Source organism: Ixodes scapularis, unplaced genomic scaffold, assembly GCF_016920785.2.
Source record: "Ixodes scapularis isolate PalLabHiFi unplaced genomic scaffold, ASM1692078v2 PGA_scaffold10__122_contigs__length_95168666, whole genome shotgun sequence".
NCBI classification, from domain to species: Eukaryota; Metazoa; Arthropoda; class Arachnida; order Ixodida; family Ixodidae; genus Ixodes; species Ixodes scapularis.
In genome coordinates this window covers 66,435,191-66,579,369 of record NW_024609836.1, presented here as the reverse complement: position 1 = coordinate 66,579,369, position 144,179 = coordinate 66,435,191, and the positions used below count along the sequence as shown (strand labels likewise).

Here is a 144,179-nt window from a genome sequence, read left to right as displayed (position 1 = left end):
CTCATTCTGCTGGTCTGCCTGCCTTAAATGTCGTGCCAAACCTTGTAATGTACGGAGGGAACTTACCGAATGACGTGACTGACAGTTTGAAACAGTCGGCACTGTAACAGTAATATTGATATGCCACTTGCTTATGTAATGCTCATTGTCACAGATCAAACTGCTTTTTTCGTCTACACTCATTTTCGGTAGAACCATTCACCGAACTTCCTCTCAAGAGTGCAGCGCTTGGTCCTCCGAAGTAATTTGCATGAATTTAAATGCAACAGGTTTCTTTCAGTGTGCGTCGAACACATATTCTTCATATTGAATGTTCTAACTGTATTCATGACCATATCCATATTTGTATCCGCATTCTGCCTAATACTTTTTATTTTAACATTTGAGTTTTCGGCAGTACTTTTTTTTTATATCTGTGCTTGTCGAGCTGTCCTCAAGCCTATATATCTTGTCTTTCGCTATTACATCAATATATAGAAGCGTTGATGCCGAGTGAGAATTCAAGCTACCGAATCTGTCATGTGAGTTAAGAACCAAGAAAGAGCTCTATAGACGATATCTTGTTAAAGAGGGCTGTATGGGTATCAGAATAGCACCCCCCCCCTCCCATGCCATGCTAAAAAAATGCAAACCCTTTTAGGTATGCAAGGATGACAGTGCTGCGTCATTTCTGATATATCACAAAAAAATCAGTGAAATACAGTGTTCCTTATGGATATTTAAACTGTCGAATTCAAAGCCTAAAAGTTTTATTCAAGAACGTTCCTCACTACATATGTATTTAGAGATCTGAGCCACCTACTCATGCAAGACTATGTGGCAAAAACAGGAAAAATCCAGGAAAAAACAACACCTGCTTACTTATGACGACTCTGTGGATGAGATTTTAACCGCTTTTAATGTTCATGGGTTGGGCCTGTCCTTTACACATGAGCTTCCAACCCATGACTCACTCCAGTTCCTGGATATAAAATTGATGTTAAAAAATAATCATTTATGCTGGCGTTATAACCCTCGAGTACAGAGGGGGTTGCTGCCGTATGACTCGGCTCACTCAAAAACTGTTAAGCGAGCCATCGCCTCCCTCTGCTTAGGGTCCGCCCTCAGGAAGTCGTGTCCACACTCTATGCACAGAAGCTTTAATGATCAGGTAGCCAGGCTGAAGTCTGCCGGTTTCCCCTGCTCGGTCATTACGGCGGTTGCTGAGACGTTGCTCCAGAAGACCAAGGAAAAGCAGAGGACGCGGCCAGAGCCGCCACTAAGGAAGTGTAGACCAGAAGTGGTGCCATATATACACAAAGTGTCCCACAACCTCAAGAAGGTAGCGAATAGGTACAATGTACCTTTCGTATTCTCTGCGCCACGCAAGCTTGCGGGCCTTTGCCCGAGGATTTCCTCGGGAAGAGAAAAGACAGGTGGCTGCATCAAAAAGCACGCCCGACCGTTTGTGGATTGTGCCACAGCGGTGGTATACGAGATTCCGCTCTCGTGTGGGAAAGTATATATTGGTCAAACTGGTCGCTGCGTTAATGACCGCGCACGGGAACATGAATTGTCGATCAGGAATAAAGGCAATGCACACTTGCCTACTCACTGTGCCGACTGTGGGTGTGATGCGCGATTTCGGGAGATTAGGATCTTGGGTAGAAGCAAAGACAGCACAGCTAGAGAATTGATGGAAGCTTTTTATATAAAGAAGAACCATGACTGTGTCAGCGATACCTCGGTTTCTTTGTTTGAAAGTGAAGTGCAGTTTTTATCCGGGTTGCTGGTTCGATAATGACTATCGTGGAATGTGTCTTGGTGGATGACTCTATTATCTATTTTCGGGTTTTTTTTCGTCTGTGTAGCGTGCTGCGCATGCTCTTTCTGGATGTTCGTGGTCGAATGCGCACGAATAAAGTAGTTGAAAGTTTGCGCTTGTCCGTGTCTACTCGCTTGTAATTGTCCCCTGTGTCGCGCAAAAAAAACCTCTATTCTTTTCCATCATCTTTCCGCGAACAAGATTTTCCAACAGGGATTAGGGATTGTCCGGTCCTTTCCTTCGTGTTCTTGTTTTTTTTCGTGTCCAGCTGACCTGATTGCCAACAGTATGTACCAGCTAGCTCAACTAAAACCCGTAACTTAATTATACTTTTTTTTCAGAATTCCCCTCTTCTAAATAAAATAAAAATGACCCCACCGGAGGAAGAAAAAAAAACGCCGTTCCTTTTTCCGTTCCAATAAAAAGGTAACGACCTCCCGTTGCAGTTCCACCGATGCAAAATGGAACGGGGCGTTCCTTCGTTCCTCCTAAAAGGAACGCGTTCCAGGAACGCCGTTCCTTGGAACGTCGTTCCGTACATCACTGCCTTGAACGCAGCAGTCGCTATGGTAGGGTGGAATTTGTTTCGTGGTTTCGTTCTGCTTAGTTTTTGATTGTGTTGTCGGCGTTGTGTTGACGTTTTGACGTATTCATGTGTTGCGTACCTAAAAGGTTTCGGTCCTAGTTGGCGGTGGAAATGCCTTGTGCAGCGCGTGTGTGGAACGGACTCGACAGTTGATCCTTTGTGGCCTGACACACCCGTCGGCGATGTTCTGAGCTCGCACGTTATTTCGGCACGCGTTTCACTTAAAATTTGGAATCTACAACAAAGGCTAGCTGGGTATCCCTCTGTATTGCCTGCACGTAACAAATGTAATTGCGCGCACTACGTAACACTGGGAAAATCGTGCGACCTCGTCTCCCTATGGTTGCAGTCTCGCTTTGCATCTGGCTCCCTGCGTGTTTCTAAACTGGGTTTCGTGAGTTCGTTGTTTAGTTTGGATTTTATGTTTGGTTTGTGCAGAACAAGCCGATAAAGTTGGTCATCTACGAAACGATCGTGATGTTACATAAAATGTTGTGAATTTTCCAAAACATTGCCTTCTTGATGTCTCTTGACCGTTGCAAACGAAAAAAGGTTCCCGCTCGGTTGTACGAGATAGACGCAGTTCACAATCAACTGCAAATTTTATGTTTTTTTGTTAGGCATTCACAGCAATTAAAAAGTTTACAAAAAAGACAGCAGCCGAGTGTATGATATTTGTCTTCGAAAAACAATTGTCGAACCGGGACGACTCCTGGAAGCAAGTGTTATGGCGGGGAACGTCAAAATGTTTTTTAAAAAAAATTTCACGTCTCCAGGAAGTGGCGTCATGGGCGTCATAAGATTATTCAAAATTATTTTGAAAGGGGACGTTGCAATAGTCACTATCAAGAAGAATCTCGCTCCTACCTTCTTCCCGTGTCCGCTTGGGGGCGCGTCAGTTGAAGGAGATAAAACGCGCCGTTGTTACCTTTTTTCCTTCGTTTTTTTTCTTTGCATGACTAGTCTAGATAAGTAAGCCTACAGTAAATCCGATTCACCCGATGTGACTGCGCTACACTGCGATTAATCCCGCAGCCAACTTGATACCATGAATTCAATGAAGCTGCGTGAAAAGTGCATCGTGAGCGCGTTCATCATTTTTGTACCTTTGCCACGAACGGCTCAACAAATCACCCAAAGAAAAAAAAAACACACACACACAAAAACACAAGAACGCATAAAAGATGACGAGCTCCATATGACAATGCTCGAATGTTTCCATCAGGTCTTAGGGTTGGCTGCGGTTAATGTGAAACGGATTGTAATAATGAAAGAAACCTGCTGAAGGTATATGATTTATTGTCTTAACGCGTAAAAGAAATTATGCGGCAATAAAATTTTATCATTGAGATATTTTAGTGGTTATATACGAGTCTTCCTTTTCAGCAGGGCACGAGGATAACAACTTTGACTGCGCGGCTGAGAATCTTTATTATATTTATTATAGTTATAAATGGGAGGAAATAAAAACTACAAATTTCGAAGTACTGCGTGGTAATATAAATATCTCGTGGATACCGACTCTATACCGCGTGGATTCTAGAAATCTATCAGTCCGTGTACAGCAATTAATGTACTTGCTCACAGACCTTAAATGTTTATTATTCATATATCAGCGTTTCTCGCAATCCGTAGTTCCTGCCGTGAGAAGCAAGCCATGAAGACGTTCTTTTTCTTCGCTCTCCTTCTAGTGGCGGTCGTTATGGTTTCTGGCAGAACTATCACGGACAACCCATCCGGTGAGTGCATTTTGTATGGTACCATTCACTTTAGAGTTGTAAATACCAATAACTCTTTACTTTCGAAATGAGACGGCTGAGAAAAGCTTTTGTTTATGAAACCCGTCTAAAATCTAAATACTATTTGGCTATATTTTACGCCTGGAGGCACAGCTTCGAGTTCAATAGTGTTGTAAGTTGGGCTAGTCGCTGCATATTGGTAACAGGAGAAAACAGCGCAAAACAATTACACAGAGAAAGAACACAAAATACATAAGCATAAGGTTGACTCATGACTTTGTGTCTTTGTTCATCATTAATGCCGTTAAGTCTCAGTAGAAAAGTAAATAAATAAATAAAACAATGAAGTCGTAAATTAGCGTTGCGTTCGTGCCATTTGTGTCCTTGCCCTACGTCTTGCACTATTTTTTCCCGGTTCGAGTGTCTACGACTTAGCAGCAAAGCTGATAATTTGAGAGTTAGAAAAACAAAACGAACAACAAAAACATCAGCATCAAGAACAACAACAAGAGTTTAGGTCCTCCGAGCAGCCTGAAGCGTCGCCAATATGCATGCGTAGAACTTCGGCGCATGTGCAATCCTACGTCCCAAGTTGCTCGGGGGTTCTAAAGCTATGGGGTCCCTTATTATAGAACTCTCCATGTCCAATAGCAGCCGACTGTATAGACATTTGCAAACGTCGCCTTCTGGGCACTGCCATCTTTGACTGCTGGGCTGTGGAAAGCCTTCTGAGCATTGGCTGCTGCTCTGCATTGCGGTTTACCAGGCCCCCCCCCCCCCCCCCCCCCCGCATGCGTCCACGGCTCAGTGACTCATCACTTTTCACAGGGCGCTCGTCGTCTCTCTGCGTTTGCCATCGCCTGCTAAAGATATCACGCAAAGAACGAAGCGTCGGGTCCCGACGCAGTCGCTGTGGGTGAGGGGTTTAGTCGGTGATATACAAAACGCACAAAGATGAGGAGCACCCTGACGGTTCATTTTTTGTTTTAGTTTATTGGCTTTATGGAATGGTATACGGTCGGCGGCGGTCGCACTGTAGAGTGTAGCAGAGTTTATGCAAAACACAAGTTCGTCTGCTTTTTTTTTTTTTTTTTGCAGGGGGTTGGCGGTTACCTTAGAACGCTGAGCTCCGATTGGCTCCGATTGGAGGGATAGCAAATAAACCTCGATGCTATAGCTGCCTCAAGGTAATACCCGCCGTCCATCCAATCGGAGCGCAAATCGGAATCCCGCGTTCTGACGCCACCGCCTCGACTGCGCAAGTATAGCGGGTGAACTTACAGGATACGTTTCTGTTCCAGGGGAAGGAGACCCCCGCTGCTATCTTTGGGGCACTCTGAAGGGCTGCTACGAACCTCAAATCCACTACTGGCACTTTGACGGAAAACGATGCATACTATTGTCGGGCCAAATCTGCGATAATACCAAGAATGTTCACGCAACCAAGGCTGAATGCGAGAGAATCTGTGTTAACCGAAGTCGATGAACACTGATTCACGCGTACTTCTATGTCACATGCAAACGAGAGAACGAAGAAGTACAGGGAACAAAAAAAAAAAAGAAATTAAAGAAGCGACTTTGCGTCGTGCTTATTTTTTTCCAGGACATAAACCACGGTCCCTCGCCTCTGATGTCACGCCTCAGAGGTGGCGCTGCTTTTGTTGACCCAAAGGGATCAGCCGGATTCATCCATCCATCCATCCATCCACCCATGCACCAACGAGGTGGGGGCCTTAGAGTGACCAACTAGCAACTGAAAGTGACCCCCCCCCCCCCCCTTGGCCCCCGCCATGTTGCACAATTTTGACCACTAAACACGTGACCAGACCAACTCTTTGACGACAACGGAAAGATGGCAGCGTCCTGTGCGAGTCGGAATAGTTGTTGCCGTTGATCGCAGTGCGTGGATTTTGTGTGGGGAATTCGGTTTTTCAGAGTTTTGTGTGCTTTTCGCGTAGAGATAACGTGAAGTACGAGGGAATGAGGATTTTTCGATTGTACTGCATTCAGGATAAGCCAGATTTGGTCCTTTGCTTCACGTATGGGCTCAGATCAATACCGACCGGTGCTGCTTCGGACATCGCTCGGTCATACGAGTTTAAAATATCCGCACTCGTTAGCCACGGGAGCTCTTGGATTATTGTTGTATCTGAAGGTACGTCGGGCGTAACCAGAACGCGGAGTACTAAAGGTACGGCGGACATGAACGGACAATCTTCTTTGCTCGACGATCCAGATTCGCATTTGAGGCATTAAGAGAACTGTTAAAATCTCCGAACTCCTCGGTGCTGAAGTAACTGGTCCAATTATGAATCTTCCTGCGCCTTTTCCTCGGCGCTCGAAGTGTGGAGCGTACTACGGGGTCCGTAGTGATGTAAAAAGGTCCGACGGTGGCTACTCCGTGCGGACGAAAACTCTCGCTTGCCGAGTTGAGTCTGTGAGAAGTTGAGAGTCGTGTACACAAAAGTGTACCAGCTTTTCTTATAGTTATCTTGTTTTCGAAAATCTTTCCGATCACTAAGCGTCTCAAACATGTGCCGAACTTTCACAGGGTGTCTGCCGACCTGGTGTCACGGTTCAGGGTCCAACAGTTGGTTAGGAAAATAGGAGTACACGGGGATGGAAGAAATAATGCTATATTACAGAAAAAGAGAAGCAAAAAGAGCACTAATAAACTAATCCACAAATGTACAAAAATTACCAATAGGCTCACATGTTCGTTTGCACGTGGCGATCTGATTCTCGGTCTCTTCATTTGATGGTGAAGCCCAGGTCGGTCAGGCCACTGTTAGAGGTTTTGGTCACCATCGGATCTGTCACTCGTAAGTTCATCGGCACCCTTGTGGTTGCTCGGGTCGCTGCCGAGAGTCCCACGCTAGCGTTGAGTCAATGCCGAGGTCCCCTTTCCTCTTTTTCGATGGTCGCCGAGCCTTCCCCGGGTCGTCGCCGGGTTCCTTTGAGTAGCTTCGGGGCACCATCCTGAAGCTGCGCCTCACTTCGCCGAAATATCTGGGGTGCTATGTTGCGCTTTTTGCACTCCCAGGAGACTTGGAAGAGGGAAGTGACGTCAACGACACAGCAAATGCAGATTGGATGTTGGCAGAAGAAAACGAAATCAACATCCAATCTGCATTTGCTGCGTTCTTGACGTCACTTCCCTCTCCCTAGTCTCCTGGGAGTGCAAAAAGCGCAACATAGCCCCCCTGGGCTCCGCTGCTTCGGATGATCTTTTTTACTCCCCCCTCTTGTCCGCTTCTTTCTCCTTTAGCTTTAGGACTAGGGGTCCATACGGCAATGGCGCCGGCGACAATCTGGGCGGCAGGATGGAGAGTCCCAGCGGTGCTACAGCGAGGCCAGCCGCTGGTGTACTTACCCCGGAGCGACGTCGACGTCCAATCCTTATGCAGAATGACCACCTGCCGCTCTTCGATGCTCACGCTTCTCTTCCTCTTTTTCTTGGCCTTGAAACGGGAAACCTGAAAAATCTTAAATTCTCAGGGAATATCAGATCATCTGGAAAAGCTAGGGAATCATTCACAAAGTTGGCTAAATAAGAGAAAATGACCAGTGAAAGTGCCACGGCGGCTGCTCATCGTCACGGCAATGCTAAATAACATTGCCGAAATCGCATTCTTCGACCCACAAACTGAAGGAATTTGTTCCAAATAGTCAGGGAAAAATCAGGATAAGTTAAGGAATTGAAAATCAGTAATTTGGTAGACAGAAGGTTTGATTTTCTTCACACTCCATGCATTTCTACACACGACAGTCACACGCCGTGCGCAGCATACTGTAGTGTAGAGTCTCCCCTGTCACCCGGCGGCCAGGACAAGCGGCTGCCGGCCACTAATGCAAGTTAAAGAAGGCACGAACGTGGAACGGTTTTTGGACTGCTGGAAATACACCAGTCTGAGCGACCGGCCGCGGCCCGACTGTCCACGCTAGGACGTCCGACGCAGACGCCGCGTTCTGGGTAGGTCTCATGTATTATCAGACTTCGCGTCCCGGGTACGTCCGACGTATCTTAGACACAGCGCCTGATTAAAATAGTCAAGATTGTAACGTTCAGTGCACAAGTCACTTTATTACAGTCAGAGAGCAGAATTCCCTCTCTGTTGCGCAGGTAGTTCCCGAGCTAGGCACGCACTTGAAGACGACAGTGTACTCTTTCTGGGGTCAACCTTCGCGGGATCCCTCCGCCGTTGTGCACTCATTTGCACGTCGTGTCATGTTTCCTCAGGTAGCTTCCGCCGGTCTAGCGTGTTGCCGAGCGGCTGCAGACTTGGCGTCGCTCCTTCCAAGCGAGAAAAGGCTCACGTTGGTCGTCGGGCAGCGCACTGGAGGGGCTCGAAGCTCGCAGCCTCGCCGGGCCGCTCATGTGTACTTTTCTGAGGCTGGTGTCGCACCCTATTCCAAGAGATGTGGCCGCACTGGCAGTCTTGTTCTTCCTCGGCGGCCGTCGACGACTGTCGGAGGGCAAAATTACATTTCTATTGAGTACATAGTTCGCCAGCTATCTACTCCCTTGAAGACGACGTCGCACTCTCTATCAGGATAAGCTTCGGAATGCCATTGTGCACCAATTGGCACGTCGTGTCGCCTTTGCTCACGTAGCCCGCCGGTGGCAGGGCGGCCAGTACACGCATGAGCCCCATTCGCCCCCATTAAATGTCATAGAGCTCTATAAACCAACCTCGCCATGTTGCTTGTCCATCTCTAGCTACATTCTGAGAACTCTTCGCTCTTTAAGTCATCATCCAAAGTGATTATGTTACATCGAGCCTGCAGTGCTCTTTTGGGTGCAGTTTTGAAGAAAGAGTTGACACATGAGCGGAAATTCCTTGGTCCTGCAGTGGAGCCGTGGCCTCATCAATATCCGCGAAAGATTATCATCTTTTATTTATTTATTTATTTATTTATTTGTACCTTGAAGGCCCTAAAACAGGGCATTATACAAGGGATGGGCATTCATATTTGTAGGACAATAAGAAAAGCATATACATTCATGAACAAAACAAAAAGAATCAACAAAAATGTTCAAACAAAAGATGACAAAAAGTTCACATTCACTAATGTTCCAAAAGTGCTAGTTCAATGTGGATTCTAAAAATTCGCCTAACACTTTTTTAAATACATCTATATTGTGAGCTGTGACTATGTTGTTAGGCAAAGCGTTCCATTCATTAATTGTAAAAGGTATGAAAGAGTTGGCGTAAGAAGTCGTAGATGCATATATGGGTTGAATTTTACAGCTGTTATCTAATCTCGGAAAGGAAGAAGTGGGAGGAGGAAATAGTTTATTTCTAATTGTTGGGTTATGGTAGTAAATCTTGTAAAACAGTGTCAAACGAAATATTTTCCGCCTTAAAGTCAGTTCAGGGAGGTTCGCTCGTTTACGTAGTTCAGACACACTTGTCTGAAAAGAATAATCAGAATAAATAAATCGTAATGCTCTTCTTTGGACACGTTCTAGTTCGTCTTTCAGATAATTTTGCCTCGGAGACCATATGGATGCAACATATTCTAGTTTTGGGCGTACTAATGTTAGATATGCAATTTGTTTTACTTTAGGGGGTGCGAGTCTCATGTTCCGTCGGAGAAAACCGAGTGTGCTGTTTGCCTTAGCAACAATGTGATTGACGTGGGTGGTCCACGTTAGATCGGTGGTTATATGAAGACCAAGATATTTGTAAGATGAGGATGAACCGAGTAAGATATCGTTAATGCTGTAGTTATAAGAAGACGGTGACAAAAGGCGAGAAAATGTGAGTACCTTGCATTTATCTAGGTTTAGTGACATCTGCCAATTATCACACCATTTTGCAATGGATGACAAGTCAGTTTGCAGGGATGAGTGGTCGCTGGTGCTCGAGATAGTGCGGTAGATTACGCAGTCGTCTGCGAAAAGGCGGATGGTCGAAGAAACACAAAGAGGGAGGTCGTTGATGTAGATTAAAAAATGAAAGCCGCTTACAACTCCCTGTAACGCCGAATTAGAGCGCAGCTCTTGAGGAGGAGGAGGGAAGGGCACTGGGGGGGGGGGTTAAACTAACCAGGGGGTCACGTTACCTTGGGGGTCACGTGACCCCCAATGCCGATGATGTCATCACTGACGTCACTGATGACGTCATCAGTGACGATGACGATGCGGGTACCGATGACGTCATTAGTGACGTCACCAGTGATGATGACGATGACGATGCGAATGTCGGTGACGTCATCAGTGACGTCGCTGATGACGTCATCAGTGATGGTGACGATGACTATGCGGATGCCGGTGACGACATCAGTGACGTCACTGATGACGTCATCAGTGATGATGACGATGACAATGCGGATGTCGGTGACGTCATCAGTGATGATGACGATGACGATGTGGATGCCGGTGACGTCATCAGTGATGATGACGATGACGATGTGGATGCCGGTGACGTCATCAGTGATGATGACGATGTGGATGCCGGTGACGTCATCAGTGATGATGACGATGACGATGCGGATGCCGGTGACGTCATCAGTGATGATGACGATGACGATGTGGATGCCGGTGACGTCATCAGTGATGATGACGATGACGATGTGGATGCCGGTGACGTCATCAGTGATGATGACGATGCGGATGCCGGTGACGTCATCAGTGATGACGATGACGATGTGGATGCCGGTGACGTCATCAGTGATGATGACGATGACGATATGGATGCCGGTGACGTCATCAGTGATGATGACGATGACGATGTGGATGCCGGTGACGTCATCAGTGACGATGACGTCATCGGGGGTCACGCGACATCGGCGGGGGTCACGTGACCTCGAGGAGGGGGCCACGTGACCTCAGGGGAGTCACGTGACTTCGGGGGGTCACGTGACCCCCCACGAGGTCACGTGACCTTGGTGGGGGGCTCGCGCGGTGCATTATGGGACATTTCCCATGATGCACCGCGCGGTTACGCCGACGCCGACGGCGACGCCGACGGCGACGGCGACGGCGACGCCGACGGCGACGCCGCTCAAGCCGGAAACGGGCCCCTAAGAGCTGCGCTCTAAAAAAGGAGTGGTCCGAGCACGCTTCCTTGAGGAACACCAGATGCTACGCTCATTTTGGATGATACTGAGTTATTAACAACAGTGTATTGACAGCGATCGGAAAGAAATTCAGAAATCCAAGTAATAATGAAGTGGTCAATTTTTAGTTGCTGAAGTTTCATTATAAGACGGTTATGGGGTACTCTGTCGAAGGCCTTCGAAAAATCAAGGAAGATAGCGTCAGTTTGTTGTTTATGTTCCAAATTCGAATGAATGCTATGTACAAATTCGAGGAGTTGGGTCTCGCATGAGAATTCTTTCCTGAATCCGTGTTGGTTTATGGTAAGAAGGCCGTTAGATTCGATATATCTCATAACATTAGAATATATTATATGTTCCAAGATTTTTGATGGAATGCTGGTGAGTGATATTGGGCGATAATTTAAGGGCGAATTTCGGTTTCCGGACTTATGTATGGGGATGACGCGGCTAATTTTCCAGTCATGAGGGACGATACCTGACGAAAGGGATTCGCGAAAAATGTCGGTTAAAAACAGAGACGATGCATGTTTCGTATTTTTTAATATTTTTGAGTTGATGAGGTCATCGCCAGAACTCGAGGAAAGTTTCAGATTTTCAATAGCGTTGAGAACCCCAAAATAATCGATGGTAATGGTTTCCATAGACTGATGAGTAAGGGCAGGAAGTAGCGGAATGTTGTTAAGACTTTCTTTGGTGAACACGGAACAAAAATAGTTGTTTAGGCAATCAGCACACTGGTCGTCGGAGAGAACTAGACCTTCGCAATTGGTGAGAGCAAGAGGGGTGAACGGCTTAGGATTGATTACGTTCCAGAACTGTTTGGGTTTGTCGGTTAATACTTGTAATAAGTCGGTACCGTAAAATTTTGATTTGGCTTTTGTAATTTCATATCTATATAATTTTTCGCATTCTTCATATTTATTTTGTATCTCTTTGTTTAAGGGCTTCTGTTTAGCACGCTTGAATAATCTTTTTTTCTTATTGCCTAGTCGCTTGATTGCTTTAGTATACCAGGGGTTGTGTCTATCTGTCTTTATGTTTACCAGAGGCACGTATTTATTCGCGAGGAATGATAATCTATTTTTAAAACGGAGCCAGTTTTCCTCAATTGAGCAATTATGGAACGCCTCCCTGAAGAACACATAAAATTCCTCTAGTTCAGCGTTAATAGACTTGTAGTCGGCTTTGTTGTAATCTCTTATTTGTTTATAAAGAATACATTTGCGCGGAATAGGTAACAAAAAGTTAAAATGTGCAACGAGGTGGTCACTGAGCCCAGGTAGTAGTGAAAGGTTGTTGATCACGTTTGGATCCGTAGATAAGCAAATATCAAGTATGTTGCTACTATGATCAGTGATTCTAGTTGGATGATTAATCAGTTGTGTAAAGTTGTAATCCCAACACATATTGATGAAATATCTTGATTCATTGTCATTTGCTGTTAATTTATTCCAGTCGATAGAGGGGTAGTTAAAATCGCCTAAAAGTATAAGCGTTGCTTTAGGAAATTTTAAGGATATATCACCGAGACATTCTTGTAATAAAGGTACGAAGGCATTATTACTGTCAGGCGGTCTATAGCAGAGGCCAATGACTGTTTGAAAGGAATGTGATGAAAGGTATAACCAAACGATTTCTAAGCCCGGTGCAGTAGTCACTCGTGATACCGCCAGGCGGTTGTTCACAGCTATCAGTACTCCCCCACCCCGTTTGCACATTCTATCACATCTATACAAATTGAAATTCATACACGAGGGGAAAACTTCAGAGTCATGAATCTCGGGGGTGAGCCATGTTTCGGTTAAAAGAACTATGTCAGCTTGCGTTGAGTCGATGAGTGAATACAAAGCATCGCGTTTAGATAACACACTTCTTATGTTCGTAAATAGAACAGAGTAAGGGCAGAACGAATCTTCGGTTCGTTTTGATGACGACGCAGAAGGGGCGGAAGAAACATATTTTTTATTCTTGGGTTGCTATTCCGCCTTGGCAGTTACACATTGGTTAGCGTGATCATAAACGAAACAGGTGTTATCTACGTAGAGCTTATCATATCGAAGCTTAAATCGACAGTTTTTGGGTTTCACGTACGCGAGCAGTTCCCTTCTAGCAGTTCTTACGTTTACCGGAAAATCTTCACCAACAGATAGATTTGTACCCTTCAATTTAACACCAGCGGAAAGAATGGCCTGTTTATGTTTGAAAAAGCAGAACTTTGCAATAATGGGCCTACGTTTGTTGGGGTCGAATTGGCCTAGACGATGTGCTCTGTCTACAGCGAAGTCGTCTAGCACAATGCCAAGGTTTTCGGCACATATAGTTCGGACAGTCTGCTCTGACTCAGACAAGTTTCCGATTCCTTATCGTCCAGACCATAAAATAGTAAGTTAGACCGGCGTGCTCGGCTCTCTGCGTCGTCACAACGTGCTTCCAATTGTTTCAGATGAGACTCCGTGATAGCAGCGTTGGCACCCTCGGTGTGAACCGTCACAGGATTCAATTTTACCGCAGCCAGATCAGCCTCCAAGTTGGTGACTCGGGAGGCTAGACTTGTTACAAGCTTGTCCGTATGCGCCTGCTTTTCGTTGAGTTCTTTTACTTGATTTATCAAAGCAGACTGTCCAGTTTCAAGTTTTGTTACAATTGCATGAATACTCAGCAGAAGTTCTTCGCTTTGGGCCTTGGTCAGCGGACCTGGATTAGACTCTATATCACCACATAATATCAGAAGTAGCAATTTCCAAAGAGGTGGCAGGCATGCCTGTGGGCTCGGCAGGACTACAAGGCAAATACAGTCGCTCCTAAAACAATAAAACGGTTTTGGTTCACCAACCTGTATGACGAAGAGCAACAGTTTAGCCGTCATCGTTTTACGGGTGTTGCCGAGCCCATAGGCAAACTGTCGAAGCGCGCGGTCCTTTGTAGCCGATGCTGCCGTTGTCGATGGCGTTACCGTGGCGAGATGCAGATAATCCGGCGCAGCAGTTTCGAAGGTTGCGGTGGTGGCTTTTCTCGCTCCAGGCGGTTGGGCGGGCTTGGCTGGGAATGGACCGTGTTCTGGCTGAATCAGGATCTGTATGACGAAGAGCAACAGTTTAGCCGTCATCGTTCCACGGGTGTTGCCGAGCCCATCTTTGTCAAGGACTGCCGGACAGTGCGACCCCTTTCTGCGGCACTCTGCTGACCGCACATGTGGTGGATTCGCAGCGTGAAGAAGTACTCCAGAATTGTCTTGACCATAATTACACAGTGGGACTGGTCATCTATTGTCTGTGCCAAGAAGAGGTGGTCAAACCTCTTAAACAGGGGGTTTTAAAGATGATGGCCATTGCCTCTGTCTGCAGTCATTGTAGCCAGTTTTGCCCTGATTTGGCTGCCTTGTCAAAGTGCCTACGAAGTACCTTCTGCGCCATATTGCACAGGCCCAGGATGTCCTGTAAGGGGTCATTGGAGCCTACCAGCATCCTTGATCGCTATCAGGTCGCACCTGGCTATTTTAAGAAGTGCGATCTTTGAGCACTCTGGGCACTTGGTAAGTTTTGCAAAACTGACTCTCGCGTTTCGAGCAATGCATTCTACAACACAATTGCAAAATCGGAAAACGACTTGCAGGAGACAGTAGTGCTGTCCCCTTCGTCTCTTGCATCCTCAACCCTTCTCTGGTCTTGCTGGTGCTGCGCCGACGAGCTTACGAGAAGTGTCTCAGCGCCGTCAACCTGGCAGTTGCTGCAAGTAAAGGACAGGACATCGGCGAGCAAGGTCTTCCTGAATGCGATCCGAAACGTTAGTGCTGTGGGGTTGTATTTGTTACCCGTCCCGCTTCGTACAGTGGCAAAAAAAACAGCTCAAAATTGTCCTAACTGAGCTTTCGTGTCAGCAGGGGCCTGAGTGGCGGAGTCGGGCTCCAGACTATGTCTTCCGTTAGACCGATGATGGAATCAAGAACAATTAGAAAACCGTGGACGCGGGTTTTTATTACCCCTTGGCCCAACGGCTTGCCCGTTACGTCCTTCAGGGCTCGAAGGTAGCCGTGAAGCTTGCTCAATTCTTTACAAAATGGTAACTTGGTATGCTTGATATGCTTTCACAGAAAACTGTACGCCTTTGCCGAGCAAAAATAGAGCGTGAAGGCAAACTTGCGCACGTCTTCTCTACAAGCGTTCTTGTTGTGTCTGACTTTCTTTAGGACGAAGTTGCGCATTGTGTTGGTGAATGCATTGCCAAGTATGTCAGCTGCTGGCTTAGGACGCCGTGTCCTCAGTTCACGGAGCAGCGTGTTCACTTTCCTAATCCCGGCCGTCTTCCGATTTACCTTCTTCTTTGCCTTTTTCTACAGTTCACTCACCTTCTGCAGCTTGTGTCTACTCATGGTCAGGAACCTGTGCAGTCGTGGCGACACAGCTGCATACGAGTGGTCACCGGAGGAAGTGTTGTGTCGCTTGAACACAGCTTCAGGGGGAGTCTCCGACGTCGTAGTTGGAGAGGGGGAAGCCACCAGCTCTACAATGCTTCCGGAACCAGTGGCGGCTTGGGCCTCTCCTGGGATTGGCTGATCAGTCGACGATCCAGGCTGCCTCTCCGGAGGATGAGACCTGTCAGCAGAATAGCGAGCAGTGACATTCAAGACTGCCCTTATTCCGCAAGACTCTGTGCCAGTGCATGCATTGTTGGCAGGTTATACAGTGCAGTGTGATATGCGATCACACCTTTTATGCGTAGACCACAAGTAACACTGACCCACGAAGAGTGGGTGCTGGGGGTTCTGGCTTATGAATAGGGTTTGGTATTTATTTGTTACCTTGTTTTGGTGTTGGTATACGAAAACATGGCATACCATGTTTTGGTATTTATTTTTATTGCGTGAGCATTGCCTGGCTCAGACAGCGAAAAAAGGCACGTGGTCAAAGGCTGCAGTCAAAATCCGTGACCAAACGCTGTGGCGAAAAAACGTGAACAATGCAACAGAATCCATGAAAACAAAGAAGAGAAAGAACTAAAGAAAATACAAGAAAAAACATCTCTGCTCGCGTAATTTTTTTTTTGTCATGTGACCTATTAATGACGTGATCGAGCAAAAAACAAATAGAAATAAATTAGCCCCTGTCCCGTTTCGAGCCTAGGGTCTTTCGATCGAAAACCTAGTGCGCTATCAGCGGCGTCGACCTACCTCGTTGGCATCAACATAACCCGGTCAAAGGTAATGCTCACGTATCCTCACGTCATTGAAGAAAGCTTAGGTTGTGGTTGGGTTGCCTTGCGGCTTACCCGGCCCGGAGGAATAACACGGAGCCAGCGGTTTCAACAACAAGAAACTACATCTAATTGGACATGGACGAGGCGATGAAGAATAATAGCAGAAAACCAGGGAGCACCGGCGGCGCAAGAGTCCAGCCAGCGACTGCCCGCGTCTCATCCACCTTGTCTAGGCGGCGCGTGAGATGTGCGCGTGGTTGGCGTGACGTCGCCGCCACGCGGAAAAAGTTCCCCCCCCCCCTCCCCCCCCTTCTATGCCCTGTAGTCCGGCAACCGGGCTGGGGAGCCGTCAGGGTGCCCACAAAATGCACTCGTAGTTTTATTTCTTGAAAGTGGGCGTGATTTTTCGTGTTTTGTTTTTCTCTCGAATTGTGAGTTTTTCGGTGTCAATTTTCCCTGGATGCTAGCCAGTGCTAACCTCCGGAACATTGTTACGTCACTGCCTAAGCATCCCAATGTTCAGGTACTGGAACTTGTAGCAGTGATCTAGCAGAGACAGATTAATCACTGTGGGTTGATGGAAGCTGTGCGACAAATGTGTTAGTCCTCTAGGCATAAAATATATTTAGGGTTCCGCGTTTTCGGTTTTTAATTTCTAAAAATTCGGCGTACTTTTTTCGGTGTTTATTTTAAAAACAAGTTTCGGTGTTTTCGGCGTCTATTTATTATGCCCACAGAAGTTTATCGGCATTTTTCGGTGAAAATAAAATAAACACCAACGGACACCAGATCCGATGATCCTTCTAGCTCTGATATTTGTAATCACTCAAAGAATAACGGCACAGATACATTGGAAAATAAATGGACACTTTATTTGGCAAATGTGTGCAACTGTAAAAGAAACAAGAAAAGAAACACAGAAATACAAACATGTCGGATACAAAGCCTATGCCGAAAAAACGTGGAACTTCACCTTCTGTACATCAGGATTACGTGATCTTATTATAGTACACGTACATCTACTTTCCAGGTTCTCCTCGTTGACCTGCACTCTTTCTTTCCTGTTGATATGACCCTGAGCTTCGAGAATGCACTCTCAACGCTAACACTGGACGCTGGCAGGCTGAGGAGATGAAGCGCTGCCTGAGCCAAAATTGGCCAATCAACCAATTGTGACCACCAAAACAGACAAGGTGCGTGACGTTTTGAAGCACAACACAACATGTAGAGCTTGCATCAAGTCAGCCTTCCTTACAACGAGTTTGAAAACACGCTCGTACATGGCGAAGTCATAACGCATTTAGGACTTCACGTCCCCATCGATGATGCCAGCATTAAACCAAAACATCATGATGGCATCCAGGTATCCCAAACATTCGGACACGTTTCGATAGACACTGTCGTTCCACTTATTCGCCCCTGCTCTGCGGTACGACTGGAAGGTCAAAGTGACCTTTTCCGGTGAAAACTGAATTTTAGAAAACGGATTCGATGTACTTCTATAGGTTTAAATTAAAAAATGCCGAAACTAAAGCTAACATTTTTCGGTTAAAACCAAAATTACTAAAATGGATTCGGCGTATTTTTATCGGTTTTTATCGGGTTAAACCTAAAATTCCAAACCCTAAATATATTACACTTTAGGCATATAATTATCAAATTTGGAGATTCCATGGGGAAGAAGAGCAGTCAAAAGTTTACCACGGAACGTTTTGCACGGAGCTAGTATGACATTTCTCACACCTAATCTATCATGGCATACTCATATTAAAACAATTATATCCTCAGCAAACCGCTCTCTAGGCTACATTCGCCGAAACTTTAGATCCTCACCTGAAAACCTAAAACGTATTTTGTGTACCACTATTGTTAGGCCTAAATTAGAATATGCATCCTCCATCTGGCATCCTCATCAGAAAAATTTAACAGACTCCATTGAATCCGTTCAGAACCGTGCTGCTCGCTTTATTTTTAATGACTATTCTCGTACCTCAAGTGTGTCATCAATGAAGTCTCGTCTTAACCTTCCTCTACTTTCCTCCCGCCGTCGAATTTCCCGCCTTTCTCTTCTTCATAAAGTCTTCTACACACCTTTCCTGAAAATGTCTCTTCTGAATCCGCCCACCTACATATCATCAAGATTAGACCATTCATGCAAGATCGCCCGTCCCAAGTCATCAAGTGAAGCACACCAGCATTCCCTCATCCCTGAAGCAGTTGTGGACTGGAATGACCTCCCGGACGCCATAGTCACCATACCCGACTCCAAGCAATTCCGACTAGCCCTTCAAAACCACTTGTACGGACCCACCCCCTCTATAACGCCCCCGAGGCATTGAGGGTATGTATAAATAAATAAATAAATAAATAAACTCCACATAATAGAGAACTTCTATAGCTTCTGAGCGTAATATTTAAAGTGTTAGAAGATGGCACTTTCATCTCATATTTAGAAACTGTTATTTCGTCATTTCCTCATCGTAAAACATGCACACCAATTTCCGTTTTATTACAATTAGGAAGTCGACCAGTCTAGATTTGTTTTATTCACAACACAGCCCGGTAACGAATAAATTTACAATGTTGGCAGGAGCTATATCAGTCAGTTGCGCGTGCCAATCAGTAATAGAAGCCGAGTAATGGATTTGTTTTATTTGTTTGATTCTAAGAGCTAGAAAAGAACATGTAATGATATCTACTCTACAAGCGTAAACATTTATACTTCTTAATAAATAGTATTATGTTACAATCAACTTCTTTCTATATTTCTTTTCTCGCATGAAGGGTACTCGCCACCCGATGTAATTTTGGTGCCGTTGATGCTGGAACTTGACGTCCCAGGTGGCAGTCGGCCAGCGACCATCTACGACCTGCGGGAATCCTGGGGCAGTTTGGTTATCCAATGTGTATTTAACCGCTCAGCGGTCTCAACGGCGCTAACGATCTTTGGCCAGCGGCGTCCGAGGACGGATGCAATTACTTAGCAGCGGAGTGCCCCACGACGAACATGTTGGCTATGGTTAGGTCCTCCGCAGTGGAGTATGGCTTTGCAGCGCCGATTCGCTTTCTCACTGGGATGGTTAGGTGCACACAAGTCAACTGGCCATCGAAGCACTCCATGTAGGGCCAAACCACATTCACAGGGTACCTGATCACGTCAAAGTCAAAGTCAAAGTCAAAATGTGTTTTTATTTGTACACAAGATGTTAGATAATTACACTTATTCAGACGGGGGTCCCAAAGTTTTCAAAAGAAAACTGTTGAAGGGACCCCTTGGTAATAAAGGGTTAGTCAGCGATCAAGTTAACACCATTATAAAAAAAAAATATAAAAAATAAAGAAAACGAAACACAATTGTGGTATCTACATAATCAAAATAATAAACCAAGTGAAAATAGAGAGAAGAAAAGCTAGAAAGTCGAGAAAAAAGGACAATATCAGTGTGTGTTTGTGTGTTTGTGATTGCGTGAAAGGTGTGCCTAGGAGAGAAGAATGAATCGGAGGGGGGGGGGGGGGAGGGGGAGGGGCATAGAAATGGTTGATGAATCATGCAGATAGTATGTGGGCACGTATGGCTTGTTTAAAGATATAGAATGATGACATGGCAGTTAGGCAGGGTGGTAGAGAGTTCCACGTTTTAGTAGCGATATAAATGAAGGTGAACGCACCATAATTAGTTCGTATCCATGGTACAGACAGTGACGCTTGTGAATGTGAACGCAGAGGATACATGACATCTTGATGAGTAAAACTAATTGAAGAGCATGTTATTTGATTGGTGATGAACTTAAATGTTAATAATGCTACACGATAATCGAGGCATTGATTAACTGTTAAAATGTTGAGGAAGCGGTACGCAAATTGAGCACTTTCGCGCCTATTAACAAACAGCATTGCTCGTAGTGCCGTGTTCTGGGCGATTTCTATGGGTTTTAGTGTTGTTTTATATGTCAATCCATAAATGGATAACCCGTACGAAATGTGAGTATGAATGAAGCTATGATAAAGCATTTGGAGGGTTCGTAAGGAAAATATGTGCCGTAGTTTATATAGAATTGGAATATTTCGATATATCTTATTAGTTGTGTCTTTTACGTGTTGGTGCCATGTTAACTGATGGTCAAGTGTTAGTCCTAAAAATTTAGTATGGTACACTCGAGTTAGATTAATACTTGCAAACGAAAGCTGAGGTGTGTTTAAAATTAGTTTGTTTTTCGGGGCAAAAATTATGTAGTTTGTTTTCGCTATATTGGGAACTAATCTGTTATGGGTTAGCCATTTAGCAAGCTTTTCTAAAGTGTTATTAGCTTCCATGTATAGTTCTGTCACGCTTGCATTAGATATAAAAATATTTGTATCGTCGGCATAAAGAACACAATCTTTTTGTAAATAGGCTGCCATGTCATTAATATATATTAAAAAAAGAAAGGGACCTAATATTGAGCCTTGCGGAACACCGATGGTAATAGGTTTAGTTGTTGAAATAATGCCATCTAAAGTGACAAATTGGCATCTGTTTGATAGATAACTTTCGATTAGATTGAGAGCAACACCGCGAACCCCGTAAGCACTTAATTTCTGTAGTAAAAGTTCATGGTTAATTAGGTCAAACGCTTTTGTTAGGTCTACAAAGATTCCCATTGTTAATAACTTCATTTCAATATTTTGCTTTGTTGTCTCTACCATATTTAATAACGCGAGTTCTGTTGATTTCCCCTTAAGAAATCTATATTGTCGCCGGCATAATCCCAACGGCTGCATGAAGACGTAGTACGTACGGTAGCCTGCCTTCAAACGGGCGTTAATTTGCTGAGTAGGCTTCGACGCCGTCTGTGCCGCTAGGTGCTGTAGCAACAGTAGTCAACTATTCGATAGAAGTCTCTCCGAGGCGAAGCTCGCGAAATGGGTCTGCGACGAAAATGACGTCCTCTTCAACAGCCTGAGGCGTTCAAACCAAGATCAGTGTTGGGTAAAGTACATATAAGACGTACTTGAACTAAAGTACACAGTAAATGAGAGATTATGTACTTCATGTAATGTAGTAAATACATCAGGTGCAATGTACTTGAAGTAAAATAATATAAATACAATGTGCTTTTAAAGTAAAGTACTATAAATACAATGTAATTTTAAATTAAAGTACCGGGTGTTTGTGAGAAATCCGAACTCCACTTTTCGCACCGCAAAAAAAAACTACTCATTCCGTGGAGCTCCAACTCCGTCAAAACGTAGCCCCAGCCGTTCGAGCAAGATGCCAAAATGTCAACACTTACCATTGCCGGAAGAAAAAAAGTTCAAGGTAAAGAACTGTTTCTCCTATAAGAGGACGCCGTCCGTGAGAGCAGCAGACAAAATGCCTCTCTTTGCGACCGCATCTTACAGATGGCGCCTCAATCGGCCAAGGGTTTTTGGTTACTTTCGGTTTCGGATCGGCGGTTTGCGGCACAGCACCGCCACACCATTTCTCACGTGCACATCTCGGTTTGGGTACAAATCCAGGTTGTTAGTGGGCTGTTCTTTAAACTCATGTTAGGCTGGCTAAGTTGTTTATTTGTATAACGCTTTTGTTTTTCGTGGATAAAGATGTTTTGTTGCTGCACCAGTTGGCTCAGCATTTTTGTTGTTGTGACGTGAACCTTTCACTGATTTACAGGTGTAGCCTTGTGTGCGACACCGCACTGTATAAGATGAAGGTAAAAAAGCGAGCGATAACTGAGGAGAGAAGAGGGCACATGCGAAGAATGTGATTTCGATGGGCATTCAGAGACACGGGAGAGAAGGCGCGTCAAGAGTGGCCAGGCTCCGTGACAACAGTATTTGACAGCCCACAAAAAGGGCCTTTGACAGGGTAAGAAAATAAGTAAACCGTACACTTGTCGGGAAGGTGTGAGTTTATTCCGTAGACTGTTGTCAGGTCAGCACTAGGCAGGGCACTACGGCTCTAATTCGGTTGGAACAAGGGCTTCGACGTGGCCTCCTAGGCGCCAATTGCACAGGCCAAGCGTGGTCACGCACTCTCCGAATGTAGCAGCTCGCATCTCGTCCATGATGAGAGCGGACTCTGCCTCGATGCGCTGCTTTAAGGCGTCGAGTGTGGGGATGCGGCCCCCGTACACCTGGGACTTCACAAACCCCCAAACGAAAAAGTCGCATATCGTGAAGTCTGGCGATCGGGGCGGCCACGGCATGTTCGGCCATCCCCGGCCCATACAGCGTCCTGGGAAGGTGTTGTCTAGCCATTGCCTTACACTCGTCAACCTGTGGGGTGGCGCACCATCCTGCATAGAAATGCATACGTTCCGCCGCATGTGCAGTGCTTCCATCTCGGGAAGGAACTCAGGCCTGCATCACCTTAAGGTGGGTGCTTCCAGTTACGTTGTCGTTGAAGAAAAAGGGGCCCACGACGCCCTCTATCAAGGTTCCGCACCAGACTGTTACCTTCGGTGGCTGCAAAGCTTTCTCGAGCTTCCAGTGCGGATTTGTCGAATTCCAATAGCGGCAGTCTCCGGACAAGAACTGCATGAACCAGGCCAGGCTTGTACAGGCGCATCTCGCCGATAGCTTTGCGCACCGTGTGCGTGGATACTTCGAACAGGCGCCTGGCTCTTCGCAGAGACAAGTGGAGATCTGCCTCGAAGGCCCCGACGATGGCGAAGCGGAGCTTTTCCTTTTGAGGAGGAATGTGGAAGACGTGCGTTTTGTTCTTGACGCTACCGTCTTCTGCAAAGCGCCGGGCCCACATCGAGATTCACAACTTCGAAGGTCGCTGTAAGCCGTACTCAGTAAAAACAAAAACTTGCGCTTGACCTTTTTGAAGTTCCTCAGTTCGAAGTACCAAAGTACGACTTGATTTCGTTGCTTGCGCGTTAACTGCCGCATAAGGAATACCAGTTTGTATTAAAATAAAACTGAATATGAAAAATCAATGCGGGAGTGCGTAGTTGATTGCCGGCGTTCGTGAAGACAGAAGCAGTCGACGTCTGCTTCGGTATTTATCGGGTCACCTTTTCATTAAAGAAAACCGAGTGGCTACAATTTCAGATATTTTATTTAGTTTTGTTTCCTTTTATTGATAACCAACAAAGATGGGGGCGAATATACGATACCTTTGACAAACATTTTAAATTTGCCGCAAGTCGTTCGGATTACAAAAGCGGGGGGAGCGGAAAGCATCGAGGACAAGTGGCGCCATCTGTGAGATGCGGTCGCAGCCAGAGGCATTTCGTCTGCTGCTTCTCACGACGGCACCCTCTCAAAGGCGAAAACAGTTTTTTTTAAATCTATAAACGTTTTATTCCGGCGAAGGTAAGTGTTGACATTTTGGGATCTTGCTCGAACGGCTGGGGCTACGTTTTGACGGAGTTGGAGCTCTCCGCAATATCTAGTTTATTTTTGCGATGCGAAAAGCAGGTTTCGGAATTCTCACAAACACCCAGTACAAGTAGCTTATAGCATGGTGGTGCATCAGTTATTATCATGAATTTCGGCGAGTATAGGATAAGGTTAAGTGGTCGTAGACTTGTTGTTTTACCCTCGTTGTAGAACTATACACAATCAACTTATAAGGAATTTATTTGTATACACAAACTCACGTTTACAAAAAAGAACAGGCAATACCCTAGGGCCGCGCATCCGCTATGGGGTGTGGGCCAAACGCGGGCAGTCGTCCATCAACAAACCATCGGGATGCGGTGCTGTCCGCGTAGGTGTGAGTTCCCTTTTTCACGTTGGGATTGTTGACCCAGGGTCTTCCTACTAATATCTTCCAAATTCAGTGACCCCAACGAAATGATCAGGGCTGATGACAGCGTGAAACTTGTGAGTTTGGCGCACGGCGATCAATTCCGCATAAACACCGTAGAATAGATCCTCATTCACATGATGAGATCTGCTTGCTATTTTCAGCTGTGACGTCACTCGGGCAGCAAAATAGCCCAGATTGAAAGCTTCGATACTCGAAATCAAAATTAAAAATGGCACGCAAAATCAAACCTAGTGAATCAGGCATAACAAGTCGGCGAGTGCCTTGTATCCACTGCTTACATCGAACTGACATAGCCGAGACACTTTCCAAACTCATAAGCGTTTAGAGCTCCACAATTCCTTCGTATCAAAGCTACTATGTCGACAGCGCCTCATCTTGGTGTGGTCTACTGGCCGCTGTCGTCTGCACGAGCATAAGAGCGCTTTAGCGTGCGGACGATCGTCGGAATGCGATATGATGGTTGAGCGGAATTCGGGTGGCTCGAATATTGTTTGGCGATTTCCCCGAGTTCATGTTGGAACAGCACAAATAAACATCAAGACAAAAGTTATTCATGAATCCTTAGTGTTTCTAGCGTATTCGATGATGGTACGACGGACTATTTTTTGACTGCACATGTTTAAGTTCTCGAACGGATCGAGCAGGTAAGAAACAGATTCGGACTAACCTTCACACCTTTTCCAGCTCTTTCGGTGCAGCCCCAACTTGCAGAACTGCCCAGTGTTTTTTCCAGAAGGCAGGTTTCTACTGGATGCTGCCAAAACGACATAGTATTACTATGGTGCCTGGATCGCGTCTTCGACTGGTGTGTTTAGCGTCCTATCCCGCCCATACATCAAAAGTGGTCCCAATGTGGCAACAAATGACGCGAGTGTAATGCTGTTGCCTGTCGCGATCCTGGCGGTTGGCCGTAGAAATGCTGGCGAAAAGCACGAGCGAACGCGAGTGTCTCTTTCGTCACGGCGTCCCTTTAGGCGTCCCAACTTCCGGCTGCTCCAGCTTCCGTGAACTGTCACAGTGGAAAGCGACCTGCAGCAGAACAGGCGTCTGCCACTTCTACCACAACTGTTGGGGCGCCGCCAGGGTCGCAACAGGCGAGAGCATGACACTTCTATGACGTCATCAGGCGGAAATCGAGGGACCACTTTTTTGAACCCGGTAAACACACCAGTCGGAGACGCGTTCCAGGCACCATAGTAATACCCGGCCCGCAAGGCCACTTCCGGTCACACCCCTTACCGGAAGTGTGACCGAAGCGCCACGACCACGGTGTGACGTAACGACCTTGAGTTGGTCTGTTAGCGACGTGTGCGACCATAAGCGTCACTGTTGTCGAAGCTCGCTATTTGTCAAACCATAGCTTTCTGTATTATCATAATGACTGCTCAATCGCCGGTTCACGGACAGGCAAATTCTGCCAATCACAGCGACGCAAATCCCGTTTGTGGCGTCACGAGAGGGCGCCACCGAAACATCTCGGTGTTAAAAGATCCTGAAGCCGCCATTACTTCACAAAAATAAGACGACGAGATGACGTCTCGAAAAAAGATGGCGCATTTTCATATGACGATACGCCAATTTTATGTCTTCAAATTTGGGGAATGTACTTTGAAGTCAAGAGTTGTACTTTCCACGGGAAGGAGCATACTATACTTTAAGTAAAGTACACGTATATACTCAGAGAATGTACTACAAGGAAAGTATAACTTTTTATAAATCTACTGCACGTAGTATTTTAGGAAAATGCACTTAAAGGGATGCTGAACCGAAATTTGAATTCCCCAAAACACGCGGCAAAAGCGTTGCAACGGTATGCTTCAAACACCAAAACATCACTCATACAGCGATATCTCGAACGGATGACCATATATTTAAAAAAAGAGGCGCATTTGGCAGGAATGTTGACATCATGTTTCTCCGAGAAGGAGAGGGAACGGCCTCGCGTCTTCGCCGCCTCGCGGCCTTGAGGGAGCGAAGCGAAGATAGGAGGAACTTAGGTATCTTGACGGACACGCGACTCGTCGGCCTGGTTCATTCTCGACTTCTTTTTCCACAAATACGGCCGTCCATTTGAGGTATCGCCTTACTAGTAGTGTTGTAGGGATTGTAGCGTCCCACCAACATCTCCAGCATTGTTTTTTTTTTGAAATCCAAATTTTGGTTCACCATTCCTTTAAAGTACTTCTCAACCCTGACCAAGAACAACCCATTCCGCTCTGAGAGCAGCGGCGGGAGCACAGTATACGGCAGCCACGATCTTTCGCGGGCGTAGAAGTGAACAGGGCAGACAGAGGTCGAGCGTGAGGGACAGCCAGAGTAAGAAAGCACTACCGAATGAAACCAAAAGTGAGCAAGCTGTCAGCTGTTGTGGCGGAAGCGCTGGAGGCTTGGATTATGCATTGGCTTATGACGACGCTAGGTTGGCCTATGAACTTCGCCCGACGCTTCACCTCATGGTTGCCACAAAACATCTGGTTTTTGTCAGAAATTGCAAATATTAAAAATTAGTTTGCGCAACGGCATATCTCGGTTTTCTGTTAACGTGTGTTGTACGTCCCAGCATAAAACAACAACAACGAAATTTTCACCGTTATAATTTTTATTTTTATTTACACAAACTTGTTCTTTGCGCCCGAGGAAACTTTGCGACCGCAGTCGCAATAAATATCACCAAAATGTCATTTAGAGTTGTCGTCTGGCATGTCCCATCTTGAATGTGCTTTGAAAATCCCGCATTGGCATAATAGACCTTTTAGGCGCCGCCTTGCAGGGGTATTAAGCTCATACTTACGGGGTCAATAAGCGGTGCTTACACCTACGGGGGGGGGGGGGGGGGGGGGAAGGGGTGCAGCACGTGCAGTTAAATGTACCCATGAGCAGGGTTAGGCTTTGGGAGGAAAAAGGGTGGAAGTAGGGCGTTGCACACGAACATATGTAATAAAGAGCCTGTATTACAGAGAGCGCCCGACTGCTTAATCGGGGTCACGTGGTTTATGGGCCGCGTTTGCAAGACGAGCTGCGAAGAGCTGCCGAAATCGTAGATCGTCTGCAAGCGTCTTTGCTTGCAGACGCTTGCAGCCGCGTTTGCAAGACGAGCTGAGAGGAGGTGCCGAAATCGTAGATCGCCTGCAAGCGTATTTGCTTTTCCGCCTGCTTTCCCCCTTGGCACGTAAAAAAACAGCGCATGCGCACTTGCGACCAATCTCCCCAGAAGGCGTCCGACATTTACTTGCAAAGGCGCGCCATGTGGTCTGAGATGGACCCCCTCTTTGATGTAGGCTCTCTAACATTTCCCATCACAAACGAATGTGACGTGACAAACAGTCATAGTTTTCATTTTACCACGAACCAAGCATATATTTAAAAAAAAAAACATTACTGGCGTATGTTGTTTTTATTAAAACAAACGTCGCCCTTGTGGGTACGGGTGGTCGCTCGCTCTGCCTCTTCGTACCTCCTGCATAGATTGAATCTGGCCCTAACATTTATCCCGCAAAAAACGTTGTAAGGTCATGTATGAGGAAGATCTTTTTTGCGTTCTGTTATTTGTGTGGGCTCTCTGACTCAAGACTTTAAAGTACCCTCGAAGCTTTTTACAGTTCAGGAAGACGAATCTCACGATTAAACAAATGCAGTCAGAACTCTTACTATCCCTTTCTTTTTTGTTTCGGTAAGTTGTTTTGGAAGCTTACGTTAAAAAGTCGCTTAGGATGCATCACTCTTACGATGTTTTTTTTTCGTGTGCGAATATTTTACGCTTTTACAAAAAACAAAATGACTTCACATAAGTCGTTTCATAAAACGGATTGTTTGTCGGGTTGAAAATCACGCTTCCTTTGTAACGACCGTAGACTTTAAACATAATGCACTAACCTTTTTATAAATTGTACATATCGCGGAAAAATAATTTTTATTATGATCCAAGCAAAGGCCTTTAATCGTACCGCATTTCAAAGAATACCTCGTGAGTGTGACTTCAAGTGGTAAAATAGAGACGCCGAACTCCAGCCCGCTGTGTATGAAGTCGTAAAGCTCAGACTTATTTTCGTTTCTGAAACGACCAGAAAGGATAATGAAATTGTTTGAAGTTGCACTTTTCTTTGGAGCAATTTGTATTGCGCTTGGAGGACCTCCGTACTGTGAGCACCACCTAGTTTGGGAACCGTTATTTTTTTTCAAGCTGCTGTGCTCTAATTCTAAGAATGACATTTTAACCACCGATTTTTATGCTTTGAAGTTGCCAAAAGTTGATTTGAAATTTCAACTGCTCTTCCCATAAATTTGTCGCGCTGAAGCTTCGTCCTATGGAGGTAATAGCACCCGAAAATACACTGTGAGTTTGCCGCATTGACCTTCAGTCAACTCGTGTGACTTACGAGAACGGAAAGAATTATAAAATGATAACAAACAGGGGATGTCGCGGTAAGGCTACTAACCTTGTCGTTCTGCATACCAGGCATTTTTTTTATCCATGTAAAGCATAACTCTCCTAAAACACAGTTTTCAGAGAAATTTTACTTTAATGTGCATGCTTTGCTCCATCGTACCAATCTGAAAATGCATGTCCTTTTAACAAGCTGACATTATACGAAGATGGCTTAAAATAACCAGGGGAAAACTTTCCTTTCAGACGCTGAGTGCCTGATGCCCGTCTCTCCGATTGGCTGCGTCAAAAATCCCAGCGTAATCTGGTACTTCAACGCCACGAGCAAGAGATGCAACAGGTTCACAAAAACTGTCCTATACCCTCCACAAAACGAGTTTCCCAGCGAGCACATCTGCAGGACCAAGTGCATGGGCGAGTTAATAAGCTCTGGATAAGACATCTCCTTCCCTTTGAAATTCATGAAGGAAGAGTCCCGTATGAGCCCGTTGAATATGCAAAATTAATATTACCTTAAACGAAAAGTCTGCTCAAAGATCCACAAATAAAAAAATATGGCTTAAGTATAACAACGACGATGTTGTTTCTTTCGATTAAAATGACTTCACTGATGGGGTTCCAACTCATATAAGATGTCAGTTTCCAGAAAGGGGTAGCATTTTACTCAACGCATGCACTTTATATTTAATAGGTTGTGAAATGTCGTAAATAAAAACTAATGTCATGTTTAGTCTGGGATGCTCCATTAAGGCTACACCCAGTAAATATAAAATGGTGATTTGCTAAGCCGAATTATTTCAAGAAATCTTGAACACGACGAGGACATAAACTTTGCTAAGCCGAATTATTTCAAGAAATCTTGAACACGACGAGGACATAAACTGTCTTGACTTTGCATGCCTGCTGTAGGTTTTTTCAACTTTAAATAGTAATCAAATCAGTTCTGAGCGCGTTTATTTTATTTCAACATGAACGATGACCACAAATAAAAACAACAATTTTCATTGGGGACCGATAATCCAACGGGCTGCACTGCGGTTGCGGAGACCCAGACATACCGAAATCAATAAAAAACTTCAAGCAAAGAGTTTAAAGCAGTCGACGCATTTGAGAAATGTCACACGAACGCTTTATTACCTCATTTCAAATAAAATTAATAAGAGCCATCGAGTGGTAACTTTAGCGCACCACCACACTCCCCGCGCGGCTTAGGTATTGCTAAAATTATTTAGTAGTTTTAGAGAAGGCTCATAAAGTTTCTAATTGAAAGCATATGTTTATTTTCATTGGGTGATTGATAATTAACAGATTGTAGGTAATGAACCTACTTATCTTGACGAATAACGTCCTATATTATGTCCCAATAGACGCATAGCTCACGAGGACAGACCTTATTATGGCAGTCTCCGCAACCTTTATAAAAAAAAAGAATCTAAAAAAAACTCTAAAAACCACACTGTATACTTGTTGTCTTGTACTTTTATTGTCTCATACTGTCTCGGAGACTGCAAACAGATTGACAATAACAACTTGCAACGTAGTTTATAGTTTATATTTTCGCGCGAAAACATCGGAAGGTATACCCATTCCTTTTGATTGCTACATAAATTTTAATTGAATATTTGTTATTTTTTTTTAAGGATGGGTGAAGGGGCAAGGCAGTTTTTACAGAAACCTTCTCTACTGCTTTACGACTAGGGCAAGAATCGTACAGTGGGTTCTAACATTCGGAGTTGAAAGAAAATTCAGAATGTAATAATGTTCTGATCGGGGCACGTTTCCTCGCACTGGCTTTGGGAGTCGAAGACGTTGTCCTTATCGTCGCAAACTACGTCCGTCGCTCTGGCGCATTTTTGGATGCTCAAGTCGAAGTACCAGAACGTCATAGGAGGATGGTCGCAAGTACGGGGCGGCAGCTCAGTTTTGCACACCGGATCTGTAACAATAATGTCGACAAAATGTTAGACAATAGGACCAGTGTCAAGGGAAGTGTTCTTATCAGTAAGTTACCAAAGAAACTGTCAAGAAAAGTTCGGTAAATATGTTTGCAGCTAGGAATACGCTTGCTTCGAGCGAAACATATACACCGTTTTAATGGCAAACGCCACCATGCGGTGTTCCAGTCTTTCACGTCTCGGAGACCTTCCGGTTCATAAAAATAATGAACATAGCTTACCTCAACATCGCTGCTTAATATGTCGATGAAAAGGTTTAACCACCAATTTTCCAGGCGAACGCCAAAAAAGAAAACGAAGAAGCGCGAGATCTGTTAACATTTCTCGAATAATCTTGTAAATCAACTTGCCTCGGCCAAAACCTTTGAGTGTACAACCGAAGGCCCTCATTAAATCTTCAACTTTTGCTGTTCGTGTAGCATTTATGCTTTATAGCACTGGTGATATAAGCACGCCCGACAGGCTTGCAGAGACGGAGCGACCGGACGTCGCTTGGGACACGAGCGACCGTTCATGTTTGCAAACAGCAAAAAGTTTCCATATGGCGCGACGCTTTTCCAAAACACGTCTTTGATTCATCGGAACGCGAAGACTGCCATAGAAAACGCACAGGGAAGGCGCAGTGACCAGAGATGCAGCTAAGCGCGCCCGTCATTGGTTGAGGCCATGACGAAACAAAAGCACGAGGACGCATCTGGCGGGTAAAGGAACGTACGAGTTGTGCCAGGAGCAGGCCGTGCTGAGGGCAAAGCAGGTTGCAATCTCGTTAGAGAATAATGACATTTCCCTCAGTTTTGATGCGCATGGAAATGTTGCGCACTGTACAATTGAAACAGAAAAAAAGACCCATTCGCACTCTACAGTTCATGTGTACATTTAAGCTGTTAAATATAAAACACACCAAAAAAGGTTGACAGATGTGCCAACAAGCCAAAACATATCTCATTTCGTTGAAGTAAAAAAGAACGAAACAAAAGGTGCTACGTCCACCAAGCGATTTAAAATTATCTCTAGGGTGCACCGGAAGTAGGTTACGCCACTTTGGCTGCGCTCAAAGTAAACATTTCAGTATTATGCTGGAAAAAGTTCTCCCAGGTTCCATGAGGTTGAATTTGTGCCATGTAGTTCCCAACTACACTCTAAAAAATATTATAAAAACACACACACACACACACACGCGCGCACACACGCACGCACACGCGCGCACGCACGCACACGCGCACGCGCACACGCACACGCACGCACACGCACGCACGAACAGACACGCACACACACACGCACACACTGGAGCATTCAGGACGGCACTCATCTCACACCCTTGAATGTAAATCCAACCCCCTCCCTTTGAATTGACCCGAAAACTTGCCGACATGGTAACCCTACAGCCAGGGTTACCATATCAGTATTAAACTAGCTCGCCTGCACTCTTGCTTTAGCTACAGAAAGCTTCATCTTGAGGTATTTAAAATACTCGTTTTAATGTCTACGCTTTGAATTGTAGGACAAATCAAACGTTTTATGGCTTAGCCGAACGCTTGACAACTTCTGGAATGTCGGGAAGCTTCCACTGAAAACGTACCGAAAATAGCAGCAGAAATTAATGTTACGACGTGGTACGTTAAGCGGCAGGCCGATTAACGTAGCTCGTGATACGAAATACATGGTGTCTGTTGCAAATATAATAAAAAAGAAAAAAAAGAAAAAAAAAAAGAAACCTTAGGAAGTTCTGGGGAACCGTTGTTGCAGATATCCCATACGGTTCGATGGACCCTCCGGTACGAACTGCGCATGTTCGAGTGTTCTGGGGTAGGGCATCCGCAGTGCGCACCGGAGGTCCCATTGTAGCGTACGGATGTGCAAAACCGGTTCCCCAATACTTCCTAATGTATGAAGACTGTCTTTTGTGCAATGTGATAGCGTAGTGTGAACGCAGCCTTAGTGTTCATGACCACGAGGGTCACGAAAGGTCCTGGTTATTTTTAATTTCAACCTATCATTTTTTGAAGACGGACTTTATTACTAAGGGAATTATTGAGTCAACAGGATGTATTAGTAAGTAAAGAAAAAAAAAACGGTAGCAAAAATTTGATATCGAGTAGAGAAAATGTACGTAAAGCTTGGGATGGGAAGCATTTGAGATAATAATAATATTTAAAAAAAGCTTCGCGTGGTATAGCACTTTACAACACTGAAAATACGAAAGAGGCATTATTTTCTATTCGTCTCGTTGTTATAATTAAAAAAAGGAAAGTTTTTTTTTTTTTTTTTCGTAGCTATAGAACACTCTTTTGCGAATTCGGTTATTTGTCAAGATGTCCAAGGAATGGAATAACCTCCCGGAGTAGATTGTGTTGGTTGCTGACATTGACGTTTCCTTTTCCAATTTTTCAGGATATATATATATATATATATATATATATATAAAGTAATAAAGTCGCACTTCGAAACGTTGTTGGAGTTTTAAAGCATTTAGTGAGTCGACGTTTCGGCCTGAGACAGGCCTTCTTCAAGACTGGTGGCCAAAGTCGGTTACAGGGTTGTTTTCGCTTTCCCCACCCGGGCCACGTCACCTGTCAGATCACGTGTAAAAATGCCCAAGTAAAAGAGCCCAAGTGAAAAAACGCTGCTGTACTCCCCCCACTCCACGCACGTCCGCAGCAGACGCCGCCAGCCATCGGAGCAAACCAAAGGCCACGTCAGACTTTGTGACCCCAGGAACGTCACGTGCGGAAGGCGCAGTAACGTTCACATAGTTGGATCGGCCCAGATGGCCAGCAACGCACGCCGCGAAAGAACGCAAAGTCAAACAAAAAAAAAAAAAAAAGGAGGGGGGGGGGGGGAGGAATGTAATAAGCGCACACAGTAAATAACGCCAAAACACATAGAAAAAACCATACATAGAGAAAGAATAGGTGAATAAGCACACAGAGTAAATCAATGCCAAAGCCCATAGACAAATCCTCTGCGATCAAAAAAAAAAAAAAGCGCACGCATTAAATTAGGCAAACGCTCGGCCGAAAAGCATAAACAAATCTCCTGCATAAAAAAAAAAAAAAAAAAAAAAACCTAAATATAACAGTGTTAACCACAGTCCCAGAAAGGTACACGAAAAAGTTACAGAAAGGTACACGAAAAAATTAAAGGGTTGAACGAATGCGATTGAATTAGCTACAGTCACTCCGCTACAGGGGGATCAAGGTAGATTGCATGCATAGATGACATTATACCTGGATCTTCATTAATACCGGCCCGGATTGAATTAAATTTGTAAATAAGATACGATTCTCTCTGCTCGCGATCACGGTTGCTTTTGAAATTGGATTGTAAAAATGTAACGTCCAGTTTGTCAAACGTGTGTTTGGGTAAAGCCATATGTTTTGAAAGGGGGAGTTTGGGAAATGAATTTACATGCGCCCTGTGGTTGTTAAACCTCAATCGGAAAGGTGTGCTGGTTTGGCCCACGTACTGCTTACCGCAGGTGCCACATGTGAGGAGGTATATCACATTACTTGTGCTGCAGTTTAAGTTTCCGCGGATTATGTAGGTGAAATTGGAATTCGTACTCTCTACCGTGGTTTTAGGTGTCACGTGTTGACAGACATCGCAATTTGTTCTTCCACAAGGACGACTGCCAGTGCTTTCAGTGTAGGTTGTCTTAGACCTAACTATGGCGTCCCTAAGATTGCGTGAGCGTCTGTAGACCACTCTGGGAACGGAGGGGATAATTCTTGCGAGGCGCTCACTTTGTTGTAAAATGTTAAAATGTTTTCTTAATATGGGTGCGACATTCGGAGTCTTATTGCTGAAAGTTAGTACGAGGTTCGCCCGACGCTCCTCTGTCTGAGGGCTCCGCTCACTCAACAAGAGGCCACGATCAAGGACCTGTGCCTTATTGATCGCATCGTCTATGATTTTTTCCGGGTACTTCTGTTCTTTCAGGACTTGGCGTAATTGATCGGTGTTTATTTTAAAATCGTCGTTGGTGGAACATATACGTTTAAACCTATGAGCCTGACTATAAGGTATGCTATTTTTACAGTGCCGTGGGTGGCAGCTGTCGTAGTGCAAGTATTTCTGACGGTCCGTAGGTTTTCGGTACAGTTGAGTGGCCAATTTAGAGTCCTCTCGAGTTGGTGAGGATAACTATTGAACATTGCGAAACAGCTTCAGCCGCGGTTAAACAAGCCGAACGTAATTTACTCCGCGATCGTGATTTAGCACAGCATGAAACCGTGGCTTTAAAAGTGTTTGAAGAGAGAAAACGGGGGATGCTCAGTGAGGTAAAGGATCACAAGTTGACTAGGGACAATGTTGGACCTCTTCCGGCAGGTGTGTTTGAGCGCAACATGCAGAGCTGCAGGGCCGAATCCCATAACGAAGTTAGCTCATCAGACGTAGAACTACCCACTCGGGATCCACCGAGGAGAGTGTGCGAACGAGAAACGCAGAATTGTATTCCCGAATCCACTAACATAGTTAACTTATCAAACATAAAACTGTCCACCCACGAGTCGTCGCTCCTCTCGCGGGGTCTCAACTTCTGCCCCACAACAGGCCGATATGATGAATTTTCTTTGCTTCAAGACCTAGACAATTTCGCTCGCAACCTTCGACTTCAGGAGTTCTTTTTCGACAGGCCCCGCGAAGGCGCGTCTGCTCTTCCATCCACATCGACTGGTTGGACTCCCAAAACTGGCAGAGACAAGCATTTAGACATTTTTATTAATGCTGTTCAGAAAGACATCGTAGCGGCATTTAGAAAACAGCAGCCTAACCACTACAACCTCTCCGCTCCAGAGCGGAGGGCACTCCGGTCCCTTAGCGAGAGAGACGACATCGTGATAAAACCTGCCGACAAGGGGGGCGCCATAGTCATTCTTAACACCAGCGATTACTTACAGGAAGGCAATAGACAACTTAACGATGCAAAATTCTATTGTCATCTCAGAAACGATCCGACCAGGCAACATGCCGACATCATACGGGAGCAGCTGGGCCAGCTGGTAGAACAGGGGGAAATTACCGAAAATGCGGCAAAGGCATTAACTGCTAAAAACGCCGTGCCAGGTAGATTTTACATGCTACCAAAAATTCATAAAGAAGGGAACCCAGGCCGTCCCATTATATCTGGATCAGGAACCCTCACCGAACCAATATCTAGCTATATTGATAGCTTGATTAGGAACATCCCACCCAGCTTCCCATCTTACATTCAGGACACGAACCACTTCCTTAGAGAAATTTCTAAAATTAATATCCCTAGAGATGCTTTTCTCGTTACGATGGACGTGTCGTCTTTATATACGAACATCCCCCACAGTGATGGCATAGAGGCCCTTGTTAATGCGTACGACACTCACAGGAGTGACGATTTACCAGATAAGCATGTCGTGGCTACTCTCTCGAAACTGGTGCTTGAGTTAAATAGCTTTGAATTCAATGGAAGTTTCTTCCTTCAAACCAGCGGCACTGCAATGGGAACGAAGATGGCACCTAACTACGCTAATATATTTATGGGAAATTTAGAATCCAACTTTTTGGCATCGCGTTCACTTAAACCACTTTTCTATAAAAGATACATTGACGATATATTTCTTATCTGGTCGCATTCGGAAGAAGAGCTTCTCGAGTTCATTAGAGCTTTTAATTATGCGCACCCCTCCATTTCTTTTACACATAGTTACTCAAAATCGGAAATTACCTTTCTAGACACAAGAGTGCTAATTAATGACTCTAAATTGGCCACTCAACTGTACCGAAAACCTACGGACCGTCAGAAATACTTGCACTATGACAGCTGCCACCCACGGCACTGTAAAAATAGCATACCTTATAGTCAGGCTCATAGGTTTAAACGTATATGTTCCACCAACGACGATTTTAAAATAAACACCGATCAATTACGCCAAGTCCTGAAAGAACAGAAGTACCCGGAAAAAATCATAGACGATGCGATCAATAAGGCACAGGTCCTTGATCGTGGCCTCTTGTTGAGTGAGCGGAGCCCTCAGACAGAGGAGCGTCGGGCGAACCTCGTACTAACTTTCAGCAATAAGACTCCGAATGTCGCACCCATATTAAGAAAACATTTTAACATTTTACAACAAAGTGAGCGCCTCGCAAGAATTATCCCCTCCGTTCCCAGAGTGGTCTACAGACGCTCACGCAATCTTAGGGACGCCATAGTTAGGTCTAAGACAACCTACACTGAAAGCACTGGCAGTCGTCCTTGTGGAAGAACAAATTGCGATGTCTGTCAACACGTGACACCTAAAACCACGGTAGAGAGTACGAATTCCAATTTCACCTACATAATCCGCGGAAACTTAAACTGCAGCACAAGTAATGTGATATACCTCCTCACATGTGGCACCTGCGGTAAGCAGTACGTGGGCCAAACCAGCACACCTTTCCGATTGAGGTTTAACAACCACAGGGCGCATGTAAATTCATTTCCCAAACTCCCCCTTTCAAAACATATGGCTTTACCCAAACACACGTTTGACAAACTGGACGTTACATTTTTACAATCCAATTTCAAAAGCAACCGTGATCGCGAGCAGAGAGAATCGTATCTTATTTACAAATTTAATTCAATCCGGGCCGGTATTAATGAAGATCCAGGTATAATGTCATCTATGCATGCAATCTACCTTGATCCCCCTGTAGCGGAGTGACTGTAGCTAATTCAATCGCATTCGTTCAACCCTTTAATTTTTTCGTGTACCTTTCTGTAACTTTTTCGTGTACCTTTCTGGGACTGTGGTTAACACTGTTATATTTAGGTTTTTTTTTTTTTTTTTTTTTTTATGCAGGAGATTTGTTTATGCTTTTCGGCCGAGCGTTTGCCTAATTTAATGCGTGCGCTTTTTTTTTTTTTTTGATCGCAGAGGATTTGTCTATGGGCTTTGGCATTGATTTACTCTGTGTGCTTATTCACCTATTCTTTCTCTATGTATGGTTTTTTCTATGTGTTTTGGCGTTATTTACTGTGTGCGCTTATTACATTCCTCCCCCCCCCCCCTCCTTTTTTTTTTTTTTTGTTTGACTTTGCGTTCTTTCGCGGCGTGCGTTGCTGGCCATCTGGGCCGATCCAACTATGTGAACGTTACTGCGCCTTCCGCACGTGACGTTCCTGGGGTCACAAAGTCTGACGTGGCCTTTGGTTTGCTCCGATGGCTGGCGGCGTCTGCTGCGGACGTGCGTGGAGTGGGGGGAGTACAGCAGCGTTTTTTCACTTGGGCTCTTTTACTTGGGCATTTTTACACGTGATCTGACAGGTGACGTGGCCCGGGTGGGGAAAGCGAAAACAACCCTGTAACCGACTTTGGCCACCAGTCTTGAAGAAGGCCTGTCTCAGGCCGAAACGTCGACTCACTAAATGCTTTAAAACTCCAACAACGTTTCGAAGTGCGACTTTATTACTTTATAGTCTTCGGCATCCTACGCTATATTTTCTTTGTCTATATATATATATATATATATATATATATATATATATATATAATGGGAATGACTGAAGATTGACAAGTGAAGCCGTAGTAATATTATGAACGAAGAGGGGAGAAGGTGATTATTGAACTTATTGCATTAAAGTTAGGGAAAAGGAAGGGGAAAGAGAGCTGACGAAAAATTGGGCCACGAGCGGGGATTGAACCCACATCCCCTGTCCGAGGCGTCGCCTCGGACAGGCGATTACCCAATCGCACACAGTGAAGGCGTCGTGATCCTTCGTATCTCGTGTGGGATTGTTTTAACTTATAATAGCAAAAAAAAAAAAAAAAAAAACTGCTGTTGACAATGCATTTTTGGCGCGGCTTGATTGTCTCTGTCGGATCGGATCATAGTAATAGCGGCAATAAAGATAATGGCATAAGGCGACCGCGGACTTGTGTTGACGGACACTTGCGCAACCTACGCCCGATACTTACCCAATCTCTTCTTCGTCGAAGCAACGCCGCCCACCAAGAAAAGCAGCAGGATCTGAACGCGAGCGTTCATCTTCGGTTTGGTTGTTGCTGAAAATGCAGACGTGCAATCCACTCTAATTTCAAAGAAACGCCTTATACCTGATGACATCTGTTTATTTTCGTTAATATTGTTGTATGTGGCATTTTAAAACTTTCTTATCGTGAACCATGCGAGGTCAAAAGCTTACGTTTTAGATCACCAATGAGCCACCAGCTGCGTGTTGAATAGGCCAATCAACATTCAATATTGAGTGACGTGCCTGGGCCCGTATAGATGCACCAATGGATGATAGTCACGTGGCTCGAGGAAGCACGCTCATTGTTCCGAGGAAGGAGAACCTTTGAGATTATTGTCAGCTTCAGGGTGGATGACGTGTCTGTCGTGATTGAGAAGCAATCAAGATCGCGATCAAGCAACATTTTTTATTGTTTCGTACGGCCCTATTGAGATCTTTTTGTTCACGAACGTTTTACCCTTAATAAACAAAGACAGCTATATAGTTTATTTTGTGAGACGGTAACGTCGGATTTTTTCTCCGATTATTTTTTCTCGATTAAAGCCATCACGCAGATTTTTGTCTGTTTGCCATTTGCCGACAGCGGCTTGAAGACAAAGGCTTCTTAGGGCTGTTCAAAGAAATCGGGCAGTATATTGTAGTTTTGGGGAGCCTATAAAGATGCCGGCGGTCCAAAGGTGGCTTCGGTTTTCAGAAAGAATATTAGCAAAAAGGAAAAAAAGATATTATACCTTTTTTTACTTTCACCGCTGCCCTTTTATAAAGTTCAAGAAATAAATTCACTAACAAATTGTAATATTGTAAAATTGTATAAGTTCAGTATTTTTGTATTTTAAAAGCGAACCTTTGGCATGTCATATGAAACTAACTCCGCGCAGTAAAAGGTATCAAACCCCCCCCCCCCCCAAAAAAAAAAAAAAAAAAAAAAAATTGCTCATAAATAAACTATTCTGAATAAAATTTAAAAAAGAGAAAGAGAAAGGGAGGGTGAGAGAGGGAGGGAGGGAGGGAGTGAGGGAAGGACGGAGTACAAATATAAATTGCTGTTGAATTATTACATAGATCTCAGCCATCAATTGCAACCTGTTTTTTTTTTTTTGTAATTGTAAGGTGGCTAAACATTTTATCAAATATTCCAAAATGCCGTGAATTAAAGGATAACAAACACGTTTCTTGTGGACTTGGCAAAATTGTTTGAAACAAAACACTCTCTATAATTAAAAACAAAACAAAAACAACAACAACAAACACGCATCTTCACAGATATCTCTGCTTTTGACGCTGTAGCAGTTGTTCTATCTAGTGATTAGTAATTCCTTCTCAATTCTTAACTTCATGCTGAACTCATACCACTTGTAAAATCGCATTGTTCTGAAGTTCGAATAAAGTTGTACTGTGCGGCGCCATTTCAACTGTTCAGTTTTTATACGAAGTCTACATAGCGGAAGAGATACCTCGGTTCCTGAACCCTACACTTGATAACTAAAATGTCACTTAAGAAGCAATTATTTCCGTCGTAAATTACTCACATTATTCTATGGAAATGATCAACTTCTATTAAAGTCTGGTTGATTACAACAAAAAACGCTGTAGATTGGATAGCGTGCTTTATTTATTATGTCTCATGCCTCGTCACCTTATCTTTCATTTGGTTCCGACTGAAGCGAAACAATGTATGTTGAAGATAGTTTTGCATAATGTGTTTGAAACTTGAAACCGGTTATGCAACCCCATTTTTTAATACTCTGCAGTACATCTTAACAAATGACCAACCTCTTACATACATCTCTTGTGCGAGCACGGCACTGGCTTCAAGACGGTTTCACGCCAACATAATGTACAAATCCCGCGTGCCAGCGCAGTCGAAAAAAATAAGTAAAATGGAATGAATGTGAACAGGAAATACGGCGGCCCCTACTTAGGGTCTCCGATGAATAGCTAACGCTTCAGCTCGTAAATAGAGTTAATCTATTCGCCCCTGAAACACGGCCATGTAACCGCCGGAAAGAGTTTTGTCTCAAAACGAGGGTTGCCTCCAGCCTCCTGCAACAAATGACGCGCGACCTTGCGCCACTGCTCACGGACGCGCAGTTGCAATGTTTGCGTGCAACCGCTGACTGTTGTCGCTGACAGCTTAAAAAAAAACACAAGGCGTGGTTTATTACATGACGCTTCTTGCTTGGAATTTCGTTCCTTCGACGTTCTTATCGGTTAAAACTTCATTCTCATTGACTGCGGAACAATGATAATATGTTCAGAACTCAACACGCCTTGCATGGTAAGTTCCGTGTGACTTGGACCGCATACGAGTCTACGAGGCATCGTAACCAATCCTGGGCTGCGTGAGTGTTCACGTGACATTCGGGAATGTAACAGTGACGCTCGAAGTCGGCAGTCACGTGATGTGTTGGGGAGCGCTGGAATTTTCTAGGATGGCCCGTAGCGTGCACAGCGGCCCTGCGTAAGATGAAGCGGTGTGTGTGGAGGAAGTGAGACATGTCAAAGTGGATGGCCCAGAAAAAGCGTATACGTCAATTTTTGTTTCCGGCCCACGAGGACACCCTCCTCACGCAGATCAGACAACTTGCAGGCCGTAAACAAATATTAACGCTAGGGTGGGGGGGAGGGGGGGGCTTGCAGAATGACTCTAACGTATTGCTCGTGGCTGCATCAACACTCTAAGTGGATGTAGTCGGACTGCACTCCGTTTCGACTTAGGATGGACTGCAACGGAGGCTACGAGCTATCCCCGTCAACCTAGCGCTGTGACAGTAATAAGTGACTCCCCCTTTTCTGTCCTCGAAGCCGACGTGGCACTCTGATGGCTTTAAATTGGCTGCTCTGGCTGGTAGCGGTCGCTGCGGTGTATACCATACAGAAAAACAGAATATGCAGAGGGTGATGTTAGCGGAAGCCGGCACTTGAAATAAGCGTAAACACTTGCGAGTGACTGGCACAAACGTCTTCGAGGGTATTTTGCGCTTTATGAACCTTGTTTAAGTGATATAAGACGCGTGAAACCCCCTTGTGTGCACGCAGTAAAAGCTATATATATATATATATACATCGCCATCGAGGCAGATGCCAGCAGTGTACACTGTCTTCAAACTCCGGATCCTCTAGCCTTTCTGTGAGGGTAAGTCACATTTGTTGTGCGAGGATTTGTCTCTGTATCGTCTTTAGTCGTGTGTTTATTTCTTTTAAATAGAGAAATTCGAAATATTTTTTTTTCATTTTAGGGGTCGATATTTGAGAGGTTTCGTAGAATTAAAGTATAATTCATTTGATTGAGAGCCACCCAAAAATGATCGTTACTGATTCGCTATAAAAAAGACGTCTCCTAATAAAAAAAAAAAAAAAGGCCAGAGGAAAGAAAAATGCGTAGAAAAATATAAATATATTTGCATAACGGGTAGAAATGTTTAGAAGTTGAAAAATACAAATTGTTTTAGCAGCTCAGGGGTTCTAATCGAGGATGTCGTATAAGGCGGGATTTTCGGTGTCATTTGCTAATATATACTATGCGTATCTCTAAAGTGTACACAAAAACAAAAAAAAAACCAATATTTTCCAGCTTATATTGAGGTGCTTTCTGGGCAATATAAAAGACCAGGGAGACCGATAGTGTCATTACTATCTAATTTTATAATACAAGTGGAACTAACTGAAGCTTAATTTGCCGTCTGGCAATAGCTGTCTTAATATACCTTCAGCCTGCGATATAATAGACCCTTTCTGAAATTCAGTCCCGCCATTTCGATCACTATCATCATTGAGGGAATTTCATATGTGCCGTACCAATGGTGGCCTCCTGGTTACAGATGTGGGAAGCAGCTGAACATGTTCATAAGCGGATGTTTTGAGGCCTATATTCGAGGCGGTTCTAGGGTGCGACGCATGAATAGAATACAAAAGCTGCGTAAGCGTTTGCTTCTAACTCGGGACCAGTCAATTTGTTGGCGGCTCACAATCGCCTCTAAAGCCCCTCGATGTATAGATTTTTTTATGAAGGCGCTCATTTGAGTTGCCGCTTTGTCCTAACCGGAAGTATTTTGTGGGCATCGAAACGGAGAGACCGAGAACGAACTGGACAGTGAAGAGTGCCACCTCGTCCACCCATGACTTGCGAAAATGGCGGTGCCGTTTAAAGAACTAGACTTCAGGTTTATTTCCGCCATTAGTACGGCAAAAGTTAAACTGATACTTCAGCCACCAGATCACACTAAATTCCTGAAATAGTAGAGCGGTGGGTGCAAGTCATTATTAACTTCTTATCTTAGTCAGAAGGGCAATTAGCTCTTGATTAAGTTAAGTATTTGGAATCTTATACAGTATACCGAGCTTCTATTTAGCATGAGTGAGTATTTTTTTCATATTTACTTTTTTGCCTTTCATTATTCGCACCTGTTAGATGAAAAACGAATCAAAGCAGGTGTAAATATTACTCATAATGTTGTAAGGATAAACGATTCCTTGTACCGCCGGTTTGCTCCTCCGGTGGTTGCACGCCGAAAGTGTATTGCCTATCAAAAGTGCACACGCCAGAATAGCCTCCTATACTCCCGATTGTTTCTTTTATTGGTTCTCCCGCGAATGACCTGTCAAAATATTTGGTAAAGTTGCTGGCCTCTCTCACGGGAAAACAAGAAACGGCTTTTCTGTTCAGAACTTGCAAAAGTTCGGTCAGTTGTTTTACACACAAACCCTTCCGCGTGGGAAAATGTTCTCTATTGACGAAGTTTTCTTTTTACTAATGTTCCGAACGATGTTGCCATTGACGTTGCCATTAATGTTGAACGTGAACGCTTACTTAATGACGAAACGCTGGTGACGCGCACGTCGCTTTACGTAGATGATATCTTTTTGCTTCTAAGGTTTTGCCTTAATCAATGTTTCTTCGCCTTGCGCAGAGAGGTGCCCTACCAAGTGAACAGCTGTCGGATTGAGCGCACGGCATCTGTCAGTTTTGAAAATCTCGTTATGGAGCATATCAAGGAAAAGGTGCTGAGAAATGTAACTTTGCCTGTCAAATATTATCGTCGATAGGTTGATGACACATTCGTTTCTTTAGATAAGAAACACGTCAATAATTGTCACCAAGATTTAAACAATGTTCACGCCACACTATACAGTTTACTTTCGAGGCAGAACAAGATGGTATAGAGATTTTAACGCTGGAGAGTGGGGACAAGGAGGCTAACATGACACAGATCTCCATGTTACCCTTTTACGCGGTATGTGTAATGCGATCGGTTGAGCTGAACAATGGGACTGATACAAATGTACAGGGTAAGCCATGTGAAACAGGAAAGTTTATGGATTTTCGATTTAACCAGTTAATGCAAAACAAGTTAATAGTACGATCATTTTTGCACAGGTCAAACACCAATCCGTCTATTTACGTTCATGGCACAAATAAATTGGCACATGTGAATGAATCCTTGAAGAATGGGCACTACCCGAAGCTGTTTGTTGATGATGTCAGCAACCAAAAATAAAACGTCGAAATGTGTCAAAAAGAGGGTAATAAGAGTGTGTTGTGTATTCCGAGGATGTCTCTGAACCGCTAAGCCGCGTTTTGCGGCCACTTTGTTTTCGTACTGCGTTCATGCGTGCCAAACAATTGCGAATACTGTGTCCATGCCGAAATACCCCACCCTAACAGATGTCCGGAGAGGAGTCATCCACAAGATTCCGTGTACTGACAAGATCCCGTGTACAAGATTCCGTGCTTCATACAATGTTGAAAGAGGACGCAGGAGAAACACTCGACTGAAAGAACACAAGCGGGACGTCACTTGGGCATGGGACGCGACTCGCCTAAAAACTTAACTTGTGGAACATATTTGGACGATGGGTTATTCTTTTCACTTCGCGGCTGCAAAGATCTTGTCGAGGAAGGAGGGATGGGGTCAGAGAAAACTGCTAGAATCGTGGTTCATACGAAGGGACACGTCATCGTGTAACAAAAATCGGAGCTTTCTCCTCGAAGCGTACGAGACCTTCCGATAAATAGAACTGTGCCGAGATAGACCTTTACATTGCTGCTGTACTTACTGAAAATGCCTCTCGCACGGGAGGCGAAACGTTTAATGAAATGGTCTATATGCTACGTCAAGTCGGTGTCCTCATTTTAATTACATATATTACCCCGAATGCAGTTTTTTGGCTTCTAGGCAGTTTTTTTTTTCTTTTAGAGCGCAGCTCTTAGGGGCCCGTTTCCAGCCTGAGCGGCGTCGGCGTCGGCTTCGGCGTCGGCGTAACCGGGGGGGGGGGGTCACGTGACCCCCTCGAGGTCACGTGACCCCCCCCGAAGGGACCCCCTCGAGGTCACGTGACCCCCGAGGTCACGCGACCCCCCCTCCGATGTCACGTGACTCCCCCCCCCCCCACCGAGGTCACGTGACCCCCCCCCCCCACACCGAGGTCACGTGACCCCCCCCTCCCCCGAGATCACGTGACCCCCCCCCCCCGGGGTCACGTGACTACCCGCAGGTGACGTGACCCCCTCAGTGCCCTTCCCTACTCCTCCTCAAGAGCTGCGCTCCAATTCGGCGTTACAGGGATTTGTCATAGCCTCCTCTATACGGAGAAAGCCTGGCGCGTCGCGTGAAAAGACGGCCGCCGTAAATGGGAAAGGAGGGGCGGAGAAACGGGAGCGGAGAGAACCTTGCCCGCTAGCGCCACAAAAGAGCGAGCGGCCAAACGCAGAAACAATCTTTTTTTTTTCTCTCTCTCTTTTCTCGTCGCTATCGCGGAGAGGAGAAACTCAACGTCCACCCTTTCCCGTTTCTCCCTGCGCCCTTTCGAATCGCCGCGCCCGTTTCTCCCGGAGTACAAAAACGACGGTGACGAAAACACAAAAACAAGCGTGGTTCGGGGAGCGGCCGCTCACGACCCAAGCGCTCGCTGTCTAGGTCTGCCCTTTGTGCTCTGCGCTACCATATTGGTCACCGTTCGGCGCGCTCCTCCTCTCCTTTTTCCTGCGGCCGCGCGCTCTATGGCTCCGTCGTCGATTTGCCAGGCTTTCTCCGTATAGAGGAGGCTATGGATTTGTAAACGGCTTTCATTTTTTTTTTATTTCATTTAACTAGGGGCCTATATTCATTGAGATCTCATAATCAAAACGACATGGGAACGCTTGTGAGCATTTGATGGCAAGAATTATTTGTTATGAGAGGTTAATGATCAAGTCAAGTAACAACGGAACGGAACTATGATCTTTCCATTCCAATGCTCTAGTGATTGTTTTGTTATACTACATAATATAACTGAGCATTAAATGCAATCCGTTTTGTTACAGGCAAGAAGCGAGCGACAATGGCGTTCATTGCTGCTCTTGCCACTGTACTTTGCTTCAACCAGGTGTTGTCCAAGGACTTCCCGAAACCAGGTACAGTCGTGTCTTCAGAGTTTGCTTCCTCGGGTGGCATGTTTTGAAACGTGCAAGCTAAATTATGAAATTGTTCTTTGTAATGTAACGCGATAAAGATGTGACAAATAGCATACAAAAATAAAATAAAAACCCTTCTTGTAAATATTCGGGTCACACTTTGATGCGACACTGTTAAGTAACGAAGGATTTTGTTAGAAATAAGTAAGACATGTTTTAGAAAAGTCTATCTTTCTACAGTTGCGTCGGCATCGTTTTCTTTATCTGCCTATGTTTGCGTCCACAATTTTGTGCGTTTGCTCGCAGACCCGCGGCAGGGGGTGAGAGCGTGAACGGGGAGTCGTCTTGTTCTCTCAAGCGCGGGGGGCTTCGAGCAGCCGCAGGGCTCGGTGGAGAAGAGTCGGACCCCGGCCGTTAACAAACGGATTGGATTTCAGTTTGGGGCGCCGGAACACCCCTGTCTTGGGCTTCTGTCCGCACTAGTGGCTTTTAAGCGGGTGTGCTTGTGTCCGGCGTATTTCGCCGCTTAGTGTAGGAACTTCGCTTTTAGTCAACGCAATAACTTAACTCGGTGGCGCTGGCCGGCGGTAAGGAAAGCATGTGGTGACTCTACAAAGAATTTGGGTTCGACCGTTGAAGTGTCGGAGGGGGGTCACGTTGACAGCTCGCTGATCATTGGGTAAGAATATACCACGTGACAATGGGCAAATTTGAAGTGATTGGTCCGTCTCTGGAGGGAAAGGAGGCCCCTACGAGTCTAGAAAAGGGCTGCCGAGAGAATTCTCGGGGATTCGGCTTTTGAGATCAGGCAGATTCGGCTCTTGAGACTGGGGACTAAAGTATGGGTTTTAATTTTGGGAGTTCTGAAATGTAAATTACCGTTGACTTGTTATCGCTTTGTTTTGAAATAAATGTGGCCACACTGGCCATCGTAAACCAAACAACGTCGTAATGTGTCCAGCGGGATCGAACAACTTTTAGTTTTTTTTTTCTTATTCGACTTCCCGGGACACTTCCATCGGGCGAACATCATCATCGGTCGTCACCATCCTGACCGGCCCCCACCTTCCCTCGGAAAGTTGACTGACACTTCATTCACTCTCAGGTTAAAAAAAAATAAAAATTCTAGGGTGAGCTGAATTCCGAGCATCTAATTAGCGCTTAGCAGCCAATGAGGTTGCTGCATTCGCCGATAAGAACGTCAATGGACAAATAATAAAGCAAAAAATGTGAACATAATTAACCACATACCGCGTTTCTTAAGCTGGCAGTGTGTGACTAGTTTTGACGAAATTAAATGCTAGCGCCAACAATAATTAGTTTATAAAATTCTTGATACATTTGCCGATTATATTTATCCGTGTCTCTGACGTGAAGCCGTATTGGCAGTCTACGTGATGAAATATCGAATCTTGAAGGTAAGATGAAACACAAAATGTATCAATAGGCAACTCGAATTATACAACCATATCTTTGCGGCTGCCTTCCCAAAGAGGAAAGCGTTTCTAGACACGCTGCTACACAGATAAAAGTACTTCAAATTTTATCGCTCGATGAATTTTGTAGTCCAAGTTACTCACAGTGAATTGGCACATGTGCACGAAGATAATAACTGATTCGTCGGGAGAAGAAACGTGAAAACAGCGGAAGGGGCATATTTATTTGCCCGGGAACACTACGCACAATTTGCAAGATAATTAATTTTATTTCGCATCGCGCAGAGAACTGTGACGTTCCGGAGAAAGCCCAGCTAGAAGAGAAGCTGGACCAACTCTTCAGGAACCTTCCCGAGGAATACCTGGTCGACGGCTTTAGGACGGAACTGTATCCCGGTGCCATTTTTCTGGAGGCTGGCACCGTCTCACGCCTGGACGAGTTCAGGCCCGACAGACCCTACGAAACATTCTGCCGGGGTAATGACACGGTCACTCTGTTCAGCATCTACTCGAAGTACCCGATTCACATGACGATTCCCTGGAGACTTTGTTCGAGCCATAACGGGACCATCGTCACTTCCGTCGATCGCGTTCGGTACGAAGGAGAACTGGTCATGACGAAGACACAGGCTGGCACGCAGTCGAAGATAACAAACTTAATGCCGGTCGTGATGGAGAACATCAAGGTGGAAATGACGGGCGCCGGAGAAACCATGCACATCATTGCGCAAATGATAGGAGATATTGTCTCTCGGCCCGTTAGAGTTTTGTGGACCATGGTGGTTACTTCCACTTTTGAGAAGACGTTGGACAAAACTTTGGAGACCTTAAATTAAGGCTGTGCCCTGCACATTTTAATATGTATGAAATGCATTAAAGACTACAGGAAAACCTTCAAGGCTTTGTTGGCCCTGCTGCAAACCCTTAGTGTTTTTTTAAACGTTCATTCGCTTTCAGTAAGTTATATCACAGAGCTACGAAGCGGCTCGCAAAAGCTGGTATCGTAAGTTTGACTGACCGTCGAAATTTAGATTCGGGCTGTTATATATGGGACAACGGGTGTAAAAACTACACCCCGTATTTCGCAGAGTGTATGACAGGATTTGATGATTTCATGTGCAGATGCTCTGCTGCTACCGAGCTTTGCTGACAGGGTCTGTCCGCGAAAAGCCAACCTGTTTCTCTACTACGCGTCGGCAGACGACTTAACTCCGCCAATGTGAAGCCCTAGTGGTTGGAATGTGATAAAACAATAAAAAAAAAAAATGTGGTGGCTACTTTAAAAGCTAACTTAAACTTAAAAAAAAAAAAAAATTCAAGAAGAAATTTGGGTTTGATTTCGGCAGCTAGCTTTATTGTTCTTCACGTACTCTGATGGTCTGGTGGCAGCCACTTTCTCATAAAACATTTATCTCAGCTGTTTTTCAACATTTGAGTCAGAAACAGTTAGTTATAAAATTTCGACACGGTATTCAATTTCAGTGGACATAATTAAGGACTTTTTCATTAAGAAAATATCTACCTCAAACAAACGCTTCCAATCGGATATAATGCAGAGTTCTGGAATATAAGTTTTATATAACAATTCTCCAGGCTTAAAATACCCAGAATCCCCCTGCCCCTCCCCCTCCCCTCCAACAACAATAACAACAGCAAAAAAATATAGGTTGACTCGATTATTGACTTCAAGGGTAACTGGAAAGAAAAAAAAGTGTTTTTTTAAACAGCCTAATTGGGACAAGCATGTCACAAAACAAATGTTCCGCATCAAATTAATTTTTTCTTAGCAGTATTTACGTCACAGGACGTAATTTAGTCGGAGTCAGAACCTCTCCGCATTTGAAACTCCCGCTCTTTCGCCCCTGGCGGAGGAGAACTACCCTTGGTAGTTCTCCTCACTCTTGGATTTGCTCTTTTTTGTTGACTTGGCTGCTGAATTTAGAGTCACTCAATAAAGCTACGCTTTCAGAGTACCGAAACTCCCAAACTACGCGTCTGAAGCGCGTCAGGCGCCGCCATCTTGGGTCCACGCGCCGATGGAGGAGCGCCTGTAGCTGAGCCAAGCCGAGCTGTAGCCGTCACCTGCGCCAGCTGCCGTAGCCGCAGCTGTGGCAGCGAATCAAGGTCGTGTTGTTCGTATCTCGACACAAGAAGGAAAAAGTGCGTGCTGAGCGACGGACTTCAGCGTGCGCGCGCAGTAAACAGTAAAACAGCAGCAGGCAGCGGATCGCTGGACCCAAGATGGTGGCGTTGTAAAAACGCGATAATGATGATAGCGACTCACGTGACTGCCGCTGTCCAATGCTGCTGCAGCGAACCAGAATATTGTTGAATAGAGCGACTGCATTGTCGGCAAAGTGCCAAAGAAAAGGAATGCGGCACTCTGAAAGCGTAGCTTATTTAGTGACTCTAGCTGGGTTGAACGACGCAGCGTCTCGACTTCCGGTAAGATCTGGCAACAACGCACGTTAAACATGGCGCCGGTATTGCTTTGGTTTGACGGTTCACGAGAAGCTGCACTGTTTGCGAGCACATAGTGAAGACGTGAACGGAGAAGTGCCCCTGTGATGTTCCCGAAAGACGGAAAGTATCATTTGTAATCGTCGTGTGCGCTTTAAAAGGGAAGAGAGTCACAGGGTCCACGAGTGTGCAACCACGAGCCAACGTTCACGACAGCGCTGCGTTGACTTCGGCGATCTCGTTCTGTTTGGTGCAACACGGCGATGCGACAAAGAACTGGAAGTACACATCTACTTTTACACGGAGCGCAAATTGGCTGTTGTGCGGTTTAGGTTCAACGGGTTCAGTCCCGTCGTCGTTCTCAGGTCATCCAGTCAAACTGGTCCGGGAGGACGCACCGAGCGTTTTTAAAAGTAAATCTTCCTTCGTTCCGTTTTAAAATATGGAAGATTCCCGACGCATACCGTGAGTAAAAAGCTGCGGGCGTTTTCAACAAAATTACGTCGTTTTAATGGAACAATGAACTCCGAATTGTTGTCCTAAATCTGCCGTAAGTTATGCTTCGTGTTGGATTGCGTTTGCACAGCGACGTGTTGCGCTCATCGTGCGGAGTGAATAAATTTGGGCTAGATTTCCTACCTGCCCACAGATGCATGAACTGAGACCATTTTTTTTACGTAGCGAACAAAGTGCTTTTTTCTTTGTTATTTTGGCAGGAGGCGTTGTGCATTTATTACGGTACAACCACTTGAAAGTTCAGAAATTGGGGAGGGCGAGCAAGCTTTCCGAATTTTGTCTCTTTGCTCTCTGGCACTGCCCCTAGTTTCAAGTTTCAGTTTCAGTAGACATACATACTAGCAGGCAGAAACTGCTCTAAAACAGGCAAAAACCGGGAAGTCGGGACGGTGCGGACTCCGTGTTTCGCGCTTTTCGCAAGGTGACTGGGGAAGTGCTTTTGCAAGGTATGCGGAATATGCAGCCGATATTGTTATGCCCGTCGTTAGCGTCCCTCCAGCAAAACGAATAAGATAATCTACAAAGCAGCGATCACAAGCCAATATTACTATAACAGTACACATTCATTCAAACAACTTTACGTAAGATGGTTCGAGAGCCGAGAAAAAAGATCTGTCGGCTAACGCAGAATTCGGACGTCCGAGGGCTTCTGCGGACAGCTATTACGGAATCACCTGGCTGTGCCAGGTTTTTTACGTAACAGCTGTGTCTGGTCGCGGACGTTCGATGCACCCGAGGCACCCGGTGCGAATCTCGACGGACTCCGGAGCGATATGACAAGAACGTAACTGGACACGTTTGTCCCTACGCGAATGCCCGATTGCCTCCAGCCAAATAGCATTCCTTTCGGGGCGACATGGCTGCTGGAAGGCTCGCTGTCAGTATCACTCATCTGACATCTCCGAAAAGTCAGCAATTGCACGCGCAAACGCAAAAAAGAAAAAAAAACAAAAAAAAACACGCTAAGCAAGCAAAGAGGAAAACGAAAGAACCGCGCTATGAAAGACAAAACCCCGCGTCGCTTCCTATCACTAACACATGTGACAGCTGCTAAACAACCCCCCCCCCCCCCCCCCCCAGACAACTTCACTTCAAGAAGTCTCATTCAAGCAGCTGGGTCAACACAAAACACTGATCACTTCGGCGAAACGATTAGTCGAGGTAGGCGAGACAGGCGGGAGCAGAGACTTCGGCGACCATGAAAGAATGGCGAAGCTTTTGTTTCTTATGGTATGAATCCAAACGGAAGTGCCCGTCTTGTAAACCTTTTGTAAAGAATAATAATTCTCATCACATGGGTTATTCTTTAAACATAAAAATATTTCGCTCAAAAGGAATTTGCAACATATAACAAAGGTTTAACAACCAAGATCTAAGCTGTCAATCAAAATCTTAGGCAGTGAGAAGTATAGCAGTCGATTGGGATTAAACGTCACGGAATCCCAACAATTCGTGACGCGCGATTTAAAACGGGCGAAATAGCCGCAAACTAAAATCAGTCTCACGCGATAAATAATGCTGTGAACAATTTTTTTTCTCGCGGAAAAATTGTTTTTTGACATGCTTGTCCCAACTAGGCTGTTTAAAAAAACACTTTTTTTCTTTGCAGTTACCCTTCAAGGGTAAACCGCATGTAAACGATTTGGCGAGCGACGAGACAAGCGACGGCTACCCGCTTCGCTGTCGCTCGGTCAGTCGCGCGACGAGGCAAACTGCATTAAAGCGACGGGAACAAGCGACCAAGGCAATAAGCGACATTTTTAGAAATCCAAAAACCGAACGACGCGACGGGCGACAGTGAGAAATCTCCATCGCTCTTCACCGACTCTCGTCGCTGTCGCCGTCGCTGGTCTGGTCGCTCGATAAATCGCTTACATGTGGTTCAGCCTTGAAATCGAACAATTGGAATGCGTTACTCTGGGAACGTTACGTGGGATATTCGTGAAGTTATGCGCTTTCCCGTGAAAAAGCTGTCCCAGGCGAATGACACTTTATGACTCCCCTACGTAGTCGCCCTTTGGTGTGATGCACATCTCCCGGCGGTTCTCCAGTGCTGCCAACATATGGAGAAAATTCCATTTGTCTTGATCCTCACACCACTCAAGCACAGCGTCCATGACGGTGTCGTCACTGCGGAAATTCTGTCTTTCAGTTGTTTTTTGAACGCAGATAAACGGTGAACGTTTGACAGTACCAACTCCGGCGAGTAGTGTGCATGTGCTAACACTTCCAAGTCAGATTCGCTAGTCTACTGTGTGGAGGCGCCGAAATATGACGGGGTGCATTATCTTTGAGGAAAAGCATGCCACGTTCAAGTTTTCCGCGACGATTCTTGGCACCTTCTGCCAGCAATTTCTACAAGACTGCGCAAGAGAGTGCAAGGGGCTGCAAGGGGATTGGGCTATACACTGGCGAAATTCATTCCTAATGCGCCAAAGCCCCCCCCCCCCCCCCCCCCCCCCCCCCCCCGCCCAGGAAACTAACTGCCTCTCAACCACCCATTAAGTATCACAGAACGACTGAGTTGCACGCTATGTAGGTTACAACCACGTCGTGCAATGTTCAGAAGGGCATTAGATTACTTATGGCGTCTGTACCAAGCGGCCAAGATTCGATGCCGACTCGCAGGAAAAGGGCGAGGAGACACATGCACGTGCGAAGAGGAGCGTGTTTAGAAACGTAAGCAATCATTGGCGGGTGACAGGAAATAGCTTCAAGGGCACTCCCGGTCTGTGTACTGGCAAATGGCAACATTTACTGCTTGCGAAACCCGTTTATAATGTCTGGACTGTCTCTAGCTTCATCACTCGACGTTGGTCGCATCAGATCAAAACTCTTCGAAGCTCCGGATGCTCTAGGGATATTTCTTTCCAGGTAAGGCGACCCCCTTTAGACTATTTTATCCTTCAAATGGGTATACATGATTCTGTCTTGATATTTAAACTAAACTAGGGCAGGTCATTGTTTAAACGTTTTGACCCGATTAATCGCCTTCATTTATTAAGGTAATATGATGGATTAGTAGAGTCGTCTATTTCTAGGCACGAGATACAAAAAAGGGCGAATTCACGCTTCTTGACTCTACTGATTTCTATTATAATGTGATAAACTGCTCAATATGCCGTCTCAACTGGGGATTTAATCGTATGTGCGCTTATATACGGACTAAAGACGCTTAAATATAATCGGTGCATAAGCTGAGGCAAAGAGTTTCGTTGATATTTTCTCACAAAAGTGCTTTTAATTTTAATTTTGCAGACAACAGCAGTAAGAATCATCCACAACCCCCCTTTTCCTTCGTAATTTTAATTTCGTTTGCTTTAAATTTAATTATCCGGGGAAGCAATATCGATCGTAATCGATCTTATTCAGAAGTTGAGTTAATCAATTGTACAGCACCAGACTAAATATTGGTAAGAATTTTGCTATTTGGTGTTTATGTTACGCAGGACTCAGCGGATGCAATCTGTGTACATTTTAGAGGCATGCGAATATTTAATTTGTAAATTGAAAACAATTATTGATATTAAAGAAAAAAAAGGTATCAGCACTCGAGAACAAAGAGAAAGAATAGAGAACAAAAGAAAACAAGCTCTGACTCAACTAAACATTCATCCATGTTTACATGTTTGGTTGGGTGTCCGCTCGTATAATATTTAGTTCCGTATTATGTCTTCTTTCTAGTATAATCAGGTGCACGATGTATATGTATGTATATTTCGATATATGTATAATTTCAATATTGCTGCTACGACTGCTGTAACGCTTTTAGGGGGACAGGAGCCTCGTCAGGTTGCTTCGCCAAACATTTTCTCCTTCCCCTCTGACATTTTTTTATTTCCAATATACTTCTTAACTGATTCCTTCCACGCGCGCTGTTTACCCGCTTTTGTGACTATGAACCAAGTCGCCCACATCCCCACTTTAATACTTATTTTGGAACGTCCGAGTCAAAGAACGTTGTCAAATAAATATTAATTTATCTGCAGCATCATTAAATATATTACCGCGGGTCCCAAGTAGCGGACAGGCTCTTTAAATCGACAGCAAAATTTGGTTTCTTAACCTACCGCGCTACGATTTTGTACAGCGTTGCCCATAAATAGTGCATTTTTTGCGTAAAATTTGGAAAGAGCAAACGTACCCCAGGAAAAAGTAAAGAAAGAAAAAGACCTAGCTCCTTGAAAACGCAACGAGGTTACCGGTGTTCAAACAATACGGCGCCGTTTCGGACAGGAGACAAGAGATGGCGCAAGCGGTGGCGACGCCAACGGCCGCCAACGAACGAGCATACGGCGCCGAGAGCCATCGTCATTAGCAGACGATTTTTTCGACTCAAAAGCGGCGCGCGTTCCGTAGGTGTCAACGTTACTAAAACACTCAGTTGGGAGACTCGCCGTCGAAACCTGGGCCGCTGGCGTCCACCGAGACCGAGCTAAATGCGACAACAGCGCCACTCTTTTTCGTTTGTCTGTACTATGGTCACCTCGAGCTTTTTGAAAGGCTGTTTTTGCGTAAAAACGAACGGAAAAGACTCTTTTTGTATGAAATTTATTGGAGTTTAGTACCAAATGATGGGCGCGTGATGTTTTTATCATCTTTAGTTCGCAAGGTTTTGCGGAACAATTAATATTGTTTTTTTACAACCATGCCTCAGCGGGCCTTTCAGGTAGCGCGTCCCGCCCTAGGTGCCTTTTAACTTCAGTGGTCGAACGCGGCGCGTCCGCCGGGGAGATGGGGATGTCTCCCCTCTATCCTTTACCGCTGCAAAATACAAGTCACGTGCCGTTCTTCGAGTGGCCGCTGCGGGAGAGATGGTGGCGTTGTGTTCGTCATTAGCTCGGTGCTCGGAGACAGATTGGCGCCACTTTTTCAAAGCTGTCGCTATGGGAGTTCCCCAATGAGTATTTTAGTAACGTTAGTAGGTGTCAATAGTCGCAGAAACAAAAACATCCGCGTTAGCAACAAGGAACTGTAAAGCAGACGACGTAAGTGCCACGAAAAAAAAAAAAAAAATTAAAATAACCCGACAAACATTTTTTTAATCGATTATATGTCAATTCAATGTGTTTTATTAATAAGGATGATAGAATAATGCCTTGGCAACTGATATCAAGAAAGCTCGCACCGCTTTGGAGCCCAAAAGGTTGTCTGCTAAAGACGTCGGCTCTCGGCGCCCTATGCTCCTTCGTAGGCGGCAGTTGGCGTCGCAACCGCTTGCGCTATCTTTTGTCTCCCGTGGTAAACGGCGCCGTATTGTTTGAAAATCGGTGGCTTCCCTGCGTATGGATAGGACCTAAGCCGTTTTCTTTCTTTACGTTTTCCTCAGGTAAGCTCACTCTTTGCAGATTTAAAAAAAAAAATAAAATCACAGTTACATGGCAACGCTGCACACACTCGTAGTTCGATAGGTTAAGAAACCGAATTTGGCGGCCAATTTAAAGAGCCTGGGCGCGACTTGGGGCTCCCGGTAGAATGCTGAAGAGGGCTAGTTGGTTTTTTAAAAAATATAACTTCATTATGAGCGATTGATGTGCAACTTTGAACAAGGATCGTGAGGAATGAGTGTAAAATATGTGACTATCCTGCTATTTGTTACAGCAAAGTTGTGAACAACAATGGCATTCCTTGCGACTTTCCTGACGCTACTTTGTTTCAACCTGGTTTTGACTGAGGATCTTCCGAAACCAGGTACATCTATATCTTACACCTCCATGAATTTCTTTTATTATCAGACATTTAAATGCGTATGAGTTACATTTTGCTTTATAGAGAAAAAAGAAATAAATGCAGTCTTTTTTCTATTACCATGTAATATAGTTGTGTATATCTGTTTTGTGTTCTTATTACGGCGCATTGGACTATATATATATATATATATATATAATAAACGAGTCAGCCGTCGTTTCGATCGAATTAGATTTGTAAAGGAAAAAAAGAAGAAATAACGTAATTCTATCAGAGGTGGTTACATTGGTAATATCTTAGAAAAGCATCTGCTGTCAGCTCCCACTTGGATGGCAGAGCGGCCAAATTGACGCATTTGTTTTGAGTTTAGTAGAGAATCATATCTCGGTTTGAAAGAAGATTGCAAGAGATAATGATAAGGAGGAGCGGTTTTTTACAAGACCCATCAACTGCGTATGCTGAAGTAGTGGGGCTGCGCTACACGCGGAAACGTCTGGAGCGTATATTTTCCAGTGAAGTGCTTAGTGAAATTTGCGACACTAAGCATGGTATTTCACCATGCTTAATGCCTCGGGGGAGAAATTCGTGCAGGGATGTGCATTGCATAGACAGCGGGTGCAATCTTCTAATCATTGTTAATGCCGACGAGGCGCGCTGGGGGGGGGGGGGGGGGGGGGGGGGGAGAATATTTTCAAACTAGTTTAGCGGATTCCACACTTGACACCCCCGCAATGGAATGTAGCGAGCTCTACATATGAATATTTTGTTTTTAACAAACTGATTCGACACCAAACCAGGATTGTTTTCGCCGCCGTGAGCATCACCCCCACTTTCAGCCCCGTAGCTGACGCCATGACGCCGCATCGCAAAAACCTGAAATTATCGTCGCGTTGGGCGCATGTTGGGAAGAAATCCCCGGAAATCGGCCCTCGTGTGAATGCCGCTGGGAGCAACTGAGAGACGACGCAAATAATTCCTGGAGCAGGAGAAGAAGGGGGACAAGGACAAACAAAAATCTCCACACACAGCCAGGTGACTGGTGAGCGACCGAAAAAATTTGCCACCAGTCGCATAGCTGTGTCTGAAGATTTGGGTTTTTCCTTTGACCCCTTATTCTCCTACACAAGGGATTATGAGAGTCATTATTGTCCAGGTCCCTGGTACCTTTGCATTTAATTGCATTATAATCATAACTTGAGAGATAATCACTGCAATATACGGAAGGATCGGGGCGAATGCCATCGCTTAAAGTGTGTTTAGACCTAAAAAATAGTGTCAGTTCCGATACTAGGCATAGTATTTTGCCATGCTCAAAGCCACGGCACAGATATATTTTTTCATGTTTAGTTATAATTTAAGCCTCGCTAGTCGCTGCGTTTGCAGCGATTGCTTCTCTCAAGTGCTTTGCGGCGAAGCAGACGCACAAGATATTTGAGAAAATAGTTTTGGGCAGGGGCTTATGTCGCGAGGCCTTTGTCTTTCCTACTTACAGAGCATTGCGATGTCCCCGACAAGGCTCAGCTGGAAGACAAGCTAGACAAGCTAATCCGAAATCTCCCCCATGAGCACGTGGCCAACCAGACAAAACTAGAAATACTGCCTCGCGCCATCTTTTTAGAAGAGGGAACTCTCTATGGCCTCGACCTCCTCGAGCAAGACAGACCCTACAAGACGTTTTGCCGCGGAAAGGACACAGTCACCGTGTTCAGCGTTCGTTCCAGGTTCTCAATGCGGATGCGAATCCCCTGGAGTCTTTGTTCGGGACACAACGGCACCATCATCTCAAACGCTCACTTTGTCAGGTTTGAGGGAGAGCTCGTGACAACGAAAACAGACTCAGGCACAGAATATAGGATCAAGAATGTGATTCCGGTAGTACTAGAAGGCTTGTACTTCGGAATGATCGGCGGTGGAGATATTGTGTATGCAATTTCGAGCGCGCTGGGATTTATCCTTTCGGGACTCGTCAGAGTACTTTGGGTCCAAGGAATAACACCTTTCGTCGAAGATGCGTTTCAGCAAGCTCTGAATGAACTGAATTAATCCCGCACGTGTCCCCGCTTCAAGAGTCATTCACCTGTTCCAAGCACAAGCTGGTTTCACGGCGCTTAGCATCACGATCGATTTTTTGAGGGCGTCTCTGTAAATTATTTCAATAAAATATCAAAAATATTACCCATCGTTTCTTCTACTTTTCTTTTGAAGGAGTAGTTCCTAAAAATTGTATTGAAAAAATATCCCGGCATTCTAGAATACGGTTTCAATTTCCTCCATCCCTTCTGCTACATCGCACAGATAATAATAAGGTATTTCTAATCAATATTAACATTTCGCGATGCTCGCATGGAATTGTGGAGGCAAGTGGCATTTATTTATGAAGAAACAATTTGCACTTTGGTTTCCTATAAAAAAAATAACCCAGGTGTTTTAGTCATTGGCCGCTAGGAAGAATTTTAAATTGTCTCTAAAACAAAAGCGATACTAAGGCGACGAAAGGGGGCGATTTTCCCCCATTACGCCCCTCAAAAATAAATTTTTAACGAGATTCTCCAGTCGTGCTCAGAAGAAATGATTGCTTTTTGGTGAAATGGCGAATATTAGATTAACAAGATTGATCTGGGCGACGCTTTGCCAACGATGTTACATCCCTCTCTAACGTCAAATCTCTCTGCAGAACCCCTGTTCCCTCCAGCAAAAGTCCCCCCTCCCCACCCTCCTTCTACCTTTCTCAAGCCTGACCCACATATCCGCCACTACCCTGAGGATATAATACAATTATTTTGTATTTCCCAAGCTTCCGACTGGTTTGCACGAAAGCAGTTATGCACGAGAGACATATCCAGCTGTTAATCATGCAGCTAAATTTACGTTCTTCCTTTGATACGAGAAGTGATCAAAAAGTTCTGCCATTCGACTGAAAACGAAAGTCTGAGAGTGATCTCTTTAAAACTTGAGATAGCTCACCTCTATGCCAAAACATGATCGCAATATCAACCCTTCCGGTCCATCCCTTATTCTGAATCTAGCAGTTTGTTAGTGATGCATTATGTATCAGTAATGAAGTTTTTTGTGCAAAAAAGGTCCGGAAGAAAAATCACAATAGAATGGTAAATGTGCATGAAGGCCTTCAAATGCTACAGTACGTTGTACCTTCAACGAGTTTAAAAGAGGTCTTCTGGTCGCGCAAGACGGCCAAAGACCAGGGCGGTCAAGCACTTCGACTTATTAGGATAATTCAGCCAGAGATAAGAGGCTGATCATGAAAAATTGCCAATTTAAGGTGTCCGAAGTTCAAGCATTTCATATAACAGAGCTTTCACAATCATTGATGACGTTCGGGGTATGTAGAATATACCGGCACGATGGGTGCCACGAAACCTCTTGATGCAAGATCAAGGGAGCTTTTGAGCATCTATGATGGAGCCCCAGAGTATTTTCTTGCCCATGTTTTAACTGGGGATGAGACGTAGTTTTACCGGTTGAACCCATGAGCATGACGTAAAGTTCCTTGGTACCTTTTTTTACAAGTAACAATAACCAATACTAATGGCAAAGCACATACCACTAGAACAAAATGGCGTCGTTCAGTTCGATCTTCTGTTGTGCGCCGCCATTCGCTTCCTAAAACCTGCACCGTCACGCAGTTTGCGCTTCAAGGGAATGTACCTACTTGTAGGAAGCTCTGATCTAGGAACTTTAGCGTGACCTCGTTGATTGCCATAGCGGTTGTTCTGAAACGTCATCACGTTTCTTCGCCAACAGATATGGAGGCACATTGTTCTTGTCTTCCGGAAACAGCTGAATAGGTCCCTCCCCTTCGAGGTCTGTAGCAGGCTGGGGCGATGCTTGTTCTGGTGACATGGAAAAACTCGGTGTTAGACTCGGTGGTGTACCAACAACAATATCTAGTGGTTTCCTCGCCGCCGGGTCTTGATGAGGACGCAGCTGGTCGATGTGGCGTCGAACCGCAGCCGTTATGGTTTCCACGTTACCTGACGTCACGTGACCTACAATCATGCAGTTTCCCCGCTAAATTTAGCGAAAAAATATATGTCACGTGACACACGAATCCCTCACGCCACACCTCTCCTCTCTTTCATTTATTTGTTTCTCCCCGCCCCTTCCAGCTCTTAGATAACCCTATGTTATGTTGCTACCAGGCTGTTTTACAGCATTTCATGCATTATGTTTATCATTATATATATTTATTTATTTGGTACTTCCAGTGAATTTCGGCATTTAGTGGGGGCGGGGGGGAGGGGGGGAGAGAAATAAAAAAAGTGATACGAGCAAAAAAAACAACAAAAAAAAAAACAGGCAAATTATTAGGTAAGCACCTTCGACAAATTTTTAAAACCTCGCGAGATCAAAAGTACTTCACCACTCCTTCCGACATCCATGGCACCCTTCCGATTTTGCGTCTCTCAACGCACTCAATAACACTTTGCGACAGTTAAAAGAAATAAATGATATACGAAACCTTATCGCTCTGAGTACACCAAGATCTGCAGCACCTATGCATAAAAATAATTATAGTCTACTGTGTTTACCTCTGGCTGGGATTTATCCTTTACGCAATCATATAAATTCAATGCCCCTACGTGAAGGTGAACATTTCGGCAGATGTCTGCCTGGTTGGGTTAAATGTTATAAATAAATAAAGGGCAAACGCCAACCAATCCCTAAAAGATCGTAGGGTCCCAACGTTTCGGTGCCGGCTCGGCACCTTCTTCAGGGGGGCTATTTAAAAGAGAAGCAGCTTCTTTCTTTTCTTCTGCGGTGAATGTAGGGCAGTAAACGAAGATACTGCCCTACATTCACCGCAGAAGAAAAGAAAGAAGCTGCTTCTCTTTTAAATAGCCCCCCTGAAGAAGGTGCCGAGCCGGCACCGAAACGTTGGGACCCTACGATCTTTTAGGGATTGGTTGGCGTTTGCCCTTTATTTATTTATAATGTCCCTACCGTTTCAAAAGCAGTATAAAAGTATCGTTTGATAAAGCAGAGACAAATATTGAAAGTAATTTGTTCTACTTGCGCACTGTTTTGGAAAACAATTGAACTCTCAAAGTCCGCAGTGTTGCACCTTTATTCAGTAACATTATGAATACAATCCACATGCCCGGATAGGTAATATGGGGGAAACAGGTAGGTTTCACGTAGGATGCCAGTATTGCAATCTGGTTGGTAGTCATTCAGGATTTTAGGAGTTCAGCTTTCAATTGCCTAGAAATTGTTTTCCTTCTGTGTAGGTAAATTTGTATTTTTCCGCCCGCGCACCCTGCTGGGTAAATTCCCAGCAGGTGCGCCACGTTTCGATACTTGTGAACTCCATTATAATATTTATCTTTCTAATTAAATGGTCGCTTTATTAAACAACCGTTGTTTAAAAAGTTACGCCCTCTTTATTGGCAAGGCCTCACCAGGGTGTAGTCCTGTCGACTGGTCAGCAGAGGCCAGATTCACGAAGCGATCTTACGCCAAAAGTGTTCGTAAGACAAAACTTAAGAACAAATTCGTATCCATGAAACGAAATTTTCGTAAGTTTTGCGCAGGTTACGACGAAATCCTACTACAGCTCCAAAGCTGGCCTAAAGGGGCCCTGCAACAACTTTTCGACTGGTTTTTAATTTGCACCGAACATGAGCGCACTCAACGTAGAAACTTAAAGAAACTTTTATTTTCTAAAATTTCGCTTCATTATTAAAGTTATAGGCATATAAGAATTACAAAAACAAGCAAAAAATAACATCCTTCATGACGTCGTAGGTCCTGGCTTGAGTGGCCTTGAACTAGAGGAGGAGTAGTGAGCTCATCGAGCGCTCACGGCTGCCGCATTCCGTGTCGACGGCTCGAGAGGGCGCCACTAAAACGCGTGTTAGATAGGCTGTATGAAGCGGGCGGCCAGGGCGGCTCACATTGCATTTGCTGCGCAATTAAAGACTAATTCGGCATAACACTTTATTGGCCACAAACGACAGCAATCACGGGGTAAAGATCAGTTCAGAACGGGAGCCACCTCGAGCTGCCACACCGCGAAATGGCCAAATCGCCAGCCAAGCCCGCGCCAAAAGCCTTCGGAACGCTCGGAACCGGTCGGATCCTCGAGCCGGTATACGACCGCAGCGCCGCCGCGTGCATCCGGGACCTTTCCACACTCGTTGTTCGTCGGAACCTCATCCCACTAGCCCTTTCTAAATTGCGCCGTTTTTTGCGCCGCTTGGTGGCGGGTTTGTCGACAGGGTTTTCTTGTTTCCGTACCTTATAAACTGCATTTGTTTCTTTTCTGATCTAACCGTACTGAACAAAAACTACTTTCATACATAATTGAAACGGTTTGCGACACTTATATTTTGTATCTAAAAAAAAAAAAAAAAAAAAAGCTTTTCGCGGTTCTGATTAGTAGTAAGCCCAGGACCAAATACGTCACATATCGCGCGCTTTCGGCAACGCGGGTCGCCCTCGTAGGTGGAGGACGTTCCCGTGTCGTCCGGTTAAAATATGACTCACTGATATTTAGTTATTCTCTCCGTGCCCGCTGTCTTGCCCGAACCCCAAGAGACGTGGAAACCGCAAAAAAAGGCAGACGCCTAAATATGATTGCAGGACACCTTTAAGCACTTCTTACGATCAAATCAGCATGGCCAACAGTGTCGCTCAGTTGTTGCTTGCGACGACCAATGGACGTTTATTTTTCTTCGTGGGAATTTAGAAACGTAAGTAGTCATTGGCGGGTGTCAGGAAATAGCTTCAAGGGCACTCCCGGTCTGTGTAGTGGCAAGTGGCAATATTTACGGCGCGCGAAACCCGCTTATAATGTGTGGGCTGTCTATAGCTTCATCACTCGACGTTGGTCCCCTCAGGTTACACATCTTCGAACCTCCGGATGCTCTAGGGATATTTCAATCCAGGTAAGGCGTACTCTATAGACTGTTTGATCCTTCAAATGGGTATACATGATTCTGTCTTGATATTTAAACTAAACTAGGGAAGTCATTGTTTAGAAGTTTTGACCCCATCAATCGCATTCATTTATTCAAGTAATACTATGGATTAATAGAGTCGTCTACTTGCAGGCATGAGATACAAAAAAGAGTGAATTCACAGTTCTTGACCCTGCTGATTCTTATTAAAATGGGATAAACGGCTCAACATGTCTTCTGAACTGGGGATTTGATCGTATGCGCGCTTATGTATGGAGTAAAGACGCTTAAATATAATCAGTGTATAAGCTGAGGCAAATAGTTTCTTCAATATTCTCCCACAAAAGTGCTTTTAGCTTTGGTTTAGCAGACAACAGCAGTAAGATCATATAACCCCCCCCCCCCCCCCTCCCCCGCCCCCCGTTTCCCTCGTACTTTTATTTCGTTTGGTTTAGATTTAATTACTCGGGGAAGCAATATCGATTGTAATCGATCTTATTCAGAAGTTGAATTTATCAATCGCACAGCACTAGTCTAAATATTGGTAAAAAAGTAGCTATTTGGTGTTTATGTTGCGCAGGACTCAGTGGATGCAATCTGTGTACATTTGACAGGCATGCAAATATTTCATTTGTGAATTGAAAATGATTATTGATATTTAAAGAAGTTATCAGCACACAAAAACAAAGAGAAAGAATAAAGACAAAAAGAATACAAGCGCTGACTCAACTAAACATTCATCCATGTTAATATGTTTAGCTGAGTGTCCGCTTGTAAAATATTTAGGTTCTTTCTAGTTTATTCAGGTGCATGATGTATATGTATGTATATTTTGATATATGTATAATTTTAATATTGCTGCTACGACTGCTGTGACGCGTTTAAGGGGACAGAAGCCTCGTCAGGTAGCTTCGCCAACCATTTCCTGCTCCCTCTCTTACATTTTATTATATCTAATATACTTCTTAATTGATCCCTTCTTCCCACGCTGTTTACGCCCTTTTGTGACTATGAACCAAGTCGCCCACATCGCCACTTTGATAATTATGTGTGAACGTCCGAGTGAAAGAACATTGTCAAATAAATATTAATATATCTGCAGCTTCATTGAATATACTACCGGGGGTCCCAAGTAGCGGCCAGGGTCTTTAAATCGACCGCAAAAATCGGTTTCTTAACCTATCGCGCTACGATTTTGTGCAGCGTTGCCCACAGATGGCGCTTTTCCTTTTTCTTTTTTTAATTTGTGATGAGTGAACTTACCCGAGGAAAAAGTAAAGAAAGAAAAAGGCTTAGCTCCTATGGAAATGCAGCGATTCCACCGGTGTTGAAGCAATACGGCGCCGTTTCGCACAGGAGACAAGAGGTGGCGCCAACGGTCGCGACGCCAACGAACGAGCATACGGCGCCGAGAGCCGGCGTCTTTAGCAAACGATCTTTTCGACTCAAAAGCGGCGCGCGTTCCGCAGGTGGCGACAGTCGCAAGAACAAAAACAGGCGCGGTAACAACAAGGAACTCAAAAGCAAACGACGTATGTACAAAAAAAAAAAAAGAAAAAAAAACAGTTAAAGTAACCATACAATTCATTGTGTTTTATTAGTAAGGATGATAAAATAATGCATTTGCAACTGATATGAAAAAAGCTCACGCCGCTTTTGAGTCGAAAACATCGTCAGCTATATACGCCGGCTCTCGGCGTTATAGACGCTTTAAACACGCGCAATATTGAGCCGCCATTGCCGACCTTCTCTTGTCTTGCCAAAATGTGGAGCCACTGAAGCGGGCGCTGACGAGCCTCCTCAAAGGCATATGCAAGAGAGAAGGATACACTAGCACCTATAGGGGCAGTAACCTGTCCTGCGGTGCCAATAAAGAAGTGAAGCGAATGAAATAAGAGGAAACAAAAACTGAAGGTCGGTTATGGCGGCGTCCATGCACAGATGCCTGAAAGCGTCTATATGCTCGTTCGTTGGCGGCTGTTGGCATCGCGACCGCTTGAGCTCTCTTTTTTCTCCCGTGGTAAACGGCACCGTATTGTTTGAAGACCGCTGGCTTCCCTGCGTATGCATAGGAGCTAAGCCTTCTTCTTTCTTTAGTTTTCCTCCGGTAAGCTCACTCTTTTTACAAAAAAATTGCACCGTCGGTGCGCAACGCTGCACAAAATCGTAGCGCGATCGGTTAAGAAACCAAATTTCGCGGTCGATTTAAAGAGCCTGGCGGTTAGTTGGTACACCCGGTAGAATATTGAAGAGGGCTATTTATTTAGTTAAAAATATAACTTTATTATAAACTCTTGATGTGCTACTTTGAACAAGGATCGCGAGGAATGAGTGTAAAATATGTTACTATCATGCTATTTGTTACAGCAAAGTTGTGAACTACAATGGCATTACTTGTGACTTTCCTGACGCTACTTTGTTTCAACCTGGTTTGGACTGAGGATCTTCCAAAATCATGTAAATCTATATCTTATGCCTCCGGGCATTTATTTTATTATGAGATATTTGAAAGCGTAAATGTTACCCTTTGTTTTTGAAAGAAACAAAATTCAATGCGGAATATTTTTTTTAATAACATCTAAAATAGTTGTGTATACCTGGTTTCTATTCTTCTTACGGCACATTGAAATATATATATAATAAACGAGTCAGCCGTCGTCTCAATCAAATTAGAATTTAAAAAAAGAAAAAATAACGTAATGCTATCAGAGGTGGTGACATTGGTAATACCTTTGATAAGCATCTGCTGTCAGCTCACACTGGGATGGCAGAGCGGCCAAATTAACGCATTTGTTTTGAGTTTTGTAGAGAATCATATCTGGGTATGAAAGAAAATTGCAAGAGAGAGTGATAGGGAGGAGCGGTTTTTTACAAGTCCCATCAACTGCGTATGCTGAGGTAGTGGGGCTGCGCTGCACACGAAAACGTCTGGAGCGTCTATTTTCCGGCAAAATGCTTAGTGTAAACTTCTTAGTGAGCGCGTTGGTAATGATGTAGGTTTAGAAAGAGTTATATACGTAAACACAGGGGACGGGACAACACATCTTTCACATCTTAGTGTAAGTAGCGACACTAAGGGCCGGTTGCACCAACGCCGCTTACCTTAACCCAAAGCGGCACTTTCCTAAGCCGGCTTAGCGCCCTAAACCGAGCTCAGATAATCACGGGTTTAAATTCCGGTTGCACCAACGTTAAGCCGGCTTTACAGATGCGCCCCTAGCTAAACGCTGGATTTGCGTAGGGAATCTAGGGACAAACAGAGCGAACTAGGGAACGCTCAGAGGGACGAATACGATTGGCGGAGAGGAATCACGTGATGTAAAAAACAAAAACAAAAAAACTGCCGTAGTAGTCGTCGTCGGCGTCTGCTTTTCGCTGTATTTCTTCGGTGAGTAACAAATTAAAGGTCTCCAAATTCAATCATTTTTTCGTTTAACTTTCAAAAACAGAAGTCAAAGCTTCAAATAAACACGAATGCTCTTTACATCTGTAATTGTGTGTTTAATATCGGTTGATAACAGGATATTTTGACAGTGGTAGTAGTTTTCGTGCTCACATTTTGAGGTGAAGGAGCCATCGGGGACTCTACTCGCTACATCGCTGAAGGCAAAACATCATCGATATAAGTAGGGGGGTAAGATGACTACTAAAATCAAGTCAAGCCTGAGTTTGATGAAGTTCAAAACAGTGACGAACTCGCCACGGCAGCTGCGAAGATGCCCGGAAATCGTCGAATAGAAGTCGTCGAGAGGTCAGGTCACGAGACCTTGCATCGACGGCACTCGTTGCTATCAGCAAGGTGACAGAACTGTACTGTACCGTCGTTGAACATCCGCTACAGCCTCAAACGGACTTCAGTTTCACACTGTCGAGTTCAGAAAGAAAAAACTCCCACTAGTACATCACATCGCGCCGATAAGAACAGTCGTCTCTTCGCATCGCCTGCCCCAGCCTGCCCCGATACGGCAATGAACGAATCTAGCATAGTAGTCGTTACGATTTGTCGTCGCCACGAATGAAAGATATAAAGCAAAATATTCCTAAAAAATCGCGATCACCAAAAAAGTTATGGTTATGGAACGATACAGTTTTCTGAAGCCAAGATTCTACTCGCGAGATTAGCAAAATTCCCTGAAGATTGTCTCAAAACTCAGAAAACGGAAGAAATTAAATTTTTGTTGTTTTATTACTTAAAAGAGCCGCAATCTAATGCGAACGGCAGAGGAGTCGACAATCAGCTGATCGCCGAGATCATGTACTGCCACTATTCAACGCGCTGATCGAATTGAAGGATACGCGCTGCAAGTGTAAATAAAGAATGTGGTAAATAACAATACATTACGGTTATGCGAAAATTATTAAGTACATACGAATAAGCTCGTTGACAGAGGAACCAACGGGAAGACAGACGTGATCCCCGTGAGCCCCACAGACCCACAGCTCCGTACGTATCTCGGTTAGGGATAACACGCCCTGAGAGTGGAGAGCCAACTTGAAAAGAGGGGTCGATAAACACTTCACGCGACAATATTTTGCATCCTTGTCACAATCGAAGGTCATTTTGTCGAGACTATTACGCTGATGTAGCCTAAAACACTTTGCACAACCAATTTCGTCCACCGCGTCGACCGCGACAAACCAGCCGCCATGTTTTTAATCCAGGATTAAGAAACAACCAAAAGCAAAGCGCCCAATGTTGAGCCATAGCCTCCTCTATATGTGGTTGAGCGCTCAAGTTAAGCGTAGTTTAGTGCTAGGTTTAACGATAAGCGAGTTTGGTGCAACCGAACGAAACCGAAACTAAGCTTAGGTTCTCGGCTAAGCTCCGCTTTGTGCTAAGCGGCGTTGGTGCAACCGGCCATAAGCATGGTATTTCACCAGGCTTTATGCCTCGGGGGACAAATCTGTGCAGGGATGTGCACGGCGTAGAACAGCGGGTGCAATTTTCTAATCATTGTTAATGCCGACGAGGTGCCCTGGGGAGGGGGGGGGGATGTTTGCAGACCAGTTTAGCGGATTCCACACTTTACACCCCCGCAATGGAATGTAGCAAGAACTACACATGATTTTTTTTTTTAAACGAACTGATTCGACCTTAAACCAGGATTGTTTTCGGCGCGTGAGCATCACCCCTCCTTCAGCCGCGTAGCTGACTCCATGGCGCCTCATCGCAAAAACACGACATTATCGTCGCGTAATTCGCATGTTGGGAAGAAATCCCCGGAAATTGTCCCTCGTGTGAATGCCACTGAGAGCACCTGAGAGACGACTCTAATAATCCCTGGAATAGGAGAATATGGGTCAGAAGGACAAACACAAATCTCCAAACAGAGGTAGGTGACGGGTGCGCGACCGAAAACATCCGCTACCAGACACATAGCCATGTTTGGAAATTAAAATTGGAAAAAAAAAATAACCTGAGAGATAATCACTGGAATATATGAAAGGATCGGGGCGAATGCCATCACTGAAAGTATGTTTAGGCCTAAAAATAGTGTCAGTTGCGACACTAGGCATGGTATTTCACCATGCTTAAAGCCACGGCACAGGCGATACGGCCAGCATCTGTTCACAAGTTGATGGCCCGTAAGAGGTTCGCCCAAGGGTCTTCGCGCGTGCTCCGTGTCACCCTGGGGCGGGGCGTGGCGGAGGCCGCGGTTGCGGGCTTGGCTGCGCGGGGTGCACCACACACAGCGGTGCGCTCGCGTGTTTGGGCTTGTGGCTGGGGCCTCCGCCGTGGTCTGCGTGGGGGTGGGGTGGGGCACAGCGGGGTTTCTTATCTTCCCCTCTGGGTTATGATTATTCCTTGTTTTTATACATCTATATATACCTTTCCAGCGGCAGTCTCGAACGAAACGAGCGGGAAAAAATGCTGAGTCACTGAGCTGTGGACGCATGCGCAGCGTCCGATATACCGCACAGCAGATCAACAGCACATGCTTGGAAGGCGTTCCACAGCCCAGCAGACAAAGATGGCAGCGCAGAGGAGGTGATTTCTGCAAGGGTCTATATGTTATCTTGCACTTACGACTGCTGTTTGTTTATGTTTACACCTACTCAGCGGCGGGCTAGCAGGCGGACATGCGTAAGGGTACCAACCTTTCTGTCTAGCCTTGCACGCCGCTGAGTGGGCAAGCTTTCTTGTACAAATAAAAATTATTATTATTATTATTATTATTATTATTATTATTATTATATATTTTTTCATGTCTAGTTATCATTTCAGCCTTTGCTGCGGTTGCTTCTCTCAAGTGCTTTGCGGCGAAGCAGACGCTCCAGCTATTTGAGAAAATAGTTTTGGAGAGGGGCTTATGTCGCAAGGCCGTTGCTTTTCCTACCTACAGAGCATTGCGATTTCCCCGACAAGGCTCAGCTGGAAGACAAGCTAGACAAGCTAATCCGAAATCTCCCCGAGGAGCACGTGGCCATCCAGACAGAAATGGCAATACTGCATCGCGCCATCTTCTTAGAAGAGGGAACTCTATTTGGCCTTAACCTCCTCCAGCAAGACAGACCCTACAAGACGTTTTGCCGCGGAAAGGACACAGTCAGCGTCTTCAGCGTGCGTTCCAGGTACTCCCTGCGGATGCACATCGCCTGAAGGCTTTGTTCGGGAGTCAACGGCACCTTCACCTCTAAGGCTAACCTTGTGAGGTTTGAAGGAGAGCTGGTGACGACGAAGACAGATTCCGGCACAGAAAATAGAATCAGAAATGTAATTCCGGTGGTACTGGAAGGCTTGCACATCGGAATCAACGGCGTTGGAGACACCGTGGATGAAATTTCGAACGCATTAGGAGTTATCCTTTCGGGACTCGTCAGAGTACTTTGGGTACAAGGAATAACACCTTTCGTCGAAGAAGCGTTTCAGCAAGCTCTGAATGAACTGAATTAATCCCGCACGTGTCCGCGCTTCAAGAGTCATTTACCTATTCCAAGCACAAGTTGGTTTCACGGCACTTAGCATGACAATAAATTTTTTAGGGCGTTTTTGTAGATTATTTCAATAAAGTAACAAAAAATTACCCATTGTTTCTTTTTTTTCGTTTTGGAGGAGTAGTCAAACAATATCCAGGCATTCTAGAATACGGTTTCAATTTCCTCCATCCCTCAAGTGCTGTGTTACAATGCACAAATAATAACAAGGTATTACTAATCAACTGCAAATTTTCACGATGCTCGAATGCAATTGCGGGGGTAAGTGGCACTTATTTATTGAAAAGAAATTTCGCATTTTGGTTTCCTATAAATAAAACAAAGGTTCTTCTTATTGGCCGATAAGAAAAAATGTTACATTCTCGCTAAAACAAGCGCGATATTAAGGGGACGGAGGGGGGCAATTTACCCACTTACGCCCCTCAAAAATGAATTCTTAATGAGATACTCCAGTCTGATTAGGAAGAAATTATTGCTTTTTGGTGAAATGGCCAACATTAGATTAACAAAATTGATCTGGGCGAAGCTTTGCCGGCGATGTCACATCCGTCTCTAAATTCAAATCTCTCTGCAAAACCCCCGCTCCCTCCAGCAAAATCCCCCCCCCCCCCCCCCAACCTTCTTCCACCTTGCCCAAGCCTGACCCAGATATCCGCCAGTACCTTTAGGATTTAAAATAATCACTCGGTAAAGAAAAATCACGATAGAATGGTAAATGAGCATGAAGGGAATGTCCTACATATGCTATAGTACGTCGTAGCTTCAACGAGTTTAAACGCGGCCGTCTGGACGTGCAAGACGACCCGAGGCCAGGCGGTCAAGCACTTCGACTTATTAGGATAATTCAGCCGAAGTTGAGAGACTGATCATGAAAACTTGCCGATTGAAGGTGTCCAAAGTATGAACGTTTCGTATGACAGAGCTCTCACAATCATTGATGAAGTTCGGGGTATGCAGAAGATCCCGGCACGATGGGTGCTACGAAACCTCTTGATGGATGATCAAGGGAGCTTTTGAGCCTCTATGAAGGAGCCCCAGAATATTTTCCTGCCCGTTTTCTGACTGGGGATGAGACGTAGATTTAGCGGTTGGACCCATGAACGTGACGTAAACCTCTTTGGTACAGTTCTAATCAGACTTGTCTATAACGCGCGAGCGTGCGGCTTTCTCCGGGGAGCGCTAGACTGGTGGCATTCGCGGAAACTAAACTAGTCACGTGGCGCAACATGGAACGGCCCGCTCGAGGGGTGTCCTGCCCACTCTATCAGCTGGCGGCGAACGCGGAAGGCTGCCCGCACGCTTTTTACAAACATCATTGCTCGAACAATAAACAAACTAAAGCACGAAGGTGTATCAATGATGTCGTCATCAAAAAACAAAAATGTATTACAAACCACTTTACTTTTATCGCTTATCAAGCTGGTAGAGTGGGCCGGGCACCCCTCGAGCGGGCCGTTCCATGTTGCGCCACGTGACTAGCTTCGTTTCCGCGAATGCCACCAGTCCAGCGCTCCCCGGAGAAAGCCGCACGCTCGCGCGTTATAGACAAGTCTGATTAGCACAGTACCTCTTTTTACAAGCATCGATAACCAATACTAATGGCAAAGCACATACACGCTGGAACAAAATGGCGTCGTTCAGTTCGGTCTTCTGCTGTGCGCCGCCATTCGCTTCCTAAAACCTGCATCGTCACGCAGTTTGCGCTTCAAGGGAATGTAGCTACTTGTAGGAAGCTCTGATCTAGGAACTTTAGCGTGACGTCGTTGATCGCCATAACCGTTGTTCTGAAACGTCATCACGTTTTTTCGCCAACAGATATGGAGGCACATTGTTCTTGCCTTCCGGAAACAGCTCAATAGGTCCCTCCCCTTCGAGGTCTGTAGCAGGCTGGGGCGATGCTTGTTCTGGTGACATGGAAAAACTCGGTGTTCGACTCGGTGGTGTACCAACAACAATATCTAGTGGTTTCCTTGCCGCTGGGTCGTGATGAGGACGCAGTTGGTCGATGTGGCGTCGAACCGCAGCCGTAATGGTTTCCACGTTACCTAACGTCACGTGACCTACAAACATGCAGTTTCCCCGCTAAATTTAGCGAAAAAATACACGTCACGTGAAACACCAAACCCCTCACGCCACACCTCTCCTCTCTTTTATTTCTTTTTCTCTCCCCACCCGTTCTCGCTCCTAGCAACACCTTCATAATAACCCTAGGTTATGTTGCTACCAGGCTGTTTCACAACATTTAATGCATTATATATATATATATACTATAAAATATATTTATTTATTCAGTACCTGCAGTGAATTTCGGCGTTTAGCCGGGAGGGGGGGGGGAGGGATAGAAACAGTGATACGAGCAAAAAAAAAAAAATAAATCTAGCAAATTAACAGGTAAGCATCTTGAACTAAACTTTGAAACCTCGAAATCTAATTTTTAAAACCTTAAATCCCACTTCGTGACAGTTAAAACAAATATACGATATACGAAGCCTTATCGCTCTGAGTTCACCAAGATCTGCAGCACCTATGCATAAAAATAATTATAGTCTACTGTGTTAACCTCTGGCTGGCATTTATCCTCTACGCAATCATATCAATTGAATGACCTTACCGTTTCAAAAGCAGTAAAAAAGGCATCGTTTGATAAAGCAGACAAAAACAGAAGGTAATTTGTTCTACTGGCGCACTATTTTTGGGTTACAAAATGAACTCTCAAAACCCGCAGTGTTGCACCTTTATTCAATCACTCTATGAATACTAGCGACATGCCCGGATAGGTAATATGGAGGAAACAGGTAGGTGGTTTCACGTGGGATGCCAGCCTTGGAGTGGAATATACAATGGAAAAACATTCAACGAAGCCTAGCTCTGCGGCATTCCAGTGTATTCCAGTTCAACATTCGTCTTGGGGGTGTTGCACTAAACTCTCTATCTTTAAAAAAAAATTCCTAAAACATACCTTGCCGCTAGATTTCAAACTTTTTCTAATTTAATTTTATCTAGACTAGTTGGGGGTCCCACACAGTGCAGTGATATTCGGATATTGGTATTACGTTTGTTTCATATAATAGTTCCCGCGTAACCTGTGGAAAGTTACCAGGGTTTCGGCGCAAGAAACCCTACTATTTACATGCTGCTGCCAGCTCACCGAGGATGTAAGGAGTACACTTAAAAGCTTGCTATCTGAAACCGATTTTAAACGACTGTTATCTGATACCATAAAGAGAACTGGTGTTCCTGTTTTCTAGAAAAAGCCTTGCACACGGTTTTATCTAGGTTCAACTTAAACCGCCATTTTCCGCGCGATTTATTTATATATAAACTAAATCCCTTTGAATAATGGAATCGTTACTATAACATGTAACGTCTCAATATAGTATGCAATCGTCTGCGAACATTTTAATGCAAGAAGTGACGAACTCATTAAGTCCATGGACATAAATTTAAAATGGTAAAGGTTCAAAACCGGCCTCTGTGGAACTTCTGATGTTACTTCTGAAATTCTCGATTTACTTTCATTTACTACAACATACTGGCAGCTTGAGTTCAAATATTCGGGAATCCAGGCGATAACTTGATAATAAGATATTATAATTTAATAACGTTTCTAGTAATAAATTTTGAGGTACCACATCAATCGGTTTACTGAAGTCCAAGAAAACAGAGTCGACATTTTTACAATTATCCATTGCCTCAGACAAATCGTGAGTGAACACAGTTAACTGCGTGACGCAGAACAACCACCTACGGAAGACATGTTGTTTTGGATTGGGCAATCGAATTAAACAATGTATAAGTTGTGTTCTAAAAGTTTTCAAAAAACAGAACACAACGAAATAGACGGTAATTGAAGAGCTTGTTACGAGCCCCAGATTTATGGACTCGTACGATAGAGGCTATCTTTCAATGATCTGGAAGAGAGCAATCATTCAGTGACTTTTTAAAAATAAACTTTAGGTAGGGGACGCTGAACGAACATAAGATTTTAGCAGTGCTGTCGGTTAACAATCCGGTCCAGCAGCCTTTGAAACATTTAAGCGTTCTACCAACATTGAAATCGCATTTATATTAAATATATAATTTTCGTGCGCACGGTTCTATCCAGAACACAGCTGACGGTGGTGTTATTTATAATGCCAGATAGAGACACAGAACTAAAGTAAGAGTTAAAGCATTCTGCAGTTTGAGAAGTGTCAGTGTTTACAACGTAATGTTTCAGAAGAGACGGAATAGACACGTTTGTTTTTATTATTTTTTACTTATTTTCAAAGTGTTTTTAGTGTTCGCTTTGATCTTAAAGTGAAATGATCCAAAGAATATGGATTCTGCTTTTGCTATCTTGATGTTTTCCTCACTGGTTTTGACTTTCAGTTTTCTCAGATTTTTTGCTGACGGATTCTTTTTAAAAGCGCGAAGATTCTCTCTTTTCGCTATATCAACTTCCATAGTTATTTTGCAAACCATGGCTTACTTTTATCACGTCTTTGTTGGTCAAAATCCACGAAGGGACAAAACGTTGTTGCAATTCCAAAGTCTTTCTGTTAGAAAGTAGCCAGAGTAAAGTTATGGGAAAGGATTCTGCAAGTGTTTCAAAAAGAAAAAAAAAATATGCATCTAGTGCAACATTGATTAAAAAAGTTTTTTAGTTTTTTTGTAATCAAATATGCGTCGACATTCACTATTACCAATTTTTACATGCTCCAAGTTCATTTCACAAAGGACAGCACTGTGATCACAAATTCCCGGCATTACTGAAGTAGGCTTTACCAGACCCGGCGCATTTGTAAACAAAATGTCAAGTACATGCCGCTCTTGTGGGTTCTAGCACAGTTTGAGTAAGCGTGAATAAAGCCTCAAAATTTGCTATTACTGCAATTAGTCCACATGTTGCCCCAGAAAATAATCTTTGCTGGTGCCACTCTAGACAGGGCAAATTGGAATAGCCTCCTATAATCATACTATGAGATTTAATTGTTTCGGCCGTCACACTGAACATCCACAGAACTTGAGGACGGTCAGTAAAAAGAACACACCGAAGGAGTTTACTATTGCGAAGTCTCAATCGGCACCATACAACTTAGCATGAACCCTTATCAACTTCACATTTTCTCGAAGAAATGCGCTGGTCAACGAGGGTAAACACACCTCCGCCATAACCATAACTATATTTCCTGTAGCGAGTAAAATAACCAAGAAACACCTTACGATCTGCTACCTCTTTAGCTAGCCATGATTCTGTGCCGTTAACAACCCGTGGTTTAACCGTATTTATGAGGCTAGATAAATCATCAATCCTAGTTTTAATGCTACGACAATGAATTGCAAGAAAGGCGATGGTTGATGAATTTTAACTGCACTATATGGTTCATGTCGTCATAATAAATATACTTTATGTCATTAAGATAAAAAGTGTCAGTCATCAAGTTAACCCGCGTATCGAAATTTTTATGTTCCTTGACAAAACCCGACAAATGGCGGTGTTTGTTGCGTATCTCCAGATATACTGAAACCGGATCTTTAAATTTCATGGTTTTCTCTAGGAAGGTCTGTTTCTTTTCTTAAATAACGCAAAGCTTGCAATGAGGGGTAAATTTCTCTCTGGCCGGAATCTTCCTATACTATGGGCTCTCTCAATTGTTGTCGGTTTTACGCCAAGCCTCGTTTTGGACAGATCCTGAAAAAGTGATCCTGATACTTACAATGATTCGTGAGTATTTAAGTCCTTTAAAACGTGAAATTAAACATTACACCGCCTACTGTGATTCTCAAGGTCATGAATCTTTGACAGGAGGGACTGCGTGACACTCTGATGGTTTTCGCAGATCTTTCTGCACTCTTTCACGATTTCCTCTAATTTTCTAAATGTAGCCATCTGAGCTTCTAAGTATGAATCATGGAACTCGAGTTTTTAGGTCATGTAGTGTGACACTTTATGCAAATTGATTGATTTTGATGCTATCTAATTGAGGCTTAAGTTCATTTTGCGAGGACAGAATATTTTGCAGAGTCGGACCTGCGTCGAATTCAATCCCTGCACATTAAACGTAGAGAGAAATAAAACGAAAGCCTCCGCAGCAAGGAAAAGCGACTGCGTGTACGGTACTTCAAAGTCGAGAGTGATTTAACACAGTTGTACAACCCTTGGGATGAAGCTGACAAAACAAATACAGTAAACTTTCGTCGAGACAACGATTCACTAACCTGCGTGAACAGAATAAACTGTGTGAGCTGTACTACCATCGCTGTACCAGTTACTTGCCCCAGCAGAACAGTGTCTGTTGCCGTCTTTTCTAGGCCGCAGATGATCTCGATGCCACTTCAGTGTTCATAGACCGTGACCGGGCAGTGACCGAAATCAGCCGAGGCACACATCGGAAACCGTACTTCGTTGTCGGGTGCCGCTTCACTTAGTTGTGACACTGAGAAGAATCCATGGGAGACATCGCCGTTGAGTTGCTGTCGTGGTGCAGCGCTACATTTAACCTCCGTGAACAAAAGAAACTGCGTGAGCAGCACTGCCACCGCTCTAGCGACTCCTTGCCCACGTAGGACTTTGAATATAAAGGTGGGTGCCAATTTTTCTTAAATGTCATTGACATTTCTTTATTTTGTACAGTCACTTAGCTCGTTCTACTTACCTGCATCTGTGCAGACATGGAGGTAGGAATAAGAAGAGGCGACATACCGGTAGAAGCCAGCCAAACGAGAAAATCCTAAATGAAACCGGAAGTAGAGTTCGCAACCGGTGAAAACACCGCCGAGGTTCCGAAAGTCCGTTGAATAGCGTCTTTTGGTTTTGGTCATCGTTGGGCGCCTGTTCCTCCAAACCGGAAGTTTCCTCACGGCTTGACCTCTGATGGCGTCATTTAGCCTTCAGAAGCTTCCTACCGCCATCGGTGCAGAGAAGTGTAGGGCAGTGTACTGCCGGTATGTGTATTGAAATACGACCGGTAGCACACTGCCTTACACTTTTCTGCACTGGTGCAGGAGGAGCCGATATACATTGAACGCATTAATTGACAGTTTGGATAACGCAGGCGGAGCGAGTCGTTGGTGTCTTATAATCGCTCCGCAGATAGCGATATTGCGAGATTAACAAAGCAAGAAGCATGACGACCATAAGCCAGACCCTGTGTTTCCTAAGCTCCCAATAACTACTAGTTCTAATAAATAAAAGAAAACATAAAACCATTCTACGCTATGCAAGCATTGTATGCTTAGGTTTTGAGGCGATTTTCAGTACGACAGAAAGAAAGAAAGAAAGACGGTTTCACACCTCGTAATAATTTACGACGAATTAATTGAACAAGAGTGTCGAAATGAATGCTATCGACCGGAAACCAGGTGGATTGCAAGTGCGCTACAGTTTTTAGAAGATATTTAAGATCCCTGCAATGTGCAGAAGCTTGTCTCATAACCAGAAACTATAACAAAGCCTCTGATGTCTTCTGGATATGAGAAGAGCTTGCTCATTTTATGGCCAGATGCTCTGCCGTAAGGTAGCTTTGATGACAGTGTTGTGCCTCGCGAAAAGCGAATCGTTTTTTCCCGTACCACGCGTCAGCAAACGATTCAACACCGGCAAAGTGAACCACAATATTGGTTAGATTGAGATAAAATGAATTTCCAATTTCAGTCGTGGTGGGTTTAAAAGTTAATTTCAATTTATAAAAAAATTTCAAGAAAAAAATAGGGTTTGGTTTTGGCAGCCAACTTCATTGTTTTTCACTTACTCTAATGGTACGGTGGCAGCCACATTCTCATAGAATGTTTTACAGCGAAGCTGTATACCTCCACCAGCCAAGGAAATTTCCGTGTCGTTGGCGTTGTAAGCGAAAAACTCCCGGCGAAGAATTGAAGGCAAAACAGCATATCTGCTTTGGAATCGAACATACAGCATACAGCTCAGTATCCGTTTATATAAAGAAAACCACAAAACAGCATTCAAAACCACATGATAGATGATAAGGCGCGTGTGAACAATAGGAACACTGTCCCACGCGTTCCGGTAACGATTAGGTTTGCAGCTGGTTCTAAGGGGTTGACGTCAGTCGAAGCCCTCGTGTGAAGTGCGAACCGCATAATGGGTGATAACGGCGCCTGCGAACAATGCGAAGCACGTTCCTTCTCGCGTGTGTTTCCCGGTAAAGATTACGGTTGCGTAAGCTACTCCGAGTGGAAAAGTACCCAACAGCATTGAAATCACGTAGTGACGTCACCACGCTTTCATGTATAACATGTGCTTCACCAATGCAACTCAACCAGCCTCTATTCATGGATCATGGATTGATTTAACATTAGCAAAAAATATCCTCGACCGTGAAAACTTAAAATCTCAGTGTCCATCACACTGGCCATAAAGTAGTGAATGTCACTGTGAAGTAAAATGGGTGTGGTTAAGTACATTTCAATTGTCTCTGGTTTCACACTTTGTAGAGCCTCGTGTGTGAATTTTAAAGTGACGGCGGCAATGGGTAATTGTTGTGGGTGTCGTTTACAGCTTCGCTGTCCAACCACCTTGCCATCGTAGTTTGGAGCCACAGCTTTTTTCCCAATTGCTTTAACATTTGTGTCAGAAATGCTTAGTTTTAAAATTTCGAAACGGCACTCATGCAAACGCTTCCAAACGGTTATAAATAGAGTTACAGAATATATGTTTCATATAATGATTCTCCAGGTTTAAAACTGTCGAAATCCCCCGACCCCTTTCAAAAAGAAAAAAAAATTAGATAGCTTGACTAGACCATCGAGTTAAAGTGGACAATGCGGAATCCGTTTCTCTGGGAACATTACCTGGGATGTTCGAGAAGTGGTGCGCTTTCCAGTAGAAGACCTTCACCAGGGGAATGACACTTTAGGACTCCTTTGCGTTGTCCCCATTAGATATGATGCACTTCTCTTAGAACCTTTCCAGTAGTGCAAGCCCGTGAAGAAAAAACGATTTTGTCTTGATCCTCACACCACTCCCGCAGGGCTTCCATGACGGCGTCGTCAATGTAGAAAATATGCCTTTCAGTTGCTGTTTGTACGGAGAGAACCGGTGAAGTTTTGACAATACTGAATTCGGCGAGAAGGTGGATTTGCTTGCCCTTCGAAGTCAGATTCGCTGTTCTACTGCTTGAAGACACCGATATACGAAGGGGTACATTATCACGAATAAATATGAGCCCACGTTCAAGTTTTCCGCGGCGATTCTAGCCACCTTCTGCCTGCAATTTCTGCAAGACTGCACTAGAGAGTGCCACAGGGTGCAAGGGGATTGTGCTATACACTGTCCAATTGTATTTCTAATGCGCCAGAGCACCCCCCCCCCCAAACCCAGCAAAGCTAACTACCTCTCAAATACCTACTTAATAGCAGAGCGTTACTGTGTGGCACGCCATGCACGTTAACAACAAGTTGCGGAATGGTCCCAATGGTATCAGCTCATTCACCACGTCAGCAGCAAGCCGCCAAGGTTCGGTGCCGACTCGCAGGGAAAGGGCGAGCACACACGTGAACGCACGAAGAGGAGCGTGTTTAGAAACGTAAGCAGTCATTGGCAAGACAGGAAATAGCTTCAAGGGCACTCCCGGTCTGTGTAGTGACAAATGGCAATATTTACGGCGCCCGGAACCCATTTATAATGTGTGGGCTGGCTATTGCTTCATCAATCGACGTTGGTCCCCTCATGGTCACACCTCTTCGAAGCTCTGGATGCTCTAGGTGATATTTCAGTCCAGGTAAGGCATACTCTTTAGACTGTTTGATCCTTCAAATAGACATACATGATTCTGTCTTGATATTTAAACTAAACTAGGGCAGGTCATTGTTTAAATGTTTTGACCCGATCAATCACCTTCATTTATTACAGTAATACTATGGATTAGTAGAGTCGTTTATTTCCAGGCATGAGATAAAAAGAAGGGCAAATTCACACTTCTTGACCCTGCTGATTTCTATTAGAATGTGATAAACGGTTCAATCTGTCCTCTCGACTGGGGATTCACTCGTATGTGCGCTTATATACAAACCAAAGACGCTCAGATATAATCAGTGCAGAACCTGCGGCAAATAGTTTTTTGATATTCTCCCACAAAAGTGCTTTTAGAATTGGTTTTGCAGAAAACAGCAGTAAGAATCATCCCCCCCCCCCCCCCCCCCCCCCCCCCGTTTCCTTCGTACTTTTAATTTCGTTTCGTTTAAATTTAATCCATCGGTGAAGAAAAATCGATCTTGATCATTCTTATACAGAATATAAATTAATCAATTGTACAGCACTAGACTAAATATTGGTAAGAAATTTGCTCTTTGGTGTTTATGTTACGAAGGACTCAGTGGATGCAATCTGTCTACATTTTACAGGCATTCGAACATTTCATTTGTGAATTGAAAACGATTATTGATATGTAAAGACGTTATCAACACACAAGAACAGAGAGAAAGAATAGAGAACCAAAGAAGACGAGCGCTGTCTCAACTAAGCATTCATTCATGTTTAAATGTTTAGTTGGGTGTCCGCTTCTTTCTAGTATATTCAGGCGCATGATGTATAGGTGCGTATATTTTGATCTATGTATAATTTCATTCTTGCTGCTGCGTCGGCTGTAACGCTTTTAAGGGAACAGGAACCTCGTCAGGTAGCTTCGCCAACAATTTCCTGCTTCCTCTCTGACATTTTTTTTACGTCTAATAATCTTCTGAATTGATTCCTTCCACGCGCGCTGTTTACCCGCTTTTGTGACTATGAACCAAGTCGCCCACATCGCCACTTTGATAATTATTTCGGAACGTTCGAGTCAAAGATCATTGTCAAATAAATATTAATTTATCTGCAGCTTCATTGAATATAATACTGGGGGTCCCAAATAGCGGCCAAGTTCTTTAAAGGGGTACTCCACCGATGTTTTGAGCTACCTCAACTAACTATATTTTCTGACTCCCCGGCCTTTAGCCTTTCCGGTATGCTATTCAGCATCGCGAAATTCATAATAGGTATTGTGAAATCGGCAAATGAAAATGGTACAAAAACCAATATTCAAATATTCGGGCACTTTTCAGTGCCGTGACGTCAGTGGCAGGCAGGCTTGCCAGTCGAGCAAGTAGTCTAAAAATAGAATATGCCAATCATTTGTTCCGTGCTGGAGCGCACATACGGGAGCGAGCTTCCAAAGCACTCATTTGACACCAAGAAACTGCTTCAAATCCGTTGGTAACAACTTCTGTAGTCCAAAAAGTCAACCCCTGCCTTCCACTGACGTTACTTTGTTGTTGTTGCCAGTAGAGACTCTCAGTTTGAAAAACATGGTGAAGACCAAAACTTTAAATTCAATAACTTCGCGAAAAAACAATATTTTGACCTAATATTTCGGATAATATTTTAGCATTGTTTGTTGGGTAGTTTAGCCTAATTTCAAGCAAATCGGAGATAATAAAAAAACCGGTGGAGTACCCCTTTAAATCGACCGCAAAATTCGGTTTCTTAACCTATCGGGCTACGATTTCGTGCAGCGTTCCCCGCAGATGACGCTTTTTTTTTGTTGTAAAATTTGTAATGTGTGAACTTATCTGCGGAAAAAGTAAAGAAATGAAAAGGCTTAGCTCCTATGGAAACGCAGCGAGGCCACCGGTGTTCAAAGAGTACGGCACCGTTTCGTATCGGAGACAAGAGATGGCGCAAGCGGTAGCGACACCAAGTAACGGGCATACGGCGCCAAGACCCGGCGTCTTTAGCAAACGATCTTTTCGACTCAAAAGCGGCACGCGTTCCGCAGGCGGCGACAGTCGCAGAGAAAAAAAAAGGCGCGGTAACAAGAAGGAACTGGAGAGCAGACGACGTATGCGCCACGAAAAAAAACAAAAAAAAAAAACAGTTAAAGTAATTGGACAAACCATTTGTAATCGATTACTTGTCAAATAAACGTGTTTTACCAGTACGGACGATAAAATAATGCATTGGCAACTGATATGTAAAAAGCTCGTGCCGCTTTTGAGACGAAAAGATCGTCTGGTAAAGATGCCGTCTCTCGGCGCCGTATGCTCGTTCGTTGGCGGCAGTTGGCGTCGCAACCGCTTGCGCTATCTTTTGTCTCCCGTGGTAAACGGCGCCGCATTGTTTCAAGACCGGTGGCTTCCCTGCGTAAGCCTTTTTCTTTCTTTATTTTTTTCTCAGGTAAGCTCCGCTCTTTGCAAATTTTACAAATAAAATGCACCATCTGTGGGAAACGCTGCACAAACTCGTAGCGCGATAGGTTAAGAAACCGAATTTGGCGGTCGATTTAACGAGCCTGTCCGCTACTTCGGAACCCGGTAGAACACCGAAAAAGGCTAGTTATTTCGTTAAAAAATATAACTTTATTATGAACGCTTGATGTGCAACTTTGAACAAGGATAGTGAGAAATGAGTGTAAAATATGTGACTCTTCTGCTATTTGTTACAGCAAAGTTGTGAACAACAATGGCATTCCTTGTGACTTTCCTGACCCTACTTTGTTTCAACCTGGTTTTGACTGAGAATCTTCCGAAACCAGGTACATCTGTATCTTACACCTCCAATCATTTCTTCTATTATCTCAAATTTAAATGCGTATGAGTTACTTTTTGCTTTATAAAAAACAAAAAATTAAATGGAGAATATTTTTTTCTATTGACATCTGATATAGTTGTCTATATTTGGTTTCTGTTCTTATTACTGCACATTGAAATATATATATATATATATATATATATATATATATATATATATATATATATAATAAACGAGTCAGCCGTCGTCTTGATCGAATTCAATTTCTAAAGAAAAGAAAAAAAAACGTAATTCTATCAGAGGTGGTTTCATTGATAACATCTTAGATAGCGTCTGCTGTCAGCTCACACTTGGATGGCAGAGCGGCCAAATTAAGGCATTTGTTTTGAGTTTAGTAGAGAATCAAAGCTGAATCTAAAAGAATATTGCAAGAGTTAGTGATAAGGAGGAGCGGCTGGCTGTTTACAAGTCCCATCAACTGCGTATGCTGAAGTAGTGGGGCTGCGCTACACACGAAAATGTCTGGAGCGTGCATTTTCCGGTAAAGTGCTTAGTCTAAGTTGCGTCACTAAGCATGGTATTTCACGAAGCTTAAAGAGGTACTCCGGCGATTTTTTGAGCTACCTCAACTAACTATATTTTCTGACTCCCCGGCCTTTACCCTTTCCGGAATGCTATTTAGTATCGCGAAATTTATAATAGTTATCGTGAAATCGGCAAATGAAAATGATGCAGAAACCAACATTCAAATATACTCGCACTTTTCAGTGCCGTGACGTCAGTGGCGGGCAGGCTTGCCAGTTGAGCAAGCAGTCTAAAAATGGAATATGCGAATCATTTGTTCTGTACTTGAGGGCAGGTACTGGAACGCGCTTCCACAGAGTTTGTCTGACACCATGAAACTGCTTGTAATCAGTCGGGAACAAATTCTACATTCCAAAGACTGAACCTGCCTTCCACTGACCTCACTTTCTCGTTGTTGCCAGTAGAGACTTTTAGTTTCAAAAACACGATGAGGACCAAAATTGTGAATTCAATAACGTTGTGAGAAAAGATTATTTTGACCTAATATTTGGGAAACTATTTTAGCGATGTTGTGTGGCGAGTATAGCAAAATTTCAGCAAATCGGGGACCATGAAGAAATCGCCGGAGTACCCATGTAATGCCTCGGGGAGTAATCGGCACAGAGATGTGCATGGCGAAGACAGCGGGCGCACTTTTTCTAATCATTGTTAATGCCGACGAGGTGTCCTGGGAGGGGGGGGGGGGGGGGAGAATGTTTTCAGACCAGTTTAGTGGATTCCATACCTGACACCCCCGAAATGAAATGTAGCCAGCTCTACATTTGATTTTTTCTTTTTTTCTAACAAACTTATCCGACACCAAACCAGGATTGTTTTCCCCGCGTGAGCATAACCCCCTCCCGCAAAATCATGACATTATCGTCGCGTTGGAAAGAAATCCTCGGAAATTGTCCCTCGTGTGAAGCACAAACAAGGACAAACCCAAATTTTCTCAAACGCACCTAGGTGACTGGTGCGCGACCGAAAAATTCGGCTACCAGTCACAGCTATGTTTGCAGATTTGTGTTCGTCCTTTGACACCCTTGTTCTCCTTCTCCAGGGATTATTAGCGTCATTATTGTCAAGGTCCCTTGTACCTCTGGATTTAATTGCATTATAATCATAACCTGAGAATCATAACCTGAGAGATAATCACTGGAATATACGGAAGGATTGGGGCGTATGCCCTCGCTTAAATTATGTTTAGATCTAAGATAGTATCAGTTGCGACACTAGGCATGGTATTACGCCATGCTTAAAGCCACGGCACAGATATATTTTTTAATGTCTAGATACAATTTCAGCCTCGCCAGTCGCTGCTTTTGCAGCGATTGCTTCTCTCAAGCGCTTTGCGGCGAAGCAGACGCACTAAATATTCGAGAAAATAGTTTTGGACAGGGGAAATTATGTCGCCAAGGCCGTTGTTTTTCCTACCTACAGAGGATTGCGATGTCCCCGAAAAGGATCAGCTGGAAGACAAGCTAGACAAGGTAATCCGAAATCTTCCCCAGGAGCACGTGGCCAACCAGACAAAACTGGAAATACTGCCTCGCGCCATCTTCTTAGAAGAGGGAACCCTATTTGGACTTGACCTTTTCCAGCAAGACAGACCCTACAAGACGTTTTGCCGCGGAAAGGACACAGTCACCGTGTTCAGCGTGCGTTCCAGGTACTCCCTGCACCTGGACATCCCCTGGAGGCTTTGTTCGGGACACAATGGCACCATCACCTGCAATGCTAACCTTGTCAGGTTTGAGGGAGAGCTGGTGACGACGAAGACAGATTCCGGCACAGAATATAGAATCCAGAATGTAATTCCGGTGGTAATGGAAGGCTTGTTCATCGGAATGAACGGCGGTGGAGATATTGTGTATGGAATTTCGACCGCACTGGGGGTTATCCTTTCGGGACTCGTCAGAATACTTTGGGTCCACGGAATAACACCTTTCGTCGAAGATGCGTTTCAGCATGCTCTCAATGAACTGAATTAATCCCGCACGTGTCCCCGCTTCAAGAGTCATTCGCCTATTTCAAGCACAAACTGGTTTCACGGTACTTAACATGTCAATCAATTTTTTAGGGCATTTTTGTACATTATTTCAATAAAATCACAAAAAATTATCCATCGCTTCATTTTTTTAGGAGTACTTCCTAAAAAAGTCTTGAAAAAATATCATGGCATTGTAGAATACGGTTCCAATTTCATCCATCCCTTAAGTGGTCTGCTACATCGCACAGATAATAACAAGGTGGTTCTAATCAATAGTACAATTTCGCTATGCTCGCATAGAATTGCGGAGGTAAGTGGCATTTATTTATGAATTAAAAAAGTCGCATTTTGGTTTCCTATAAATAAAACAAAGGTTTTTCTCATTGGCCTCCAGGAAAAGTTTTAGATTGTCTCTCAAACGAAAGCGATATTAAGGGGTTGGAGGGGGGCGACTTTCCACAATTAGGCTTCTCAAAAATAAATTTTTAACGAATTACTGCAGTCTTGTTCAGAAGAAATGATTGCTTTTTGGTGAAATGGCAAATATTAGGTTCACAAAATTGATCTCGGCGACGTTTTGCAGGCGATGCCACATCCGTCTCTAACGTCAAACCTCTCTGCAAAACCCTGCTCCCTCCAACAAAATCCCCCCTCCCCCCCATCCTCCTCCACCTTGCCCAAACCTGACCCACATATCCGCCACTATCCTGAGGATGTAAAACAATCATTCGGTATTTCCCAAACTTCCAACGGGTTTTCGCGAAAGGAGTTATGCACGAGAGACATTTCCAGCTGTTAATCATGCAGCTAAATCAACGTTTTTCCTTTGATACGAGGAGTGATCAACAAGTTTTGCAATTCGACTGGAAATAAAAGTCTGACAGTGATCTTTTTAAAACTTCGGATAGCTCACCTCTCTGCCGAAACATGGCCCCAATATCAACCCTTCCCGTCCGTCCCTTATTCTGCATCTGGCAGTTTGTTACTCATGCGTTATGCATCAGTAACGAAGTTTTTGTGCAAGAAGGTCCCGAAGAAAAATCACAATAGAATGGTAAATGTGCATGAAGGGAATGTTCTTCATATGCTACAGTACGTCGTAGCTTCAACGAGTTTAAACGCGGCGTTCTGGACGTGCAAAACAACCCAAGGTCAGGGCGGTCAAGCACTCTTAACTTATTGGGATAATTCAGCCGGAGATAAAAGACTGATCATGAAAAATTGCCGATTGAAGCTGTCTAAAGATTGAACATTTGGTATGACACAGCCTTCCCAACTATTGATGACGTTATGGGTATGTCGAAGATCCCGGCACGATGGGTGCCACGAAACCTCTTAATGCAAGATCAAGGGAGCTTTTGAGCCTCTATGAAGGAGCCCCAGAATATTTTCCTGCCCGTTTTGTGACTGTGGATGAGACGTAGATTTACCAATTGAACCCATGAGCGTGACGTAAAGTTCCTTGGTACCTTTTTTTACAAGTAACGGTAACAAATACTAATGACAAAGCACATACCGCAGGAACAAAATGGCGTCGTTCAGGAATTCGGTCTCCTGCTGTGCGCCGCCATTCGCTTCCTAAAACCTGCGCCGTCACGCAGTTTGCGCTTCAAGGGGATGTAGCTACTTGTAGGAAGCTCTGATCTAGGAACTTTAGCGTGACCTCGTTGATCGCCATAGCGGTTGGTCCGAGACGTCATCACGTTTTGTGGCCAACAGATATGGTGGCGCATTGTTCTTGCCTTCTGGAGGCAGTTGAATAGGTCCCTCCCCTTCGAGGTCTGTAGCAGGCTGGGGCGATGCTTGTTCTGGTGACATTGAAAAACTCGGTGTTCGACTCGGTGGTCTACCAAAAAAAATGTCTAGTGGTTTCCTTGCCGCTGGGTCGTGATGAGGACGTAGTCGGTCGATGTGGCGTCGAACCGCAGACGTAATGGTTTCCACGTGACCTGGCGTCACGTGACCTACACAAACATTCAGTTCCTCGATAAATTCAGCGAAAAAATATACGTCGCGTGACACACCAACCCCCTCACGCCACACCTCTCCTCTCTTTTATTTCTTTTTCTTTCGCCACCCCTTCCCGCTCCCAGCAACACCTTCTAGATAACCCTAGGTTATGTTGCTTCCAGGCTGTTTCACAGCATTTCATGAATTGCATTTATTATAATATTTATTTATTTATTCGGTACCCGCAGCGAATTTTTGCGTTTAGCTGGGGGAGGGGGTGGTAGGGATAAAAAAAAAGTGATACAAGCAAAACAAAAAAAAGCGAGTAAATGAACGGGTAAGCATCTTCAACAAATTTTTAAAACCTCGCGAGATCAACACTCCTTGCGACATCCATAGCACCCTTCAGATTTTGCGTGATTCAACGCACTCAATCCCACTTCGCGACAGTTGAAACAAATGAACGATACACGAAACCTTATCGCTCAGAGTACACCAAGATCTGCAGCACCTATGCATAAAAATAATTGTAATCTACTGTGTTAACCTTTGCCTCTGATTTATCCTTTACACAATCATATCAATTGAATGACCCTACCATTTCAAAAGCAGTATAAAAGGCATCATTTGATAAAGAAGAGACAAAAATAGAAGGGAATTTGTTCTACTGGTGCACTGTTTTCGAAAACAAAATGAACTCTCAAAACCCGCAGTGTTGCACCTTTATTCAGTCACTTTGTGAATACGAACCACATGCCCGGATAGGTAATATGGGGAATACAGGTAGGTTTAACGTGGGATGTCAGTCTGGGAGTGAAATATACAATAGAAAAACATTCAACGAAGCCTAGCTCTGCGGCGTTCCAGTGTATTCCAGTTCAACGTTTGTCTTGAGGCTGTTGCACTTAACGCTCTATAATAAAAAAAAAAAATCTAAAACATACGTTGCCTCTAGGTTTCGAACTTTTTTAAATTTATTTTCATCTAGACTAGTTGGGGGTCCCACACGGTGCAGGGATACTCGAATTTAGGTATCATGTTTGTTGTATATAATAGTACCCGCGTAACCTGTGGAAAGTTACGAGGGTTTCGGCGCAAGAAACCCTACTATTTGGAAGCTTTCGGTACGTTATAATCTACATGCCGCTGCCAGCTCAACGAGGATGTGTGGTGTACACTTAAAATCTTGTAATCTGAAACCAATTTTAAGCGACAGTTGCTGATATCATAACGAGAACTGGTGTTTTTTTGTTTTCTAGAAAAAGCCTTGCACACGGTTTTATCTAGGTTTAACTTAAACCACCATTTTCCGCGCCATGTATTTATATGAACTAAATTTTTTTGAATGATGGAATCGTTATCATAACATGTTACTTCTCAATATAATATGCAATCGTGTGCAAACATTCTCATGCATGAAGTGACGAACTCATTAAGACCATTGACATAAATATAAAATGATAAAGGTTTTAAAACCGGCGTCTATGGAACTTATGATCTTACTTTTGAAATTCTCGATTTACTTTTATTTACTACAACATACTGGCATCTTTAGTGCAAATATTCAGGAACCCAGGCGATAACTTGATAATCGATATTATAATTTAATAACGTTTCTATTGATAGATTTTGAGGTACCATGCCTCAACCGGTTTACTGAAGTCCAAGAAAACACAGTCGACAGTTTTACGGTTATCCATTGCCTCAGACAAATCGTGAGTGAACACGGTTAACTGCGTGACGCAGAACCACCACCTACGGAAGACATGTTGTTTTGGATTGAGCAATCGAATTCAACAATGTATAAGTTGTGTTCTAAAAGTTTTCAAAAAACAGAACACAGCGAAATTGGACGGTAGTTGAAGACGTTGTTACGAATCCTAGATTTATGGACTGGTACGACAGAGGCTATCTTCCAATTATCTGGAAGAGAGCAATCATTCAGTGACTTTAAAAATAAACTTGAGGTAGGGGACACGGAACGAGCACACGATTTTGGCAGTGCTGTCGGCTAGCAATCGATCGTTTGAAACATTTCAGCGCTCTAACAACATTGCAATCCCATTTATATTAACTATATATTTTTCGTGCGCACGGTTCTATCCAGAGCACAGCTGTCGGTGGTGTTACTTATAATGCTAGATAGATACACATAACTAAAGGAAGAGTTAAAACATTCTGCATTTTGAGAGGTGTTAGTGTGTAGAACGTAATGTTTCAGAAGAGACGGAATAGACACGTTATTTTTTATTATCTTTTTTACTTATTTTAAAAGTTGTTTAATGTTCTCTGATTTTACACTGAAATAATAAAAAAATGGATTCTGCTTTTGCTATCTCGATGTTTTTCTCACTGGTTTTGACTTTCAGTTTTCTCATATTTTTTGCTGATGCATTGTTTTTAAAAGCGCGATACATTCTCTCTTTTCGCTATATCAACTTCCGTAGTTATTTTCCAAACCGTGGCTTATTTTTATCACGTCTTTGTTGGTCAAAATCCACAAAGGGACAAAACGATCTCGCAATTCCAAAACCTTTCTCTTAGAAAGTACCCAGAGTTAAGTTAAGGGACTGGATTCAAAATATGCATTTAGTGCAACATTGATTGAAAAAAAGGTTAACCTTTCTGATATCAAATATGCGTCGACTTTCACTATTACTGATTTATACACCCTCCAAATTCATTTCACAAAGGACAGCGCTGTGACCACTAGTTCTCGGCATTACTGAAGTAGACTTTACCAGGCCCGGCACATTTCTAAGCAAATTGTCAAGTGCATGCCGCCCTCTTGTGGGTTCTAGCACAGTTTCAGTAAGCGCAAACGAAGTCACAAAAATTGTCATTACTGCAATTAGTCCACATGTTTCCGCAGAAAAGTATCTTTGCTGGTGTCACTTTAGACAGGGCAAATTGAAATCACCTCCTATAATCATACTATCAGATTTAATTGTTTCGGCCGTCACTTTGAGTTGTAATAATACATCCACAAAACTTACGGACGGTCAGTAAATAGAACACACCTAAAGGGCTCACTATTGCGAAGTCTCAATTGGCACCATACAACTTAGCATGAACCCTCATGCACTTCAAATTTTCTCGAAGAAATGCGGTGGTTAACGAGGGTAAACACACCTCCGCCGTAACTATAACTATATTTCCTGTGGCGAGTAAAATAACTAGGAAACACCTTACAATCTGCTACCTGTTCAGCTAGCCATGATTTTGTGCCGATAACAACCCGTGGTTTAACCGTATCTTTGAGGCTAGATAAATCATCAATCCCAGTTTTAATGCTACGATAATTAAGTACAAGAACGGTGATGGTGGTGGGCGAATCATATGATGGCAATTTGAACTGCACTATCTGGTTGATGTGGTCATAATAAATAAACTTTATGTCATTAAGATAAAGAGTGGCAGTCATCAAGTTAACCCGCGTATCGAAATTCCTATGCCCCTTGGTAAAACCCGACAAATTGCGTCTTTTGTTGCTATCGCTTCAGAAAAATCTGCAGATACACTGAAACCGGACCCTTTAAAGGGGTACTCCAGAGGTTTTTTGAGGTACCTCAACAAGCTATATTTTCTGACTCCCCGGCCTTTTCCCTTTTCGGTATGCTATGTAGTATTGCGGAATTCATAATAGTTATTGTGAAATCGGCAAATGAAAATGAGGCAAAAACCAACATTCAAATATACCCGCACTTTTTAGTGCCGTGACGTCAGTGGCAGGCAGGCTTGCCAGTCGAGCGAGCAGTCTGAAAATAAAATATGCCAATCATTTGTTCCCTGCTGGAGCGCGGGTACTGGAGCGAGTTTTTAGAGCATTCATTTGACATCATAAAATTGCTACGAATCAGTTGGAAATAAATTCTACAGTTCAAAGAGTGAACCCCTGCCTTCCACTGACGTCACTTTTTCGTTGCTGCCGGTAGAAACTTTCAGTTTGAAAAGCACGGTGAAGACCACAACTGTAACTTCAATAACTTTGCGAAGAAAATAAATTTTGACCTAACATTTGGCATACTGTATTACCGATGTTTCTTGGTGAGTTTATCAAAAATTCAAGCAAATCGGAGACAATAGACTACTTCCATAAAGCCCTGCATGCAACACGGCGCGCGTTGCACTCTGGGAACTAGTTGGCCAAGGAGGAGGGTGGTATGGTTTCGGTTTCGATCGACACGTCGACAAGAGATTATTTTCTGGTCCCGAGAGCGTCATTTGTGATCTCTAAACAAACCTAAATGGTCATACCTCGAAGCTTTAGAACAATCCCGAGACGTATAGCTTGTCTTAACACATGTTTGCTGTATTTTTGTAATTGAGCCTTCCTGTTGGCGTTCCAATCGAGGTATGTGGACGAGCCAGTGCTAGGATTCTCGACGCTGCGAAGCTCGGGTGCTCGGGGATCTTGCTTGTGTACGAATCAACAAGCTGTAGCAACCAATAAGTATGCCTACATCGAGCTCGCGCCTTTACATTAGTGTTGTTGATCAGGAAGTTTGCTTCGGGCGTCCATAGACGAAATATCACTTTTTGCAATTACTGTTTTTCTTAATGTGCCTGAGTATGCGAGGTAAAACTCGGAGGTGCCATTGAAAAGCTCAATTTTAACACACTTATCTCTTATCTGTACTGACCCGCAGCACTGCACGAAGTGAAGTCCCCACCCGCTTGCATTCCACTAATATTCAACATCGCGTATACGCATAAAGTTATCCTGCAATCATAGGCGAATTCGCGCATACAGGCCGTTTTAAGAATGCAAAAGTCGAGCACTTGTGTGAAGAATGTCGCACCGTTCGCCGGCAGTGCGTCAGACGGGCATGAACCCCTATGCGCACCGCATTGGGGTTCATGCATGCCCGTCCGGCGCACGGTGCGACATTCCCCAGACAAGTGCTCGAATGAATTCAAAGCGCATTTGACGGCTGCTAATGGCCATAATATTTGTCATGTGATTGCTTTCTTCCTGCCTGAGTATGCCGAGATAATTTCAGACACACCGTTCCCGGCACAGATCTCGGGCGTCAGTAAAAGCTCGTCCAAAAAGGCTTAGCGAGGAGTAGCTAGCCGATCTCAGCGTTTGCGAAAAGTTAATCTTCTATCAGCATAAAATTCTAGTGGGAGATATATGATGACACGAGGAAGACATCATAGTAACTTTTGTGCAGTAGTGAGGTCGAATTTATTGCGTTTCCTTAAAAGTTCATGCGCAAACGCTGGCCTCAATTTTGACACCCTGTGAGGATGCGGCTTGCTTTTCGCCCAATGAAGTAACGAGAAGCGGACATTTGGCAAACAAAATGCGTGTAAGGCTCCAGACGAACAAATTTCAGTTGTAGTTCACTGGTACTAAACGCGATTACTGACATTGAGCTCAAAGATGCACTCGTGGGGTGAGGTGACTAAGCCACGATTTACTACGTTTGCATACTCACACACAATATCCGGTGTTTCGGGAACCAAGGAAAGTGCCCCGGTCTTCGTTTTGTATCGCTCGAGAATGAGTGTATTGTACGTTCGTGAAAAGTCAGATAAGCGAAAACGCAAGCAGCGCGTTCGGTCGCGGCGTGATAGCATGAGATGAAGCTGCTCAGTCGAAACCGAAACTGAGTGGCCAACTAGTTCCCAGAGTGCACTGCGTACTATTTCGCCGCGATGGGGCGCGTCGGTTTTGGAAGAAGTCCATTGAAAAAACTGTGGAGTACCCCTTTAAAGGGATACTTCAACGAAATTTGAAATATACCCGTTGGGTTCGAAAATAGGTTGAATATGATGCCAATATTCGTAAGTGACAATCGCACGTTTGTATTTTGAGCCTGATGGCTGTATTTTTCGTTATAAACTGCGAACTCTGGCAAGCGCTTGGAGAACAGCCAGCGGAGACCACGTGACATCCAACGCAATCGTCACGTAGTTCGTCTCGGGATGAGCAAAGCTACGGCGAGGCCACGGGCGAGGCTCACGTCGAGAAGATAGCCTATAGTCGGTTACAAGTCAAGAAGCTCCTCCCACAAGCGTGATGCGCCGGCTTTAAATTCCTCCGCAGTCGAAAGAAGAGTTCACTGGAAAAGCTCCTTGTTCCGCTTCAATGAATGAATATTGGCTACAGACTGATGTCAACTTGTTTCGATCCCACTTTTTAAAAAAGCGACCTTTGTATTCATCGGAGGGGGAACCGAGCCCTTGAAAGCAGCCTCTGTATTCATCGGAGGGGGAACCTAATCCCCGAAAGGTGGTATTTGTTTGCATCGTGGGGGGAAAGCTCTCTCCCTCTCGTGGCTTCCACAATACAGCTCTCTCCCTCTCGTGGCTTCGACAATGCTAAGTCAAAGACGAAAGATAAAGCAAATATGTACACAAAAGCAAGACCCTCCTCGCGCGTTGGCCGCGACGTCACGGAAACGACGGAACGCTATTGAATGCGGAGGTGGCGGAGGGATATATGATTCTCTTTGAGTGGCATTTGCCGCTACCATCTTGGCTTGTAACCTACTATAGTCGCTCCCGCAACCGAAGCGGCTGCTTTTGTACGAAGTTTGCGTGGCGGGTTAATCTTCTTTAATCTTGTAGAGAAACAATAGAGGCTTCTGGGTCACACAAAAGAGATTCTCGTGAACACGAGAGTTCCTCCTTCCACCTTTTCACTCGTAGCGCCCGGAGGCAAGACAAACGTCGTCACTATCTGCCAAGGTTCCTAGACGGTCATCACAAACGAGACGTTAGCGACATCCACCAGGTAACGATAAAATAGTCAGAGTGCAGACGAGCTAATGTAAGTTGAACATGATTGTAAGTCGAGACGTTGGCTCCTCTTTTTCTACCTTCTGTTGTGTTCTCTTTCTACCCCAGTGTCAGGTTTACAATCCTGATCCACCAGGTAACGAAAAACTAGTGCTCTTTTCTAATCGTTTAATTTGTTTTAAAATTCCTTTTCGTGTCTTTGTTAACAGGCTATTGGTGTGTCCGATGTGATACTGCTCATTTGAACACATACAGATAAAAAAATAAGCGTCGAAATTTCGTTGTAGTACCCCTTTAAATTTCATGGTGTTCTCTACGACGGTTTGTTTCTTTTTAAATAACGCAAAGCTTACAATGAGGGGTAAATTTCTCTCTGGCCAAAATCTTCCTATCCTATGGGCTCTCTCAATTGTTCTCGGTTTTACGCCACGCCTCGTGTCACACAAATCCTGAAAAAGTGATTCTGATATTTGCAATGATTCGTGAGTATCTACGTCCTTTAAACCGTAAAATTAAACACTACACCGCCTACTGTGATTATCAAGGTCATGAATCTTTGACAGGAGGGACTGCGTGACACTCTGATGGTTTTCACAGATCTTTTTGCACTCTGTCACGATTGCCTCTAATTTTCCAAATGGAGCCATCTGAGCTTCTAAGGATGAATCATGAAACTCGAGTTTTTAGGTCGTGTAGAGTGACACTTTGCGCAAATTGATTGATTTTGATGCTATCTAATTCAGGCTTAAGTTCATTTAGCGGGCCCAGAATATTGTGCAGAGTCGGACCTGCGTTGAATTCAACATCCCTGCACAATAAAAGTAGTAAAAAATAAAACGAAAGCCTCCGCACCAAGGAAAGCGACTACGTGCACGGAACTTCGAAGTCGAGTGTGACTTAACACAGTTGTACAACCCTAGGGATGAAGCTGACAAAAAGAATACAGTAAACTTTCCTCGAGACAACGATTCACTAACCTCCATGAACAGAATAAACTGTGTGAGCGGTACTACCTTCGCGGTACCGGCTACATGGCCCAGCGGAGCAGTGGCTGTTGCCGTCTTTTGTAGGCCGCAATGATCTCGATGCCACTTCAGTGTTCATAGACCATGACCGCGCATTGACCGAAATCAGCCGCGGCGCACGTCGGAGACCGTACTTCGTTGTCGGGTACCGCGTCACTTAGTTGTGACACTGAGAAGAATCCATGGGAGACATCGCCGTTGAGTTGCTGTCGTGGTGCAGGGCTACAAATAACCTGCGTGAACATAAGAAACTGCGCGAGCAGCACTGCCATCGCTCTACAGGCTCCTTGCCCATGTAGGACTTTAAATATAAAGGTAGCTGCCATTTTTTTTAAAATGTCAGTGACATTAGTTTATTCTGTGCAGTCACTTAGCTCGTTCGACTCACCTGCATCGGTGCAGACATGGAGGTAGGAATAAGAAGAGGCGACATACCGGTAGAAGCCAACCAAACGAGGATATCCCAACCGGAAGTAGAGGTCGCAACCGGTGAAAACGCCATCGAGGTTCCGCAAGTCCGTCCAATAGCGTCTTTTGGTTTTGGTCATCGTTGGGCGCCTGTCCCTCCAAACCGGAAGTTTCCCCACGGCTTGACCTCTGATGGCGTCATTTAGCCTTCAGAAGCTTCCTACCGCCATCGGTGCAGAGAAGTGAATGGCAGTGTACTTCCGGGGTGTGTATAGAAACACGACCTGTAGCACATCGGTTTGCACTTATCTGCACTGGGGCAGGAGGAGCCGATATACATTGAACGCATTAATTGACAGTTTAGAAAATGCAGGGCGGGGTGAGCGGCGGGCGTTTTATAATCGCTCCGTAGGTATTGATATTGCGACATTAACATAGCAAGAATCACGACGACCATAAGCCAGACCCTGTGTTTCGTAATCTTCCATTAAGTACTAATTTGCATAAATAAAAGAAAACATAAAAACATTCTACGGTATGCAAGCATTGCATGTTTAGGTTTTGAGGCAATTTTCAGCATGATAGAAAGAAAGGAACACGTTTTCACAATTCGTAATAATTTACGACGAATGGATTGAACAAGAGCGTCGAAAGAAATGATACCGACCGGGAGCCTCGTGAATAGGAAGTGCGCTACACTTTTGAGAAAATATTTGAGGTCCCATCGATGTGCAGAAGCTGTCTCATACCCAGGAACTATCATAAAGCCTCTGATTTCTTCTAGAAATGACAACGGCTTGCTGATTTCATGGGCAGATGCTCTGCCGTCAGGGACCTTTGCTGACAGGGTCGTACCACGCGAAACGCGAACCTGTTTCTTTTTTTCTAAGAAGCTTTTACTACAGGGCGGCAAACGATTCAATAGCGGCAAAGTAAAGCACTATAGGGGTTGAATTGCGATAAAAAGAATTTCAAATTTGAGTAGACTTGGGTTTAAAAGTTTATTTAAACTTAAAAAAAAACTTTTAAGAAAATATTTAAGGTGGTTTCTGGCAGCCAACTTCATTGTTTTTTACGTACTCTGGTGGAACGGAGGCAGCCACGTTCTCAAAAACATTTTCTCAATTGCTTTTAACATTTGTTTCAAAAGCGCTTAGTTTTAAAATTTTGAAACGACACTCGTGCAAACGCTTCCAATTGGTAATAATTAGAGTTCCAAAATAAACGTTTTATATTATGCTTCTGCAGGTTTAAAATGAAAAACAAAACCGCCCCCCCCCCACCCCCCCCCCAAAAAAAAAAAAAAAAAATTAAATATAGTTCGATTAGGCTATCGAGTTAAAGCGGACACTATGGAATGCGTTACTTGGGAACATTACGTGGAATATTCAAGAAATGGTGCGCTTTCCATTGAAAGACCTGTCCCGGACGAATGACACACTAGGACTTCTCTGCGTTGTCCCCATTGGATATAATGCATTCCTCCCAGCACTTCTCCAGTGCTGCCAACCCGTGAAGCAAAACGATTTGTTTTGATCATAACACCACTCACGCACAGCTTCCATGGCGGAGTCGTCACTGTGGAGACTGCCTTTTAGTTGCCGTTTGAACGCAGATAACCGGTGAAGTCTTGACGGTACTAAATCCGGCGAGTAGGTGGATTTGCAAGCACTTTGAAGTCACATTCACTAGTCTACTGCATGGAGGCACCGATATATATAGGACTACATTATCTTGGCGAAATTTGAGTCCACGTTCAAGTTTTCGGCGAAGATTCTTGCCACCGTTTGCCTGCGATTTCTGCAAGACTGAGCAAGATTGTGCCTGAGGATGCAAGGGGCTTGTGCTACGCTCTAGAAAAAAGGGAGGAGAAATGGAGGAAAAGCGATGTTCCTCCCTGTCGTCTACGGAAGGGACGAAATCGCACCCGTTCCTCCATTTCACCGATTTAGATGCAGCGCAACCTGGTGGCCTTGAAAAAGGGACGAAAATTCCTCCCCCATGTTCGCGGCGTCAGCAGCGGTCGAACCGCCGCCGCCGCTGCGAACATGTTCATTGGCGGTGACGGCAACTTGAGGGCCTGGTTACTTTCACCTAGAGCAATCCCACTACTGCCCATGCGCGATGCTAGGAGAAAAAGCGGAGCTGCGGGGGCTAGCAAAGAAACACTAGTTTAACAAAAAAAAAAAAAAAAAAGCGATGCGCGTAGCGCGGCGTGCGTCTCGCAAGAATCACGCCGTATGAGCCCGCTTCGAGATCGCGCTTATTCATTGTGGATGAGACCTTGCAGCTGCGATAAGTACAGGTGGCGACTTATCACTGGCATGGCAAGTACGACCGCTTTCGTCGCGTTACTTGCTACATGAAAAGTAGACATAGTGACCCTGGAGCGAGAGAAAAACACGAAACTATCGATCCTTAACCAGCTCGCTTGCCTATTTGCTTTAACTTCAGCAACAAGTAGGGCGCACAAGAAATAATCGTCATAAGCGTGGATTTTGTTTCCCTTGATCACGTAGTTGCTAAGATCACTGCTCTATTCGAGTCGACACGTCTATACATTCCTAGCCCCGTCACATCCGCGAGAAACATATACTTTTGAAATAAAGCGTACGTACCATACAGCGAAAGGTGATCCGTGCGGCGTTTATTTCAGCCCCGTCACATCCGGGAGAAACATATACTCTTGAAATAAAGCGTACGTACCATACAGCGAAAGGTGATCCGTGCGGCGTTTATTTCAGCCCCGTCACATCCGCGAGAAACATAAACTCTTGAAATAAAGCGTACGTACCATACAGCGAAAGGTGATCCGTGCGGCGTTTATTTCAGCCCCGTCACATCCGCGAGAAACATATACTCTTGAAATAAAGCGTACGTACCATACAGCGAAAGGTGATCCGTGCGGCGTTTATTTCAGCCCCGTCACATCCGCGAGAAACATAAACTCTTGAAATAAAGCGTACGTACCATACAGCGAAAGGTGATCCGTGCGGCGTTTATTTCAGCCCCGTCACATCCGCGAGAAACATATACTCTTGAAATAAAGCGTACGTACCATACAGCGAAAGGTGATCCGTGCGGCGTTTATTTCAGCCCCGTCACATCCGCGAGAAACATAAACTCTTGAAATAAAGCGTACGTACCATACAGCGAAAGGTGATCCGTGCGGCGTTTATTTCAGCCCCGTCACATCCGCGAGAAACATATACTCTTGAAATAAAGCGTACGTACCATACAGCGAAAGGTGATCCGTGCGGCGTTTATTTCAGCCCCGTCACATCCGCGAGAAACATATACTCTTGAAATAAAGCGTACGTACCATACAGCGAAAGGTGATCCGTGCGGCGTTTATTTCAGCCCCGTCACATCCGCGAGAAACATAAACTCTTGAAATAAAGCGTACGTACCATACAGCGAAAGGTGATCCGTGCGGCGTTTATTTCAGCCCCGTCACATCCGCGAGAAACATATACTCTTGAAATAAAGCGTACGTACCATACAGCGAAAGGTGATCCGTGCGGCGTTTATTTCAGCCCCGTCACATCCGCGAGAAACATATACTCTTGAAATAAAGCGTACGTACCATACAGCGAAAGGTGATCCGTGCGGCGTTTATTTCAGCCCCGTCATATCCGCGAGAAACATATACTCTTGAAATAAAGCGTACGTACCATACAGCGAAAGGTGATCCGTGCGGCGTTTATTTCAGCCCCGTCACATCCGCGAGAAACATAAACTCTTGAAATAAAGCGTACGTACCATACAGCGAAAGGTGATCCGTGCGGCGTTTATTTCAGCCCCGTCACATCCGCGAGAAACATAAACTCTTGAAATAAAGCGTACGTACCATACAGCGAAAGGTGATCCGTGCGGCGTTTATTTCAGCCCCGTCACATCCGCGAGAAACATAAACTCTTGAAATAAAGCGTACGTACCATACAGCGAAAGGTGATCCGTGCGGCGTTTATTTCAGCCCCGTCACATCCGCGAGAAACATAAACTCTTGAAATAAAGCGTACGTACCATACAGCGAAAGGTGATCCGTGCGGCGTTTATTTCAGCCCCGTCACATCCGCGAGAAACATATACTCTTGAAATAAAGCGTACGTACCATACAGCGAAAGGTGATCCGTGCGGCGTTTATTTCAGCCCCGTCACATCCGCGAGAAACATAAACTCTTGAAATAAAGCGTACGTACCATACAGCGAAAGGTGATCCGTGCGGCGTTTATTTCAGCCCCGTCACATCCGCGAGAAACATATACTCTTGAAATAAAGCGTACGTACCATACAGCGAAAGGTGATCCGTGCGGCGTTTATTTCAGCCCCGTCACATCCGCGAGAAACATATACTCTTGAAATAAAGCGTACGTACCATACAGCGAAAGGTGATCCGTGCGGCGTTTATTTCAGCCCCGTCACATCCGCGAGAAACATAAACTCTTGAAATAAAGCGTACGTACCATACAGCGAAAGGTGATCCGTGCGGCGTTTATTTCAGCCCCGTCACATCCGCGAGAAACATATACTCTTGAAATAAAGCGTACGTACCATACAGCGAAAGGTGATCCGTGCGGCGTTTATTTCAGCCCCGTCACATCCGCGAGAAACATATACTCTTGAAATAAAGCGTACGTACCATACAGCGAAAGGTGATCCGTGCGGCGTTTATTTCAGCCCCGTCATATCCGCGAGAAACATATACTCTTGAAATAAAGCGTACGTACCATACAGCGAAAGGTGATCCGTGCGGCGTTTATTTCAGCCCCGTCACATCCGCGAGAAACATAAACTCTTGAAATAAAGCGTACGTACCATACAGCGAAAGGTGATCCGTGCGGCGTTTATTTCAGCCCCGTCACATCCGCGAGAAACATATACTCTTGAAATAAAGCGTACGTACCATACAGCGAAAGGTGATCCGTGCGGCGTTTATTTCAGCCCCGTCACATCCGCGAGAAACATATACTCTTGAAATAAAGCGTACGTACCATACAGCGAAAGGTGATCCGTGCGGCGTTTATTTCAGCCCCGTCACATCCGCGAGAAACATATACTCTTGAAATAAAGCGTACGTACCATACAGCGAAAGGTGATCCGTGCGGCGTTTATTTCAGCCCCGTCACATCCGCGAGAAACATATACTCTTGAAATAAAGCGTACGTACCATACAGCGAAAGGTGATCCGTGCGGCGTTTATTTCAGCCCCGTCACATCCGCGAGAAACATAAACTCTTGAAATAAAGCGTACGTACCATACAGCGAAAGGTGATCCGTGCGGCGTTTATTTCAGCCCCGTCACATCCGCGAGAAACATATACTCTTGAAATAAAGCGTACGTACCATACAGCGAAAGGTGATCCGTGCGGCGTTTATTTCAGCCCCGTCACATCCGCGAGAAACATATACTCTTGAAATAAAGCGTACGTACCATACAGCGAAAGGTGATCCGTGCGGCGTTTATTTCAGCCCCGTCACATCCGCGAGAAACATATACTCTTGAAATAAAGCGTACGTACCATACAGCGAAAGGTGATCCGTGCGGCGTTTATTTCAGCCCCGTCACATCCGCGAGAAACATAAACTCTTGAAATAAAGCGTACGTACCATACAGCGAAAGGTGATCCGTGCGGCGTTTATTTCAGCCCCGTCACATCCGCGAGAAACATATACTCTTGAAATAAAGCGTACGTACCATACAGCGAAAGGTGATCCGTGCGGCGTTTATTTCAGCCCCGTCACATCCGCGAGAAACATAAACTCTTGAAATAAAGCGTACGTACCATACAGCGAAAGGTGATCCGTGCGGCGTTTATTTCAGCCCCGTCACATCCGCGAGAAACATAAACTCTTGAAATAAAGCGTACGTACCATACAGCGAAAGGTGATCCGTGCGGCGTTTATTTCAGCCCCGTCACATCCGCGAGAAACATATACTCTTGAAATAAAGCGTACGTACCATACAGCGAAAGGTGATCCGTGCGGCGTTTATTTCAGCCCCGTCACATCCGCGAGAAACATAAACTCTTGAAATAAAGCGTACGTACCATACAGCGAAAGGTGATCCGTGCGGCGTTTATTTCAGCCCCGTCATATCCGCGAGAAACATATACTCTTGAAATAAAGCGTACGTACCATACAGCGAAAGGTGATCCGTGCGGCGTTTATTTCAGCCCCGTCACATCCGCGAGAAACATAAACTCTTGAAATAAAGCGTACGTACCATACAGCGAAAGGTGATCCGTGCGGCGTTTATTTCTGCCCCGTCACATCCGCGAGAAACATATACTCTTGAAATAAAGCGTACGTACCATACAGCGAAAGGTGATCCGTGCGGCGTTTATTTCAGCCCCGTCACATCCGCGAGAAACATAAACTCTTGAAATAAAGCGTACGTACCATACAGCGAAAGGTGATCCGTGCGGCGTTTATTTCAGCCCCGTCACATCCGCGAGAAACATAAACTCTTGAAATAAAGCGTACGTACCCTACAGCGAAAGGTGATCCGTGCGGCGTTTATTTCAGCCCCGTCACATCCGCGAGAAATATAAACTCTTGAAATAAAGCGTACGTACCATACAGCGAAAGGTGATCCGTGCGGCGTTTATTTCAGCCCCGTCACATCCGCGAGAAACATAAACTCTTGAAATAAAGCGTACGTACCATACAGCGAAAGGTGATCCGTGCGGCGTTTATTTCAGCCCCGTCACATCCGCGAGAAACATAAACTCTTGAAATAAAGCGTACGTACCATACAGCGAAAGGTGATCCGTGCGGCGTTTATTTCAGCCCCGTCACATCCGCGAGAAACATAAACTCTTGAAATAAAGCGTACGTACCATACAGCGAAAGGTGATCCGTGCGGCGTTTATTTCAGCCCCGTCACATCCGCGAGAAACATAAACTCTTGAAATAAAGCGTACGTACCATACAGCGAAAGGTGATCCGTGCGGCGTTTATTTCAGCCCCGTCACATCCGCGAGAAACATAAACTCTTGAAATAAAGCGTACGTACCATACAGCGAAAGGTGATCCGTGCGGCGTTTATTTCAGCCCCGTCACATCCGCGAGAAACATAAACTCTTGAAATAAAGCGTACGTACCATACAGCGAAAGGTGATCCGTGCGGCGTTTATTTCAGCCCCGTCACATCCGCGAGAAACATAAACTCTTGAAATAAAGCGTACGTACCATACAGCGAAAGGTGATCCGTGCGGCGTTTATTTCAGCCCCGTCACATCCGCGAGAAACATAAACTCTTGAAATAAAGCGTACGTACCATACAGCGAAAGGTGATCCGTGCGGCGTTTATTTCAGCCCCGTCACATCCGCGAGAAACATAAACTCTTGAAATAAAGCGTACGTACCATACAGCGAAAGGTGATCCGTGCGGCGTTTATTTCTGCCCCGTCACATCCGCGAGAAACATATACTCTTGAAATAAAGCGTACGTATCATACAGCGAAAGGTGATCCGTGCGGCGTTTATTTCAGCCCCGTCACATCCGCGAGAAACATAAACTCTTGAAATAAAGCGTACGTACCATACAGCGAAAGGTGATCCGTGCGGCGTTTATTTCAGCCCCGTCACATCCGCGAGAAACATATACTCTTGAAATAAAGCGTACGTACCATACAGCGAAAGGTGATCCGTGCGGCGTTTATTTCAGCCCCGTCACATCCGCGAGAAACATAAACTCTTGAAATAAAGCGTACGTACCATACAGCGAAAGGTGATCCGTGCGGCGTTTATTTCTGCCCCGTCACATCCGCGAGAAACATATACTCTTGAAATAAAGCGTACGTACCATACAGCGAAAGGTGATCCGTGCGGCGTTTATTTCTGCCCCGTCACATCCGCGAGAAACATATACTCTTGAAATAAAGCGTACGTACCATACAGCGAAAGGTGATCCGTGCGGCGTTTATTTCTGCCCCGTCACATCCGCGAGAAACATATACTCTTGAAATAAAGCGTACGTACCATACAGCGAAAGGTGATCCGTGCGGCGTTTATTTCAGCCCCGTCACATCCGCGAGAAACATAAACTCTTGAAATAAAGCGTACGTACCATACAGCGAAAGGTGATCCGTGCGGCGTTTATTTCAGCCCCGTCACATCCGCGAGAAACATAAACTCTTGAAATAAAGCGTACGTACCATACAGCGAAAGGTGATCCGTGCGGCGTTTATTTCTGCCCCGTCACATCCGCGAGAAACATATACTCTTGAAATAAAGCGTACATACCATACAGCGAAAGGTGATCCGTGCGGCGTTTATTTCAGCCCCGTCACATCCGCGAGAAACATAAACTCTTGAAATAAAGCGTACGTACCATACAGCGAAAGGTGATCCGTGCGGCGTTTATTTCAGCCCCGTCACATCCGCGAGAAACATATACTCTTGAAATAAAGCGTACGTACCATACAGCGAAAGGTGATCCGTGCGGCGTTTATTTCAGCCCCGTCACATCCGCGAGAAACATAAACTCTTGAAATAAAGCGTACGTACCATACAGCGAAAGGTGATCCGTGCGGCGTTTATTTCTGCCCCGTCACATCCGCGAGAAACATATACTCTTGAAATAAAGCGTACGTACCATACAGCGAAAGGTGATCCGTGCGGCGTTTATTTCTGCCCCGTCACATCCGCGAGAAACATATACTCTTGAAATAAAGCGTACGTACCATACAGCGAAAGGTGATCCGTGCGGCGTTTATTTCTGCCCCGTCACATCCGCGAGAAACATATACTCTTGAAATAAAGCGTACGTACCATACAGCGAAAGGTGATCCGTGCGGCGTTTATTTCAGCCCCGTCACATCCGCGAGAAACATAAACTCTTGAAATAAAGCGTACGTACCATACAGCGAAAGGTGATCCGTGCGGCGTTTATTTCAGCCCCGTCACATCCGCGAGAAACATAAACTCTTGAAATAAAGCGTACGTACCATACAGCGAAAGGTGATCCGTGCGGCGTTTATTTCAGCCCCGTCACATCCGCGAGAAACATATACTCTTGAAATAAAGCGTACGTACCATACAGCGAAAGGTGATCCGTGCGGCGTTTATTTCAGCCCCGTCACATCCGCGAGAAACATAAACTCTTGAAATAAAGCGTACGTACCATACAGCGAAAGGTGATCCGTGCGGCGTTTATTTCAGCCCCGTCACATCCGCGAGAAACATAAACTCTTGAAATAAAGCGTACGTACCATACAGCGAAAGGTGATCCGTGCGGCGTTTATTTCAGCCCCGTCACATCCGCGAGAAACATATACTCTTGAAATAAAGCGTACGTACCATACAGCGAAAGGTGATCCGTGCGGCGTTTATTTCAGCCCCGTCACATCCGCGAGAAACATAAACTCTTGAAATAAAGCGTACGTACCATACAGCGAAAGGTGATCCGTGCGGCGTTTATTTCTGCCCCGTCACATCCGCGAGAAACATATACTCTTGAAATAAAGCGTACGTACCATACAGCGAAAGGTGATCCGTGCGGCGTTTATTTCAGCCCCGTCACATCCGCGAGAAACATAAACTCTTGAAATAAAGCGTACGTACCATACAGCGAAAGGTGATCCGTGCGGCGTTTATTTCAGCCCCGTCACATCCGCGAGAAACATAAACTCTTGAAATAAAGCGTACGTACCATACAGCGAAAGGTGATCCGTGCGGCGTTTATTTCAGCCCCGTCACATCCGCGAGAAACATAAACTCTTGAAATAAAGCGTACGTACCATACAGCGAAAGGTGATCCGTGCGGCGTTTATTTCTGCCCCGTCACATCCGCGAGAAACATATACTCTTGAAATAATGCGTACGTACCATACAGCGAAAGGTGATCCGTGCGGCGTTTATTTCAGCCCCGTCACATCCGCGAGAAACATAAACTCTTGAAATAAAGCGTACGTACCATACAGCGAAAGGTGATCCGTGCGGCGTTTATTTCTGCCCCGTCACATCCGCGAGAAACATATACTCTTGAAATAAAGCGTACGTACCATACAGCGAAAGGTGATCCGTGCGGCGTTTATTTCAGCCCCGTCACATCCGCGAGAAACAAAAACTCTTGAAATAAAGCGTACGTACCATACAGCGAAAGGTGATCCGTGCGGCGTTTATTTCAGCCCCGTCACATCCGCGAGAAACATAAACTCTTGAAATAAAGCGTACGTACCATACAGCGAAAGGTGATCCGTGCGGCGTTTATTTCAGCCCCGTCACATCCGCGAGAAACATAAACTCTTGAAATAAAGCGTACGTACCATACAGCGAAAGGTGATCCGTGCGGCGTTTATTTCAGCCCCGTCACATCCGCGAGAAACATAAACTCTTGAAATAAAGCGTACGTACCATACAGCGAAAGGTGATCCGTGCGGCGTTTATTTCAGCCCCGTCACATCCGCGAGAAACATAAACTCTTGAAATAAAGCGTACGTACCATACAGCGAAAGGTGATCCGTGCGGCGTTTATTTCAGCCCCGTCACATCCGCGAGAAACATAAACTCTTGAAATAAAGCGTACGTACCATACAGCGAAAGGTGATCCGTGCGGCGTTTATTTCAGCCCCGTCACATCCGCGAGAAACATAAACTCTTGAAATAAAGCGTACGTACCATACAGCGAAAGGTGATCCGTGCGGCGTTTATTTCAGCCCCGTCACATCCGCGAGAAACATAAACTCTTGAAATAAAGCGTACGTACCATACAGCGAAAGCTGATCCGTGCGGCGTTTATTTCTGCCCCGTCACATCCGCGAGAAACATATACTCTTGAAATAAAGCGTACGTACCATACAGCGAAAGGTGATCCGTGCGGCGTTTATTTCAGCCCCGTCACATCCGCGAGAAACATAAACTCTTGAAATAAAGCGTACGTACCATACAGCGAAAGGTGATCCGTGCGGCGTTTATTTCAGCCCCGTCACATCCGCGAGAAACATATACTCTTGAAATAAAGCGTACGTACCATACAGCGAAAGGTGATCCGTGCGGCGTTTATTTCAGCCCCGTCACATCCGCGAGAAACATAAACTCTTGAAATAAAGCGTACGTACCATACAGCGAAAGGTGATCCGTGCGGCGTTTATTTCTGCCCCGTCACATCCGCGAGAAACATATACTCTTGAAATAAAGCGTACGTACCATACAGCGAAAGGTGATCCGTGCGGCGTTTATTTCTGCCCCGTCACATCCGCGAGAAACATATACTCTTGAAATAAAGCGTACGTACCATACAGCGAAAGGTGATCCGTGCGGCGTTTATTTCTGCCCCGTCACATCCGCGAGAAACATATACTCTTGAAATAAAGCGTACGTACCATACAGCGAAAGGTGATCCGTGCGGCGTTTATTTCAGCCCCGTCACATCCGCGAGAAACATAAACTCTTGAAATAAAGCGTACGTACCATACAGCGAAAGGTGATCCGTGCGGCGTTTATTTCAGCCCCGTCACATCCGCGAGAAACATAAACTCTTGAAATAAAGCGTACGTACCATACAGCGAAAGGTGATCCGTGCGGCGTTTATTTCAGCCCCGTCACATCCGCGAGAAACATAAACTCTTGAAATAAAGCGTACGTACCATACAGCGAAAGGTGATCCGTGCGGCGTTTATTTCAGCCCCGTCACATCCGCGAGAAACATATACTCTTGAAATAAAGCGTACGTACCATACAGCGAAAGGTGATCCGTGCGGCGTTTATTTCAGCCCCGTCACATCCGCGAGAAACATAAACTCTTGAAATAAAGCGTACGTACCATACAGCGAAAGGTGATCCGTGCGGCGTTTATTTCTGCCCCGTCACATCCGCGAGAAACATATACTCTTGAAATAAAGCGTACGTACCATACAGCGAAAGGTGATCCGTGCGGCGTTTATTTCAGCCCCGTCACATCCGCGAGAAACATAAACTCTTGAAATAAAGCGTACGTACCATACAGCGAAAGGTGATCCGTGCGGCGTTTATTTCAGCCCCGTCACATCCGCGAGAAACATAAACTCTTGAAATAAAGCGTACGTACCATACAGCGAAAGGTGATCCGTGCGGCGTTTATTTCTGCCCCGTCACATCCGCGAGAAACATATACTCTTGAAATAAAGCGTACGTACCATACAGCGAAAGGTGATCCGTGCGGCGTTTATTTCTGCCCCGTCACATCCGCGAGAAACATATACTCTTGAAATAAAGCGTACGTACCATACAGCGAAAGGTGATCCGTGCGGCGTTTATTTCTGCCCCGTCACATCCGCGAGAAACATATACTCTTGAAATAAAGCGTACGTACCATACAGCGAAAGGTGATCCGTGCGGCGTTTATTTCAGCCCCGTCACATCCGCGAGAAACATAAACTCTTGAAATAAAGCGTACGTACCATACAGCGAAAGGTGATCCGTGCGGCGTTTATTTCAGCCCCGTCACATCCGCGAGAAACATAAACTCTTGAAATAAAGCGTACGTACCATACAGCGAAAGGTGATCCGTGCGGCGTTTATTTCTGCCCCGTCACATCCGCGAGAAACATATACTCTTGAAATAAAGCGTACGTACCATACAGCGAAAGGTGATCCGTGCGGCGTTTATTTCAGCCCCGTCACATCCGCGAGAAACATAAACTCTTGAAATAAAGCGTACGTACCATACAGCGAAAGGTGATCCGTGCGGCGTTTATTTCTGCCCCGTCACATCCGCGAGAAACATATACTCTTGAAATAAAGCGTACGTACCATACAGCGAAAGGTGATCCGTGCGGCGTTTATTTCAGCCCCGTCACATCCGCGAGAAACATAAACTCTTGAAATAAAGCGTACGTACCATACAGCGAAAGGTGATCCGTGCGGCGTTTATTTCTGCCCCGTCACATCCGCGAGAAACATATACTCTTGAAATAAAGCGTACGTACCATACAGCGAAAGGTGATCCGTGCGGCGTTTATTTCAGCCCCGTCACATCCGCGAGAAACATATACTCTTGAAATAAAGCGTACGTACCATACAGCGAAAGGTGATCCGTGCGGCGTTTATTTCAGCCCCGTCACATCCGCGAGAAACATAAACTCTTGAAATAAAGCGTACGTACCATACAGCGAAAGGTGATCCGTGCGGCGTTTATTTCTGCCCCGTCACATCCGCGAGAAACATATACTCTTGAAATAAAGCGTACGTACCATACAGCGAAAGGTGATCCGTGCGGCGTTTATTTCTGCCCCGTCACATCCGCGAGAAACATATACTCTTGAAATAAAGCGTACGTACCATACAGCGAAAGGTGATCCGTGCGGCGTTTATTTCAGCCCCGTCACATCCGCGAGAAACATAAACTCTTGAAATAAAGCGTACGTACCATACAGCGAAAGGTGATCCGTGCGGCGTTTATTTCAGCCCCGTCACATCCGCGAGAAACATAAACTCTTGAAATAAAGCGTACGTACCATACAGCGAAAGGTGATCCGTGCGGCGTTTATTTCAGCCCCGTCACATCCGCGAGAAACATAAACTCTTGAAATAAAGCGTACGTACCATACAGCGAAAGGTGATCCGTGCGGCGTTTATTTCAGCCCCGTCACATCCGCGAGAAACATATACTCTTGAAATAAAGCGTACGTACCATACAGCGAAAGGTGATCCGTGCGGCGTTTATTTCAGCCCCGTCACATCCGCGAGAAACATAAACTCTTGAAATAAAGCGTACGTACCATACAGCGAAAGGTGATCCGTGCGGCGTTTATTTCTGCCCCGTCACATCCGCGAGAAACATATACTCTTGAAATAAAGCGTACGTACCATACAGCGAAAGGTGATCCGTGCGGCGTTTATTTCAGCCCCGTCACATCCGCGAGAAACATATACTCTTGAAATAAAGCGTACGTACCATACAGCGAAAGGTGATCCGTGCGGCGTTTATTTCTGCCCCGTCACATCCGCGAGAAACATATACTCTTGAAATAAAGCGTACGTACCATACAGCGAAAGGTGATCCGTGCGGCGTTTATTTCTGCCCCGTCACATCCGCGAGAAACATATACTCTTGAAATAAAGCGTACGTACCATACAGCGAAAGGTGATCCGTGCGGCGTTTATTTCAGCCCCGTCACATCCGCGAGAAACATAAACTCTTGAAATAAAGCGTACGTACCATACAGCGAAAGGTGATCCGTGCGGCGTTTATTTCAGCCCCGTCACATCCGCGAGAAACATAAACTCTTGAAATAAAGCGTACGTACCATACAGCGAAAGGTGATCCGTGCGGCGTTTATTTCTGCCCCGTCACATCCGCGAGAAACATATACTCTTGAAATAATGCGTACGTACCATACAGCGAAAGGTGATCCGTGCGGCGTTTATTTCAGCCCCGTCACATCCGCGAGAAACATAAACTCTTGAAATAAAGCGTACGTACCATACAGCGAAAGGTGATCCGTGCGGCGTTTATTTCTGCCCCGTCACATCCGCGAGAAACATATACTCTTGAAATAAAGCGTACGTACCATACAGCGAAAGGTGATCCGTGCGGCGTTTATTTCAGCCCCGTCACATCCGCGAGAAACATAAACTCTTGAAATAAAGCGTACGTACCATACAGCGAAAGGTGATCCGTGCGGCGTTTATTTCAGCCCCGTCACATCCGCGAGAAACATAAACTCTTGAAATAAAGCGTACGTACCATACAGCGAAAGGTGATCCGTGCGGCGTTTATTTCAGCCCCGTCACATCCGCGAGAAACATAAACTCTTGAAATAAAGCGTACGTACCACACAGCGAAAGGTGATCCGTGCGGCGTTTATTTCAGCCCCGTCACATCCGCGAGAAACATAAACTCTTGAAATAAAGCGTACGTACCATACAGCGAAAGGTGATCCGTGCGGCGTTTATTTCAGCCCCGTCACATCCGCGAGAAACATAAACTCTTGAAATAAAGCGTACGTACCATACAGCGAAAGGTGATCCGTGCGGCGTTTATTTCAGCCCCGTCACATCCGCGAGAAACATAAACTCTTGAAATAAAGCGTACGTACCATACAGCGAAAGGTGATCCGTGCGGCGTTTATTTCAGCCCCGTCACATCCGCGAGAAACATAAACTCTTGAAATAAAGCGTACGTACCATACAGCGAAAGGTGATCCGTGCGGCGTTTATTTCAGCCCCGTCACATCCGCGAGAAACATAAACTCTTGAAATAAAGCGTACGTACCATACAGCGAAAGGTGATCCGTGCGGCGTTTATTTCTGCCCCGTCACATCCGCGAGAAACATATACTCTTGAAATAAAGCGTACGTACCATACAGCGAAAGGTGATCCGTGCGGCGTTTATTTCAGCCCCGTCACATCCGCGAGAAACATAAACTCTTGAAATAAAGCGTACGTACCATACAGCGAAAGGTGATCCGTGCGGCGTTTATTTCAGCCCCGTCACATCCGCGAGAAACATATACTCTTGAAATAAAGCGTACGTACCATACAGCGAAAGGTGATCCGTGCGGCGTTTATTTCAGCCCCGTCACATCCGCGAGAAACATAAACTCTTGAAATAAAGCGTACGTACCATACAGCGAAAGGTGATCCGTGCGGCGTTTATTTCAGCCCCGTCACATCCGCGAGAAACATAAACTCTTGAAATAAAGCGTACGTACCATACAGCGAAAGGTGATCCGTGCGGCGTTTATTTCTGCCCCGTCACATCCGCGAGAAACATATACTCTTGAAATAAAGCGTACGTACCATACAGCGAAAGGTGATCCGTGCGGCGTTTATTTCTGCCCCGTCACATCCGCGAGAAACATATACTCTTGAAATAAAGCGTACGTACCATACAGCGAAAGGTGATCCGTGCGGCGTTTATTTCTGCCCCGTCACATCCGCGAGAAACATATACTCTTGAAATAAAGCGTACGTACCATACAGCGAAAGGTGATCCGTGCGGCGTTCATTTCAGCCCCGTCACATCCGCGAGAAATATAAACTCTTGAAATAAAGCGTACGTACCATACAGCGAAAGGTGATCCGTGCGGCGTTTATTTCAGCCCCGTCACATCCGCGAGAAACATAAACTCTTGAAATAAAGCGTACGTACCATACAGCGAAAGGTGATCCGTGCGGCGTTTATTTCTGCCCCGTCACATCCGCGAGAAACATATACTCTTGAAATAAAGCGTACGTACCATACAGCGAAAGGTGATCCGTGCGGCGTTTATTTCAGCCCCGTCACATCCGCGAGAAACATAAACTCTTGAAATAAAGCGTACGTACCATACAGCGAAAGGTGATCCGTGCGGCGTTTATTTCTGCCCCGTCACATCCGCGAGAAACATATACTCTTGAAATAAAGCGTACGTACCATACAGCGAAAGGTGATCCGTGCGGCGTTTATTTCTGCCCCGTCACATCCGCGAGAAACATATACTCTTGAAATAAAGCGTACGTACCATACAGCGAAAGGTGATCCGTGCGGCGTTTATTTCAGCCCCGTCACATCCGCGAGAAACATATACTCTTGAAATAAAGCGTACGTACCATACAGCGAAAGGTGATCCGTGCGGCGTTTATTTCAGCCCCGTCACATCCGCGAGAAACATAAACTCTTGAAATAAAGCGTACGTTCCATACAGCGAAAGGTGATCCGTGCGGCGTTTATTTCTGCCCCGTCACATCCGCGAGAAACATAAACTCTTGAAATAAAGCGTACGTACCATACAGCGAAAGGTGATCCGTGCGGCGTTTATTTCTGCCCCGTCACATCCGCGAGAAACATATACTCTTGAAATAAAGCGTACGTACCATACAGCGAAAGGTGATCCGTGCGGCGTTTATTTCAGCCCCGTCACATCCGCGAGAAACATAAACTCTTGAAATAAAGCGTACGTACCATACAGCGAAAGGTGATCCGTGCGGCGTTTATTTCAGCCCCGTCACATCCGCGAGAAACATAAACTCTTGAAATAAAGCGTACGTACCATACAGCGAAAGGTGATCCGTGCGGCGTTTATTTCAGCCCCGTCACATCCGCGAGAAACATATACTCTTGAAATAAAGCGTACGTACCATACAGCGAAAGGTGATCCGTGCGGCGTTTATTTCAGCCCCGTCACATCCGCGAGAAACATAAACTCTTGAAATAAAGCGTACGTACCATACAGCGAAAGGTGATCCGTGCGGCGTTTATTTCAGCCCCGTCACATCCGCGAGAAACATAAACTCTTGAAATAAAGCGTACGTACCATACAGCGAAAGGTGATCCGTGCGGCGTTTATTTCAGCCCCGTCACATCCGCGAGAAACATATACTCTTGAAATAAAGCGTACGTACCATACAGCGAAAGGTGATCCGTGCGGCGTTTATTTCAGCCCCGTCACATCCGCGAGAAACATAAACTCTTGAAATAAAGCGTACGTACCATACAGCGAAAGGTGATCCGTGCGGCGTTTATTTCTGCCCCGTCACATCCGCGAGAAACATATACTCTTGAAATAAAGCGTACGTACCATACAGCGAAAGGTGATCCGTGCGGCGTTTATTTCAGCCCCGTCACATCCGCGAGAAACATAAACTCTTGAAATAAAGCGTACGTACCATACAGCGAAAGGTGATCCGTGCGGCGTTTATTTCAGCCCCGTCACATCCGCGAGAAACATAAACTCTTGAAATAAAGCGTACGTACCATACAGCGAAAGGTGATCCGTGCGGCGTTTATTTCAGCCCCGTCACATCCGCGAGAAACATAAACTCTTGAAATAAAGCGTACGTACCATACAGCGAAAGGTGATCCGTGCGGCGTTTATTTCTGCCCCGTCACATCCGCGAGAAACATATACTCTTGAAATAAAGCGTACGTACCATACAGCGAAAGGTGATCCGTGCGGCGTTTATTTCAGCCCCGTCACATCCGCGAGAAACATAAACTCTTGAAATAAAGCGTACGTACCATACAGCGAAAGGTGATCCGTGCGGCGTTTATTTCTGCCCCGTCACATCCGCGAGAAACATATACTCTTGAAATAAAGCGTACGTACCATACAGCGAAAGGTGATCCGTGCGGCGTTTATTTCAGCCCCGTCACATCCGCGAGAAACATAAACTCTTGAAATAAAGCGTACGTACCATACAGCGAAAGGTGATCCGTGCGGCGTTTATTTCAGCCCCGTCACATCCGCGAGAAACATAAACTCTTGAAATAAAGCGTACGTACCATACAGCGAAAGGTGATCCGTGCGGCGTTTATTTCAGCCCCGTCACATCCGCGAGAAACATATACTCTTGAAATAAAGCGTACGTACCATACAGCGAAAGGTGATCCGTGCGGCGTTTATTTCAGCCCCGTCACATCCGCGAGAAACATAAACTCTTGAAATAAAGCGTACGTACCATACAGCGAAAGGTGATCCGTGCGGCGTTTATTTCAGCCCCGTCACATCCGCGAGAAACATAAACTCTTGAAATAAAGCGTACGTACCATACAGCGAAAGGTGATCCGTGCGGCGTTTATTTCAGCCCCGTCACATCCGCGAGAAACATAAACTCTTGAAATAAAGCGTACGTACCATACAGCGAAAGGTGATCCGTGCGGCGTTTATTTCAGCCCCGTCACATCCGCGAGAAACATAAACTCTTGAAATAAAGCGTACGTACCATACAGCGAAAGGTGATCCGTGCGGCGTTTATTTCAGCCCCGTCACATCCGCGAGAAACATAAACTCTTGAAATAAAGCGTACGTACCATACAGCGAAAGGTGATCCGTGCGGCGTTTATTTCTGCCCCGTCACATCCGCGAGAAACATATACTCTTGAAATAAAGCGTACGTACCATACAGCGAAAGGTGATCCGTGCGGCGTTTATTTCAGCCCCGTCACATCCGCGAGAAACATAAACTCTTGAAATAAAGCGTACGTACCATACAGCGAAAGGTGATCCGTGCGGCGTTTATTTCAGCCCCGTCACATCCGCGAGAAACATATACTCTTGAAATAAAGCGTACGTACCATACAGCGAAAGGTGATCCGTGCGGCGTTTATTTCAGCCCCGTCACATCCGCGAGAAACATAAACTCTTGAAATAAAGCGTACGTACCATACAGCGAAAGGTGATCCGTGCGGCGTTTATTTCTGCCCCGTCACTTCCGCGAGAAACATATACTCTTGAAATAAAGCGTACGTACCATACAGCGAAAGGTGATCCGTGCGGCGTTTATTTCAGCCCCGTCACATCCGCGAGAAACATAAACTCTTGAAATAAAGCGTACGTACCATACAGCGAAAGGTGATCCGTGCGGCGTTTATTTCTGCCCCGTCACATCCGCGAGAAACATATACTCTTGAAATAAAGCGTACGTACCATACAGCGAAAGGTGATCCGTGCGGCGTTTATTTCTGCCCCGTCACATCCGCGAGAAACATATACTCTTGAAATAAAGCGTACGTACCATACAGCGAAAGGTGATCCGTGCGGCGTTTATTTCTGCCCCGTCACATCCGCGAGAAACATATACTCTTGAAATAAAGCGTACGTACCATACAGCGAAAGGTGATCCGTGCGGCGTTTATTTCAGCCCCGTCACATCCGCGAGAAACATAAACTCTTGAAATAAAGCGTACGTACCATACAGCGAAAGGTGATCCGTGCGGCGTTTATTTCAGCCCCGTCACATCCGCGAGAAACATAAACTCTTGAAATAAAGCGTACGTACCATACAGCGAAAGGTGATCCGTGCGGCGTTTATTTCTGCCCCGTCACATCCGCGAGAAACATATACTCTTGAAATAAAGCGTACGTACCATACAGCGAAAGGTGATCCGTGCGGCGTTTATTTCAGCCCCGTCACATCCGCGAGAAACATAAACTCTTGAAATAAAGCGTACGTACCATACAGCGAAAGGTGATCCGTGCGGCGTTTATTTCTGCCCCGTCACATCCGCGAGAAACATATACTCTTGAAATAAAGCGTACGTACCATACAGCGAAAGGTGATCCGTGCGGCGTTTATTTCTGCCCCGTCACATCCGCGAGAAACATATACTCTTGAAATAAAGCGTACGTACCATACAGCGAAAGGTGATCCGTGCGGCGTTTATTTCAGCCCCGTCACATCCGCGAGAAACATATACTCTTGAAATAAAGCGTACGTACCATACAGCGAAAGGTGATCCGTGCGGCGTTTATTTCAGCCCCGTCACATCCGCGAGAAACATAAACTCTTGAAATAAAGCGTACGTACCATACAGCGAAAGGTGATCCGTGCGGCGTTTATTTCTGCCCCGTCACATCCGCGAGAAACATAAACTCTTGAAATAAAGCGTACGTACCATACAGCGAAAGGTGATCCGTGCGGCGTTTATTTCTGCCCCGTCACATCCGCGAGAAACATATACTCTTGAAATAAAGCGTACGTACCATACAGCGAAAGGTGATCCGTGCGGCGTTTATTTCAGCCCCGTCACATCCGCGAGAAACATAAACTCTTGAAATAAAGCGTACGTACCATACAGCGAAAGGTGATCCGTGCGGCGTTTATTTCAGCCCCGTCACATCCGCGAGAAACATAAACTCTTGAAATAAAGCGTACGTACCATACAGCGAAAGGTGATCCGTGCGGCGTTTATTTCAGCCCCGTCACATCCGCGAGAAACATATACTCTTGAAATAAAGCGTACGTACCATACAGCGAAAGGTGATCCGTGCGGCGTTTATTTCAGCCCCGTCACATCCGCGAGAAGCATAAACTCTTGAAATAAAGCGTACGTACCATACAGCGAAAGGTGATCCGTGCGGCGTTTATTTCAGCCCCGTCACATCCGCGAGAAACATAAACTCTTGAAATAAAGCGTACGTACCATACAGCGAAAGGTGATCCGTGCGGCGTTTATTTCAGCCCCGTCACATCCGCGAGAAACATATACTCTTGAAATAAAGCGTACGTACCATACAGCGAAAGGTGATCCGTGCGGCGTTTATTTCAGCCCCGTCACATCCGCGAGAAACATAAACTCTTGAAATAAAGCGTACGTACCATACAGCGAAAGGTGATCCGTGCGGCGTTTATTTCTGCCCCGTCACATCCGCGAGAAACATATACTCTTGAAATAAAGCGTACGTACCATACAGCGAAAGGTGATCCGTGCGGCGTTTATTTCAGCCCCGTCACATCCGCGAGAAACATAAACTCTTGAAATAAAGCGTACGTACCATACAGCGAAAGGTGATCCGTGCGGCGTTTATTTCAGCCCCGTCACATCCGCGAGAAACATAAACTCTTGAAATAAAGCGTACGTACCATACAGCGAAAGGTGATCCGTGCGGCGTTTATTTCAGCCCCGTCACATCCGCGAGAAACATAAACTCTTGAAATAAAGCGTACGTACCATACAGCGAAAGGTGATCCGTGCGGCGTTTATTTCTGCCCCGTCACATCCGCGAGAAACATATACTCTTGAAATAAAGCGTACGTACCATACAGCGAAAGGTGATCCGTGCGGCGTTTATTTCAGCCCCGTCACATCCGCGAGAAACATAAACTCTTGAAATAAAGCGTACGTACCATACAGCGAAAGGTGATCCGTGCGGCGTTTATTTCTGCCCCGTCACATCCGCGAGAAACATATACTCTTGAAATAAAGCGTACGTACCATACAGCGAAAGGTGATCCGTGCGGCGTTTATTTCAGCCCCGTCACATCCGCGAGAAACATAAACTCTTGAAATAAAGCGTACGTACCATACAGCGAAAGGTGATCCGTGCGGCGTTTATTTCAGCCCCGTCACATCCGCGAGAAACATAAACTCTTGAAATAAAGCGTACGTACCATACAGCGAAAGGTGATCCGTGCGGCGTTTATTTCAGCCCCGTCACATCCGCGAGAAACATATACTCTTGAAATAAAGCGTACGTACCATACAGCGAAAGGTGATCCGTGCGGCGTTTATTTCAGCCCCGTCACATCCGCGAGAAACATAAACTCTTGAAATAAAGCGTACGTACCATACAGCGAAAGGTGATCCGTGCGGCGTTTATTTCAGCCCCGTCACATCCGCGAGAAACATAAACTCTTGAAATAAAGCGTACGTACCATACAGCGAAAGGTGATCCGTGCGGCGTTTATTTCAGCCCCGTCACATCCGCGAGAAACATAAACTCTTGAAATAAAGCGTACGTACCATACAGCGAAAGGTGATCCGTGCGGCGTTTATTTCAGCCCCGTCACATCCGCGAGAAACATAAACTCTTGAAATAAAGCGTACGTACCATACAGCGAAAGGTGATCCGTGCGGCGTTTATTTCAGCCCCGTCACATCCGCGAGAAACATAAACTCTTGAAATAAAGCGTACGTACCATACAGCGAAAGGTGATCCGTGCGGCGTTTATTTCTGCCCCGTCACATCCGCGAGAAACATATACTCTTGAAATAAAGCGTACGTACCATACAGCGAAAGGTGATCCGTGCGGCGTTTATTTCAGCCCCGTCACATCCGCGAGAAACATAAACTCTTGAAATAAAGCGTACGTACCATACAGCGAAAGGTGATCCGTGCGGCGTTTATTTCAGCCCCGTCACATCCGCGAGAAACATATACTCTTGAAATAAAGCGTACGTACCATGCAGCGAAAGGTGATCCGTGCGGCGTTTATTTCAGCCCCGTCACATCCGCGAGAAACATAAACTCTTGAAATAAAGCGTACGTACCATACAGCGAAAGGTGATCCGTGCGGCGTTTATTTCTGCCCCGTCACATCCGCGAGAAACATATACTCTTGAAATAAAGCGTACGTACCATACAGCGAAAGGTGATCCGTGCGGCGTTTATTTCTGCCCCGTCACATCCGCGAGAAACATATACTCTTGAAATAAAGCGTACGTACCATACAGCGAAAGGTGATCCGTGCGGCGTTTATTTCTGCCCCGTCACATCCGCGAGAAACATATACTCTTGAAATAAAGCGTACGTACCATACAGCGAAAGGTGATCCGTGCGGCGTTTATTTCAGCCCCGTCACATCCGCGAGAAACATAAACTCTTGAAATAAAGCGTACGTACCATACAGCGAAAGGTGATCCGTGCGGCGTTTATTTCAGCCCCGTCACATCCGCGAGAAACATAAACTCTTGAAATAAAGCGTACGTACCATACAGCGAAAGGTGATCCGTGCGGCGTTTATTTCTGCCCCGTCACATCCGCGAGAAACATATACTCTTGAAATAAAGCGTACGTACCATACAGCGAAAGGTGATCCGTGCGGCGTTTATTTCAGCCCCGTCACATCCGCGAGAAACATAAACTCTTGAAATAAAGCGTACGTACCATACAGCGAAAGGTGATCCGTGCGGCGTTTATTTCAGCCCCGTCACATCCGCGAGAAACATATACTCTTGAAATAAAGCGTACGTACCATACAGCGAAAGGTGATCCGTGCGGCGTTTATTTCAGCCCCGTCACATCCGCGAGAAACATAAACTCTTGAAATAAAGCGTACGTACCATACAGCGAAAGGTGATCCGTGCGGCGTTTATTTCAGCCCCGTCACATCCGCGAGAAACATAAACTCTTGAAATAAAGCGTACGTACCATACAGCGAAAGGTGATCCGTGCGGCGTTTATTTCAGCCCCGTCACATCCGCGAGAAACATAAACTCTTGAAATAAAGCGTACGTACCATACAGCGAAAGGTGATCCGTGCGGCGTTTATTTCAGCCCCGTCACATCCGCGAGAAACATAAACTCTTGAAATAAAGCGTACGTACCATACAGCGAAAGGTGATCCGTGCGGCGTTTATTTCAGCCCCGTCACATCCGCGAGAAACATAAACTCTTGAAATAAAGCGTACGTACCATACAGCGAAAGGTGATCCGTGCGGCGTTTATTTCTGCCCCGTCACATCCGCGAGAAACATATACTCTTGAAATAAAGCGTACGTACCATACAGCGAAAGGTGATCCGTGCGGCGTTTATTTCAGCCCCGTCACATCCGCGAGAAACATAAACTCTTGAAATAAAGCGTACGTACCATACAGCGAAAGGTGATCCGTGCGGCGTTTATTTCAGCCCCGTCACATCCGCGAGAAACATATACTCTTGAAATAAAGCGTACGTACCATGCAGCGAAAGGTGATCCGTGCGGCGTTTATTTCAGCCCCGTCACATCCGCGAGAAACATAAACTCTTGAAATAAAGCGTACGTACCATACAGCGAAAGGTGATCCGTGCGGCGTTTATTTCTGCCCCGTCACATCCGCGAGAAACATATACTCTTGAAATAAAGCGTACGTACCATACAGCGAAAGGTGATCCGTGCGGCGTTTATTTCTGCCCCGTCACATCCGCGAGAAACATATACTCTTGAAATAAAGCGTACGTACCATACAGCGAAAGGTGATCCGTGCGGCGTTTATTTCTGCCCCGTCACATCCGCGAGAAACATATACTCTTGAAATAAAGCGTACGTACCATACAGCGAAAGGTGATCCGTGCGGCGTTTATTTCAGCCCCGTCACATCCGCGAGAAACATAAACTCTTGAAATAAAGCGTACGTACCATACAGCGAAAGGTGATCCGTGCGGCGTTTATTTCAGCCCCGTCACATCCGCGAGAAACATAAACTCTTGAAATAAAGCGTACGTACCATACAGCGAAAGGTGATCCGTGCGGCGTTTATTTCTGCCCCGTCACATCCGCGAGAAACATATACTCTTGAAATAAAGCGTACGTACCATACAGCGAAAGGTGATCCGTGCGGCGTTTATTTCAGCCCCGTCACATCCGCGAGAAACATAAACTCTTGAAATAAAGCGTACGTACCATACAGCGAAAGGTGATCCGTGCGGCGTTTATTTCAGCCCCGTCACATCCGCGAGAAACATATACTCTTGAAATAAAGCGTACGTACCATACAGCGAAAGGTGATCCGTGCGGCGTTTATTTCAGCCCCGTCACATCCGCGAGAAACATAAACTCTTGAAATAAAGCGTACGTACCATACAGCGAAAGGTGATCCGTGCGGCGTTTATTTCTGCCCCGTCACATCCGCGAGAAACATATACTCTTGAAATAAAGCGTACGTACCATACAGCGAAAGGTGATCCGTGCGGCGTTTATTTCTGCCCCGTCACATCCGCGAGAAACATATACTCTTGAAATAAAGCGTACGTACCATACAGCGAAAGGTGATCCGTGCGGCGTTTATTTCTGCCCCGTCACATCCGCGAGAAACATATACTCTTGAAATAAAGCGTACGTACCATACAGCGAAAGGTGATCCGTGCGGCGTTTATTTCAGCCCCGTCACATCCGCGAGAAACATAAACTCTTGAAATAAAGCGTACGTACCATACAGCGAAAGGTGATCCGTGCGGCGTTTATTTCAGCCCCGTCACATCCGCGAGAAACATAAACTCTTGAAATAAAGCGTACGTACCATACAGCGAAAGGTGATCCGTGCGGCGTTTATTTCAGCCCCGTCACATCCGCGAGAAACATATACTCTTGAAATAAAGCGTACGTACCATACAGCGAAAGGTGATCCGTGCGGCGTTTATTTCAGCCCCGTCACATCCGCGAGAAACATAAACTCTTGAAATAAAGCGTACGTACCATACAGCGAAAGGTGATCCGTGCGGCGTTTATTTCAGCCCCGTCTTATCCGCGAGAAACATAAACTCTTGAAATAAAGCGTACGTACCATACAGCGAAAGGTGATCCGTGCGGCGTTTATTTCAGCCCCGTCACATCCGCGAGAAACATATACTCTTGAAATAAAGCGTACGTACCATACAGCGAAAGGTGATCCGTGCGGCGTTTATTTCAGCCCCATCACATCCGCGAGAAACATAAACTCTTGAAATAAAGCGTACGTACCATACAGCGAAAGGTGATCCGTGCGGCATTTATTTCTGCCCCGTCACATCCGCGAGAAACATATACTCTTGAAATAAAGCGTACGTACCATACAGCGAAAGGTGATCCGTGCGGCGTTTATTTCTGCCCCGTCACATCCGCGAGAAACATAAACTCTTGAAATAAAGCGTACGTACCATACAGCGAAAGGTGATCCGTGCGGCGTTTATTTCAGCCCCGTCACATCCGCGAGAAACATAAACTCTTGAAATAAAGCGCACGTACCATACAGCGAAAGGTGATCCGTGCGGCGTTTATTTCAGCCCCGTCACATCCGCGAGAAACATAAACTCTTGAAATAAAGCGTACGTACCATACAGCGAAAGGTGATCCGTGCGGCGTTTATTTCAGCCCCGTCACATCCGCGAGAAACATAAACTCTTGAAATAAAGCGTACGTACCATACAGCGAAAGGTGATCCGTGCGGCGTTTATTTCTGCCCCGTCACATCCGCGAGAAACATATACTCTTGAAATAAAGCGTACGTACCATACAGCGAAAGGTGATCCGTGCGGCGTTTATTTCTGCCCCGTCACATCCGCGAGAAACATAAACTCTTGAAATAAAGCGTACGTACCATACAGCGAAAGGTGATCCGTGCGGCGTTTATTTCAGCCCCGTCACATCCGCGAGAAACATAAACTCTTGAAATAAAGCGTACGTACCATACAGCGAAAGGTGATCCGTGCGGCGTTTATTTCAGCCCCGTCACATCCGCGAGAAACATAAACTCTTGAAATAAAGCGTACGTATCATACAGCGAAAGGTGATCCGTGCGGCGTTTATTTCAGCCCCGTCACATCCGCGAGAAACATAAACTCTTGAAATAAAGCGTACGTACCATACAGCGAAAGGTGATCCGTGCGGCGTTTATTTCTGCCCCGTCACATCCGCGAGAAACATAAACTCTTGAAATAAAGCGTACGTACCATACAGCGAAAGGTGATCCGTGCGGCGTTTATTTCAGCCCCGTCACATCCGCGAGAAACATATACTCTTGAAATAAAGCGTACGTACCATACAGCGAAAGGTGATCCGTGCGGCGTTTATTTCAGCCCCGTCACATCCGCGAGAAACATAAACTCTTGAAATAAAGCGTACGTACCATACAGCGAAAGGTGATCCGTGCGGCGTTTATTTCAGCCCCGTCACATCCGCGAGAAACATAAACTCTTGAAATAAAGCGTACGTACCATACAGCGAAAGGTGATCCGTGCGGCGTTTATTTCAGCCCCGTCACATCCGCGAGAAACATAAACTCTTGAAATAAAGCGTACGTACCATACAGCGAAAGGTGATCCGTGCGGCGTTTATTTCTGCCCCGTCACATCCGCGAGAAACATATACTCTTGAAATAAAGCGTACGTACCATACAGCGAAAGGTGATCCGTGCGGCGTTTATTTCAGCCCCGTCACATCCGCGAGAAACATAAACTCTTGAAATAAAGCGTACGTACCATACAGCGAAAGGTGATCCGTGCGGCGTTTATTTCTGCCCCGTCACATCCGCGAGAAACATATACTCTTGAAATAAAGCGTACGTACCATACAGCGAAAGGTGATCCGTGCGGCGTTTATTTCAGCCCCGTCACATCCGCGAGAAACATAAACTCTTGAAATAAAGCGTACGTACCATACAGCGAAAGGTGATCCGTGCGGCGTTTATTTCAGCCCCGTCACATCCGCGAGAAACATATACTCTTGAAATAAAGCGTACGTACCATACAGCGAAAGGTGATCCGTGCGGCGTTTATTTCAGCCCCGTCACATCCGCGAGAAACATAAACTCTTGAAATAAAGCGTACGTACCATACAGCGAAAGGTGATCCGTGCGGCGTTTATTTCTGCCCCGTCACATCCGCGAGAAACATATACTCTTGAAATAAAGCGTACGTACCATACAGCGAAAGGTGATCCGTGCGGCGTTTATTTCTGCCCCGTCACATCCGCGAGAAACATAAACTCTTGAAATAAAGCGTACGTACCATACAGCGAAAGGTGATCCGTGCGGCGTTTATTTCAGCCCCGTCACATCCGCGAGAAACATAAACTCTTGAAATAAAGCGTACGTACCATACAGCGAAAGGTGATCCGTGCGGCGTTTATTTCTGCCCCGTCACATCCGCGAGAAACATAAACTCTTGAAATAAAGCGTACGTACCATACAGCGAAAGGTGATCCGTGCGGCGTTTATTTCAGCCCCGTCACATCCGCGAGAAACATATACTCTTGAAATAAAGCGTACGTACCATACAGCGAAAGGTGATCCGTGCGGCGTTTATTTCAGCCCCGTCACATCCGCGAGAAACATAAACTCTTGAAATAAAGCGTACGTACCATACAGCGAAAGGTGATCCGTGCGGCGTTTATTTCTGCCCCGTCACATCCGCGAGAAACATAAACTCTTGAAATAAAGCGTACGTACCATACAGCGAAAGGTGATCCGTGCGGCGTTTATTTCTGCCCCGTCACATCCGCGAGAAACATATACTCTTGAAATAAAGCGTACGTACCATACAGCGAAAGGTGATCCGTGCGGCGTTTATTTCAGCCCCGTCACATCCGCGAGAAACATAAACTCTTGAAATAAAGCGTACGTACCATACAGCGAAAGGTGATCCGTGCGGCGTTTATTTCAGCCCCGTCACATCCGCGAGAAACATATACTCTTGAAATAAAGCGTACGTACCATACAGCGAAAGGTGATCCGTGCGGCGTTTATTTCAGCCCCGTCACATCCGCGAGAAACATAAACTCTTGAAATAAAGCGTACGTACCATACAGCGAAAGGTGATCCGTGCGGCGTTTATTTCTGCCCCGTCACATCCGCGAGAAACATATACTCTTGAAATAAAGCGTACGTACCATACAGCGAAAGGTGATCCGTGCGGCGTTTATTTCTGCCCCGTCACATCCGCGAGAAACATATACTCTTGAAATAAAGCGTACGTACCATACAGCGAAAGGTGATCCGTGCGGCGTTTATTTCAGCCCCGTCACATCCGCGAGAAACATAAACTCTTGAAATAAAGCGTACGTACCATACAGCGAAAGGTGATCCGTGCGGCGTTTATTTCAGCCCCGTCACATCCGCGAGAAACATATACTCTTGAAATAAAGCGTACGTACCATACAGCGAAAGGTGATCCGTGCGGCGTTTATTTCTGCCCCGTCACATCCGCGAGAAACATAAACTCTTGAAATAAAGCGTACGTACCATACAGCGAAAGGTGATCCGTGCGGCGTTTATTTCTGCCCCGTCACATCCGCGAGAAACATATACTCTTGAAATAAAGCGTACGTACCATACAGCGAAAGGTGATCCGTGCGGCGTTTATTTCAGCCCCGTCACATCCGCGAGAAACATAAACTCTTGAAATAAAGCGTACGTACCATACAGCGAAAGGTGATCCGTGCGGCGTTTATTTCAGCCCCGTCACATCCGCGAGAAACATATACTCTTGAAATAAAGCGTACGTACCATACAGCGAAAGGTGATCCGTGCGGCGTTTATTTCAGCCCCGTCACATCCGCGAGAAACATAAACTCTTGAAATAAAGCGTACGTACCATACAGCGAAAGGTGATCCGTGCGGCGTTTATTTCTGCCCCGTCACATCCGCGAGAAACATATACTCTTGAAATAAAGCGTACGTACCATACAGCGAAAGGTGATCCGTGCGGCGTTTATTTCAGCCCCGTCACATCCGCGAGAAACATAAACTCTTGAAATAAAGCGTACGTACCATACAGCGAAAGGTGATCCGTGCGGCGTTTATTTCTGCCCCGTCACATCCGCGAGAAACATATACTCTTGAAATAAAGCGTACGTACCATACAGCGAAAGGTGATCCGTGCGGCGTTTATTTCAGCCCCGTCACATCCGCGAGAAACATAAACTCTTGAAATAAAGCGTACGTACCATACAGCGAAAGGTGATCCGTGCGGCGTTTATTTCAGCCCCGTCACATCCGCGAGAAACATATACTCTTGAAATAAAGCGTACGTACCATACAGCGAAAGGTGATCCGTGCGGCGTTTATTTCAGCCCCGTCACATCCGCGAGAAACATAAACTCTTGAAATAAAGCGTACGTACCATACAGCGAAAGGTGATCCGTGCGGCGTTTATTTCAGCCCCGTCACATCCGCGAGAAACATATACTCTTGAAATAAAGCGTACGTACCATACAGCGAAAGGTGATCCGTGCGGCGTTTATTTCTGCCCCGTCACATCCGCGAGAAACATATACTCTTGAAATAAAGCGTACGTACCATACAGCGAAAGGTGATCCGTGCGGCGTTTATTTCAGCCCCGTCACATCCGCGAGAAACATATACTCTTGAAATAAAGCGTACGTACCATACAGCGAAAGGTGATCCGTGCGGCGTTTATTTCAGCCCCGTCACATCCGCGAGAAACATAAACTCTTGAAATAAAGCGTACGTACCATACAGCGAAAGGTGATCCGTGCGGCGTTTATTTCAGCCCCGTCACATCCGCGAGAAACATAAACTCTTGAAATAAAGCGTACGTACCATACAGCGAAAGGTGATCCGTGCGGCGTTTATTTCAGCCCCGTCACATCCGCGAGAAACATATACTCTTGAAATAAAGCGTACGTACCATACAGCGAAAGGTGATCCGTGCGGCGTTTATTTCAGCCCCGTCACATCCGCGAGAAACATAAACTCTTGAAATAAAGCGTACGTACCATACAGCGAAAGGTGATCCGTGCGGCGTTTATTTCAGCCCCGTCACATCCGCGAGAAACATATACTCTTGAAATAAAGCGTACGTACCATACAGCGAAAGGTGATCCGTGCGGCGTTTATTTCTGCCCCGTCACATCCGCGAGAAACATAAACTCTTGAAATAAAGCGTACGTACCATACAGCGAAAGGTGATCCGTGCGGCGTTTATTTCAGCCCCGTCACATCCGCGAGAAACATATACTCTTGAAATAAAGCGTACGTACCATACAGCGAAAGGTGATCCGTGCGGCGTTTATTTCAGCCCCGTCACATCCGCGAGAAACATAAACTCTTGAAATAAAGCGTACGTACCATACAGCGAAAGGTGATCCGTGCGGCGTTTATTTCAGCCCCGTCACATCCGCGAGAAACATAAACTCTTGAAATAAAGCGTACGTACCATACAGCGAAAGGTGATCCGTGCGGCGTTTATTTCAGCCCCGTCACATCCGCGAGAAACATATACTCTTGAAATAAAGCGTACGTACCATACAGCGAAAGGTGATCCGTGCGGCGTTTATTTCAGCCCCGTCACATCCGCGAGAAACATATACTCTTGAAATAAAGCGTACGTACCATACAGCGAAAGGTGATCCGTGCGGCGTTTATTTCTGCCCCGTCACATCCGCGAGAAACATAAACTCTTGAAATAAAGCGTACGTACCATACAGCGAAAGGTGATCCGTGCGGCGTTTATTTCAGCCCCGTCACATCCGCGAGAAACATATACTCTTGAAATAAAGCGTACGTACCATACAGCGAAAGGTGATCCGTGCGGCGTTTATTTCAGCCCCGTCACATCCGCGAGAAACATAAACTCTTGAAATAAAGCGTACGTACCATACAGCGAAAGGTGATCCGTGCGGCGTTTATTTCAGCCCCGTCACATCCGCGAGAAACATATACTCTTGAAATAAAGCGTACGTACCATACAGCGAAAGGTGATCCGTGCGGCGTTTATTTCAGCCCCGTCACATCCGCGAGAAACATATACTCTTGAAATAAAGCGTACGTACCATACAGCGAAAGGTGATCCGTGCGGCGTTTATTTCAGCCCCGTCACATCCGCGAGAAACATAAACTCTTGAAATAAAGCGTACGTACCATACAGCGAAAGGTGATCCGTGCGGCGTTTATTTCAGCCCCGTCACATCCGCGAGAAACATATACTCTTGAAATAAAGCGTACGTACCATACAGCGAAAGGTGATCCGTGCGGCGTTTATTTCAGCCCCGTCACATCCGCGAGAAACATAAACTCTTGAAATAAAGCGTACGTACCATACAGCGAAAGGTGATCCGTGCGGCGTTTATTTCAGCCCCGTCACATCCGCGAGAAACATATACTCTTGAAATAAAGCGTACGTACCATACAGCGAAAGGTGATCCGTGCGGCGTTTATTTCTGCCCCGTCACATCCGCGAGAAACATATACTCTTGAAATAAAGCGTACGTACCATACAGCGAAAGGTGATCCGTGCGGCGTTTATTTCAGCCCCGTCACATCCGCGAGAAACATATACTCTTGAAATAAAGCGTACGTACCATACAGCGAAAGGTGATCCGTGCGGCGTTTATTTCAGCCCCGTCACATCCGCGAGAAACATAAACTCTTGAAATAAAGCGTACGTACCATACAGCGAAAGGTGATCCGTGCGGCGTTTATTTCAGCCCCGTCACATCCGCGAGAAACATAAACTCTTGAAATAAAGCGTACGTACCATACAGCGAAAGGTGATCCGTGCGGCGTTTATTTCAGCCCCGTCACATCCGCGAGAAACATATACTCTTGAAATAAAGCGTACGTACCATACAGCGAAAGGTGATCCGTGCGGCGTTTATTTCAGCCCCGTCACATCCGCGAGAAACATAAACTCTTGAAATAAAGCGTACGTACCATACAGCGAAAGGTGATCCGTGCGGCGTTTATTTCAGCCCCGTCACATCCGCGAGAAACATATACTCTTGAAATAAAGCGTACGTACCATACAGCGAAAGGTGATCCGTGCGGCGTTTATTTCTGCCCCGTCACATCCGCGAGAAACATAAACTCTTGAAATAAAGCGTACGTACCATACAGCGAAAGGTGATCCGTGCGGCGTTTATTTCAGCCCCGTCACATCCGCGAGAAACATATACTCTTGAAATAAAGCGTACGTACCATACAGCGAAAGGTGATCCGTGCGGCGTTTATTTCAGCCCCGTCACATCCGCGAGAAACATAAACTCTTGAAATAAAGCGTACGTACCATACAGCGAAAGGTGATCCGTGCGGCGTTTATTTCAGCCCCGTCACATCCGCGAGAAACATATACTCTTGAAATAAAGCGTACGTACCATACAGCGAAAGGTGATCCGTGCGGCGTTTATTTCTGCCCCGTCACATCCGCGAGAAACATATACTCTTGAAATAAAGCGTACGTACCATACAGCGAAAGGTGATCCGTGCGGCGTTTATTTCTGCCCCGTCACATCCGCGAGAAACATAAACTCTTGAAATAAAGCGTACGTACCATACAGCGAAAGGTGATCCGTGCGGCGTTTATTTCAGCCCCGTCACATCCGCGAGAAACATAAACTCTTGAAATAAAGCGTACGTACCATACAGCGAAAGGTGATCCGTGCGGCGTTTATTTCTGCCCCGTCACATCCGCGAGAAACATAAACTCTTGAAATAAAGCGTACGTACCATACAGCGAAAGGTGATCCGTGCGGCGTTTATTTCAGCCCCGTCACATCCGCGAGAAACATAAACTCTTGAAATAAAGCGTACGTACCATACAGCGAAAGGTGATCCGTGCGGCGTTTATTTCTGCCCCGTCACATCCGCGAGAAACATATACTCTTGAAATAAAGCGTACGTACCATACAGCGAAAGGTGATCCGTGCGGCGTTTATTTCAGCCCCGTCACATCCGCGAGAAACATAAACTCTTGAAATAAAGCGTACGTACCATACAGCGAAAGGTGATCCGTGCGGCGTTTATTTCTGCCCCGTCACATCCGCGAGAAACATATACTCTTGAAATAAAGCGTACGTACCATACAGCGAAAGGTGATCCGTGCGGCGTTTATTTCAGCCCCGTCACATCCGCGAGAAACATAAACTCTTGAAATAAAGCGTACGTACCATACAGCGAAAGGTGATCCGTGCGGCGTTTATTTCAGCCCCGTCACATCCGCGAGAAACATATACTCTTGAAATAAAGCGTACGTACCATACAGCGAAAGGTGATCCGTGCGGCGTTTATTTCAGCCCCGTCACATCCGCGAGAAACATAAACTCTTGAAATAAAGCGTACGTACCATACAGCGAAAGGTGATCCGTGCGGCGTTTATTTCAGCCCCGTCACATCCGCGAGAAACATAAACTCCTGAAATAAAGCGTACGTACCATACAGCGAAAGGTGATCCGTGCGGCGTTTATTTCAGCCCCGTCACATCCGCGAGAAACATAAACTCTTGAAATAAAGCGTACGTACCATACAGCGAAAGGTGATCCGTGCGGCGTTTATTTCTGCCCCGTCACATCCGCGAGAAACATATACTCTTGAAATAAAGCGTACGTACCATACAGCGAAAGGTGATCCGTGCGGCGTTTATTTCAGCCCCGTCACATCCGCGAGAAACATAAACTCTTGAAATAAAGCGTACGTACCATACAGCGAAAGGTGATCCGTGCGGCGTTTATTTCAGCCCCGTCACATCCGCGAGAAACATAAACTCTTGAAATAAAGCGTACGTACCATACAGCGAAAGGTGATCCGTGCGGCGTTTATTTCAGCCCCGTCACATCCGCGAGAAACATATACTCTTGAAATAAAGCGTACGTACCATACAGCGAAAGGTGATCCGTGCGGCGTTTATTTCAGCCCCGTCCCATCCGCGAGAAACATAAACTCTTGAAATAAAGCGTACGTACCATACAGCGAAAGGTGATCCGTGCGGCGTTTATTTCAGCCCCGTCACATCCGCGAGAAACATAAACTCTTGAAATAAAGCGTACGTACCATACAGCGAAAGGTGATCCGTGCGGCGTTTATTTCAGCCCCGTCACATCCGCGAGAAACATAAACTCTTGAAATAAAGCGTACGTACCATACAGCGAAAGGTGATCCGTGCGGCGTTTATTTCAGCCCCGTCACATCCGCGAGAAACATAAACTCTTGAAATAAAGCGTACGTACCATACAGCGAAAGGTGATCCGTGCGGCGTTTATTTCAGCCCCGTCACATCCGCGAGAAACATATACTCTTGAAATAAAGCGTACGTACCATACAGCGAAAGGTGATCCGTGCGGCGTTTATTTCAGCCCCGTCACATCCGCGAGAAACATAAACTCTTGAAATAAAGCGTACGTACCATACAGCGAAAGGTGATCCGTGCGGCGTTTATTTCTGCCCCGTCACATTCGCGAGAAACATATACTCTTGAAATAAAGCGTACGTACCATACAGCGAAAGGTGATCCGTGCGGCGTTTATTTCAGCCCCGTCACATCCGCGAGAAACATATACTCTTGAAATAAAGCGTACGTACCATACAGCGAAAGGTGATCCGTGCGGCGTTTATTTCAGCCCCGTCACATCCGCGAGAAACATATACTCTTGAAATAAAGCGTACGTACCATACAGCGAAAGGTGATCCGTGCGGCGTTTATTTCAGCCCCGTCACATCCGCGAGAAACATAAACTCTTGAAATAAAGCGTACGTACCATACAGCGAAAGGTGATCCGTGCGGCGTTTATTTCTGCCCCGTCACATCCGCGAGAAACATATACTCTTGAAATAAAGCGTACGTACCATACAGCGAAAGGTGATCCGTGCGGCGTTTATTTCAGCCCCGTCACATCCGCGAGAAACATAAACTCTTGAAATAAAGCGTACGTACCATACAGCGAAAGGTGATCCGTGCGGCGTTTATTTCAGCCCCGTCACATCCGCGAGAAACATAAACTCTTGAAATAAAGCGTACGTACCATACAGCGAAAGGTGATCCGTGCGGCGTTTATTTCAGCCCCGTCACATCCGCGAGAAACATATACTCTTGAAATAAAGCGTACGTACCATACAGCGAAAGGTGATCCGTGCGGCGTTTATTTCAGCCCCGTCACATCCGCGAGAAACATAAACTCTTGAAATAAAGCGTACGTACCATACAGCGAAAGGTGATCCGTGCGGCGTTTATTTCAGCCCCGTCACATCCGCGAGAAACATATACTCTTGAAATAAAGCGTACGTACCATACAGCGAAAGGTGATCCGTGCGGTGTTTATTTCAGCCCCGTCACATCCGCGAGAAACATAAACTCTTGAAATAAAGCGTACGTACCATACAGCGAAAGGTGATCCGTGCGGCGTTTATTTCAGCCCCGTCACATCCGCGAGAAACATAAACTCTTGAAATAAAGCGTACGTACCATACAGCGAAAGGTGATCCGTGCGGCGTTTATTTCAGCCCCGTCACATCCGCGAGAAACATAAACTCTTGAAATAAAGCGTACGTACCATACAGCGAAAGGTGATCCGTGCGGCGTTTATTTCAGCCCCGTCACATCCGCGAGAAACATAAACTCTTGAAATAAAGCGTACGTACCATACAGCGAAAGGTGATCCGTGCGGCGTTTATTTCAGCCCCGTCACATCCGCGAGAAACATAAACTCTTGAAATAAAGCGTACGTACCATACAGCGAAAGGTGATCCGTGCGGCGTTTATTTCAGCCCCGTCACATCCGCGAGAAACATAAACTCTTGAAATAAAGCGTACGTACCATACAGCGAAAGGTGATCCGTGCGGCGTTTATTTCAGCCCCGTCACATCCGCGAGAAACATAAACTCTTGAAATAAAGCGTACGTACCATACAGCGAAAGGTGATCCGTGCGGCGTTTATTTCAGCCCCGTCACATCCGCGAGAAACATATACTCTTGAAATAAAGCGTACGTACCATACAGCGAAAGGTGATCCGTGCGGCGTTTATTTCAGCCCCGTCCCATCCGCGAGAAACATAAACTCTTGAAATAAAGCGTACGTACCATACAGCGAAAGGTGATCCGTGCGGCGTTTATTTCAGCCCCGTCACATCCGCGAGAAACATAAACTCTTGAAATAAAGCGTACGTACCATACAGCGAAAGGTGATCCGTGCGGCGTTTATTTCAGCCCCGTCACATCCGCGAGAAACATAAACTCTTGAAATAAAGCGTACGTACCATACAGCGAAAGGTGATCCGTGCGGCGTTTATTTCAGCCCCGTCACATCCGCGAGAAACATAAACTCTTGAAATAAAGCGTACGTACCATACAGCGAAAGGTGATCCGTGCGGCGTTTATTTCAGCCCCGTCACATCCGCGAGAAACATATACTCTTGAAATAAAGCGTACGTACCATACAGCGAAAGGTGATCCGTGCGGCGTTTATTTCAGCCCCGTCACATCCGCGAGAAACATAAACTCTTGAAATAAAGCGTACGTACCATACAGCGAAAGGTGATCCGTGCGGCGTTTATTTCTGCCCCGTCACATCCGCGAGAAACATATACTCTTGAAATAAGGCGTACGTACCATACAGCGAAAGGTGATCCGTGCGGCGTTTATTTCAGCCCCGTCACATCCGCGAGAAACATATACTCTTGAAATAAAGCGTACGTACCATACAGCGAAAGGTGATCCGTGCGGCGTTTATTTCAGCCCCGTCACATCCGCGAGAAACATATACTCTTGAAATAAAGCGTACGTACCATACAGCGAAAGGTGATCCATGCGGCGTTTATTTCAGCCCCGTCACATCCGCGAGAAACATAAACTCTTGAAATAAAGCGTACGTACCATACAGCGAAAGGTGATCCGTGCGGCGTTTATTTCTGCCCCGTCACATCCGCGAGAAACATATACTCTTGAAATAAAGCGTACGTACCATACAGCGAAAGGTGATCCGTGCGGCGTTTATTTCAGCCCCGTCACATCCGCGAGAAACATAAACTCTTGAAATAAAGCGTACGTACCATACAGCGAAAGGTGATCCGTGCGGCGTTTATTTCAGCCCCGTCACATCCGCGAGAAACATAAACTCTTGAAATAAAGCGTACGTACCATACAGCGAAAGGTGATCCGTGCGGCGTTTATTTCAGCCCCGTCACATCCGCGAGAAACATAAACTCTTGAAATAAAGCGTACGTACCATACAGCGAAAGGTGATCCGTGCGGCGTTTATTTCAGCCCCGTCACATCCGCGAGAAACATAAACTCTTGAAATAAAGCGTACGTACCATACAGCGAAAGGTGATCCGTGCGGCGTTTATTTCAGCCCCGTCACATCCGCGAGAAACATAAACTCTTGAAATAAAGCGTACGTACCATACAGCGAAAGGTGATCCGTGCGGCGTTTATTTCAGCCCCGTCACATCCGCGAGAAACATAAACTCTTGAAATAAAGCGTACGTACCATACAGCGAAAGGTGATCCGTGCGGCGTTTATTTCAGCCCCGTCACATCCGCGAGAAACATATACTCTTGAAATAAAGCGTACGTACCATACAGCGAAAGGTGATCCGTGCGGCGTTTATTTCAGCCCCGTCACATCCGCGAGATACATAAACTCTTGAAATAAAGCGTACGTACCATACAGCGAAAGGTGATCCGTGCGGCGTTTATTTCTGCCCTGTCACATCCGCGAGAAACATAAACTCTTGAAATAAAGCGTACGTACCATACAGCGAAAGGTGATCCGTGCGGCGTTTATTTCAGCCCCGTCACATCCGCGAGATACATAAACTCTTGAAATAAAGCGTACGTACCATACAGCGAAAGGTGATCCGTGCGGCGTTTATTTCAGCCCCGTCACATCCGCGAGATACATAAACTCTTGAAATAAAGCGTACGTACCATACAGCGAAAGGTGATCCGTGCGGCGTTTATTTCAGCCCCGTCACATCCGCGAGAAACATAAACTCTTGAAATAAAGCGTACGTACCATACAGCGAAAGGTGATCCGTGCGGCGTTTATTTCAGCCCCGTCACATCCGCGAGAAACATATACTCTTGAAATAAAGCGTACGTACCATACAGCGAAAGGTGATCCGTGCGGCGTTTATTTCAGCCCCGTCACATCCGCGAGATACATAAACTCTTGAAATAAAGCGTACGTACCATACAGCGAAAGGTGATCCGTGCGGCGTTTATTTCAGCCCCGTCACATCCGCGAGAAACATATACTCTTGAAATAAAGCGTACGTACCATACAGCGAAAGGTGATCCGTGCGGCGTTTATTTCAACCCCGTCACATCCGCGAGATACATAAACTCTTGAAATAAAGCGTACGTACCATACAGCGAAAGGTGATCTGTGCGGCGTTTATTTCAGCCCCGTCACATCCGCGAGAAACATAAACTCTTGAAATAAAGCGTACGTACCATACAGCGAAAGGTGATCCGTGCGGCGTTTATTTCTGCCCCGTCACATCCGCGAGAAACATATACTCTTGAAATAAAGCGTACGTACCATACAGCGAAAGGTGATCCGTGCGGCGTTTATTTCAGCCCCGTCACATCCGCGAGAAACATAAACTCTTGAAATAAAGCGTACGTACCATACAGCGAAAGGTGATCCGTGCGGCGTTTATTTCAGCCCCGTCACATCCGCGAGAAACATAAACTCTTGAAATAAAGCGTACGTACCATACAGCGAAAGGTGATCCGTGCGGCGTTTATTTCAGCCCCGTCACATCCGCGAGAAACATAAACTCTTGAAATAAAGCGTACGTACCATACAGCGAAAGGTGATCCGTGCGGCGTTTATTTCAGCCCCGTCACATCCGCGAGAAACATAAACTCTTGAAATAAAGCGTACGTACCATACAACGAAAGGTGATCCGTGCGGCGTTTATTTCAGCCCCGTCACATCCGCGAGAAACATAAACTCTTGAAATAAAGCGTACGTACCATACAGCGAAAGGTGATCCGTGCGGCGTTTATTTCAGCCCCGTCACATCCGCGAGAAACATAAACTCTTGAAATAAAGCGTACGTACCATACAGCGAAAGGTGATCCGTGCGGCGTTTATTTCAGCCCCGTCACATCCGCGAGAAACATATACTCTTGAAATAAACCGTACGTACCATACAGCGAAAGGTGATCCGTGCGGCGTTTATTTCTGCCCCGTCACATCCGCGAGAAACATAAACTCTTGAAATAAAGCGTACGTACCATACAGCGAAAGGTGATCCGTGCGGCGTTTATTTCAGCCCCGTCACATCCGCGAGAAACATAAACTCTTGAAATAAAGCGTACGTACCATACAGCGAAAGGTGATCTGTGCGGCGTTTATTTCAGCCCCGTCACATCCGCGAGAAACATAAACTCTTGAAATAAAGCGTACGTACCATACAGCGAAAGGTGATCCGTGCGGCGTTTATTTCAGCCCCGTCACATCCGCGAGAAACATATACTCTTGAAATAAAGCGTACGTACCATACAGCGAAAGGTGATCCGTGCGGCGTTTATTTCTGCCCCGTCACATCCGCGAGAAACATAAACTCTTGAAATAAAGCGTACGTACCATACAGCGAAAGGTGATCCGTGCGGCGTTTATTTCAGCCCCGTCACATCCGCGAGAAACATAAACTCTTGAAATAAAGCGTACGTACCATACAGCGAAAGGTGATCCGTGCGGCGTTTATTTCAGCCCCGTCACATCCGCGAGAAACATATACTCTTGAAATAAAGCGTACGTACCATACAGCGAAAGGTGATCTGTGCGGCGTTTATTTCAGCCCCGTCACATCCGCGAGAAACATAAACTCTTGAGATAAAGCGTACGTACCATACAGCGAAAGGTGATCCGTGCGGCGTTTATTTCAGCCCCGTCACATCCGCGAGAAACATATACTCTTGAAATAAAGCGTACGTACCATACAGCGAAAGGTGATCCGTGCGGCGTTTATTTCAGCCCCGTCACATCCGCGAGAAACATATACTCTTGAAATAAAGCGTACGTACCATACAGCGAAAGGTGATCCGTGCGGCGTTTATTTCTGCCCCGTCACATCCGCGAGAAACATAAACTCTTGAAATAAAGCGTACGTACCATACAGCGAAAGGTGATCCGTGCGGCGTTTATTTCAGCCCCGTCACATCCGCGAGAAACATAAACTCTTGAAATAAAGCGTACGTACCATACAGCGAAAGGTGATCCGTGCGGCGTTTATTTCTGCCCCGTCACATCCGCGAGAAACATAAACTCTTGAAATAAAGCGTACGTACCATACAGCGAAAGGTGATCCGTGCGGCGTTTATTTCAGCCCCGTCACATCCGCGAGAAACATAAACTCTTGAAATAAAGCGTACGTACCATACAGCGAAAGGTGATCTGTGCGGCGTTTATTTCAGCCCCGTCACATCCGCGAGAAACATAAACTCTTGAAATAAAGCGTACGTACCATACAGCGAAAGGTGATCCGTGCGGCGTTTATTTCAGCCCCGTCACATCCGCGAGAAACATATACTCTTGAAATAAAGCGTACGTACCATACAGCGAAAGGTGATCCGTGCGGCGTTTATTTCTGCCCCGTCACATCCGCGAGAAACATAAACTCTTGAAATAAAGCGTACGTACCATACAGCGAAAGGTGATCCGTGCGGCGTTTATTTCAGCCCCGTCACATCCGCGAGAAACATAAACTCTTGAAATAAAGCGTACGTACCATACAGCGAAAGGTGATCCGTGCGGCGTTTATTTCAGCCCCGTCACATCCGCGAGAAACATATACTCTTGAAATAAAGCGTACGTACCATACAGCGAAAGGTGATCCGTGCGGCGTTTATTTCTGCCCCGTCACATCCGCGAGAAACATAAACTCTTGAAATAAAGCGTACGTACCATACAGCGAAAGGTGATCCGTGCGGCGTTTATTTCAGCCCCGTCACATCCGCGAGAAACATAAACTCTTGAAATAAAGCGTACGTACCATACAGCGAAAGGTGATCTGTGCGGCGTTTATTTCAGCCCCGTCACATCCGCGAGAAACATAAACTCTTGAAATAAAGCGTACGTACCATACAGCGAAAGGTGATCCGTGCGGCGTTTATTTCAGCCCCGTCACATCCGCGAGAAACATATACTCTTGAAATAAAGCGTACGTACCATACAGCGAAAGGTGATCCGTGCGGCGTTTATTTCTGCCCCGTCACATCCGCGAGAAACATAAACTCTTGAAATAAAGCGTACGTACCATACAGCGAAAGGTGATCCGTGCGGCGTTTATTTCAGCCCCGTCACATCCGCGAGAAACATAAACTCTTGAAATAAAGCGTACGTACCATACAGCGAAAGGTGATCGGTGCGGCGTTTATTTCAGCCCCGTCACATCCGCGAGAAACATAAACTCTTGAAATAAAGCGTACGTACCATACAGCGAAAGGTGATCCGTGCGGCGTTTATTTCAGCCCCGTCACATCCGCGAGAAACATAAACTCTTGAAATAAAGCGTACGTACCATACAGCGAAAGGTGATCCGTGCGGCGTTTATTTCAGCCCCGTCACATCCGCGAGAAACATATACTCTTGAAATAAAGCGTACGTACCATACAGCGAAAGGTGATCTGTGCGGCGTTTATTTCAGCCCCGTCACATCCGCGAGAAACATATACTCTTGAAATAAAGCGTACGTACCATACAGCGAAAGGTGATCCGTGCGGCGTTTATTTCAGCCCCGTCACATCCGCGAGAAACATAAACTCTTGAAATAAAGCGTACGTACCATACAGCGAAAGGTGATCCGTGCGGCGTTTATTTCAGCCCCGTCACATCCGCGAGAAACATAAACTCTTGAAATAAAGCGTACGTACCATACAGCGAAAGGTGATCCGTGCGGCGTTTATTTCAGCCCCGTCACATCCGCGAGAAACATAAACTCTTGAAATAAAGCGTACGTACCATACAGCGAAAGGTGATCCGTGCGGCGTTTATTTCAGCCCCGTCACATCCGCGAGAAACATAAACTCTTGAAATAAAGCGTACGTACCATACAGCGAAAGGTGATCCGTGCGGCGTTTATTTCAGCCCCGTCACATCCGCGAGAAACATATACTCTTGAAATAAAGCGTACGTACCATACAGCGAAAGGTGATCCGTGCGGCGTTTATTTCAGCCCCGTCACATCCGCGAGAAACATAAACTCTTGAAATAAAGCGTACGTACCATACAGCGAAAGGTGATCCGTGCGGCGTTTATTTCAGCCCCGTCACATCCGCGAGAAACATATACTCTTGAAATAAAGCGTACGTACCATACAGCGAAAGGTGATCTGTGCGGCGTTTATTTCAGCCCCGTCACATCCGCGAGAAACATATACTCTTGAAATAAAGCGTACGTACCATACAGCGAAAGGTGATCCGTGCGGCGTTTATTTCAGCCCCGTCACATCCGCGAGAAACATAAACTCTTGAAATAAAGCGTACGTACCATACAGCGAAAGGTGATCAGTGCGGCGTTTATTTCAGCCCCGTCACATCCGCGAGAAACATAAACTCTTGAAATAAAGCGTACGTACCATACAGCGAAAGGTGATCCGTGCGGCGTTTATTTCAGCCCCGTCACATCCGCGAGAAACATAAACTCTTGAAATAAAGCGTACGTACCATACAGCGAAAGGTGATCCGTGCGGCGTTTATTTCTGCCCCGTCACATCCGCGAGAAACATATACTCTTGAAATAAAGCGTACGTACCATACAGCGAAAGGTGATCCGTGCGGCGTTTATTTCAGCCCCGTCACATCCGCGAGAAACATAAACTCTTGAAATAAAGCGTACGTACCATACAGCGAAAGGTGATCCGTGCGGCGTTTATTTCAGCCCCGTCACATCCGCGAGAAACATAAACTCTTGAAATAAAGCGTACGTACCATACAGCGAAAGGTGATCCGTGCGGCGTTTATTTCAACCCCGTCACATCCGCGAGAAACATAAACTCTTGAAATAAAGCGTACGTACCATACAGCGAAAGGTGATCCGTGCGGCGTTTATTTCAGCCCCGTCACATCCGCGAGAAACATATACTCTTGAAATAAAGCGTACGTACCATACAGCGAAAGGTGATCCGTGCGGCGTTTATTTCAGCCCCGTCACATCCGCGAGAAACATAAACTCTTGAAATAAAGCGTACGTACCATACAGCGAAAGGTGATCCGTGCGGCGTTTATTTCTGCCCCGTCACATCCGCGAGAAACATATACTCTTGAAATAAAGCGTACGTACCATACAGCGAAAGGTGATCCGTGCGGCGTTTATTTCAGCCCCGTCACATCCGCGAGAAACATAAACTCTTGAAATAAAGCGTACGTACCATACAGCGAAAGGTGATCCGTGCGGCGTTTATTTCAGCCCCGTCACATCCGCGAGAAACATAAACTCTTGAAATAAAGCGTACATACCATACAGCGAAAGGTGATCCGTGCGGCGTTTATTTCAGCCCCGTCACATCCGCGAGAAACATAAACTCTTGAAATAAAGCGTACGTACCATACAGCGAAAGGTGATCCGTGCGGCGTTTATTTCAGCCCCGTCACATCCGCGAGAAACATATACTCTTGAAATAAAGCGTACGTACCATACAGCGAAAGGTGATCCGTGCGGCGTTTATTTCAGCCCCGTCACATCCGCGAGAAACATAAACTCTTGAAATAAAGCGTACGTACCATACAGCGAAAGGTGATCCGTGCGGCGTTTATTTCAGCCCCGTCACATCCGCGAGAAACATATACTCTTGAAATAAAGCGTACGTACCATACAGCGAAAGGTGATCCGTGCGGCGTTTATTTCAGCCCCGTCACATCCGCGAGAAACATAAACTCTTGAAATAAAGCGTACGTACCATACAGCGAAAGGTGATCCGTGCGGCGTTTATTTCAGCCCCGTCACATCCGCGAGAAACATATACTCTTGAAATAAAGCGTACGTACCATACAGCGAAAGGTGATCCGTGCGGCCTTTATTTCAGCCCCGTCACATCCGCGAGAAACATAAACTCTTGAAATAAAGCGTACGTACCATACAGCGAAAGGTGATCCGTGCGGCGTTTATTTCAGCCCCGTCACATCCGCGAGAAACATATACTCTTGAAATAAAGCGTACGTACCATACAGCGAAAGGTGATCCGTGCGGCGTTTATTTCTGCCCCGTCACATCCGCGAGAAACATATACTCTTGAAATAAAGCGTACGTACCATACAGCGAAAGGTGATCCGTGCGGCGTTTATTTCAGCCCCGTCACATCCGCGAGAAACATAAACTCTTGAAATAAAGCGTACGTACCATACAGCGAAAGGTGATCCGTGCGGCGTTTATTTCAGCCCCGTCACATCCGCGAGAAACATAAACTCTTGAAATAAAGCGTACGTACCATACAGCGAAAGGTGATCCGTGCGGCGTTTATTTCAGCCCCGTCACATCCGCGAGAAACATAAACTCTTGAAATAAAGCGTACGTACCATACAGCGAAAGGTGATCCGTGCGGCGTTTATTTCAGCCCCGTCACATCCGCGAGAAACATAAACTCTTGAAATAAAGCGTACGTACCATACAGCGAAAGGTGATCCGTGCGGCGTTTATTTCAGCCCCGTCACATCCGCGAGAAACATAAACTCTTGAAATAAAGCGTACGTACCATACAGCGAAAGGTGATCCGTGCGGCGTTTATTTCAGCCCCGTCACATCCGCGAGAAACATATACTCTTGAAATAAAGCGTACGTACCATACAGCGAAAGGTGATCCGTGCGGCGTTTATTTCAGCCCCGTCACATCCGCGAGAAACATAAACTCTTGAAATAAAGCGTACGTACCATACAGCGAAAGGTGATCCGTGCGGCGTTTATTTCAGCCCCGTCACATCCGCGAGAAACATATACTCTTGAAATAAAGCGTACGTACCATACAGCGAAAGGTGATCCGTGCGGCGTTTATTTCAGCCCCGTCACATCCGCGAGAAACATATACTCTTGAAATAAAGCGTACGTACCATACAGCGAAAGGTGATCCGTGCGGCGTTTATTTCAGCCCCGTCACATCCGCGAGAAACATAAACTCTTGAAATAAAGCGTACGTACCATACAGCGAAAGGTGATCCGTGCGGCGTTTATTTCAGCCCCGTCACATCCGCGAGAAACATAAACTCTTGAAATAAAGCGTACGTACCATACAGCGAAAGGTGATCCGTGCGGCGTTTATTTCAGCCCCGTCACATCCGCGAGAAACATATACTCTTGAAATAAAGCGTACGTACCATACAGCGAAAGGTGATCCGTGCGGCGTTTATTTCAGCCCCGTCACATCCGCGAGAAACATAAACTCTTGAAATAAAGCGTACGTACCATACAGCGAAAGGTGATCCGTGCGGCGTTTATTTCAGCCCCGTTACATCCGCGAGAAACATAAACTCTTGAAATAAAGCGTACGTACCATACAGCGAAAGGTGATCCGTGCGGCGTTTATTTCTGCCCCGTCACATCCGCGAGAAACATAAACTCTTGAAATAAAGCGTACGTACCATACAGCGAAAGGTGATCCGTGCGGCGTTTATTTCAGCCCCGTCACATCCGCGAGAAACATAAACTCTTGAAATAAAGCGTACGTACCATACAGCGAAAGGTGATCCGTGCGGCGTTTATTTCAGCCCCGTCACATCCGCGAGAAACATAAACTCTTGAAATAAAGCGTACGTACCATACAGCGAAAGGTGATCCGTGCGGCGTTTATTTCAGCCCCGTCACATCCGCGAGAAACATAAACTCTTGAAATAAAGCGTACGTACCATACAGCGAAAGGTGATCCGTGCGGCGTTTATTTCAGCCCCGTCACATCCGCGAGAAACATAAACTCTTGAAATAAAGCGTACGTACCATACAGCGAAAGGTGATCCGTGCGGCGTTTATTTCAGCCCCGTTACATCCGCGAGAAACATAAACTCTTGAAATAAAGCGTACGTACCATACAGCGAAAGGTGATCCGTGCGGCGTTTATTTCTGCCCCGTTACATCCGCGAGAAACATAAACTCTTGAAATAAAGCGTACGTACCATACAGCGAAAGGTGATCCGTGCGGCGTTTATTTCAGCCCCGTTACATCCGCGAGAAACATAAACTCTTGAAATAAAGCGTACGTACCATACAGCGAAAGGTGATCCGTGCGGCGTTTATTTCAGCCCCGTTACATCCGCGAGAAACATAAACTCTTGAAATAAAGCGTACGTACCATACAGCGAAAGGTGATCCGTGCGGCGTTTATTTCAGCCCCGTTACATCCGCGAGAAACATAAACTCTTGAAATAAAGCGTACGTACCATACAGCGAAAGGTGATCCGTGCGGCGTTTATTTCAGCCCCGTTACATCCGCGAGAAACATAAACTCTTGAAATAAAGCGTACGTACCATACAGCGAAAGGTGATCCGTGCGGCGTTTATTTCAGCCCCGTCACATCCGCGAGAAACATAAACTCTTGAAATAAAGCGTACGTACCATACAGCGAAAGGTGATCCGTGCGGCGTTTATTTCAGCCCCGTTACATCCGCGAGAAACATAAACTCTTGAAATAAAGCGTACGTACCATACAGCGAAAGGTGATCCGTGCGGCGTTTATTTCTGCCCCGTCACATCCGCGAGAAACATAAACTCTTGAAATAAAGCGTACGTACCATACAGCGAAAGGTGATCCGTGCGGCGTTTATTTCAGCCCCGTTACATCCGCGAGAAACATAAACTCTTGAAATAAAGCGTACGTACCATACAGCGAAAGGTGATCCGTGCGGCGTTTATTTCAGCCCCGTCACATCCGCGAGAAACATAAACTCTTGAAATAAAGCGTACGTACCATACAGCGAAAGGTGATCCGTGCGGCGTTTATTTCAGCCCCGTTACATCCGCGAGAAACATAAACTCTTGAAATAAAGCGTACGTACCATACAGCGAAAGGTGATCCGTGCGGCGTTTATTTCAGCCCCGTTACATCCGCGAGAAACATAAACTCTTGAAATAAAGCGTACGTACCATACAGCGAAAGGTGATCCGTGCGGCGTTTATTTCTGCCCCGTTACATCCGCGAGAAACATAAACTCTTGAAATAAAGCGTACGTACCATACAGCGAAAGGTGATCCGTGCGGCGTTTATTTCAGCCCCGTTACATCCGCGAGAAACATAAACTCTTGAAATAAAGCGTACGTACCATACAGCGAAAGGTGATCCGTGCGGCGTTTATTTCAGCCCCGTTACATCCGCGAGAAACATAAACTCTTGAAATAAAGCGTACGTACCATACAGCGAAAGGTGATCCGTGCGGCGTTTATTTCAGCCCCGTTACATCCGCGAGAAACATAAACTCTTGAAATAAAGCGTACGTACCATACAGCGAAAGGTGATCCGTGCGGCGTTTATTTCAGCCCCGTTACATCCGCGAGAAACATAAACTCTTGAAATAAAGCGTACGTACCATACAGCGAAAGGTGATCCGTGCGGCGTTTATTTCAGCCCCGTCACATCCGCGAGAAACATAAACTCTTGAAATAAAGCGTACGTACCATACAGCGAAAGGTGATCCGTGCGGCGTTTATTTCAGCCCCGTTACATCCGCGAGAAACATAAACTCTTGAAATAAAGCGTACGTACCATACAGCGAAAGGTGATCCGTGCGGCGTTTATTTCAGCCCCGTTACATCCGCGAGAAACATAAACTCTTGAAATAAAGCGTACGTACCATACAGCGAAAGGTGATCCGTGCGGCGTTTATTTCTGCCCCGTTACATCCGCGAGAAACATAAACTCTTGAAATAAAGCGTACGTACCATACAGCGAAAGGTGATCCGTGCGGCGTTTATTTCAGCCCCGTTACATCCGCGAGAAACATAAACTCTTGAAATAAAGCGTACGTACCATACAGCGAAAGGTGATCCGTGCGGCGTTTATTTCAGCCCCGTCACATCCGCGAGAAACATAAACTCTTGAAATAAAGCGTACGTACCATACAGCGAAAGGTGATCCGTGCGGCGTTTATTTCAGCCCCGTCACATCCGCGAGAAACATATACTCTTGAAATAAAGCGTACGTACCATACAGCGAAAGGTGATCCGTGCGGCGTTTATTTCTGCCCCGTCACATCCGCGAGAAACATATACTCTTGAAATAAAGCGTACGTACCATACAGCGAAAGGTGATCCGTGCGGCGTTTATTTCAGCCCCGTCACATCCGCGAGAAACATAAACTCTTGAAATAAAGCGTACGTACCATACAGCGAAAGGTGATCCGTGCGGCGTTTATTTCAGCCCCGTCACATCCGCGAGAAACATAAACTCTTGAAATAAAGCGTACGTACCATACAGCGAAAGGTGATCCGTGCGGCGTTTATTTCAGCCCCGTCACATCCGCGAGAAACATAAACTCTTGAAATAAAGCGTACGTACCATACAGCGAAAGGTGATCCGTGCGGCGTTTATTTCAGCCCCGTCACATCCGCGAGAAACATAAACTCTTGAAAT

The 144,179-nt window shown here is 45.4% G+C and overlaps 3 protein-coding genes and 1 pseudogene across 3 annotated transcripts; all 4 read left to right on the top strand.

The window, feature by feature from the left end:
• The first annotated feature begins 41,508 nt into the window (after positions 1-41,508).
• LOC8024257 lies at positions 41,509-48,205 on the top strand. The gene is made up of 3 exons (XM_002404814.4): positions 41,509-41,617; positions 45,785-45,874; positions 47,596-48,205. The coding sequence occupies exons 2-3, from the start codon at positions 45,802-45,804 to the stop codon at positions 48,144-48,146; spliced, it is 624 nt and encodes a 207-aa protein (XP_002404858.3). The 5' UTR covers positions 41,509-41,617; positions 45,785-45,801; the 3' UTR covers positions 48,147-48,205.
• Positions 48,206-55,904: 7,699 nt separating this feature from the next.
• On the top strand, positions 55,905-58,071 carry LOC120839556. Its single transcript, XM_042288641.1, has 2 exons — positions 55,905-55,977; positions 57,467-58,071. The coding sequence occupies exons 1-2, from the start codon at positions 55,905-55,907 to the stop codon at positions 58,015-58,017; spliced, it is 624 nt and encodes a 207-aa protein (XP_042144575.1). The 3' UTR covers positions 58,018-58,071.
• Positions 58,072-65,278: 7,207 nt separating this feature from the next.
• Positions 65,279-69,789, top strand: LOC120844946 (annotated as a pseudogene).
• A 12,477-nt stretch (positions 69,790-82,266) lies between these two features.
• LOC120844947 lies at positions 82,267-84,890 on the top strand. The gene is made up of 2 exons (XM_040216967.3): positions 82,267-82,339; positions 84,340-84,890. Exons 1-2 carry the CDS (start codon positions 82,267-82,269, stop codon positions 84,888-84,890), a joined length of 624 nt encoding a protein of 207 aa, XP_040072901.1.
• Positions 84,891-144,179: the final 59,289 nt, after the last annotated feature.

What these genes read in the sequence shown, in the direction of transcription:
- LOC8024257 (XM_002404814.4), top strand. Translation starts at nt 45,802, where the DNA reads ATGGCGTTCATTGCTGCTCTTGCCACTGTACTTTGCTTCAACCAGGTG. An exon ending in CAAGGACTTCCCGAAACCAG is followed by an intron (nt 45,875 to 47,595) that starts GTACAGTCGTGT and finishes CGCATCGCGCAG; the next exon opens with AGAACTGTGACGTTCCGGAG.
- LOC120839556 (XM_042288641.1), top strand. Translation starts at nt 55,905, where the DNA reads ATGGCATTCCTTGCGACTTTCCTGACGCTACTTTGTTTCAACCTGGTT. An exon ending in TGAGGATCTTCCGAAACCAG is followed by an intron (nt 55,978 to 57,466) that starts GTACATCTATAT and finishes TCCTACTTACAG; the next exon opens with AGCATTGCGATGTCCCCGAC.
- LOC120844947 (XM_040216967.3), top strand. Translation starts at nt 82,267, where the DNA reads ATGGCATTCCTTGTGACTTTCCTGACCCTACTTTGTTTCAACCTGGTT. An exon ending in TGAGAATCTTCCGAAACCAG is followed by an intron (nt 82,340 to 84,339) that starts GTACATCTGTAT and finishes TCCTACCTACAG; the next exon opens with AGGATTGCGATGTCCCCGAA.